We start from the raw sequence: 138,589 nt of genomic DNA on the forward strand, positions 1-138,589 counted from the left end.
TTGTATTGTGTTAGGCTGAGAGGTGTTTCTAACAGAGCTGCAACTAACCATTATTTTCACCATTAGTTAATCGCTCCAGTATTTTTCTATTAAAGATGAATCAAATTACAAAAAAAAGTGAAAAATGTCCATCACACTTTCCTAAAGTCCAAGGTGACACCAACACTTTACAATTTTTGTCCAATTTATAGTCCAAACCCCAAAGATATTCAGTTTATTATCACATTAGACAAAGAAGAGCAGCAAACCCAGAGAACTGAGAAGCTGGAATTATGCAATGTCACAATATTTTTGCTTTAAAAATGACTTAAGAGTATTTGATTTTTGAAATACTTGCCAATTATTATTCTGTCAATCAAGTAATTGATTAATCGACATATCGTTTCAGTATATTTAGTCTTCCATCACTGATATAAACGAGGTGAACTGATTTTTAATTACTTTTACTTGTATAAATGGAGAGGCATGGCATTCCATGCAATTTAAAAAGTCTTCAATTTGCAACTGTATTAAAACAACCGTAAATGAGCATCAACAGATCTCACTTTCCCATTTAAGCCATGAAACCATGGGCAATTTACATTAAGTAGAGCAGAGCCATTCATAAAGCAGACTAACTCTAGTCCCCGCTACAATGTGACTGGCCACAAGTGCCCCCCCCCACACACACACACACACACAGAGTCTCTCTCTCCTCATTGGCTCCAGCAGTATTTCTCCAGAGAGGAAATTATTGTATGGCACTGTGTGATCTGAATGAAGCGGCCAAGAAGGGGTTAAACAGAAATGAAGCCTAGAAGCAAAATCCTTATCCTTGCTCATTCATACTCTTTAACTGCTGCGCACACGCACGCGCACGCACGCACGCACGCACACACACACACACACACACACACACACACACACACACACACACACACACACACACACACACACACACACACACACACACACACACACACACACACACACACAGAGAGAAACCTACATTTGGACTGGCAAATGCACAGATACAGACACATCAGAGGAGTGGAGAATTCATTAGGGGACAGTTACTTCAGGAGATGTACAGAGGGGAGTGGCATGCTTCCATCTCTTACTACAAATATTAAGATATACATTTCTAACATTTTCTACAGCAGTTAAAGGAAAAATTACAAAGTGGGAGGGGGGAATACCTAGTAGTTTAAATTATATAAAACAGGTGTAAGAATGATAAGAGCATTTTTATTGTTTTGTAACTACTGTATATCAGAAATGTTAAAAAACTCTTATTTTTTTTAATCTACACTTGTAGGGGTTACCAAGAGCGCACAGAGAGACAACACTGCTAACACATGGCCGGTTGTCAAAGCAATGCACCAAAACCAGGAACTATCAGAGCACCAACAGGAATTGTCTTTGACAGGATGGGTGAGTAATAAACTACACTGACACGTTTACTGAAATGGTTTGTAAATAAGTCTGAGACATTCAGTGCTATTTTCTCAAAAGTTATCAATAAGACAAAATAGAAAAAAGTAAGAAGACACCTCCTAAACACAGCCGAGATTCATCACCACAACTACTTTCTACCAAACTTCTCTTCCTTTGAAGTGAAAATATCAGGAATGATCATGGAGGTAGGATGTTTCTCAACCAGATTATTCAAAAATTCGATGATGAGTACATCAACATCTGGTCAAATCAAGTGTCAGCTTATATGAAGAGACTTGTTGTTTAAAAAGACAGAGAAATGATCTACCGCTTGACACAGTGACACAACAGATAATGTTTGAACATGGTGTTAAACATAAGAGACTAATTTTTCATAAACGTACACACAAATTCTAGAGTGTCGACACAACATACTCATTAAACACGTTGGTAGTGGTGAGACGTAAAATGCTAATTTGTTCACATGACTCAACCACTCATGTACCTTATCAACCATACTGGAAGCCATTATGGCTTAAAAGAAACGGTTATGGACAACAACGAACATGTGAGAAGTTTGGATTTAAATGCAACTTGTTAATGGAACATTACAAGCTTATTTTTCACTACAAGAAACAAAAATTAAGGTTACGTTTCTCAGTCATTTATTAGATTAAAACTGCAGCATTGAGAATGAGAGAAGAATAGCTTGTAAAGCCTGTTAGGCTAATCATTCAAAGAAAAAAAATGCAATGTAACACAAACAGTTCTTTGTAAATTTAGGACACCATTAAAAATAACTACGAAACTGGTCATTTTTAATATCAAACCCATTATGTTAATCTAGTTTAAATATATATCAATAGAAGCTCAAATTGTAAAAGGAAGATCAGCTCCTTTTGGTGGTAATAGTGATAATCTTAGGGCAAAAGAAATACTGAAAAGCAGCCTGAGATTGTGCATGCAGGGTAAAACAAGCCCCTTATCACTGAAGCAATCTAATGGTCTGCATCTTGTCTGCTTTTTTCAATTGATGACACAGACACACACCTGCTAATCACAATGTGTATGTATGTATCATTCATGCATCTTAATGGTGTGAGCCCCATCTAGCTTGCCACCTTTTGCTATTTTCCCCATTTATTACGCTCAATTTCCCACCACGTCTACAGACTAAAAAATAATCAATCAAACTAAAACATGCATCATAAAATGGAAAAAACTCCAAAGTCATTGCAGTCTACCGCATAGTTTCATTGAGTCATTATTGGCCCTGGTCATTTCCCAGGTGTGAGCTACCTATTAACTTCCCATTCTGTTAATGGTTAGCGAGACAAACATGTCAACAGTCTAGGTACAAACTCTGACCAGCAGCACATCAATGGAACAGTTTAAGTGACTTCTTATAACAAAGGGCAGCCAAAAAGACTTTAATCACTGCACTGCAAAATATAACCATGTTGCTTACTACAACTGTATCTTGGCAATAGAGTCAGTCAGTTATTCAGCCTTAAATTTTGTGAGTGAAAAAACTCAAACTTAGACACCAAATGGTCACAAAATGTTAGTTAAGCGCAAACTGGTCGCCTCTTGTTGTTAGCTTAGAAAAAAAATGTCTGGATTGGTTTGAAAAAAAAAATTTAAAGGTGTAATTTAAATATGCATGAAAGGCAAGAGTGTTTCACATTAAATTGAGCATGTTTATGTCTACGTTTGGCACTTGTATTTTTTGCTTTGTCAATGTGACTGACAAAATTAAACAAAATAAAATAAAATAGCTCAAAAACATTTTAACTGAGGATAATATACATACAATAACAGCTAAATGTTAAAATCCTGTTACTTGCCTCGGTAAGACTCCTAACAAAAGAGTGATGGAGCTTAGGCAAGTATCTTGATAACAGTTATCTTATTTGACATGGTGACAAAATCTTCAAGTTAAAATGAATTATTAAACAATCGCTCTCAACTGTATTCCTCTGTACATGACAGAAAGTCAAAAAGTGAAGTCAGCCTTTTTTTAATTTTTTACACTAGTCAGCCTGTAAATGACTGGATGTCCAAATGTGCTCATGTTTGTTAAAGTGGCCTACTATTGACTGAGATCTAAACTAGAGGAAGGTTAGGTTGTAATACATCCCCACAACTGCACAAACAAAGGAAAAGGCTCTCCATAGCAACTTGTTAGCAGCAGTACACAACAACTTCACAAGGAAGAAGTTATCAAGATTTTAGAAACCAAAAAAAGAGTACCAAGATATTTACAGTGATGATGAAATCATCATAAATATATGAGAAGTAAACATGTGTATAACATCTGGAGCCAGCCTCTTAGCAGCCAAAAACAACTCATAAGACAATAAATCCATTTCAGCTGTTAAGCATCTCATCAGATAATGCAGAGTTTGAAACAACAGCAACAAATCATTCCCACAATCTAGCCAGCTTGTCTTGGCCACACCCTCTTTATTAGACACTCAATGTAACAGAAACCAAAACACAAAAACACAATTCTTCCTCCACTACAAGGCAGTTGGTGCCATTCCCTGTGATAAGAGAAACCTTACACCTCTCTGCCCCTCCTGCCTTATCTCCTGGACACATCAAAAAGGGCCTAAAGGCCACCCACTTGCCGTCAGTCTGCAGCACTAACCTGATACCTCCTGTGCAACACGACAACATAACAAACGACGTTACGCAACACCAACAGCGCCGGGGTGAATCTCACCTCTGCCCACAACGCTCTTCAAGACATACCAAGAGGACACAAACAAGACCTTTACACATTAATGTATTTTTCCCACTGCAGGTAAAAAAATATGTTAGTGGAAATTGGGTCTTTCTACTCGCACAGCAGGCTAACAGGCAAGCACATATGTCATGTGTCCTGTTGGAGAAGCTTTATTGACACAAAGAAATGTTAGTGGGCCATGAGGGGGAGCAGTAGACGGTTCTGCTGGGAGTTCCCTCCACAAAATGGAGTCTTGTTTTCGACGGACAGGAACGAGAGCGAGGAGGAAGGAATGGGGGGGTGTGGGTCATCGGGGGGCAGATGGAGAAGAGGGGAGGGGAGGGAGGGAGAGTAAAGGAGTGGATGGGAGGAAGGGTTGTTATGTAGTCGGCGGTTGGCTGCGAGCGCCACTGTGTCTTTAAAATAATGAGCCATCTCCTCCCTCTCTCCTCCCAGATTTAGGAGCAGGGGCACATAGGAGAAGCAAAGAGAGCGAATGGGGGGAAGAGAGAGACTGAGACGCAGGTCGTGGGCAAAAGAGGGGAAAGAGAAGGTGTGTGGGGGGGTTGAATGTAACCTGAGCCCTGGCAGGAACGAAGAGTGACGTAAGGGACCTAAAGGACGGTTGGTGATCACATGCATGAATGGAGGGCCGCTATGGACCACTGTTACATGACAAGCAACATGCACACTCACACACACACGCACACACCAACACATGCACACACACACACGTATACTCAGCCTCGGGGGGGGGGTTGCAAACATAACAATAACTGATGTATACCTAGAATAAACTAACACTCAACAAACAGAGCCTGTGACTGTATATATAATGGACAGACATGGGACAAAGAGACAGACAGACAGAAACAGGGTGGCATAGAGACGGGGGGGCACCTGCTGCACAGTTTTTCATTTTTGTGCCATCTACAGAAAGGAACATGTCAAACAAAGGGCTCTGGGGCTTTGACTCACATAACTTACATAAACCAACCAACTCCACCCACTCCAGGTTAGAGCTTCATATGTGATATAGAGAAAAAAAAAAAAAAGAAAAAAAAACCTGGTAGACATTGCGTGGTTGGGTGGTTTTGGTGGACAATGACCGTGACCCCTCAATAGCCCACACTCCCACTGAGGACCACCCATAAGCAGACAGCTTGGTGTTCTCACTGGCTGTACAGGAGCTCATAATTACAACAACAACCCAATCAGCCGCTAATGAGCTGGGGGGTTGGGGGGTGGGGGTATGTGTCTGAGCACAGCAGAGAATGGAATAACAGCACAGACTGGAACGTACTGTACCATACTGTGGACTTCTATAAGAGAAATGTGGGCCATCCACCCGCCTTCCCTGTCTGTTTGACACTTAATTTGGCAGCAGGAATGAGGAGGAGGAGGAGGAGGGGGGGGGTCTGACAAACAGAAACAGCAGAGGAGAAAGCGTGGAGATGGAGCGAGGGGAATGAGTTTAAGTCTTCAAAATAATAGAGAATAACAAATTAATGGTTCCCTTAAAAAATTCGATTGGGTAAAATAAATTTACAAAAACACATGCAACCATGATCCCGGAAATGTCAGATCTCTTGAAAACAAACACATCGAAAAAGATACTGTCTAGACATTTTTCACTATGCGTGCTGCTTGAATAGTTATGAGGTCTTTTTACACACTCATACTTAACATTAACTGAATAAATTGTCCAAACTTTTTCACTGAAGGTAACAGCTTTTGTTGTTTACACAAGCAATGCTTTAATGTTATCTTAATATGATGTGAGCATTCACACACCCAAATTTATACTGCTAAATTTCCATCCCCATACAATAAAACTCAAGGACAGGATGAGACACAGCTGAACAACACCTGAAAAAACAACAATACCACAAAATATTTTGTTCTGAAAAATAGACTGTTGCATTTACAAAAAATAAAACATCAACCAGATATATGGTAGTTTTTCATTTAAGTAATTCAAAAAGGAAAGGGAGACTATCTGTTTTTGCTGCTCATCATATTTTCTTTTTTAAATGAAAATAATTTAAAAAATGGCAGACTTTTCCACCAACAAGTCTTTTTTTGAAGATTTCTTTCAATTTCTTCACTAATTTAAAAGTCAGAGACAAAACTATGACCCTCAGTCTGCTTTGAGAGTGACTGTGGTTGCTCTTTTGCTGTGCATGCAAAATGTAATTAAATAATGATATTTATTTGAGTGACTAACTGTTTGCCTTTAGGATTAGTCAGGAGAACTGAATTTTGATAGTTTTTATTTTTTTATCAAGTAGTTAAAAGGGTTGCTTAGTTTAAGATGGTGGCTCAAATTTGCCGTATTACATTGAATTCTCTGCAAATGTGATTGTTGAATATGCATACATCACATGTTGATGCTTAAACAATACATTGTTCAGCCCTAATATGAAACTTCACTGTACTGGTACTACTGCTTGTGCAGTCCAGCTGCTCTAACTGACATAGGGCTCCTTCCTCACAGTCAACCCTTGAACAGCAAAGTGCAGTTAACAAAGAGTAAGGCTGCATATGTGAAAGCTCCTATAAATATGGAGCATTTAATGTGCATACACAGTATAGTGGTACTTTATATATGTATAATCCACTGTCCCTCTGCTTTCCATAATGTGCAATATGAAACTAAGCTGTCACAATGATTCTGCAGCAACAATGTCACAAGAAATTCCAGTACTTTTAATCAATTTGGCAGCTGAACAGAGTTTGATTATTAGGGGACACTCTGAAAAACTGAATACTGGTATCAAGTCTTTCATCATTCACACAGAAAATCGCCATGCACGACAAAATACAGCCAAAGTGTGAAGACACTATATGGCGCAGTGCTTACCACAGGTGGAGAATTTACTTGGGGTGGTAGGGGGCACAGCATGTGACAGATGCGAATATAGAAACTCATGCAGTTTAGAGGTGGGGAGTGTAATCCATGTTATTTTCTGTAGCTACAATTTTCATATGTCTCCCAAACACCTCACATGCAGACTATCGGTATACACTACTATTTATCAATGTTCCCTAAACGCCTCCCATGGTGGATATCCCTAGATGCTAGCTAGGTAGCTGGGCACAGAGAAGCCTCTAGTCCCCATTCAGTTACTGCATCGCATGCAACTCCGACAGGTGTGTGGCCAAAAATTTGTTACCTGTGAGGGCTGCCCAAGTAGAGCCTACGTAGGGGAAACACTGTGGTGGCAACTGAGAATAAAATATTCTTATTAAGATTCAACTCCACGGCAAATTGATATTCTGTGGAATGGAAGACTGATTTATGTAGTGTGCAACAATCTCTTTTTACTTCTTTTTCTAGCCCATATTGCTTAGATTATAGGAATATCAGCCATGACAGTCTTCCATTCCATTATTAAACCAAGCTTTTTTTCTAGATTGTAGTAATTCTACATCTGTTAAATGGCAGAAATATTAACACATTTCTCTTTAGCTCCCTGCCTTCCACTATAACTCTACCAGCTTTACTGCCTCCCTGCATCAAATATGAAACAGAGTTAGCTGACTGAATAAGTTCACGATATTTCCACTCAGAAATGATCGTGACCAGTGCAACTGAGGTCATACCGATGTAACGGCTATCTCTGACAGAAAGTGCCATCTCCACTATTTAGTGAGCACCCACAGCTGCACCCTCCGTTATAGTGTAGCTACAATTTCAGAAAGATTCTTCTCTTATTTTTAGAGTTGGGCTCCCTGCGGAGAATTTAATATGCATCAACTAACAGTAGCTGGCTGGCTTGCCCAGTGCTGGCTGACAGTGAGAAAGTGGATGACAGTGGCAGTTTTAGAAGGTGAGAGCAGAGCCCTCTGTAGCCCACGGACCAGCCTGCCTCTGCCTTTCACTGTCGCACAGGGCAGCCACGCGTTAGCTTAGCGTGAAACCAGACCTGTCTAGCATGAAACCAGGTGGCAGCTAACTCTGGACTGTGAGAAGTTTCCTCTCTCTGTCAGCTTAGGCGCACGTTACCCCTGATGAGGTGATCTGCTGATTATAGATTTGTCAACGGCTCAGTTGTTGAACAAACCCCAGGAGAGAGAATATGCGGCCGTAGTGCCAAGTGGACTGCCAGTGGAAAAATGCATTTGTTTGTTAATATAGCTGTGGAAAGTCCTGAGAAGTAAAGCCAGCTCCCTGTGCGCCCACTGCCAAGCTGTGGCTTCTACAGTGAAAAATGATGCAGAGAAATTGCATGAGAGGCATTTTGATTAACATGTACCAACTTGTACCTCCAAAACAAAGAGAGGTGAGGACCAAAATAACACTACGTGAGTCAAGGAAAGACAGAGAGGGGGGCAGTTTGAGTGGAAATAGGCTCTGTGTGCCATAAAATATATCATATTTTTAAAAATCCTCTGTTAACAGTAAGGGGGAACAATGACCAAATGATATGACAAGTGACTGTAGCTAACATGTGCATCGTGACTGACCTGTGCTTCCACATTTGAGGACATCAGATGGGGGGGGGGCTTGGGAAGGGAGACAGAATGGAGAGAGAGGCAGTGTGTGGGTTGGAGCACCTGTTCCTCCATTGCCTCAGCCTCTCATTGAGGAGCATGGCAAGGGGAGCTGGCCTAGCCTATTTATATACAACGCTGGGTCTCGTTACAGCTGTGGCACAGGGCCAGGCTGTGGCAGATTGAAGCAGGTAGAAAAGAGCAACATGCAGGCCCTGCACTGTCAGATGGCTGGCCAAGAGAAGATAGAGGCCTAAAACAGATCACACTGGTGACTTTGGCTCGCCTCCTTCTGACTACCTTCCGGCACTGGCGAAGGAGAGAGGACGGGAGGGACGGAAGGAGAAGGGAAGGATAGGTACAGACAGAGGGAGACAAAGAGAGAGACTGTAAACAGAGAGAAAGAATGAGGAAGAGAAGAAGAAGTGAGGGGGGCTGGCGAGGTGCCAGGTCACTGTCGCTTGTTTTTAAAAACAATGACTCACTATTTTCTAGTTCCAACGAGCTTGGTTCGACCTTGGGACTCAAGGCTGCTAGGAGGAAGGAGAAGAAAAGAGAGGTGTACAAGCAAAGTGGAGGAAAAGAGGGCACAATGAACAGGAGCAGAATGTCTGTGGACTACCCTGTTTGACATCTGTTAAGCGTAACAGGGTGCCTGATGGGAAGTGATCCCTCGAGTCCATGTCTCTACCAACCTGCCAAATATCCACTATGTAGACGTGTGTAGTCTGACAGTGAAGATGTCTCATGTCTATCTTTTACGCAAGATTATATGAGATAAGATTACTGAGACTTTAAGGTCTTTTTACCAGCTCTTTTCACACTCAGAATAACAAGGGGACAAGGCGTTGTAGGAGGGCTTAAACCTGTCCCTAATGTCTAAGACAATTCAACCAATTTTTTTTCTGGCAGCTCATCTCTATATGTAGCCTACCGTTGCACCCCTATTCAGATTTCATACTCAAAAAAAATAGCAAACAAATGTGAAGAATTCAAAATCCTCAGTCTATACAGTATGTATAGCAAATACGATGGTCATTGTCTTTGTATCTGAGGTTTTTCCTTACCACCCATTTCCTCATTCCATTTCCAGCCTTTTCTTTCTCCTTCCCTCTGCTTCATATGATTTTCCAGCACAGTGTAGTGCAATTTACACATTAAAAGAATTTAGTATGCAGAATATTGATGCAAACTGCATCTGTGAGTACACTGAAACCTGACAAGTTCGCTATGAAAAACTGCACTTTACTGTTACTAGGATGTAACAACATGTGATTTCAAACAAATACACAGAATTGCACATACTCAGTCTGTTTCTCCACTTACTTCCATGACCAATTAAAACCAACATGTTCCCAGTCTAGAAAATAATTGGACAGCTGGTAATACATAAACTAAAAAAAAAAAAAAAAAAAAAAAAAAACACTGAAAAATTCTGGCCACGTGTTACAAAACAGCTAAACCAGGTGGTGCTCCTAACAAATAAAAAGCATGTTGGGGGGAGCAGCATTCCTGACATAGCATTTGGGAACAAACAGAGGACTATGAAACAGGAGCAGGTAATGAACTGCAGGCTGGACTGTGCTGAAGACATAGTGCAAGACAGATACACAGTAAGCTAGACATAGCAAGACAGACAACACACACACACACACACACACACACACACACACACACACACACACACACACACACACACACACACACACACACACACACACACACAGATTGAGCAATACAAAAAACATCTGAAGTTCCTTTTCATCTTCCCACGTTAGCGAGTGCAGCACAGTGCAGCATCTTGGTGTGGTGAGCCTCGGCTTGAGGGGGAGGCAGCCGGGGCTCAGTTCCCCTGCTTGACTTGCAGCCATACAACAGCAAATGCAGGGCCCAGCCCCACCAACGCTCCGACCCACAAACCAGAGCTACACATGAGACTGGACGAGCTACGCCTGCCTGATGGCTCTGCCAACTCGGCTTCTTCCATCCCGTATGGCTTTCATTCTTCTTCCAAATCTGCCCGTCTGCCTGCTTAGGCCTCTACATTTGAAGAATGGCTGTAAAGCTACATTTCCAGTCCTAACCTGTCCTAAACTTTAGTTTGTAGTTATGTTCTTTAGCCATTGAACCTTAATTATGAAACAGGAAAGACCGAGATGGATTCAGATAAGAAATGCAGAGTAAGAGAGTTGTGATGGGACAGCTGCCCATGCTGCAGCTCCAAATGCGAACACTTTCTTTTGACACTCAGTAGTTTTAACCTTCAGCTATAGCAGTTTAGGGGTTTAGTAGAGGTATTCCCTGTGTGGTGAATGGACGAGTGAGCTCATCCCAAGCATGGCAAATCCTATTGATTTGACTGGATTGCTGCAAGGCTGCCAACTCTGAACTACAGCTGAATCAAAATTTGATGCAAAAAAAAAAAAAAAAAAAAAACCCACCCAGAGAGGAGGAAATAATTTGATTCTAACTGCCTTGAAATGAGACTCCAATTGTTTGTGTTTGGATATATGAATGTGTCTGTATGTATATGTGTGTGAGCCACAGACTATATAGAGGACTCAGGAGACAAGTTAAAAAGCTGGGGAGATGGGAAAGCAAGCAAGACAGAAAAAAAAAAAAGGTAGAATGTGAGAGATGGAGAGAGCAAAGTGGTACAGGAGCAAACATGAGAGATTTGACGTCGGGAGAGTTGACAAACCAAGACGGAAAAAAGGGAGAAGCAAAGGGGAGGCTGGAGGGATGGAGAGCAGAGGGGGCAAGTCAGTTTAATGGCCCGTTTGTCTGCGCTGTTAGACCACCAGCTCTCACTGGCTGCTGCAGGAAAACCTCACATACAGACACACACAAACATGCAGACACACATCCTGCCTCTCTGCTTCCTTCTTTCCATATCTCTCCCTCCCTCTCCCTTTTCCATTGCTCAGGCCTGTACCCACAGCTTCAGTGCCTCCTTCCTTTTACCAAAACACAAATGGGCTATGATTTTTTTCAGAAATTTGTTTTCATTCCCCTCTGTCTTTTGAAATAACTTTTCTTATATGACTTGGTATTATTACACATGAAGTTGGAGATTATTCAGAACATTCTAAGCACACATGCACAACTCTCCCTCTCCCCTGCTGTTTGTTTTTCCACAAAAGCCCTTCGCAGATTCCCAAAGATTTTAAATTGCTGTCCCCCTCTGTAGGTACTTCTGTGAAGGATATCCACAAGCATGCTAGGTACGACATGGATGAAATACTGACGTCATGTTAACGGTCAAAAGGGCCCCCCGGCCAACAAATCACTTGCTGTTACCTAGGCCTCTGACAGACTGGTCCCTGGTATGGAGGTTCTGTGGCCACGGCAGTATTGTAAAATGACTTCCATTTGTTACTCTGTCATTTAACAGCAAGGAATGATTCAATATTGGCCCCCTTTAACTGTAAGGGAATTAGGAATGCTTGATACGGGTTCATAAACTAGGTGCAAGCTCTTCATCTTTCTGTCCCTTTTCAGTCTGTCTCGGCATCAGTCCTTCACATATCTTCTCTCAGAAAGAAGCTACAGTATCAGCTCTGCCACTCTGGGACAATCCTTTCACAACACCTTTGTCCGTATGTGCCACCTAATGACCAGGTAAACATTGTTACAGCAGCAAAAAGGCACATGATGCACACGCATCAACAACTATCCAATGACATCAAAAAAGTTACATCTGACTTTAATGTTTCAGAGCTTAATGTTTTACCATAACTGATGCTTACGTGTTTACTCAACTTTATTGTTTTTATTCCTGGAATATAGATATACACACGCACACAGAGGAAGGGTAAATGTCAAACCGCCTCTTTAATACAACAACCTTGAAATTATATTGTGTCTGCTCAAGAGCATTGCACTTACATGGATCTTTGTTTTTGAAACTAAACAACCCCACTTTTTTCACACCAATTCCAAAATCACATTGGAACCCAATAACAAGACTTTGTTCTTTCAGTTGCACCAATAAAAACAATTAAAGGGTAAGTCACATTAACCTACAGATTACCTCTTCAATTAAGTATGTTTTGTGCCAACATTTCCATGCTAATTTCTGTCGAATTCTACTGATTTTTTTGTTCAATATTGGTTCAACCAGCAACATGATTCACATAAACTTCAATCTGCCATGCAGTTTGGAGAAGGTTTCCAATTCCTAGACCTGCTGTAGGACTTACACTGCAGTGGTTTTGGAAAAAAAGTCTTAATTTCTGTGTGTGTTAAACTGTGAATCAAAATCAATTTCAGAAAACATTTTAGGAAGAAATACTCCATACAGTTGCAGAATCATGTGCCATTTTATATCTACAATGCTTGACTCATGTAATTGTCTATACACTCCCTATTGTTGGTTGTTTGGGCCAAATGTTGGTTGGTATAAATATGAGAGGGCTCAACTGATTTGCAGTAAATGCCTTTAAGATTTAACAAAATTTGGGCTAACAGATGTATTCTGGTGTGTAAAAGGCTATGTATTAGTGGGTCTATTATTACATGAATCACTGCCAAGGTTGAAATAAATGGTACTGTTCAATCACTAAAACTCTCTTTACTCCCAAAATGCAGAAACAAACCAGTTAATAAAAATCAGTTAACAAAAACCCCTAATAAAATCATAAGAACATATATTCTGTAATTAAAGGATTAGATTTACTGCTTGGCTAGTGGTTTTGAGAGGAATGGCCAGATTCTCACCCATCTGGTTTCATGGCTAGTGGGTGAAATGGTGCAGAGGTGGACTTAACAGTAGAGTGGGTGCAAGAAGGAATTGAGAAGGAAGGTGCCTTGTGTACCCTCTTTCTGTATAGCAGGTGGTTTCCGTCTCCCTCTCCATCTGTTGTAATGTTGGTGAGAGCGCAGTGAAGAGTGTTTGTGTGTGTTACACGTTGCAAAAGCAGGAGAGGTGGAGTGCAGTGTGGCTTGAGGTGAGCAATACTGCAGTTTGCCAGCTTTGTGCAGGACTTCTGTCGTTGTGTGTGACAATAAGCACTGATCAGAAAAAAAACAACAAGCGAGTCATTGTATTTATCACAAGTAACATTATGGAACAATAAAAAAAAAAAATTTAATTCTGCTATTGTGGTGAGTCTAGGATAGAAATCAGTAGTAGGACTACACTCTCAGGACTCTCATCACTTATTGACAGACTCTGAGATTAAGTGGGTTACGCCCACACAGTACAGGACACATGTTGATTGACAAGAGGCTCCGACTTGATTACTGGTATTGAGACTGATTTTTTGTAACACTGGAAAACAATCAGGATAGATTATGGCTTGCCTACAGGGGACACCGCTCTGGGGGAGAGGCAAATATCAGCCGTGAGTGTATCGCTACTGGCAACAGCAACTCAATAATATGTTACTATAAACTATATTAAGACAAGACAGATATGCCTAAAAAGCTTATCCTACTTTCTGTCATCACACATTAAAAATGCATAAAAACACTGTTAAATGTGAGTTAGTTGCAGTGAGGCTAAAAGTGTATTTAGACACGGGAGGTGGGGGGAGCACTGTAGCCTACTGCCAGCACAGCTAGTGCTGTCACCATAGTAACCCATCTCAAGCTAGTTCATCAGGACAAAACAGATGCGCACCCCCACCACCAAACACATTACACATACAAGCATGTGTGCTCATAAAAAGGACACACAAACACACACACAGACACAGCACAGCAAACACAACATAATCAGAGTGGTCCATGTGACTATGTGCTGTTGTTCACCACGTGCAGGTGTACATGTTAAGCATCACTTAGGCCCAGCTGGAGCAAACAGGCCTAATAAGACAGCAGAAAACAAAATACAAGGAGGGGGAAGAGACAGAGAGGTGTCAAATGGATGGTGTTCACACCTTTAAGCAGTTTGAAAGAGGAGGCTCTCCACCCCATACAGAGCGAGATTAGCAGGTGTGTGTGTGTGCGCGCGAGAGTGTGTGCACGCGACCGTGTAAGACAGGTCCGCAGGCTGTGCGCATCTGCAGAGTGAAAGAAAAACAAATCAGTGGATGAGAGTGAACCCTCTTACCCCTGAACGTAAAAGCGAACGAAGGGAGGGAGGGAGAATGAGAGATGGATATGGGAGGAGGGAGCTCCAGCATAAAGCAGAAAAGAGAGAGATAGCCAAGACTGAAAAGACATGGACACAGGAGGGATCGAGGGAGAAGTTGCTTTTGTGCAAACAGCTTTTACTGCTTCAATTACTAATCAAATTTTGGTGCATTTTTTGCACTAGAAATAACTGCTTGGTCAGAGATATACATGAGTCACATATAGTACCCAATGAAGGACTGATGCATGAAAGTTTAATAAGAAAGGGATAGAGAAAGCATATGTCTATTGCTCACATTGATTTCTCTTGACTTTCAAAGGAATTTTTGCTGCCCCCTTTTAATGTCAAGCATTACATATTTGAAGCTGGCTGGTTATGATCCAAGTTTGATTCTGATGTGAAAAATTTAATGCAGGAAGGTGCAGAGATTGGGAGTAATTTATAAGCATTTCTTCAATTTGACAAGAATAATTGCTGGAATTCAACAATATGAGAAACTATTGCAAATAATGCATGGATTAGCTGAAGTTGAGTGAAGGTGATCACAAATTCCAACAGCTGCCTGGGTCTGTAAAAGCATAATGTGCAAATTAATTGGACATTCACCTGATGTCCGTGATTGATTTCCATATGATTTGATCATCGCCTGTAGCCAATATTCCATTACTTTATATCTTTCCACTCTTCTGCTCAATAACAGTAATCAACATTATGAACCTTTGTATGTGTGTGTACAGGTGTGTGTGTTTGTGTGGTTGTAATTAACTGCTAAGAGACTGACTGGGATGTGTGTCAAATGGCCACTTCTCAGTCATATGACGGTCCTTAAAAGAAATTTAACCCATCAGGTTCAGTTACACAGCCACTCCTGCCCAGCAAACATGCATACACAAAAAAAACATACACACAGTCATGCATCCCAGTGCACTTATACACTTAAATACATGATACAGAAAGGATGGCGTCTGCACGAAGTTATGCACATCCAGTCATACTCCAAAAATGTAGACACCCCTGAGATTTTGCACAATTGGTGGGGCAGCGAATTTAACTTTAATTTGATTTCTTTTTGTCTTTGATTTCATATAATTAACCACATTTATTTGTTCGACAGGCAGACTAAACAAGGTTTAAATAATAATCAATGCTCTGAATGTGTAGTTACAACATGAGCATTATAAAATATAAAATCAAAAATAAATGACTGACATAACTAAGCTTTCATGGTATAGTTAGTACACATTAGCATTTTTTATTGGAACTTTATTATATACATAAATTTACATTTTATTAATTAAATGTGTAGAGAGTATTGTACAGATCTCAGACAAAACCTGTATCTTAACAAATTATTTTAAAAAAATCAAGGTGTCCAAAATTTTGCATAGAACTGTACATGCACAAATAAAAGACATATACAGATTAAGCTACTGTAGAGTTGTTCAACTATCTGATACACCTTTTCAGCTCCCGGGTTACACTGTAAACAAGAAGCTGTTTGTTCACATCTCTTTGTAAGACACAAACTTACATACCTACACACTTTCATCACTGAGGTCAGAGAGCAGGCGTAGTTAGAAGGGCACCCCTGAAAAAGCTGGAGGATCAGTGTCCGACAGGGACAGACACATTAACTGCTGAAAGTGTGACCTTCGAATTGCAGGATGGTTTTCTAAACTGTAACCACCAGAGAGCAGAGATACAAATTCTGATCATTTTTTCCACACAAACAATTCATCCCTCCTCTCTCCACACTAATGTACTCACTAATGTGGATAAATCTGGAAACTCTGTTTAAAATGTCAAAAGTTTTCTGTCTGCATAGTTGCTTACATAAAAAGTCTGTTGTCCACTGAAATGACAAAACAACAACAAAAAAAATAGTCATATCACTTGTACTGGGCAGGCGTCGGCCACTTGAGCCAGAAGCTTTACGTCATTTCTACCAAAGAGATTTGAACTGTTTTTGAACAACTGTTTACAAAGCAAGGATAAACAGCGGACTGTGCAATAAGTCTTTTTGGACACATAGAGTCCAGATAACATAATTATATATACATCAGCATTTTTGAAAAATTTTCCTCATCACAATAAAACCAAAAACAGCCATTTTCAACCATATTACTTTTTGGACAGCATCTTTCATCTGATGATGAAAAAACCCAAGCTCCTGTGGAAGGAGGGACAAAATTAAGACACCAAAAAAAAAAAAAAAAAAAAAAAAAAGATTTTCCAATTTACTCACATTAGGACATGGCCCAGGCCTCAGCCAGTGTCTGGTCCTGCCATTAAAGGGCCCCCCAAAAGATCCCTTTGCTGATCCCTGCATTACAGGGTTGGCTCAACTTGGATTTTACTGTGTGAAGTCACCAACAGTTAAAATAGGGCAGATCCAAACAGCAACAAGGACTATCATATCAGATTGTTGCTGCATGGCGTAACAGTTCTCTGTGTGTTTTTCTGTGTGTGTGACCCCCGCACTCCATCCATCCCCGCCCAACTGGACCACATTTCTGGGCAGTGAGCAGAGGTTTACATAAACAGCCACAGTTCTCTATCTAGGAATGGGAGTCAGAGGTCATCAGCTAAGCTCTGTATTAAAAGTGCCGGCCTGCCTATCACAAAACTGTTAAAACCAATACACAGATTCATGTTCCTGACTTAATTTACAGCCCAGCATGATAATGTGATGGATGGGAAGGACTCCTCTGATCACAGTGTTTTAAAAAAGGGGCATCTCAGTGGCATTTGTAATATGCAGGTATATTGGGAGACTGTTAAAACTAACATTAACAGTACTGCTAGCATGAAAAAGTTTGGCTGTAATGAAAAACCACCTTTTTTGGAGCCCATTTTGCATTAAATCACTTCTGACTGAAATTTTAGGCTGGTCTCTCACAGTTTGAACACAATGTGCTTAACTATAGTCTCCAAAAGCACAAGGAACGTGACATTAAAGTATTCCTTAGCACCGCAACTCTCAAAAACACTTTTGTTTCTATTTCTGTGTCTGTTCACCTCAAACTCAGCTTACTTGTTGCGCTGACATGTTTACCAGGTACTTTAATGTTTTTGTGATGTGTTGATGTTGCTTACAGTATTTAAGTGGTTTAAAAATTCTGTTGACTGTGACACCAACAGTGAGTTTTACAGAACTCTGTAAATAAACTTGGTAGCTTGAATCCATTAATTTTCAGATTCTGGATCAATTCAGCAATGACATTGTCTTCAGAATATGAATGAATACACTGGAAGTTTCTGGCTGGTGGTCTCTCCATAGCAATGGACAATGAGGCTTATGGGTTGTAAAAAGCCAAAAACCGATGGCCATAGATGGTCCTTTAGTTTTGTTAAAGAATCCATATGACAGTTTCAGTTCGGTTATTCTCATTGTTTAACTTCTCATACAATGGATGCTCTTTCTTTGGTATAAACTTGTTTATTAATTATAAATCAAGTAAGAGGTAACATGGCCAAGAATTGATTTAATGTCACACATAATTTCCCAACCTTCACCATGCCGACATATTACGCCCTAAAATTAAACTTCACATCTTAAAAGAGATTCTAACAATGTGTTCAAATTGGATGCCAGTGTCAAAAACCTCCTGAAGGAGCATGCTCTTGTATCCCTGTAGCTGGTTATACTTGTATATTAGTTTACTATTCAAAGCTTGCAGAGAACACTGTGATTAATAAATACTGTCTTAGATATCCTGAGCCTTTTCAAGTGATCATAAAATGAAAACAATGTAAACTTAGTACTGAAGTGTCTGTTGAAAGCAGACAAAACTGAGCACACAAGCAAACAGGCTACAGGAATGTATTTGCTTGTCGGCTGATCAAACTGTGAATCGTGGAAGTCAAAAGGTCAGGCTGTTTTTTTCATCCTCCGCTTGTATTGCATACGCACACAAGTGCAAACGAAATGAAAAAAAAAAAATACTTTGGCAAGTTAGGAGAAGTTGAAAGGGACACTTGGAAAGATAAGAGCAGAGGAGGAAGCACTTAGGAAAGGCACCCCAACAGTTAATTTCCTTTAGCAGTACATATTGCCTCCCTGGCCAACACTCAAAACACAACACACAGCTGGTGGAACCTCAGTTCATGACCCCCATTGTCTGCTGGCTCTGTGAACATGGACTACCCAAACATACAATGGCAATCTGCAATCAGCGGTAGGGCTGCATTGTGAAAGCCACGATTCCGCATGTAGTCCATTAAACATACAGTACAGGCTGTTCTAATATCAAGGCATGGGAACAGCAGATAAAATAGCCATTATTGAAGCAAACGTGCAAAAGAAAGAAAAAAAAAATGAAGCAATAGGAAAATTACCTGAAAAACATTTTTTATGTATATTTGAAACAGTAAAATAGTTAACACTAAAATCAATTGTATACAGATTAAATACTATGTTTACACCTATAGCTACAGGACTATCCATATATTGATTCTGCTAAAATCTATTAGTAGTTATATTAAGTATTATATGATTTATCAGATCCTGACAATTGCCATCACATGTCCTCCCATTCTATACTTCCATTTTTTCTACCTTTTAAAACTAAGCATTACAATGCTTCATGACATTCACAGTCCATCTTTATTACTACTGTGACAGGAATATCAAAATTTCCTGTTGGCTATCACATCATATATAATGGCAACATAATACTTATTTGTGATTGCCATACAAGTGTACACTTCTATTAGGACAATTCAAATCTAGTTTAGGGCAACTATTTAACCACTAGAGCTCAAACCATTAGTCTATTAATCAATTTCTCTCTCAGAAAATTAATTGCCAACTAATTTGATAATCAATTTATTGTTTAGGGCATTTCTGAGGAAAAAAAAAGATAGTTCTGGCTTCCCAAATGTGAGGATTTGCTTGTCTTACATTACAGTAAACACTGTCTTGGGTTTTGGACTGCTGGGCCAACAAAACAAACAATGTTAAGCTATTTTTTTTTATTTTATAAGATTTTACAGAACAAAAAATTAATCAAAACTTCTGGGAAAATTGCTGATTGCAGTACATAAATTCCAGAGATGTGTTACAGTCTCTCCCCTGCATAGTTTGTCCTCCAGAGAGCAATGACAAGTTTAATTTTCAACTAAAAAATTGCCTCATTCAGAGCACATTATTGGCATGAATCTAATAAATAAATAAATATATATATATATATATATATATATATATATATATATAAATTATAAATGATTATTAGAAATAATAATAATTAGGGATTCTAAAAAATGTTTGTGTTTGTAATGTGTATATGTTAGATAATTAATATTGGCTGACAGCCTCAACACTCCAGTATCGGTCTGGCTATAGTATTAAAACTAATTTGACTTAAACTGCCTTTACATAAACTTTTAGAAAGCGAATGATTACTTAAACACAGTCTTTTCTCCTCGGTTCAGTGTCCACTGTATAAGCAAAATAATGTATTTTTTTGGAGTAACTCTATTCTTTAATGTCCTATAAGGTGTACTTAAATAAAGTAAGGGATTTAATACAAGTCTGGTGACTGCTTTACATTGTGACAGTCTTTGCTCCCACCACGTTCATTGTTTTCATGTTTTGGGACACCATGTCATGCATTAATGCTTTCTAATTTCATTGCAAAACACATCACATGATTTGTCCATTTGATGAAATGGAAGTGTGGTGGGTCAAGAGGCCACTCAGGGCACAGGGACTAGTGCTAACAGGCAGCCCACTCTTTAGCCTGTTGCTCTAGTACACACTGATCTCATGCACGGCCACCTCATATAGACACACACACACACAAAAATACACAGAAAACATACATTACCCGGAAGTGGGCAGGTCAAGAGCTAAGACATATCATCCTGCAGACAGCATACAGGGCGTCTATGGTACATACTGATATACACACACACACACACACACACACACACACACACACACACACACACACACACACACACACACACACACACACCTACATGGTGGGCCACTTCAAACACATTCCACAACATGCACAGCATTGTCAGAAAATGCCAATGTGCACTTCAGTGAAGAGAGCCTGAGTATCCAAATTGTCTACAGACAAACTCACACACAAATGGAGGGCATCTCTACTCGCCCTTATTTTATAAATAAACATGTTAGCCAATTGCAGAGTTGGAATAACATTACTACTCAAACTGTTCTTCCTGAATAAGACAGACTGCTGTAGGCATTTAATTCAGATTAGTCTATGTGACAGAGCCGGTTAAAGACGCGTATATATATATATATATATAAATAATCTGGAAAGCATGCATGACAACACATACATACACACTACCCCTTTCCAACAGAGCTGTGCTTACAAGCCTGAGAGGAACAAGAAAGGGGCAAGACTCCCAGTTGCACAACTTGTTTTTCACGAGCTATACCAGGAGACAGCTCAGCGGTTACTTCAGAAAACTGTTTGCTGATAACTATGACAAACAGCCCAATCAAAATCAACTAACAACAGCCTGTTAAAACCACCACATTCTCTAGAATGCAGTCAGCAGATCACAGCTGCAGCGTGGTTTATATATCAATACTGCTTCCCCTTTTCCATGACTGAGATGGAGATGTAAGGCAGCGTGTGGATTCAGGATGAAGTATTCTAACTATTTTGGTTGTTGTCCCCCCCCCCCATCAGACGTAAACATTTCAAGAGTGCCAAATATGGTCACTTCACAGAGAACTGAGTAAATCAGAACCGGAAACAGCCAATGACATGTACCCCACTCCCGCAGAAAGAAAGAGGAAGAAAGAAAGAGAACGAACAAACAGAGGGGTGCCAACAAGCTTGTCTCATAAGACCCCCCTTCAGGGGCCTCTGTTCTGTCTGCATACATAACCTGTGTAAGTAGCCAGAACATTTCCTATGAACCTGGCCTCTGGGAGCCACTGTTAAGTAATGCAACTCAAAGTGTGACGATCTACAGCATTACTAAATTAAATACAAAAAAGGACCAAATGCTATTAATTAATAGTGTGATTAAGGTGATTTGTTGTCTAATTTTAAAATGGTCTACCCACTCACTTGCTCTGGACTAAATTCATGCACTGAAACACTTTGTGGACTTGTGCAACACATCATCTAAAACACAGAACACAAATCTCAAAAGGGTAATTCTAGGCCTAAGGTTAAAGCACTGATAAACAAGTAAAATGTACATTCATTAATTTCAGAACAGTTGTATTAGAGCCATTCTGTGTGTACAATGACTATGTTTTGAATTGAGACATTATTTCATTCAAACTTACACAACACTATTAAATTACCACATGGCCCTGTGTATTATGGGCTTCAACAAAATAACAAGGTCCACTTTTATGCTAACTTTCAATTCTATCATACTGTCTTTTATTCCTTTATCAGTATTAAATGTAAAAATAAAAAATACGGTAAAAAAAGGTATAAAACTAATTTTACTTGAAAATTGAAAATTAATTTATAAGTTATCCCTTACGTCAATGTACATCGATCAACTGGGTTAACCTGATACTTCTTACTGTTTCTGAACTTTATTCTGCAAATAAAAAATTTTGTAAACTGTGATCTTCTGTGGGTTTACGTCCACTATATTTCGGCTTCAGTGCAACAGCAGTTTATAATGATCGCATCAATTGAAAACAAAATTCTTTTTGCAAACTATAACTCCACTAATATCATTCTTAAAACGAGGTCATTAGGCAGTTTGGGGGGATCATTATCTCCATCTCCCCCTCTCTCTCCGTGTCTGGCAAAGGATCACGGTACTGTTTAGATGACATGCTGTTATACAATTATAATCCCAACCCTTAATTCATTGATAAAAACACCACAAGGAACAGACATCGTGCAGCGGAGAAGACGACCCTTCTCGATACCGATCTGGAGCTAAAGACCAACGTAGGCTAATCCGCCACCTATAAAGAGACTTCTTAGCGTCGGCGGCTAATTTATGTTCAGGCTGCAGCATCGCCGCGTGAGCGTGAGCGCGAATGCGAGCGCGAGCGTGTGTGTGTGTGTGTGTGTGTGTGTGTGTGTTGTTGTTGTTGTTGTTGTTATTGTTATTAGTGTGTGTCTTTAGCTATGAGAGGCCTAGTTGCGCTACCAGGGCCAATCCTGCTACTCCCAGTTTAGACTCGCTGCGGCAGACCACCTTCGTCCAGTTACAGCGACTAATCTGGCCCTGGGGCTGGCGCATCCACGGCAGGCCGCTAAAATATGTACCTTTAAGAGACACCGCCGGGAGGTGGGGGTTGGGGGGGGGGGGGGGTTCTACGGAGGAATATCAATTATTAGCGCGCAGCCGTGAATACGCAACAACGGAAACTCTCGGCCCCTTAATTAGACCCCGTATGAAACTTTACGCATGCGCCAAAATGAAGGTCCCGTGACTAAATTTATCATCTTAATCGATAATATAAAAACAATAAAATAATCATAATATGTTCTGAGCTCCTTTATCCCCATTAATATTCCACCAGGGACCTAAAACCGCTTCAGTTACTACAGAGTTACTTTAATTTGTCTAATTACACTCCGTTTTACACGGCGTGTAGTCACTATAATATTCCTTATTGTAATTAATAGTGTCTATATTGACCTGTTTGGTATGTTTATGGGTGTCTTCATCATGCTTTATGGTAGTTTATCCTATTATAATGATGAATTTCAGAATTTGTACTTGTTAACATGTGATGCAGTACGGCATTTATTTAAAGTTAACAAATCTCTAAAATTGTTCTGTCATTATGTTAGATGGCATTAGGCGCAGATGGAAACAGTGAACTTAGATGATATGTGCCGTAACATTCACAGAGCAACAGTGCTTGGAAAAGAATCATTTATAAAAACAGAAATACTTACTTTCTCCGTTTATTAGTCCACACTGGCATATAATGCAGGTGCAGATGATAAAAAACACAATTTGTGCTCGCAGCTTTAGCGTCCACCGCCTCATTTTGACTTGAGGATAAGTTGTGCTCTCCTCTTGAAGCTTATCAAAAAACTCCAATCTTGAGGGAGAGGTGTTATTTCAAAAGGCGCTGGAATATCGAAAGATAAAATGAAAAAAAAAAGTCTTATAACTGAAGGTCCAATAAAGGGAACTGAGTCAAGGTTGCCCCCCGCAAGCCGGGGGGGGTGGTAATAAATTTATGAGTATCTTCCCAGCCCAGTCTGTGATGTATGTGAGCCCTGGAAAAAATGTGGACCACTAAATAACGTGATCTTGGGTTCTGGTAACACATGTGCGAGTAAAAATCTTCATTTTCCATAAGTGAAGGCGCCGGTCCACGTTCATCTGTTCAATTTTGCTGCGAATCAAGAGAGAAATAATAGTAGTGTTATTAATATCCCACACGCAGAGGGGCTAGTTTGAAGGTCCCCGATGGAGGTCCAGTGGCCCCGGACTCATTTCTCTGTAATGCACTGCTCCGGTGAGAGAAGAGCCACTTCAAAAAGAATTTGCAAGAAGTATTTTTCTTATGCACAGCGTTAAAAAAAACTGTCTCGTTTCTGTTCCTCCAGCAGACATGGGCTGAAAGTTGTGGATATCGCCAAATTCAGAGCCGAGAACGGGAGGTGACAGGGTTTGCGCCCTCTCTTTTGAAGTCCACGGGTCTTTATATTACTCCTGCTTGCAAGTATCTTCTCAGTAGCTCACCCCTTTTTAAGACAGTTGGGAGTACATCCCAGGAAACTCCTCCGAGCAGCTACGTGCAGGAAAAACGTGCAGCGATTCAGCTTTCCCTGCTACGACCCTCCTCTGAACTCCTTCACCCTCGCCGACCACCACCACGCCGCGAACGAATGAACACCCATAAAACGGCAAAACAGGGGAAAGAAAACAAAGAGGGAAAACTTGGGAGGCAAACGTTACTTCTTTCTCCATCCACTGTGGGGAGGGGTGTTGGGGGGGTGGGGAGGGGGCAAAAACAACGGCTCCGTTTAACCTGCACGCTGCTGTGGAGTGAGGAAAACTCTCCACCACGCCGCCCGTTTCTTTTTCTCAGATTAACGTTAGCTGATGGGGAAAAACAGCTAACGTTAGCTAGCTAATCCAAAACAAACGAGGTTTCAGTGTCGGCGATAGAGTTAAAAAATAAACAAAAAACACACACGCACACACAAAGTGAGTATCCCGTCTCCGATAGTCAGTAAGGGATGAGGTAAACGAGCATAAAAAGACTTAAAAATAAAAAGACGGGTCAAGTGTAAAAACTTGGATTCCCGTTCCGTTTAGCGAATGCTCTCCCTCAGGTTCCCTCTCGAGCCGTCTCTCTGTCTCTGCGAGCCTTTCTACCAGTAAACAAGTCCTGCCAGTCACCTCAGCTGGGCCACACGTGGTCCGCGGCAAAACCCGGAGCGGACGACCGCTCGGCCGACCGCCGGGGCCCGGATCGGGACTGTCTAAATCGTCGCCACCGTTGGTGGCAGAACGCCGATGCTCTTTGTCGGGGAGGAAGTGCAACAAACAGCACCTTTTGAAAAACTGGAAACAGAGTAGGGACAAAAAATAGAAACTGGATAGATACGTAAATAAAATATGAACATGTCGAGCGGTACACTGGTTGTTTTGATATCGATATGAAATAATATATGTATGAACATGATCACCTGTAAAATTGTCTACTTACTGGTCACCACCCTTGACTGTTTGGTGGAGGGTTATTTCTGCTCATTTTTCATTTTTTACATATTACATATTACACATTGTGGACAAAATCATGGAAAACACAGTAGCCCTGCACTAATAACCAGTTTTAGGCTGCTTATTGATTAATACGTCGATTATTTTCTCGATTAATTGATGAAGGGTTTTGTCTATATATAGCCAGAAAAGAGTGGAAAAAAAAAACCCATTATGATTTCACAGAGCCCAACAATAAAACAAAAACAATAAAATATCCAGGTTACTATCATATAACACAAAGAAAAGAGAGAATGCTTGAAAAATGACTGAGGCAATTGTCAAAACAGTTGCGAATAACTTTCTGTCATTCTACTAATTTTGTTTTCTTTTCTGGCATATGTGGATTTATGTGGATTTTATACATTATTTCTCAACAAAATACAAAATCAGTTCGTATTTCATACAGCAATCTGAAGTCTAACCTTGATTCAATGATTTAATTTTAATGTACGCATAATCAAGTATTGTGTGTTCATATGTACATGTGGATTCGCTGATGAGATTTGTGCTACATATTTCATTATTCTTTCTGCCCTAATCTACCTTGGTCTTGATATGAAGAGATGGCACAGTCCCAGCTGAAATACGGAGCATGTTTTTTTTCCAAAATGAGCCATCCATTATTTATTTTTAAAATTTATGACAGTCTCCTATTTGGACTGACAGTGTAAAAGAGAAGCACATTAACTTTTAGTGTTACAGATGAGATTAATCTCATACCAATAACTATTTATCAATCAATATTAGTTTTTTCAACATGACCGCATTACGTAAGCAAATATTTTTATGAGGATCCCTAATATTTGTTTATTAAAGATTTGTGAGCAAGAACTGTACAGAGGAGTTGAAAAATAACCTTGTCAGGGCTCTCTGGTGGTGACACCTTTCTAAAGTACTGCAAACAAATCTGTAACATTCCCTTACTGCGATTTCTTGTTAACTCTTCAGCCGACAAACAGTATGTGCTATATATAGGCTATAAATGTGATGAGCTAATATAACTATTTTATGATCATTTTACATTTTTCTTCCAGATTTTCTTTGTCACATTGTCATAGACCAATGGGATTGTGGGCAAAACAAAGTTGCTATGTGTCATAGAGCAGTGTAAACATTACACATTGTCTTGGCCCTACAGCCAAGAGGTAAAATGCCTGACTGCAGTAAGGAAGGTACACATAGTTCCCTCAGATTTGCATAGCAAATATCCTCATAATGAAACCTGTCCTAGTGGTGGAATGTAACTGCACATAATACTTGAAAGTTCTTCCTGCCAACATTTACGGCATGGCTGCCTCTGACCACATTTCTTACCTGACCCTGAGACCTACTGACTTAGACTGGAATCGAACACTTTATTCTTGTTTGTCACATAGGGGTGCAGTTTGTATGCTTGGATGGGTACATACTGCTGTACTCTGCAAAGAGCTTCTGGAGCAGGCTTGTTGTTAATCTGAGGAATGTTGTTACCCAGTGAACAGAGTAAATGAGGTATTAGTGAGATTAAATGTCACAGGTCTGAAGGACTAAGAGTTGTGGAATCTAGTCAAAACAGATCTCTTTGTGGTAGTCACACTGTCTGACGCCAAGTGGAGGCACACACGCGCACACACAGTCTATCTTCTCATGTTCTCTTCTCTTATTCTCCTCAAACACTTGCACCACTTCCTCTCAGGTACTGTACATAACACCAATATCTTTCCTCTTTCAGTGGGAGTAGAGGAAGTTGGGTGGAGAGTGCTGTTATATGGGTCTACACATGCAGCACTTGTGCAGCACTACAGCCCTGCTCGTGCACTGTTGTACTACGACTTCATTTCAGTAGGTGGCACTAAAAATAACTCCAGCCAATTCACTTACAGTAAATGTCAAACAGGGACAAAGGGATACAACGTCGTGAATAAATAGGATTAAATCTGACCAAAGAGGTAAGCATGGGGAGCTTTGAGCTATGTCAGATAAACACAATGTGATTCTGTCAGCATATGCACTGTATTGTGGGGTTGTAGGAATTCTTTGGAAAAGGCTGCTTAAAATAATAAATGTAAATGAAGAATTTTAAATCAAATTAAAAATTCCTAAGCATCTTATCTTCTCTACAGATTTCATCTCGGTCACTCACAAAGGCAGTGTTCTCCACAGGGAACATGGATATGTGCCTATCGTGCTGACGCCTCTCTTTTTATCAAGAGCTCTGGGGCAGAACTGGGATGATTCCACCTGGCATTTGGTTGTTTATTCAGCCTGGAGGATATGTGAACGACAACCAGAGATGGTTGTAATTCAGCGGTTCAGGAAAAAGCTGCAGGGTCAGCCCTCACCACAACAGTGAAAGGTATTCTTCAAGCCACCAAATGTTTTTAATAAAATTGTCAGTAGTGGCACAACAAAAGACGTGCATTTCCTTTCACCAGTGTCTCGTTTGTTTGTTCTTGTCCGGCAAGGTAGAAGCACAAACAAGAGACAAGTGCCATCAAGATAAAATACCAGTCAAATTGTTGTTTTTAGTCATGCAAAATATTCTCTTCAAAACCCTAGAACTTCCTAAAGCCGGGAACAAGGGTCTCTGTCAAAGCTAAACATTAATGTTAAAGTTACCACAGCACCTTCAATTTTGACAGTATGCTGTTCATTTTATTTAGCAATCTCTTAATAGATTTCATACAGGCGGCAAATTTAAAGAATAACTTCAATAGATGAGTAGCAAAACATAACAAGTGTAGTTGCTTCCATACAGGGCACAAGGGGTCAATGAATGGTTTGATTGTTGATGCACCAGTCGGCTAGTTTCTCTCCTGATACGTCTGTCCAGTAGAGTCCAGAAACTTGGACTATCTGTGACAAGGAGCACTGAAGCTCTTCCGGCAGCTCACGGTGTCCCAGCACCTTATTAAAACAGTTAATGTTGTTTCTTCTATTTAATCCATCACCGATCTATATGTCTACCCTATATGTTAAATTATAGCCTTGCGCAGGCAAGTGTCAATGCTCCTTTAGGCTTCAGGTCCAAATAATATCTTGATTGGGCATCAGCCTCATCAACTAAGGAGCATTCAGGTGGTAGAGCAACAGAATTCACCGGTACAGTTGGCATTCAATACGCACATACAATGAAATGGATTACAAATGCACATATTTGCATTTCCTGCTGCTGCCTCACAACATAAACTTTTATAGACATTAACTCCTGCTACATATTACATCTGTGTCTCTCTCTCTCTCACACACACACAAACACACAGATGCACAAGGCGAAACAAACTCCCGTTGGTTCTCTCTGCAGTCGTCTCTGCTGCACCCTGTAAATGGAGGGATTAATATGTTTGAATGGAGAGAGTGTCTTTCCTTTGTTGGTGTGGAAGGCTCAGTAATTAGCTGCCTGGGGAGCCAGGAAGCAGGAGCCTCCGTTCAGCCGCTGCGTTTCTATGTACCGTATGCATGAGGGCATCTGCGTGTGTGTGTGTATGTGTGTGAGATAGACTATGTCCACCGAGGAGAGGGTCATGAGTTTAAACAGACAAAAGCGTTCCTGGATGATCCTCTTCAAACGGCTGCCTGTGTTAGTGATTTACACTTTTAGCACTTGCTGTTCCTGCACTTCAGGCCCTGTAGCCTGTAGCCGAGACAAACAGATAAACAGCAGGCTCTCTCTCACTGTCTCTAAATCACACAACAACAGTGGAATCACATGGATTGTCATTTAATCAAGAGATTAACACATCTATTCCTTTCACGCGGCGGGCACCGCACATCACCCGTCTTATATTACTAAACTTTTGCATGCATGTGACATAGGAAAAGGGACTTTACAAAAATATATACAACAGGATATGCATTATCTGTGAGAAGAGGAAGTTCTCTATTTTGGTACATCTGCAGATAATAGTGTATCTGCATGAAATCAATGAATTTTTTTGTATCTTTCATAAGCCACCGAGGTACAGCTGTATCCCACATGCAAATCAGTGGACTGTATAATTACACTCATACTGTAGTAGGTCTGTGATGTAGAACATGATCCCTTCTTCTTCCTGTACAGGTGCAGTATGTGTGTGTTTGCGCGCGTGAGTGTGTGTGAGGGGTGGGGGGGGGGGTTTCACAGGCATCGTCATGTTGTGGCTTTTATTTAAAATCTTAAAGAAAGACTAAATCATCATCATCGGCATCATCATCAGGCTTGAATAATTAGTCATTACATATTAAATGATAATTGATAAAAGTTACAAAGCTGACCACCTATATCTGAATATAGTCATTAGTAATCTTTACGGTATGTTCTGTTTTTATTGTATTTTTGTGGTAAAGAATTTTTCTACATAGTTATACAGTTGTATAGTTGTATTGTAGGCACACATGTCTGCACTGTTTAGTCACTGCTTGTAATCTCTAACATTGTAATCGGTACCTTACACTTTCACTAACGCAAATGGTGTACTTTGCATTTCCCTTTGTTTAATTCCTCCTACTTTCATTTTATGGTACTCTATCCTAGCATGTATGTATATTTTATTTTACAATGTTTTTTCACCTTCTGCATGACTGTCTGTGGATTTTGTGACACTTTGCACACTATATTTTCACTGCTACAAGTGCAATAACTGTATTTCCTGCTGCAACACTGCTCTCAGCAGACACAGACAGTTTATCCACCCTCATTCGATTCCCTCAAGTACGATTTTTGTTAAAAAAAAACATTTTTTTACTTCCCTGTCTCCTCAGTTCTTTTTTGACTAGTTTTGTCTCAGTACACTTTGTAGTTACTATTTATGTTAGTTTTTAGTACCTTTTACATAAACCAAAGTATTTGTCCAATACTTTGGTTCCTGACTAAATATCTGTAAAACTAATGAAAAATGTAAAAACTAAGATGGTGAACAAGGTAAACATTACATCTGATAAACATCAGCTTGTTAGCATGTAGCATTTAGCTCAAAGCACCAGTGTGCCAAAGTACAGCCCCACAGACCGTCTTGCATCATTGTAGGTCCTGCTTAAAGTTACTTATCTATACCATGTATCTGTTTATGTACTTCTGTTGCCATGACACAAGTTCAAGTTTATCTTCTCAATATATGATATATTTACAGTACGCTATGTATATATTTATTTCACTATGTATATTGAGGATATTCAGGATGAATAAAGTTCTCTCTGATCTTAAATACCATTTGAGTTGTGAATAGAATAGACTGAAGTAGAATTGATTGAACTGGTCCCTGATGATCCAGGTGAAGTGGAGGAACAGCCCCACCTGTCTGCGTGTGAAGCAGTTTATCTTGAAGCAGGATCAGTGAGGAAGATGAGGAGAGCTGCTGACTATGACAGTAGACGTCAGACTAAGCCACTGATGAGGATGACTTAAAGCTTTTGGAAAGAACACAGCGGCTGGCTCAACACTGTCATTATGTGCCCTATGATGCGTTTTCAGATCCGATAAATCTCACACACGGACCAGACAAATCATGTTGATAATCCGTGTTGATAACAGCTGCCTTACAGGTCATCAGATTGATCCATTGCGCTTCAGTATGTCTGTACTCTCTGTCTGCCTCTGTCTGATCAGCCGGTGATAAAATTGTAACCAAGGTTACGCTGTGCCATCTATAAAGCAGCTTGATATGCATTGCAGGGGATTTATGAATCACAGAGTACATATTGTACAGTGTATCAATCGGCCTTTCAGATGGCGAGGCTCTTACTGTGGACAACTTACCGCTCCTTGACTGTCAGGGTCAGATTCAGACACAACTTATTCATGCACATGTTTCAAGATATGCATACATGCGGTACACTGCATTTTTCAGTCCCCTTCCTCATTCATTCTCCTCAAGGCCATAGTTCAAGATTCGGGGATTTATTGCCATGTTAGGAAGAGCTGATTTAAAACACTGCATTAAAGTGAAGTACATTTATACATGCAAAGTAAAGAGTTATCTTACGCTTAGGAAGAGAAAAGACTGGAAAGCTTATCATTTGATAAGAGGAAATACTGTTTTATAACCATTACAAATTCCCTAGTGACTAATTTGTACTCTGTAGTTTTATATACTGTAGACATTTATATAAATATATAATTAGTTAATTAGTCCATTGACAGAAAATTAATCTGCAACAACTTTGATAATAAGTAATTTTTTTAAGCAAAAACTTCAGTAATTCCTTTTTCTTTTACTTTATACTTCAACTTCACATTTCATACATCTCAGAGGGAAATATTCTACTTTGTACCCCACTAAATTTATTTAACAGCATAGTAACTGGTTACTTTGAAGATCAAGTTTCACATACAAAACAGATGATCATTTTATAAACTACCCAACAGTATATAAACATTTTTCTTTATTTAAACTTTTTTTTAAACTTTTCTTTATTTAAAAAAAATGCCATATTGTCCATCGGACACAGTGTCCAGTGTGTGAAATAATAATCCAGTAGAATAATGTAATACTGAAAGGGGTCCTTCTGCCCCACATTATGAGTGGGTTGCTTTTATTTTGGATATTTTAAGTACATTTGCAGATCATACTTGTGTATTTGTTTGTAACTAAAACTTTGGGTGCAGGAGTTGTACTATCTGAGGTATTTTTTCCTCGAGATATTGCAAGTGAACAGTTTTTTCTGTGTCAAATAGGAAGCTGTTGGTGATGGTTAGAGGCTGTTAGACATAATCATCTACGTTTTGTTGTGAAGTAGTTACAGCAAAAGTCACACTGGAATACACGACCTTTTTCCTGACATCTGACATCCTTTTTGTTCTATATGTCACGCTGACCGAGTAAATTCTCTAACCACTCTGAAGATAAAGTCAGACATATAGCAGTTTATTTTCTGAAGGAAAGGTTTCCTCTCTGTAGCAACTCTACCTCTGCCACAACGTCTTGAACTACGTAGGACCCTTCAGTAAACCCAGGCTCCGTCCCTGTTACACTCCCCTCCATTATGTGTGTTGGGTGCGTCCCAGCGTGTTCACCCCTTGCCTGTGTGTAAGACACTTAACCCTGGGTCACACACACATCCCAGGGAGCCTTGTTTTCCCACACATGGACCACAGCACACTTATCTATGAATAGATTAGATTGTCAAGGTCACTTCTGCTGCCCACTCCTCTCTTTCCGTGTACAAACTCTCATCCCCTGCTCTTTTCCTGCACACTTTCAATACTGAACCCACGGCTACATTTTCATCTTCCTTTCTCTCTCCCTTTTCTCCCTTTTTCTGTGTCCTCTCCCCATTTTTGCTTTTCTGCCCCCCCCCCCCCATTTGCTCCTTTTCTCACACTGAATGGCATTTCAGGGGGCCATGGGGCCATGTGCAGGGCTAAAGGATTAGTTTCATCATTGATAAGGAGCTGCGGAGGAGTGTTGCGTGGCAAGCTTGAACCTGAATGCCCTTCCTGAGAGGATGTGTCAGTGACAGCTTTATCCACATATTGTCAGAGTGACAGCAAGAGCAACACATCCAGAGAGAGAGGCCCAGTAAATACATGGGACAGTCAAGGTCAGGTCAACGTCACAGGTCCCTGAGCACTGCAGACTCAGGGGAAAAGGTGTGTTGTCTTCAGGAAGACAGTTTGTGCTGCACAACATCAAAGTACGGCTCTCTTGCTTCCCCTCACACTGGGAATATGGGGACACTGTTGTTTTGTTGCTTCCTTTCGCACGTAAACGCCTACACGTGCATGCACACATGCAAACGGCTCAATTCTTAGAAACATTTCCGCTGGAGATAGTTAAGAGGGAGAGGCGGCTGAACTCAGATAAGACAGTCATTCTCATTTGTGTGATGATTGAAAGAGAACTCACTAATATTTTTTTAACAATGTTTTTTTACTGACTGTGGCATATGCAGTATTTCAAAGACACAAATAGTCAATATCAATTATAAGATTTAAATTAAACAATGAATATAATAATAACATTCTACGTAATTCACATATTTAACAGAGAACTAAAATAGAAACACATCAGAAAAAAAGAAAACAGAAAACAACAACGTAGAAGCACTCACACAGCAATTTCACACTGACTGTGAACCTTGACGTCAAAGAAATTTTTGTGAGTTACCACACTTTTTCAAATTCTGGTTATGTGAGTCAGGCTCTCCAATACAATACAAGATGCAATCTCTGTCACCCATACATGCATCAAAGGTATATTAATTTTTCTCAAAAAATAACCCTCTCATCATCCTGGCCTGCTGGAGTCCAAAGTCAATTAAGGTTAACTGTTCTGAACTAATAATGAAGCTCTCTAGATATACAGTATACCTAGTATACACAGTTTTGCTTGGTGTGGCACATTCACTCCAAAAAAATACTGTTTTCCAGTATTTTTGTAATTTTGGACAGTCCCATACACGGTGAAACAGAGTACCATTTCCTTCTAAACATGAAGCACAGGTATCCGGGACGTCAGGTGAACAACGATTCAATTTGACCGAGGTAACATAAGTTCTCACTAACCTTTTGTCTTGTAATAGCTTCATTCCTGTATTAATTGATTTTTTGGGGGGCTTTTAAGCACGCAATTTCCCGATCAGTCTCTCGTATGTCCTCTTGAACATCCGATCTCCATGCCTCTAGCTTATCAGTGTTGGACTCCTTATCATATGACACCAAAGCTGTATAGAATGAAGAAATCTGACTCCTCCCCTTGAGGTATAGAATCGTGAGATTTTCAAGATGTGATAGCGGTGGTTCAGATGTTATACGCTTATATTTTGATAGTATGAAATGTTTCAATGGCAAGTATTTTTAAGAAAAAGGTTTTTTTAGGACTATAGTATGTCTGACACAGCTGATCAAATGAAAGAAGATTACCGTTCATATAAAGGTCCTCCATTTTCTCCACGCCTTTGATTAGATTCTGAAACTAGCATCTGCTATTCCTGCCCCGAAGTATGTATGGTCCCATGTTGGGGGGTTTGGTGTAATGCAGAGGAAAGATACAGTTTTAATTGGAGGTTTGGTACTGATGCCTGCTCAATATTCACCCAGGCTGTAAGAGCCTCCATTGAGAAATAAAACATTGCAGTACGTAACTGAGCAGACCGTGTCAGGTTTTGGGGCCGTGGCCCTCCCCTGTTATAAGGCAGGTATAGTAGCCTAAGTCCCAGTCTAGATTTTTGCATCTTTTGTCAGTGTCTGGAATTGAAATTGATCAAGAAATGTGTCTCCGTCTGAGGCTTGGGGGCATTCTGAAACTCACTATTGTTACATGTGTCCTAAGTAACAAGTGACAACTAACAAAAGCAACGCCATGAGTGGGGCTCCCACTATAGGAAAAATATCATACAGAGTGGAGAGGAATTAAAGCAGTGATTGTAACTGAGGTGACTGGGCATGTGATCACTTAGTTATGGGGGGAGTTAAATCCAATGCATTTCTTGCACTTGATGCATGTATACTCTTCTTCCTGTCCTTTTTGGGTCCACACCTATGGTCCACGCACATCACAGTGCCTCCTTCCTGCTACCAGCTGCAACCTAAAATGATGAAAACACTTAGTTCAGGACTTGTTTACTGGACCCCCCCCACTCACTCACTCACTCACTCACTCACTCACTCACTCAGTCATTCTCCCACACAGGCACACACACACACAAACTTGTCCTTCTATCGTTGTGGGGATACTCGATGACATAATGCCCCTTACCCTAACATCAACCATCACAACTAAATGCCTAACCCCAACCCTTACCCTCACCCTAACCTTAAACGTAATTCTAACCTGAACCCTAAAATCAAGCCTTAACCCTGAAACAGCCCTTTTAACTTGTGATATCCAGCATTTTGGTCCCCACAAAGCTATCAGATCCTACAGGTATAGTGGGCTCCTGGTTTTCAGACTCCAGGATTATAGTAAATCACCCCCCCACACACACACACACAGATATATAATTACATAGGGTCAAGGTAGGAGAGTCAGACACATACATATGCAACTCGCACTTACTTCAGGTACAACAGTTGGTGGTTCTGTGGATTGGGCAAATGGGGCATCTGCATCCTCCTGAATCCTCCTCACAGTTGCTGCAGAGCCTTAGGTTGTTGGGATATGTCGTCTCTTCTGGATTTGAGGTCTTACCAATGCCTTGCCCAGCTCCTCGAGAAAGAGCCATCTCCTCTGGAGGTTCCCTCTGATCTTGTCTGGGTTCGAAGCCATCCAGATGACAAGAGCGTGGTACGCTGAGATTTCCAAGATGATTGACTGTGATAAAGAGCCACACATATTTGTTGCGCCCCGCCTCCGTTTGCAGCTGGGATAGGGTGTGAGAAAATATAGAATGTTTTGCATGTTTTGACATAACATTATGCAGGTTCCCGCAAGACATTTTGTAGTTTCACACACTACAGAGGGTACAGTGTGCGGGAAAATGTGGGAGCTGACGGGTTCTCAGCACTTGAAATGTAACGGTGTTGCAACCGCGACTGTGTGTGTGTGTGTGTGTTTAGTTTCACACAATACAGAGTGTAAAAAGTGTGGGAATAACGGGGCAGACAGGTTTTTCTTGGTATGTTGAAACTTTATGTGCGTGTGTGTGTGTTTGTGTGTGCATGTTGCTGAGAGGTACTGGGAGGTGATTTCCGATTTTGGTAAGAAAAGAAACAAGTCTTTATGGACTGGGGATGTGTGCGTGTGTGTGTGTGTGTGTGTGTGTGTGTGTGTGTGTGTGTGTGTGTGTGTGTGGGGATGGGGGGTGGTGTGGGTTGGGGGTGTATTGGTGGTGTTGGGGTGAGTTTCTGGGGTGGTGATGGGACTATGCTTGGGACATTTGGAAATAATGCTTAATGCCTATAAAATGGTAGTGAGGTGCTGCATTTTTTCAATTTCTAGTTTTTGATTGTGAACCCTTTTCCTTAACTGCATGTGAAAACAACAGCAGGGCGACTTGTGAGTGCAGGTCAGAGCAGGGATAAAAATTCCCAGGATTCCAGTGACGGAGGGACCTGACAATGACCCTCTGTGTCCTCCCTGAATGGATGTGTGCTCCATGGATTTAAATACCCATCAAAGCACACCCTATCCAAATGATTTAATGAGCGATGAGAAAAGAGGGTCTGTTCTTCACAGAATAATATTTTGGCGTCTATTTGCGGAAATTAATGACATTTCAAAGAGGATACATTTCTCAGGACGGAACCGATGATGCTAGATATATGCGTAGATATGTGGGTTGTTGTTGAATGCACATTATATGTTATTGGATATGCAAATTAAATATCTATTTCCTTCCCCCTGTTCCAGATATTTTTCATCTTATCAACCATTTCAGATTAAATCATGCACTGCTTTTCAAGCATTAACTTGGGTGTAATGTGGAAATGTTTTCTGGTAGAAACATTTGAATCACGGTGTCCTAAGGAAGACACTGCACTGACAAAGTAAACGTTTTTCAGGCAGAAATTTTTAACCATGCACCAGCAATTTAATAGGTACTAGTGTTTTTCTGACCTCTGGGCTGAGCAGGACATTGTTTGGAAATATTTGGATTAAACCTTGTATCTTAGAAAATTTCAAACATCTATTGGGAATGTATATGCTCTCAGCAACCTATAAATAATGTACAGCAGAGATAATGGGAAAGAAACTAACTAACAAAGATGTTTACCTTTAAAATATATTTACAGAAATAAACAGGAGAGGCTAATGGAGGTCAAAGTGCAGGACCTATTTTCTCTGCCACGAGGATCGACTGAGACCAAGTAAGAGAGAAAGGGGAAACAGTTAATTACTTCCCGAGAGCGAGGCATGGCTGTGAGATAAATGCAGCAGCATTGTATTAGTGTTTACAGAGGAAACAGACCCAGCCACACACCACCCATCCTGGACGTTGCAAACACCACATCCAAGGTGAGAAATACTTCTTCGGAGAGGATCAAAGACAGATTGCAGCGTTCATGACACCATCAATTACAGGGGAGCAAGAGACTAACTGCCACTTTTGATAGTAACCTGGCCCTAGTCTGCAAAAGCTGCTTCCCCCAGTGAACCATGTCTCTCTCAAACAAAATTAGACTTAACATGATTGCCAAACAAACTGCCACAATCCTTGATTAGTTTCCTCTTCTGCCGGCCTTTTACTGTTGTTATTGACCCGGTGGAATGAAGTCTAAGTACTGGCCCCAAGCTCTTGTCAGATGTTTGACAGAGAGGTTTGAGTGTGTGTGTGTGTGTGTGTGTGTGTGTGTGTGTGTGTGTGTGTGTGTGTGTGTGTGTGTGTGTGTGTGTGTGTGTGTGTGTGTGTGTGTGTGTGTGTGTGTGTGTGTGGCATTTTTCTTTTTCATCCCGGAGGTGCAGGAGTGGGGAAGCCAGACATAAAGGCTCTAACTATTCATTCTTCCCAAGTCCTATTTACAGCCGCAGCCCTGAGGTATGCTACTTCAACATCCTGCGACTCAGGCCCGGCCGACCACAGTGCTGCTCTGTGACCCCAGGGCCAACGCTCTCCACACTGAGAATGGGAGGGACCGGCTGGCCGTGTTGTGTCTTGAAACTTCCCAGAATGACAATAATAAAAACAGTGTTTGTTTATGTTCTCACAAGGAGAGGGACAGGGAAGTTGGGGATCAGGGAAGTAGGATGTGTGTAAAAGTTCAACAAGAGGTCTGGGAGTCAACAAACAAACCGTGGCTTTAGACTTACGCAAGCCGGAACTATTGAAATGTAATGTCATTTACTTGACAGAGTGCAAGTGTGTGTGTGTGTGTGTGTGTGTGTGTGTGTGTGTGTGTGTGTGTGTGTGTGATGATTGCATGCCTGAAAGAGGCCAGCTGTGTGAGAGTACAGTGTGTCTTGTCACTATAAATAACCGCAGATTGAAAACATAAGAGAAAAAAAGATCAAATTAGGACATAAATATTCAGAGTGTGTGCAAAAATAACCAATCCCATCAAGCATGCAGGCTAAGATTAGATAGGGGATGATTAGGAACATGTTGTAAATCTATTAGTGAGGCATGTCCCTGCACTTATTAAATTTTGATGTGTTTGCTTAGGTTTTTATTTTTGCTACCAGTGCTCAAAAGTTTACATACACTTGTCAGGGACTCTTGTGTCAGTTTGGGGATTTCAATTATTTTCAGCAGCTTTTTTCTTCCCATAACAGAGTGATTGGGAAATGTACCTCTTTGTGACAAAACAAATACGTTTGGCTTCATAAACGTTTCGTGGGTCAAAAATATACATGCGGCAACTTACAAGTGCTGTATATCATAAATATTTGGGGCATAGAATTTCATGAGATTGCCTCTGAACTTCCTGTCAGTGAGTATGACTTACAACAGTAAGTAACTTCCTTGTGCCTGTATAAACAGGGCTTGTTTGACTGCACACATTAGATGAAGCCACAGAAATCACAAGGGGAAAGTCCAAAGAGCTCAGCACAGATCCGAGAAAGTGCATAATAGATTTACACAAGTCAGGAATGACACTTTGGGTTATCTCAAACCACCTTCAGGTCACAAGATCATCAGTGCAAACCAGTGTTTGTAAGAATAACTTACGAGGCAACCGCAAGCTTTCCTGAGAGATAATAAATCAAGATGGAACCACCAAAAAAAAAAATGCAGGTCTGCCATTTTTAGAAGCTGCTGGAGCACAGGTGTCACTGTCCTCAGTCAAGCGAGTTTAACATTGCCATGGGCCGAGAGGCTTGGCTGCAAGAAAGACAAAGTCTGCACCTTAAAGCTCAACTCCAGCTTGCTCCCGATCACATGGACAAGCAAAATCCCTCTGGAGGAGAGGAAGACAGGAAGTATGTCCCTTACAAGTATGTGTGAGGAACATGTGACATACGCAGGTGTACTCTTTGGCTCTCTTCGGTCTCGGGTTTTCTTTCATCAGCCGTATGGATTTCCTATGTTTGGAGTTGTCTGCCTGATAAGGGTTGTTGGCCTATTTGAGCATCCCTGAACTCTGACAAACAGCTCTGCCAGTGTTCTTGCATTGCCCTATCACCTGCCTGGCACTCAGACAACAGGAAGATCGGGTCTTGAACTCACCAGGGTCAATCGCAGACAAGTGCTGAAACTGACGTTGAACATCACAGGAGAGAGAATGAAAAGATTCAAGAGTGACAGGAGTGGAGTTTGCAGTATAACAAAGGAAAATGTAGGAGAAAATGAAAAAACCCTCAGAAAAAATGATCTCTTTTTCCCTTTCCTTTAGCAATAGCACAGTTATCGTATATTTTTTTTAATTGTCTTGAATGGAAAGGTTTTAGGCCAAAGATGTTTGAGCTACTAAATAAAGAAACACATTACAACTGCAGGTCAAGGCTTCTCACAACCTTCTCCCTGGTCCTACGAAGTTTTATTCAGCTGTAATTTTTTCTCAATTTGTTGCACTGCAGTGTGAGATAGATTGAGACGGAGAGGGCAAGAAGAAGGAGAGAGGGAAGGGTTGTATGGAGTGGTGAACAGGTAAAATTGGGAAGATGTTGAAGAGACGTGGTTGGAGAGATGAGAGAGAATGAAATATCAGTAACTGTTGCAGAAACAGTGGTCAAGGCCACCGGGCTGTGCAGAAAACTCCAAAAGACACTGCAAAGCATCTTCACCATTTCACTTATGCTTCACGTGCTAATGGCACCTGTCGAGCTGAGGAGCCAATATATGACATATTAGTGCAAAATTTAACGCTGTTCTTCCAGGCATTTTCACCTTTATTCAACAGGGATAGTAGAAAGATGACGGAAAATTAGAGGAGACGGGGGATGAGATGCAACAACAGTCACTAGTCAGATTTCAACCACCGACATTGTCATTACAAGTTCAGCATCTTAAACACCTTGGTTCCCCGGGACGTCCAAGGGTTGGTAAAAAATTATACAGGCACAGTGTAAGGATTTTGTGTGATGTCTTTGACTTAAATAAAAGTGGTTTAAAAAATGTTGCATTCAAAATCCTACTTAAGTAAAATCACTACATTTAATAATAAAATAAATTTAAATACATTTTTTACATTATTTACTGGTTTCATCTATAACAATGCATTATATTTCATAAAATGATCTAATGTTTTATATGTAACATTTGCAATGTATTTAAAAGATTTCCCTCTGAAATATAGTAGAGTAGAAGCAGAAAGTAACATAAAATGTATTGAATTATGATTTGAGTTAATGTAATTAGTTACGTGGAATGGCTACAGTAGTGGAATGGCTATACAATAGCTAAGCTATTGTATAAATCAATTATTCACTCTTTTTTTTCCATTCTGTTATATTTCAGTGGTTTCCAAAAATACAACTGCTCTTTGCAGCTGAAACATGATATATTTTCATTTTGTGCTGCAGGTACAGTACATTGCAACAAGAGCAAAACTTCAACAGAAATGTGAAAGCTTAACGTCTGCAGACCATCCTGTAAATCAAACATCCTCACCCTCCAGCAGTAGTGAGCCATTCATTCATTTATTAATGGTTTTGTATTGTTGTGAAACCAGGATCTAGCCTGTAATGCATAAACATCCACTCCATTTTCCACTTCATCAAATTTTGTCTTGCTGGTTTCCAGTAGCTCACAAGCAGGAGTAGACCTTTTTTTTTTTTTTTTTTTTAAATCACTGAAGATGCTCACAGTTTTAAGCATTATGTTTTCCTGCCCCCCCCCCCCCCGGAGACATGCAGTCATTTCACAAGGCAGAAGAAACAGAAAGAAGAATCAATAGTCAAGTACAAACAGCTGGCTGTGGTCTGACAACCCAACAAGCAGTATCCGTATTGATGTGGAGTATCTTGGAATATGATGGATTGGAGAGGAGATCACTCTCTGAGCATTGTTGGTGCACACACAAAACGATAATGAAAACTGAAAATGTGACCGAACACAATATCATCTAAAATTTACGAAATATAGTCCTTTGCAACTGAGCATTTTGAGAACAGAAGAATCCCTGTTGTTAAATAACATTCAGTGTTTCAGCTGCATTTTCTCAGAGGCTGCACTGAGAAAGTAACACGTTGCTGAAAACCTTGAAGAAGAATTTTGCCAAAATGTAGCACTTTTGTATTTGCAATTAATCATGAACCATCTGGTTGGCCTTGACGTACCTACTCACTGGATGAAACATGTGACGAATTACGTTGAAGCTACCCTTGAACGAAACCTTGATCTCAAACATCCTCACAAATAAAAGCTCAACCAAGGATTCAGACCTTTTGTCAACATAGTTTCTCTCTCACACACACACACACACACACACACACACATGCACACACGCACGCAATGACAAGAATTTGGTTATTTTCACATTGAACTCAAAAGCAGTTTCACTTATTTTTGCAAAATGTTGTGGCTAGTGTCAGTTTCAGTATTTTGTTAATTTGCATTTTTAATAAAAACGTAGGTATCCAGATCGAGTGGAAGAACCTGGTAGATGAAAGCTAAAACAGAATGATATTACAAACACACTCCCAACACACACATGCATATACACTCCTAATCTGGTACCCTGAGGAGCCTCCCTTGTTCCAGAAGGGACCCTCCACCTGCTGTGGTAGCACGGGGCCTTCTGGGGCTACACGTTGAGGGGCCCAGGGGGATGTGCGCCTGGTTCCAACATATCACTTTTGTTAAACAGCATATTGGCCCTGGGATGTACCCCCAACCACCTCTACCTTCCACCCCTCTTCCCCCAGGACACATCCCAGTCTTGGCTCCAGCCTCAGGCGGAGCCTAGAGCCTCAACTGCCGGGCCCTGCTCCCGCCTCATACTGTCTACAGTACCTTCACGTCCTTGACAGTTTTACCCTCAAGGTCTCCTCCCTGTCTGAGTCGCAATTCCCAGCCCAAGGCTCAGTCTACTCAGAGAAAAACAAGTGCCGTATCCAAGGCACCTGCAACTTCTTACCTTAGTCCCAATTCTAGTTTTAAACACTAATTTTAAGGAACAGTTTAACATTTTGAGAAATATGCATATTTTTGTTCTTCCCAACAGTTAGATGAGAACATTGATACTACTCTCGTCCCTGTTCAGTATGAAGCTACAGCCAGTCAGTGGTGGAAAGTAATAAAGTACATTTACTCATGTACTGAACTTAAGTACAATTTTGAGGCACTTGTACTTTACTTACATTTGTGTCCACTTCATGCCACTTTGAACTTGTAGTCCACAACATTTATCTGACAGCTGTAGTTACTAGCTACTTTTAAAGATTTTATATTAAAGAAACATATGATAAGCTTATAAAATACAATTTAGAAAAACCCTTTATAAAAAAACAGGTCGTACTTGTGGCCCTTTATTACAGGTTTCAGATGTCTATGAGCTGTTAGCAGTTCCAACAAAAGGTGGTTTCTCCTCTAAACTTGGTTTAATTTCGAACAACTGTTCCAGGTGCAAAGAGGTAAAATTTTCCAACATCTCACAACAAGCAAAGATTACAGAAAAAGTTACAAAAAATGAATACAAATGTATGTACAGAAATCTGATTTATTTCTTTCCTACACCATTAATCATCTTACGACCACTAAGATTTATCTAGTGGCCCTTTGAAGGGGCCTGACCCCCTAGTCAGGAACCACTAGACTAAACTACATAACTGTCTATAAAGTTTATAGCTACCTCCAACTGGACCAGCTACAACAGTACCAACAGTCTAATAATGTAATATACACTCACCAAGCACTTCCAAATGCTGCCAATCACATAGCAGCAATGCAACGCATAAAGTCCTGCAGATACAGATCTGGAGCTTCAGTTAAAGTTCGTATCAAACATCAAAATGGGGAAAAAATGGGATTTCAGTCACTTTGACAGTGGCGTGAGTGTTGGTCCCAGATGGGCGGGTTTGAGTATTTCTGAAACTGCAGATCTCCTGGGACTTTCACACACAACTAAAGTTTATTCACAGTGGTGCCAAAAACAAAAAACATCCAGTGAGCGGTAGTTTTGTGAATGGAAATACCTTGATAATGAGATAGGTCAGAGGAGAATGGTTGGACTGGTTGGAGCCGACAGACAGGCTACGGTAACTCAGATAAACCTCTTTCACAACTGTGGGGAGCAGAAAACCTCCTCAGAATCCACAACACGTCGAACCTTTCAGTCAGATGGGCTACAATGGCAGAAGACCACGTCGGGTTCCACCTCTGTCAGCCAAGAACAGAAATCTGAGATTGCAGTTGGCAAATGCTCTCCAAACCTGGACAGCTAAAGACTGGAAAACATAGCCTGTTCTGATGAATCTGGATTTCTGCTGAGGCATGCAGATGTTAGGGTCAGAATTGGGTGTCAACAGCATGAATCCATGAACCCAACCTGCCTTGTGTCAACAGTCCAGGTTGGTGGTGGTGGTGTGTTGGTGTGGGGCATGTTGTCATGGCACACTTTGGGCCCCTTAATACCAATCAATCATGGTTTGAATGCCACAGCCTATCTGAGTATTGTTGCTGACCATGTGCTTCCCTTTATGGCCACAATTCTACCCATCTTCTAATGGGTACTTCCAGCATGATTATGCAGCAAGCGAAAGTCATCTCAAGCTGGTTTCATGAACATAACCTGCCTCTGTCTGAAGCAAACAAAATCTGTCTACCAACATCTCAAAAGCTTACTAATTAACACATTTCTTTCGTTTAACCCACAGAAAAACCTATGTGTAAAAATGAAAATTAGCCGTTCCATGTGGTGTTATGTGCAGAAATACTTCTTCCAATCACCTCTTGGAACTGGTCGACTTTCAACTGGTCCTGGCCAAGAAATTGTTTGGCACATAACCCCTGGTCAAATTGTCGTTTTATACTTTGGTTGTGTACAGATTCACAGTTGCATACTCATCAGGGGTGAAAAAAGTGATAAAAATGCAGGAGGTTATTTCAATTCAGCTTCTGTCGTTTTCAGTGAGTTTGGCATTTGCCCCCTTCTCAAGCGACATATTTATACGACTACTGTTCCAAAGTTTTCATTTAATCAAAAAAAACTCAATCTTATCAGGCTAATTAACAGTCTCAAGCTTGACATATCATCATATAAGCCAATTAAAGTTATCATGATGCTTCTCACCAAAGGGGCAGTCAACAACTGAACTCCCAGTGACGGCCCTCTTCAGTCTTCACTGTTCACTCTTCTCAGGTGCACTGCACATGCGTTTTTTGCTTTTTCTATTTTTTTTTTGACAACACGGAAGGTGTGGTTCTCATTTAACTCCCGGTGACTCAGACCCCCTTCTAATTTCGAAAACTCATCCGATCTACATGAACCACACAAATGACCTTTTTTGGTTCAAAACTGCTATTTTCGTCAAAAGGTGACAAGTTTTTGCACCCCTCAGATTAAACAAACAAGATAAAACGTGTTAACTGGTGAGCCCTGGAGGTCCTGGAAGGTGGATTTTGTTGAGCCAGGCTAGCTGTTTCCCCGTTTTCAGTCTTTGCACTAAGCTAAGCTAACCGGCTGCTGGCTGTTGCTACACATTTACCGTACAGACATGAGTGGATCAATATTTCATCTAACTCTTGGTAAGGAAGCTAATAAGCATATTTCCCAAAATGTCAAACTATTCCTTTAAGTCTGATGTTATATGGAAAAATAAGAGGCAGATAAACTTGTCTTCCTAGCACCAAGCCACAAAGCCTCCTGTATTACCAGCAACAGCTGTGGTCTTCAGTCATGCCTGCTGGGAGATCCCGTATTACTAAAAGGTGAAGGAGCAAAGAACCAAGTAATTAAGCCTCTCAGCAGCAGCACTACGTGGGCTCTATACATCAAAGACTGAGCAGAAACCAGCAGGTTTCTCCCACTGGAGACTCTTTCAGCGCTGCGCTCCCTGACAAATAGGGTGGAAGGTTCTGGCATTAACCCACATGTTGACACTTGGCTGGGAACACGGAGTGACGGCGGCGTGCAGGGAATGACATGTGGCTCAGGTCTTTGCAGTGGCATAAACATACAAGCATGCACAGTATAAAAACACACAGCATATACAGACGCACACAACATACAGCTGAGGACGCGCTGTTATGTCTGCTTGGTCTATCTGTGATGTTCTTTTTTGTTAATAATATGATTCTCTCAAATTAACGTGGATCCTGAGCCGTCACTGTGAGAGAGGAGAAAGTGGTTTCTCCTATGTGCTTCAGCTACTTCAACCCACCAGTCAGAGAGCTGCCACAACGCAGCTGTACGTGTGTGTGAGAGCTTAGAGAGGAACCCACATTAGGGTGTTACTGAGGAAGAGCCAGAGACACAACACAACCACAGACAGACAGACAGAGATACAGAAACACACAATCTCTCACACACACAGGGAGAGGCGGGTCCTGTTGAGGGAAACAGTAACGGCAAAATGAAAACAGAGAAGCTTTCACAACACCTGTGTAGATGAGAGAGATTAGGAGATTGAGATCAACAGTGGTAGAGCTCTGATCAGAAGAAACAGACTCCAGAAAACACTGACATCAACACTAAACACTGAAATCTGCAAAAAAAAAAAAGGTTCAATGTTTAAGTCTAAATTTAGCTATGCAGTAGTGCCTTTTGAGCTATAAAACTTCCCTAAATTGGTTTGGTTTATTGGCAGTCTTCTAATACATTAATAACATACAGTATAATACATGAGTTTTTGTCATGGATAGAACCATAAAAACCTGGACTTGTTATCCATCACCCTGGTGTTTTAAGCGTCCATCCAACTGATCAAGATGTGGACAGAATTTCTATGTGGGATGAGATTTAGCTGTAAAAGGCATAAATTCTGAGCAGTTGCAGAGCATGCCTCTGTGACTAAGACTGAAAAGAGAAGCATATCAGTTCTCCTTTCCATGAGCTGGAATATGCATGTGTAAGATAGAGACTCACTTTATAAGCTTAATAAGTGCAGACTTTTACGCTCCCATTAGGTCATTAACATTACAGCACATTCAAAACTTTGGCATCAAGAAAAAAAGAAAAGAAAAAAAGAGAGAAAAGCCCTCTTTACCCTTTTGCTCCCTCAAGGAAGTGGATGGAAAAAAAGAAAAAAAGAGAATGAAAGAAAAATCTCCTTCATCTCTGTAGGCAACCCAAATCCTCACTGTAGCTGCAGCCAAAAACTAAATTAAAAAGAGTGGAGTGTTGGGGTGTTTAACAGGCGCAATGCTGCGCTGAGACGGGATGGAAGTTCTCTCATGCTTAACAATTTGTTCCTCTGTTCTTTGCTGTTTAGAAGGATCAAACCAATTAAAAGCATACTACAACACACACACTAGCACAAGCAAACCATCTTAAATATCGGATTGTTATTCTTTGTTTCCCTACTGTTTTGATCCTCAATAATGATCCTTTGATTCATTTATCATGGTCACAACACGGAGTGTATCTCACAAAAAGCAGCGCTTGATGTTTGCTGGAAGAACCCTCATACAGCATGTTACCTCAAAGACACGGGTTACTTTCACGGTTGGGTAATATTTATTTCTGCCTTTACATAGATTCTGTTTATTCTCGGTGCATGATTTCTGTTTAAACCTGACGAAATAACAGCTTGGTGTTTCAATGACAGAAACATTTTACAAATGCTAAATTTACCGGCAAACTTGTGATACCAAAGTTCTAACTAATGGCTTATTAATGATTAATAAATCATTTATCAGTGCTCAATTGATCAGTTGTAAGCCATTAACAAGAATAAATCTTGGTTGCCAGGTTCCAGAAAATCCCACCGGCTGATGTTTATCCTTTCTAATTACATAATGATGCAGTTATAAATGCTGATAATCCATTCATAAAGGCTCATGGGGGTGCCAACCATGAATCGCAGTGTTTCCAGTTTACGTCTGACTTGGGGGAGCTTTGGTGTATGTCATTCCTCATCTCTCTACTATATATATAACAAAGGCATAAAATGGCACAAAAATATTTTAATCACTCACTCATGCTCACTTTCTAGCCATCAAGTCTGCAGTTCTAAATGATACTAATTCATTAATAAAAGGATTTTTTGGTCCAGATCAGCTGTTGATTCCAGGTGGTGAGTGCTCCAACCCATCCAACCAGTCAAAAGGATTTGCCTCAACCTGGCAACCCAAAAGTTGTTCTTATGAATAATTTTACCTGGTTTATATATCGATAAAGCATGAATGGACTTATTAACCATTAATAACAACTAATGTTAGAAGGAATAGCAATCCCCCACACACTATATGAAAATACTCCATTGTCCTGCATAGGGTGTAAAATGTATTTGGAGTAACATACGTAATCCTTAGATGAAAGAATGGCCCGTCAGGGTGGTATTATATCATCCGATTATTACTAATGATTTTATTTTAACAGTGTTGGATACTTTATCCTGTAACAATGCTTCACATTTTGTAAGCTCACCCTATGTTTTGTATGTAAAAGGACTGTCACAGTAACTAGTAAAACTGCTGTCAAATAAATTTAGAGGAGCAGAATTATAAAGTATCCACCCCTTTTGTCAATTTATAACCCCTCCATAAAGGGTGCCTTATTAGAAAATGCTACCAAATTGATGAAGCTAAATTTACAAAAACACAAGGCAGTCCCCGCACTATTTTTAGATCGTCCTGTGGGAAAAGACTTCAGGAAGGAAGCCATTCAGGTTTACTGGGTCAGAGGTTAAAAGTGTCATTAGTGAGCCTCACAGAGAAGTTTCTGCCGAATGTAGGAACTCATGCTTAACACGTCAACACATCCCAAACTCTGGAGTATATGTGGGAAACTATAACACAAATGGGTAACAGTCTCTTTCAGTTAATGAGATAATACAACCATAATGAACATGAGAAACCGCACCGCTGATGAAGTCATGTACTGCAGTTTCAGTTCACAAGCGGAGCCGCAGCCTCGGAGAGCAGATCACGCAGCCAAAGTATTAGCAAAGCCCTGAGAATGGAGGTGCAAACAGCTGTGATTAAACTGAGGGATGATGATCCTCCGCAGTGACACAACCTGATTTGGTCTCCTGGTGGCCTGCATACCTTGGCTTCCAGCAGGCAAAATACCCCCCAGGGATCCTAAAATACACAGCGAGCCAGGCCCCGGCCCAGCCAGCCAGCCAGCCAGCCAGCCAGCCAGCCAGCCAGCCAGCCAGCTGTGAGGCGGGGCAGGGAGAGGGGAGAGAGGAAGGGCCAGGGGCATAGCTACAAGCCTGGGCAAGCCAGTCAGCTCCACAGGCCTCAGATGACAGTCAGACTGACAACACGGGAGGAATGTTAACCTGTGAGGAGCTTCTTCAGTGTGTTTGTTCGCATGAAAATTACAGTCTTAAATCACTGATACCCTACTCTTATCAGGCTAAATTAAGGAGGAACAAAAGCTGACAAATGCACAGTTTATCCACAGTCACATATGGTCGCTGCATGCTTTTTTTATTGTAGCCAACTGCCTTTATTTAGCCGCACTTCAATCCTCAGATCTCTTCTAAATGAGCAGTGGGGTTAATTTAGGATTTATGGCTTGATCAGGCCATCAGGGTCATCGAGGTCATTACATGCTTGTATTGTAAGACCATGACTGACACACTCTGGCTGCATGCAGTCACTGCATCATCAGTTCTACGCTACAAAGACAGGGGGCGCAATTTGATATTTGAGTCAATGGGGAAAAGTCAGAAACAGCTCCCACAACAGGCACACAGTGCTCGCAATTATTTTTCGATCAAACAGTCAAAGGAAATGGAAATATTATCATTTTCTTTGGAATCATTTTACTTTGTTGTGATTCACACACACACACACACACACACACACACACACACACACACACAACTGCAGCTGTAAATGATATGTGAATTTTTATGAGGAGTTGAACGTGGGGTTACAGTCATTTAATGAGAACAAACATCAACATCAGCAACTTCAGCAGTCATTATCAGCTACAACAGATATCATCACCTGACATACATTTATGGAATCAGCCACCAAAACATACAGACTCTTGCACAATGAACAGGACTGAGGGAAGTGGAAATAAATGAGGTGATGAAATAACTTAAATCGAACAGCACAAAGATCTAAACCTCTTGACAATCAATGTTTCCAAAACCTTTACCAGCAGATGTAAAATTAAACTGAAGCTTGAAATCTCTTTTGTAATTTGTAATAATATTTCATTTAAGGGAAACAAGTGGCAAAACTTCACTTTACCCCCCGCCCTTTAAAATTCATATGCATTATATAAACAATTGATAAATGGTTTATAACACACTGTAATGTAGTTGTAAACAGAAGTAAGTCCTCCTGTGGTCACCCATTAGTGGAGGCTGGTGTATAAACAGATAGTGAATAACAACAAAGTAAAATACAGTTGTAATAATGCAAAATATGTCTTCATATGAGAACTTATAATTGTTAACAAATATTTTACATTAATAAACACTTAAAATGTCTTTATCTCTGTTCACAGCTAAATTATAGTGTCCTGTAAGCCATTTATTAAAATGTATATAGTGTTTATAAATATTAAACAGATGGATTAAAGTAAAGTGTTACCAAACAGTTTCAGGTTTTAGCACATCCACAGCTATTCATAGGTTAGTTTTCAATTAGCTGAAATTGTGTTGAAATTGTGGATTTTCAGGGCAACATGGTGGACGGTTCGTAAGCTCTCTTTGATATATGCATGGTGGAAAATAATGTTCCACAAAACATGACTTTGACTTCAGTCCCACTAAGTGAGAAAGTGCATACATGTATTGAATGGCTAGTTGCTGACCTGATGAGGGCTTAAAATAATTAAGGCTCAGTCCCTGCTGACTCGGTATTAAGACTATATTGCTGTTCCCAAAAGACCCTCCAAGTAGCTCTCTATCTCGATTCATGTTCTGTCCTGTTCTGAAAAAAAAAAAATGAACACTGATGCTTCAAACCACTTTCTGCATTTTGATTTCTGATTCATTAGCCCGTTTAGAGGAAGAATTTCAGTAACGAAAGTGCAAACTTTTCAGTCCGCCTGACTGAGTTGTTTTGGTTCTGACCACTATTGATCTGTATCACACTTACAGACATGCTGCGTAGATCTATGGAGGCCTATGTCGCTACTGCTCTTGTAAACACGGGAGGATGTGGGAGGAAGAGTTCAGGAGTATACTCAGTCATCATCTGAGTCTGGGGAAGATTCTGATGAAGAGGATCATGCTGATAAAGGTGAACGAGACCAGGATGAGCATCAGCCACAGCAGCCAGTTTACAGACTTCTTGGTGTGCTGCTCCAATCGCTCCGACTCCGTCTTCAGCTTCTCAAAGTTCAGGTCTGCCTGGCGCATGGACTGGCTCAGAGTCTGGGAAATGTCAACATAAATATTTAGCAGGCAGACCTCCAAGCCAGTATAGTGGAAGAAATAATAACTCATAGATTAGTTCTTCTGCACAAGGTGGATTCACAGGCTGGGTGGGAACAATATTTGTCTTATAATGCTGACTTGTGGACAGAAGCAGCTGAAACATGTGGCATTAGTAGGAGAAAGTGTTTGGGGAACAGAAACATAAAATGACACCCAATAACCCTCCAATAACAAAAATATACATGCAAAAACAAACCCAAGAGAAAATTTAAAAGATCTGAAATATAAAAACATTTGCAAAAATTCAACATTAGTCTGTTTGTTAATGGTAAGGCCTGACAAGAAGCTGGGCAATAAACCAAAAATGTAATGTAAAATGTAGTCGACAGACCCTAATTTTGCTGCTTCTGATAGTGTTCAGTAAAAGCTTCCCCAGGTGCTTTTTGGGGAGGGGGCTGCAACACCCATCCATCACTCAGTCACATTCTTCTGCCTCATTTTGCCTTAATCATTAACAGTCACCTGTTCCTCATTGGCTACCATTTACCAAGTTTGAAATTGAACTGATTCTTGTCTCTGTTAAACCTGGGTCTATAAACGAAACGTTACAGTAAACAGACAGGGTGACGTATTATTTTGAAAATGTTCAGTCCTTATTTTGGCTGGTGTAATTTATTGTCGGCAGGTAATTTGATATTTTAGTAACCCTGAAAATAAAATATGATTGAAGTGTGCAGTATTGTGGATACTCTGATACTTGCGGGTGTTTATCCAGTTACCTGGTTGTCCTGTCTGATTATGTTCTGTGCTGCCATAGTGTTGTTCTTCAGATTTCGGGCCAGGTTGAGCATGTCCTCCGCCAGTTTCTCCTGCAGGTTGTGGTGATGCTGCAGGACGGCGTCCAGCTCTGCGGCAGACTGACGCTCATCCAGAGGAAGACCTCTGCACATGGCGGGACGGTCTTATTAACACTTTTATTTTACTGCAGGCGTGTAGCTTAGGCTCTTATCCACAGTCACGACAATGAGTCCACTGATAAAGTATTTTAAAATACCCATTTGTATAAGAATTTTACAGTGAGAAGTGCAACAGTGCCCTGACATGTTCAGAAATTAAACACAGCTGCATATGAACCTGAACTTTTTGGAGGAAATCAGTGGATGTTTCACACTGATGTATCAATAAACATATTATCCATCATTAGCTCTTATTGATAAGAAATATTATTTAAAGCTTTACCTTCTGTTTCGCAAGTCTGTCTCCGATGTGCCTATAGAGAGGAAAGAGTTAAAGAGATTCAACTCCTAAAAGACACATCTTAGAGATTCTAGTTTGTTACAAATACTAGCTGCCGTTCCTCAGTCGAGATACTGAATCCAAGATCCCTTTGAATTGCAAAACAATTCTTACCTTTGCCTGACAAAACCTATAATGACACAAAAGAGGAACATTCATGAGTTAAAAAGAATGTGGGGGATTAGGCATTCAAAGCAATTTCTCAATCAAGTTTTTCTACCAAACCCCAAAGTGTTTTTAAAATATGGAGAGCACAGCTTTTGTGGCTAAGTATGAGTAAAAAGGTCTTTACAGTGGCTTTAAGGTTACAAAAACTTGTACTCTCATCATACCGTGCCGAGCAGCTCCTCCCTCATCTCTCCTGTACAGCGGGCCTTCGTCTGCAAATGCACAGTTTTAGTGGCAGGCATCCTCTCGTTGGCTATCGTGGGTGTTCGCCCGGGGGCGAGGAACTGATTGGCTAAAGCTTTTTCCGTTGGTGAAGACTGTGAACGAAAACAGGAAAGACATGAGATCTGGAAACTGCCCCAAAAAGATATACATAAAAAATGACAGTGAACTACTGATTAAAGTGCTCCTATAAATATTACAAGTGATAGTAACACATCCAGTACGTATTATGGAAAATCGTAAAGGCAATAAAGCTGTAAAATACTGCCACTGACCAGTTTCTCTGCCTCTAGGAGTCCTTTCAGAAAATCTACTTTGCGTGTGTATTCAGTCAGGACTTCTGGTGTGGGTTTGCTGGACGAAGACACAAAGTGTTGTTGCATAACAGTATTCTTACACCTCTTTCTAAATTCATTAGTCATGAACAAAACTTGCGTGAGTAGTGACAGAAATGCTCTTTGTTCAAAAAAACTAATTGGAAAACGCAAAAAAATAACTCATGAGTGAGTTCTGCATGCATCAGAAGCTTTGTGGTTTGCTAGTGTTGAAACTTTTTAGTCGCCTTTGCACAGATGACACAAGGTGACACAGAGATGTATGTGTATTAAAAGTTAGGAATAATAAATATATTAAGACGTATGAGATGGTGGTGTTACCTCGGGCTTTTCCTCAGAGCTACCAACATCTCCTCCAGGGCGCCAACATACTAGAGGAGACAAAACAGAAACATTGATTGTGAACATTTTTTTTGAAAGAAAGATATTTTGAATAGTTGATGATAGTTTGAAATAGACATGATCTTTGGCGCTGCTGTGCATTAGTGCAGCTGTCTTTAATAAAACAAGACTAAAGCAGCATTGAAAACCTAAAGACTCTCTTTGGATTAAAGAAAAAAAATCCATCTGGATGTTATTCTTTAAAACAGCGTCAAAATAATTTGCCACCTCATAATTTAAGGTGTTTTACCTCGAAACTAAGCTGTGATGAACATCAGTTGGATACATTTACCTAACAGTTAACTACAACTGGTAAACTAGATAAAACTATAGAAGTAAAACTTTTTTTTTTCATTTTTTGTGGCATTTTATAGACAAAACTATTAAGTTGAGTAAATAATTGGCAGATTAGTAGATAATGAATATAACTGATAGTTGCAGCAGTTATACCAACTTTATGGTCATTTTGGAGGCTTTAGTTTGTGTTGCTGTTGAATTAAAGAGTTTTCAATAGTTTGTCGACCCCATGAATATAAATATCAGTAATATCAGTAGGACAAATATTAGAACCAATTCTCAGTATAACCCAATACAATGTAACCGAGGCTATGGTCTAGTGCATTTTTGTTCTCTCCTTACTTTAATCAGTGTGTCACCGGTACTTTTATGATTTTAACATGATGGTATGTGTGTGTCTATGCGTGAATTTCTGGACTGTAAATGTCGCTGTCCGTAGCTCAGATGAACCGTGATGATCTGTGGTGAAGAGCAGCACGACGTTATTCTGTCACTCACACAGAAAACTAACCTGGCATGGTTAGCACACGACCTACAAGTCAGCTGTTGTGTTTTTTTCTTCCTTACTATGCAACATGAGTCTGTCCCAGTTTTGTTTTTGTTTTTTTCGTTTTTTTTTTTTAAAAATGTCTTTTTGTCAGTGGCGACGTGGCTAACAAACAGCTGCGACTCACAACAACAACGACAGTCATGCTAACTTTGGCCTATGAAGGTCGGAGAAACACGGCACTGAGCTGGGACATTTCCTCCGTGTTTATGTCGCCTTACCTTCTCTAACCTCCACTCCGTCTCCCCTCGTTTCTCCGAAGCAATAGATTCACAGCGAGACAATAATCTGATAAAATTAATTTCTAATCTGGAAGCCATGTTTGAGGTCGACACACTGTCGCAGCGTTATGACGTAGAGCCCTCCCACCGCTATTCATTTATTCAAAAACACGTAGGAACTATAAAACTGTGGATTCATGTGTACAGCTACGGCCTTATAGTCTCTATTTGTGACTTTTGATAAAATTTACAAAGCTATATTAGCTATATAAAATATAAATTTGGTTTCATCCATTAATATTTAGGCTCTTTTTATTCGCAAAAGGCAGATATAGTGTGCCACTGCCTTTTCTTTTTTAAAGGGTAAGTAAACACTTAAAAGTGTTATATTAATTTTGTTCGGTACCAATGTCGCTGTACCCACGGTGGGAGTGACCACCTGAGGGGCCCCCCGGGGGTACCAATTTGCCTATGGGCCCCTAATAGACCCCAACATACACTGCAGTTCCATTATTTGCCCACAAAACCAACCGGCGCCCTCCCTTCGTTGGTCAACAGAAAATTAATCAGCAGTTTTGATAATGGATTAATCATACGCTGTGAAACATGATACAGGAATATAGTGGAATCAGCTAATCTGTTCCTGTCAACGTAATGCAAATATGTACATTTTGTTAATTTGAAGTTAATTTAACTTAGTTTAATTTTCAGGCAACCACAGACCTTATAAACATTATTTGTTTAACTTGAGGTCTTTTTGACCTGGAATGATGAGTTGAACGAATGAAGTGCTGTGAGTTCACTCGACTCGTTAAAAGTTATTAGAGAAACTAAATTAGCATATTAACCGACTTCCCAGTGTACACGTTTGAGAGTTAAAACTCTCCACGGACTTATTTTTTGATCAGATAATTCGTCAACCTGCTCTGTGTCTTCAATACATGTGAAGGCAAGTCATGGTTGTTTCTTTTCATGATAATTAAAACTATGCCAACCATGATCAATTCAGTCCCTACCACAGTACAGTTAAAGTTACAGGGATCAGATTCACCTGTTGTCTTTGTACTGACTCTGGTGCAAAATGGCTTCAACAGCTGCAGCTGCAAGTTCTTCATGTCAGATGGCCGAGTGACTCTTTACACTCTCCCTCCACAAAACCAGGGCCGCAAGAATCAGTAACAAAGGGCCCATCTCAGCTGAAATTGCTTCTTCAGTACAACCAGTTGATACAGAGTGAACCTGGGGCTTTTCGGGCCCCTCGATGTCTTGGGCGCTCCGGCAGTGAGCCACTTTGTCTGACTGAAACAGCTAAAGCTGGATCAGCAATCATCCGACTCAAAAAAGAAATGTCCTATATGTAGCTGAGGTAATAAAGAAACGTGGTTTGACAGATGAATTTATTAGATTTAGGCTGTTTGTGCTCTCCTCTAGGGCCTCAGCTCTGGCCAGGGGAGGTGTTTCACCCCTGACCTCCAAGAGCGACCACTGGTCTCATGGGGGTGGGACAAGACGTGGAAAATTATACAGCCTAACCCTATTTTAGAGTCTAACACTTTGTGATGCTTATGGTTCATCGCTGACCTTGGGTCATATTTTACAGCTTTTGTTTACCTCAGCGTTGTAAGTAATGTTATAAAGAGATGTGTGGATCTGATCAACAGTGAAAACTAGGGAACATCTCTTATGAGTATCCCCGAGGAAAAGGTGGAATAGTTTCTTTTTTTTGCCTGTTTCTTCTTCAACTTCATTTCATTTAATCTTCTTCACAATATCGTTGTCTAATGAAAGGAACAAAAAAGTGTATTTATCTACTGGTTAGGAATGAACAACTAGTTTTCATATTATTAATACCTGTTTGTCCTGGAGGTTGTCACTTATGTGATCTTTCCCAGAATTATTGAGATTTTCAAGGGCACATTTAATTTTCCCAATGAAATGTGCCACATAGATAAGTTTTCTTTGTCCTGTCTTTAATCCACGTTCATTTTACAACAATAATACTGATTGTACACATTTTCATAAAGCTCTGGTTTAGTTCACGTTCACCTGCCAAACACAACGAGGTGCAATGTAGTTTTTTTAAAGCTAGCATAATGGCTGGAGGGTTGTTGTTTCATGTAGACTGTAAGACGTTTTTTTTTTAATTATTTTTTTTAAAATCTTGAACAGATTCCTTTGACTGTATTTACCCGTGAGACGACCTCAGGTTTATCAACAGTCATTGCTGCAGGTTCACCGCAAATATTAAAAAAAAAATAAATAAATAAAAAAATCGCCCTATTTTTGTATGAGCTGTGAAAAGACTAAAAGAATAAGATTTTACAACTGACTAAATGTCAAAGTTAGCGCACAGAAATTTTCAACACATCAGCAAAGACTATCATCCTGTGTTTGTTACTTTTGATTCCTCTGCACCGGATGAGGAACCAATTTGGGCTTAAAAACGCACTGTTCCTAATGTAATAAAAATAAAAATAAATGGAGGTACTCCTCCTCAAATGTATGTAACCTGTCTGAAGGCAAAAACTTAAACATAAGGTGAATGGTGAATTAAACATAAGGTGAATTAATGTTGAATTAAAGTGTGTGTATATATATATATATATCTCCTTGCTCACTTTATATCACTGATCAAAATACTGGTGCAAATGGTCTAAGTGCATCCGTTTCTGGAGGAGACTGATTTCCGGAGAGTTTGTCGGTGACTTCTCATGGTTCCTAGTTCACATCAAAAAATTACATAACCTGAATATTCTTCCATTAATAACTCACAAGTTTACCTTTCTTGATCCTCTACTGTATAAAAAGGTGTCATGTGTCCAATATCGACACAGAGAAACTTTTTCGACTGAGCCTGATCAAATCACACACACAGCAGCTGTTACAAGCATCATGTTCTGTATTGTCATGTTAATACTAATAACCATTACAGTTCACGTCATTCAGTCCCAACCATGCACTCCTCTGTTACACATTACACATCTTCCTCATAATCCAGACAGACTAGCAGACATCATTCAACAGCAGTCAGAGAGGAACATTAGTATTACATTTCATACAGTCGAAATGTGCTTCAGCAGAACCTGCTCATTATGGGACTGTCCACAGCTGAGTGAAGCCAAGTTCATTTTAGAAAAGGGGAAGGTGAGTTCAAGGACTCTGAGCTTTAAAGACATCGTGGCACGGCTGTTGCATAATGGCCGGTGTTGTGTTTTGTGTTTTTGTCATCTCAAAAGGAAGAAAAAAAAGTGGCGTGTGCTGCTCCCATTTCCCTCTGCTATGTGAAGGCGATGACTTCCTATCAGGTGTTTGCTGTGCGGCAGGTAAAAGGTGGAGGCGGACAGACTGTTGTCCTTTGTACAACAGTCCCACTGTGCATGTTTAGGTCCTTGTTTTACGAACATGTCTGTCTCGTGTCGGGTCAGTACAATAAACACAAGACAAAGGTACCCTCTCTTTATCCTAGATAACCCGCCCGCCCTCCCTCCCGCTACGAGCACTGTTCCATAATAATGACATGAGAAATGAGTTTCTTGTTCAAATTACTGTACATTATCAAGGCACTAGCTAACATTTCAGTGAGCATGTTTTGCTCATTAGGAGAAATAAATGAAAAGTGCGACTGGAATCTATATTATTTCCTTGAATTAGCACAAATGTGTTGGAAAAAAAAAAAAAAAGGAGAAAGAAAAACAAATTCCATCATTATGAGGCTACAGAACATCCAACCTGTGTTCCTGCTGAATTTGCTGACAGTAACCATAATATAACAAAATGACAGAAAAGGTGCTTGGCAACGTCTTGTCCAGTTATTTTTACATTTGCGGTTCCTTGATTAGTTTCCATCTGACAACAGCAACTGGAACAGCCTCCACTGTGTCTCACTTCTGTTCAGCTGTGTAGAGCCACTGTCGCTACTGTACATCTCACCATTTCTCTTCCTCTGTGATTCTTGATTCCTCAAGTGATCCTTGCGTTCTACAATCCCATCACTGTCATCTGTGGCAACTCTGCATGGCATTTAGATTCATTTCCTTTTTGTCTACTCGGAGGTTGTTGCCCTTCGCTTCTCCATCTTTTCTGTTCTGTCCTGGTCACATGTCCTCATCCACGTAAGGTATGTCGGGGTCAGAAAAACGTCTCTGGCCCTTCGACGCTTGTGTCTCGGGGTGCTGGTGCTGAGGAGAGCATGTCACCAGGGAGATGGAGGAAGCGGAAGCGGAGGGAGGGTAGGAGGAGAAATGCAACATCAGGTCACACTCGGGGCCGTCGATGTACAGGGACTGGGTGCTGTCTTTACGGCGGCCCGGCTGCTCTCTTCTCTTGACCAAGTATTTAAATGCTCGATTTCTAGGAGGAGTGTAAGTCTGGGCCGCACTCGAGTCTGCAGCGTGGGCGAGGACGCCTGGGGGTAGTTTAACTGTGTCTGGGATGACAGGGTTGCGGCGTTGCAGTGGATGCCTGGAGGAGGCGTAGGAGGATTCGGAGGTTGAAGAAGCGCAGCTGGTCATAGAGGAGGTGGAGCTAGCAGGTGTAAGAGAGACGGGTCCACTGAGGACTTTAGGTCGCTGGGCCAGGTCGGCTGGTTTGGGTGGACAAGCAGGCCTGTATCTCCTCAGCTGGGAGCCACCTCGTCCTGGAAGAGAGGGAGCAAAGGAAAGAGCACGAAAGTTAAACATTTTTTCCTTAAAGAATCACACAGAAATCCTGAGAGGGTGAAGACCAACGGAAGATCATGCAACCATGTTATCTACCAAAAGTTATGTTCAGTGGGGTGCAATTAGGCAAACATTTGATTTGATGTAGCGTACCAAATGTTCAGTTGATTCATTTGGATAAAGTTTGAGCATGCCATACATGCATTTACATGCATACATGGGTGTGCAGACATATGCACACAAACACACACACAAACACACAAACACGGTTGCTGTTCCTCCAACCTGCTTTGTTACAGAGCAGACGTCACCGACCCAATCACCATCACTGGTCCAGACCTGCACCACAAAACACAGGAAGGGCCCAACCCAGCGGCCCCCGTGGTCTGGTCAGAAACCCACAAGTGAGTGAGCGAAACAGGTAGAAGGAAAGGAGGTCCAGACTGTACCTTAATACTGACCTTCAGGCTCTGAGCTGTGGGCAGAGGAGCGCTGCTGCTCGTCCAAAAGACTCTCGGAGCTCAGCGAGGCTTCGGAGTCCAAGTTCTCCTGGTCTGAACCAGGCTGCTCCATCTCTGGCAGTCGACAGGCCAGATCCTCTCTACAGATGAACAAATGATAAGGACATCAGAGAAGTGAGAGACTGGAGAGGGACGCTGCGCCTCGACAAATAAAGAAATAAAAATAAAGAGGGCATCTTTACTTCTCCTGTTTGATGGACTTGATGCGTTCAACCAGATTCTTCTCAGCCTCTGTGTCTGAGTCCAGAGGCTCGTTCTCAGGGACCACACTTAGATCAGAACTGACCTTCTCGTGCACCTGCAGAAGACAGAACGTCCAACACTGATATCTCACACAACTCAACCTGAAAATGTCCATCACATAATTATCATATAAATATGATTATTTATATACCTGTTATATTTATATAATAAGTAAAAGTAAACACGAAATAGCCATAACATAGAAATAGCTTTGACCCAAGTCTGAGACTGATTCCAAAATTTGTTAGTCAGAAGAGCAGAAGAGCAGGGTGGATGGTGCCTGTGGTTTTCATGCATCGACACATAATTCTAACAGCACTTCTGTGAAAAGGAAGGATTCAAAGGGAGATTAAATAAATGCAGTGACAATAAACAAGCTAATAAACACATTCGCCCTTTCCAAATAGTATTGGTGTGAGGGGTTTTCCAAAGGCAAGCTGTTCATAGCTACGGTAATTGTTAAAAATACACATCACCGCAATCTAGTCAGCTGACAAATACCATGACTGTCAGAGTTTTGTGGTGTTCTTTCAATTAAAAAAAATGAATAAGATATGATGACATTGGAACAGCACAAAGACAAATATGCATCGTTACCATCAAGCATTGCAAGTTAGACCCTTGTCTTCCAAAGACAGCAATTACAACACCAACCCAGAACCATCTCGTCCACTCAGAGAGAGAACAAGAACGATGGCAAACAGCAAATCCGTAACATCACAAGCAGGATCTAAACCAGACTAACAGCAACATGCACCAGTTAGTAAGGAAGTGTAAAAAGTATTAAGGAAAGATGGATTGATGAAAAAAAAAAACAACAAAAAAAAAAATACAGCCAGCGCTTCAAAGGTCACCCACATCTAACATGCCATGCACAGGTGCTTCTACATGGCACACTATGACACACTATAACTACTAGATCTACTGTACCAGGAGAACTCAATGATACATACCACCACTCCTTTGTAAGGAGCTGAGAACCTGAGAGGTAAATGCCAGTAGTGCTAAGGAGAGACAAGGAACATTGGCCAAGTTACCCATGTAACTGAAGAACGCCCAGCTTCCTATAATGGGGTTGTTGTACGATTTAAATGATGATGAAAAATGACACTGACTAGCACAGTGTATTTCATAATAATTCAGTACTGATAAGTGACTTTTTAAATTTTTCACATTTTTTTTCCCTTGTTTTACATCCAGGCTTGAGGCTAAGCAGCAATCTGACTATTGCCATAGTTTTGAGAGCACACTGAATCAAACAACGGTGATCCAGGGCTCGGCAGGGTTTTGTTCCTCACCGTGTTTTGTCTCTTGAGTTTGAGCTGGTTAACAGCCAGAGCCTCAGCGTACTCCAGCTGCTCGATCTCCTCCATCTTCTCATTGTAGCGTCTGATCTGCTCATTGATGAGCATCTCCAAACACCTACAGAGGGAGGAGAAAACATGATATCAAACAGTATGAGTCAGTATGCTTATTTACAGCTATTCACAGGTTACAGAAGGGGTGTATGTGCAATATGAACAAGACACAACACAAGTATTATTATATGAAATCATAAAAAAAAAATCAAAGCAGATTTTGTTATTTATAGCTTTCATGGCAGTCGTACGTGGTGGTCTTGGCAACATCCTTCATGCTGAGCAGTGGGTCAGCGCTGTCTGGACAGCGCAGGACACATGGGGCAAAAACTATGGCCAACGAGTTAGGAGACATGCGGTTGTGAGCCTCCTCTTTACACACCCTGCAAGAGAATTTATTATATATTAGCATTTGTCTTGCTTTCTGTACATATAATCCATAATCCATCTGACTTAAATATGGATTATGGATTGAATATGGATTGAGGTAAATTAAATATGTTTGTAATAAGTCGATTGATAAAAACAGCCGCCAAAGGAAAATAACACGGAATCTAGTGAGTGTGATATTTGGATTGCATACATTTTGAGAACAATGACGAACATATGTCGCAACCATATTAAAATATACACGGCAACAATGACAGAATCGCTACCTGACAAGGTGGAATACGAGTCTCTCCAACGTGTTGTAGTTGGGTGTAGGAAGCTCCTCCAGCACTTCGTAGATGGCATGAAGCTGCTCCTGCTTCTCTGGCAGCTCTAGAGGAAGCAAAAAACACATAATGATTCATACCCCAGAATTAATTATTAACACTACGAGTCCTTTATATTTTAAAAATGTCTTTATTCCATTTTTAATCACGTGTGATTAACCTTTTCCACCTTAAATGTCAAATTTTAGCCCTACCCACTTATGAGCCATTTAAAAAAATAACTATACATAACTTAAACTACAGCCCAGCAGCAGATAAGGGAAGACTGAAAACAAAAGCCCAGCACGCAGACTGTCTATTGTAAAATGCTGCCTCCTGGTGGGAACAGCCTCCTCACCCACTGCATGTAGGAAGTCATTGTAATTTGTGAAGGTCATGAGTGGCTCTGGCAGCTCCCTCAACCACTGTTTGAGCAGGCCTGTCACCGTGTGGATGGGGTAGTCTTCAAGGCAGACCAGGTGGGGGTCTAAACACATCAACAATGTCACATCAATAACAAAGACTGATAAATAAAGCTGACGCAGTTGCCAAGTTAATCATTAGTTAACTGTAAGCATTGTACACATGGGGTCTAACCAGTCTCCAGTCGCTGGTGCAGCTCTTTCATTCTGTTGGCAGAGCCAGACTTGCGGTAGATGCCCTCGGTGTAGAGGCCGTGCATCTCCACATGCTCCAGCATCATCTCCAGCACCATGGGTACTGGGTTCTTATCGCTGACCAGATGACACACGCGCACCCCAAAGTGCTGACCACTGGACTCTTCGTCACTCTGTGAATTCAGACAGGCGGCAGCAGTCAGTAAGAATTCTGCTTATCCGGTCCACTCACCATGAGCTATCTACAACATCCTTGCGAATCACACATTTTTGAAATATTATACTTCATAACTAAGAGGAAGGAAGCTTTTACTTAAGTATTGTTCAGCAGGTTGTATTATTCTATGTTAGGATTCATATTCTGTTCAGTCTTTTTTGATAAATATTATTTTCCCCAGAGCTTAATTGCAAATCAAGCATAATACTTCAACACAGAGTATTAATGCGGTACAATATAGAGAGCCAAGGTCCTGCCCCACTTCTGTGGTAGCTTCTGTTCCTCTGGGTTTCTTTGCTAAATACAATTTGTCAGAAATATCTGTAATGGCAAGTCAAATTCCAAAACCCTTTAATTTTAACAAGGACATAAGACTGATTATTTTCCTATGCGGCTTTTACTGTGCGTCCGTAGCTAAAACCCATACTGAGTCCTAACAAAGCAACCAACTTATTTTATCTGAGTTAAAATGAGGTCTTTAAATTTTACTAGCCAGTACTGTAATAGTCAGTTATTTATCTAAGAATACAAACAGAGAACTGCAAGTGCCATGTGTCAGACTTTATGAGAAAATATGGCCGAGTCCTGCGGGAAAGAGGCTATCATTAATTTAGGCCTGTGTTTTCCACAAGTAAAAAAATACCTTTTTGGCAAAGCAGGTGAAGCAGTCAATGACTATTTTGCAGATACACTTCTTATGGCACACCATTTTACAATCTGTAAGACAAGATTTAAAAAAGGCATTAAATTAATGCAGGAACTTAAATCGCTATGTTATGGTGCAAGATTTAGTCTCAAGGATTTGAACACAAATGAGGAACAAGCAAAAGAGTTTTTTTGGGGTGTTAACTCACAGCTGCACATGTAGGCCTTCTCCATGCCCCAGATGTAAGAACTACACTGGTCACACGACTGCATAATGTTGACCTGATAGTTGATGAATACGTGATCCAGGGGGCTCTCAATCTAAGAAAACGTAAAGTCACTCAATTAGAAATCCTAATCTATGTTGAATTAAAATGATTTATTACGGACAAAAGAGAATTGCAAACTCTGCACACTTACACTTTTATCTTTTTTCCTCCTCTTCTTCCGAGCTTTAGCAGGCTGAAAAACAAAGAGAGGTGTGAATACATTACTTTTTCATATTTGGACGAACCAGACTAAATGATAAAAAAATTAAAAAATTAAAAAAAATCGCAGTGTTTCACCTTTGCAGGTTCAGCCTCCTCCTTCTTCATCTCTCCTCTGATGAAGCCGTCCAGCACCGACTGGAACAAGTTGACTACAAGTTGGACTTCTCCTTTCTGCTTGTCGTCCGCCAGGTGGATCACTTTGTTCTGGTAGCCTGTCATCAGACTTTTGTAGCCAATGGTGGGTTTCTGGTAAAGTTTATGGGACAGGAGATAAAATGAGGAAGAAGAGATGATGGCGATGTAGAGCTTTGATCAGTATGTATTATGTATGTTTTATGTGCCTGCAGATAGACTTACTGTGAGGGAATACATGGCTTTGATATTCTCTCTGAACTGCATGGTGGCTGTTACAAAGATGGCCTCTGTTGCTGACAGCGACTTCCCCCTGGAGCGGAAATCGTTGACCTAAAGAGAAACACAAACAAAACATATTTTTGTGGCTAAATAAGTTAAAATTATTTCCTGCAAAAGGTAAACCGCTTGTCGTCTTTCGTTTACCTGGTTGCCCAGAAACTCATCAAGGTGCCGCAGCTCGTTGGCGTTGGTGATCTCCCGTTCAAGTGAGGCGTTCCACTGCTCCGAGACCCGTGTGGCACGACTGATCTTTATGGAGGGGTTGCGACCTAAACTTTTACCCGCGCGGTCGCCATGTGGCTGGGAGAGAGGCCGAGATTGATATCCAGATGTTGGGACTGAAAAGGAAAATATTTTTATAGTAAAATCGACTACATGTGGAAAAGTTGGATAAATGATATACGGACTACTTCTCGACGTCTTTTCTCATACTGAACTCAGACTTCTAATGCATAATGTACACTATTCATAAGCCCCATGGATGTAACAAAACCCAAAGTAAAGTTATTGTGATATCACTGAGTATAATCCTGCACGGGTCAGTATTTTCTCAAAAAGCAAACAGCAGGATTAGCTAAAAGCCTGGGAAGAGTATATGATAATACAACTGTGTTTTCTTTCCATGCCTCACTTCATGAGGTGTGATAGCAGTGAACTGCAGCAGTTTAACAGTTTTAGTGCAGTTAGAGCTGTCATCAATATGTGATCTCAAAATTACCAAAATATCTGTACTTTTGATGATGAAATATAAACAATATGATCATTTATGGTAAAGTATACAGTAGAATTACTCTCCTTTTTATCAGCTTTGGGAAAGTGGAACCCAAAAAACCCAATCAAATTAAAGGAATACATTTTATCTCCCTGCTGCAGCAAATCCTTTAATTATTTTTAGAAGAGGGACAGACCTAGCCTCTGCCCCCTGTTGTATTATTTACCTTCCCCTCCTGTTGGCTTTTCAGTGGGAATCTGAGCAAGTGTCAGCTCTCCGTTGTCTGGAGTCTGGGCCTCTTTGTGGGGTCGTTTTTTCAAAATCTTGCTGAAAAAACCACCTGACCTGCAGGGCACAGAAACGCAAGATGTTCTAAAGAATATTCATAAACCTTGTTATGCAAAACTGTTGTGTAACTCTAAAAGGCCTGGGGTTCATACTGGTTACAGGAAAGAGATTTTTCAGTGTGGATTCCCGATATCATATTTTACAACTCATTCCCTTCTAACAGCAGAGCACAGTTTCCTTTGGGTTTTTGAATGTTTTGTGTTCTTACTCATACGCCTGTGTGCAACTCCCTGGATTGTTTCTTGGCAACAGGCAAAACAGATAATTTAACTACTAAGAAGTCCAGAATTTAAAAAAAACCATCAAAACTGAGTTATCCTGAAAAAGTCTGCTTTTAAAGTGCCACATATTCAAGCTCTGCTCCAGCAGTGTCACCATAGCAACAACACAAATTAAAAACAAAGCAATCCACCCGATGCCTCCCTCTGATACAACTCTGGCCCAGAGACTTAGCCTTAACCGTATATTTCTGGCATATAAATCTATTCAGAGTAAATTTAGTTAACAGGAATTTCCGTTTATGAATGTGAAACGCCACACAGGGAGTTCAAGTTTTCCCATGAATCTGAGTCAAGCAGTCATCAGCATGGGTTAAGAGGAAAGTGAGAATGATTCATAGTGTTTTCACATCTATTTTTACTGAGACTACAGATACAGTCGCCTACTGGACACATTATGCTGTGTTTCACCCATCTCAGTCCATCTCCATTTCAAACAAATGTCTGGACCAAAATGCTTTCAGTCCCATTTAATAGCAACCCTCCTCATCCCATCACAAGCCTGTGTCTACGGTATAAGCCAGTCCCAATGCAGTACCTGTCTGGTGTGGATGGGATGCAGTGGGCTGAATCTGGGTGACCAGACCCATCTTGCTGTTTCCTTCTGATGGAGCTCCCTTTTGAGCCATCACCATGGCCTTCCAAGGGGGAAATTATCTGCAGGACATAAAACATAAGTAAGGAAACAAGTGATGAAATACGGTTTGAGAAATGATTCGACACTTAGGGCACATTTTTGCAATTTCAAATATCAAAAAAGGATTTATCAGAACTGTTAAAACAACACATTCATGATTTCAAATAGATCAACATTTAAAACACCTCTCTGCCTGATACAGTGCCAGCTCCTTCAGAACCTGGAGACAAACCGTCAATTGATGTCAAGGTTGTGTCACTCCTGCAGATGGACAGACAGGGAAATATAGATGAGACACAAATCACTTTATGAGGGCTTTCTTACGCAAACAAACAAAATGTTGGAAATGCTTGTCAGAAAATCAACTTTCCAGCTGCTATTAATAATATAAATAACGTAAACAGGAGTAAAACATGTTCAAAGAAAGTCGACATTTGTGTGAGAAAAATGTTCTTGCAGTTTAAAGGATAAGGATGGTGATATTCTACACTGTTGTTATTGTCAACAAATCTCATGAAAAGACCAGAGCTAACAGTGTATCAGTCTTTCTGACTTCTCCAGCTTGTTTTTGGCACTCAGCCCCAAGCCAATTCGTTTCTACTGAATATCTTAGTCTTTAAAAATAAGTCACAAATACTTACACTGTCATTTTTTTTAAAGAGTTACATAATTTCTTAAACAGGAATAAATAGTGTCTTTGTTGGGAACCATTACCAGCTGCGGATCTGGTGCACTAGTAAACTTTTATTGCAGCTATTATGGCAGTTATTAGGATCAATACATTGTTTGTTTTGAGATCTGTTCAAAGAATGAAAAATATGGAATATGACCAGACTTGTCCTCTAACTGGAGGGTATATCTGAGCATGTGATCATAACAGAAGACATACTGTGGTTGTTTTTTTCTCTTTTCTTCCTTGTTGTAAGGTGGAGGAGGGCTGTTGCTCTCAGAGTATTCGACATCACTCCTCCTCCCCCTCCACTTCTCCGGCTTCTCTTTGATTGCCCCGGGACGGCGATGCAGGTTTACCACTCCCCCACCTTCCCCTAGGCCGTTTCTCTCAGGTACAGGGTCAGCGGGCTGCAGGGATAGCGTAGATGGACGAACAGAACCAGAAGCAGGAGGAGGAGACGTTTTTGCCTCCTTCTTCCCTCCCTTCTCTTCCTTAATTTTCCATGCAACAAAGGTGTACTGGTCCAGCTCCTTGCTGTCTGACCGCTCTTTTAGCTTAGAGGTCTCCTGGCTTTTGCTCATTGGTGGGGATGTTTGATCCTTGCTGGTGGCTGAGGAGAGGGAGGAGGAGGCGGCTCGATCAGTCTCTCTCTGGTTGTGTTCCAACCCTCTTCGTCTCCTCTGCTCTCTCTTCTGGCCCCTGTTAATGGCTGATGGTCGTACTCTGTTTTGTTCAGCATTGGAAGATGTAGAGGTAGTGCTGGGAGCCTGCTTATCTGACTCCTGACCTGGAGATGTGGCTGTAAGTGCGTTGGAGGTTTCCCCATCAGAGGACAGGCCAGGTTTTGAATCTGACTGTCCTAGTGTTTGGTTCACCAAATCCTCCTCCTCCTCGTCTTTCTCATCCAGCTGGGATCCAGCCTCAGCCAGGGTACCATTGGCCTCCAAATTTAATTCCTCATCTTCATCCTCCTGCTCTTCTTCCTTTTCCTGTTCCTCCTCCTCTGTATGTGAATTTGATTTAACCTCTCCGTCCTCCTCTCCTCTCTCCTCTTCAGTCTCCTGGACAGGGAGGCTGTCATTCAGCATCTCCTCTGTGACCAGCTCTATATCTGGATCCTCTCTTGTTTGGGGCTCTGTTGCCAGTCTTTTCTCCTCTTCTCTCTTTTTCTGCGCTTGCTGCTCTTTCATAGCTGCCTCTTCTTCCTCTGCTCTCCTTGTTTCCTCCTCTTCTTTTCTCCTTGCTTCTTCTTCCATCCTCCTCCTTGCTTCCTCCTCCTCTGCTTTTCTCCTTGCCTCCTCCTCCTCTTCCCTCCTCCTTCTTTCCTCTTCTTCTGCCCTCTTCTGAGCTTCTTCTTCCTCTTCCTCCATTCTCCGTTTCTCCTGACGAATGGAATGACACCTGTAAAAAGTGAAACATAAATATGACCGCCACCCACATCTTTTAAAATGTTATTAGAGCATTGCATGTCCATTAGGGGTCCAGCAAACTTGTTTTAGACCATAGGTTTAATATTATTTTATCCTACAAAACCAACTATAGAGACACAGACTGCGTGTGTCTGTGTTGTTACCTCCTGCGTGCTGAGTGGCCTCTGACCAGGGCTTGTATTTTGGTAGCGCCCCGTCTTTGGCGGTGGTAATCTAATCTCTGTCTGTGCCCTCTCCACACAGCCTGGATCAGAGTGGCTGCACGTCGCCTTTGCTCCTCTTTGCAGTACCTCCGCCATGAACGCTAAGAGAGAGGAGAGGGAATATCAGGATTGTTCTTTAATTCCCTCTTAAATATACATTTAAAAAAAAAAAAAAAAAAAAAAGGGACAAAACAAGCAAAATGAACATACTGACATGACTGCCCAAAAAATTTAATTTTGCATCTGTGTTTACCTGGATCAAGACGGCTGCCTGTCTCATGTCCAGAAACTCTTTCCTCTGCAGACGAACTCTGAACCAATGCTGAAGGAAGATGATCTTACGCATTACATCCTTGTGCAGTGTGTCCTGCAGCTGCTGTCGCTCCAGCTCCTTCAAGAACACCTGAACAGAGAGAAACATGCCACAGTTTCGATGAATGACATTAAAAATTGTACAGAAACAAATGCAGACAAGACTTGGGTTTTTTAAGATTAACTGAAAGTATAACAAGTGTACCTTAGTTTTGCCTATCTGATACGTGGTGGGGTCCAGGCCCATCTTCTTCTCAAGCAGCACTGAGATGTCCTCTTTACAGGCAGTGGTGTTCTTTGGCAGCAAAACTCCAAACTGCTCAACGAACTCCTGCATGGACAAGAAAACAAAGGCAATATATATTAAAAAAAGGAATCGTTCATAAGAGGACATATGTGGGATTGATCAAATTTCCAGTATTTAACAGTGCATATTTTACATACAGTGATGCCATCATCAAGAATTTTTATCATTACAGCACAGTAAGAATTTCAACATCTCTGGAAACTGTGAGTCAAGGACTTCATAAAGATGTTTGAAATAAATAGATGCAGGAAGCAGCTGTAAGTGACTAACTTTGCCTTGAATTATATTTTTAGACTGTCTTCATGTTTGTTTGTAGCACTGTTGCAGGCCTTGCCATCAGCTTCTATTCACCGTCAAAATACTACATCTTCAGTGCCTGGTGTGACAATATAAATGGTGTGGTCTTCTCATATGGGCTTTGCAGTACCTGGAATGTGTACTTGGCTCCGTAGCCTGACCTCCTAATACGAACAGTTTCCAGCATTCCTGTGTATCGCAGCTGCTGAACCACCAAGGCCTCATCCAGATACATCTCCTTCTGCTCATATTTAAGGACAAGAGAAGCATTTTTGGTTATAGATACCCATACCCATATTTACCAATTAAACAATGTTCATATCTAACATAATTGAGAATTGTGTTAAAAATATGATATATAAGAGATTAGGGCTGAAAATTCTGTGATAATTTTCATACTTCAGATTTCATATCGACTTTAAAATCCCCTTTAAAAAAACCTTGCTTCATTTTTCAATAGATCCAAGATATTTGTTTCCGAGAGGTAAATGAAACATTTACACTCAAGATTTCCTCTTGTAATGCCCTTAAAATGGAGGAAAACTTCAGGATTTGAACAGAAGATATTCAAGAACAAATGACATGACAAAATCTTACCTTCTCAGCATTGGAGCGGATACAGCGAATGAAGAAAGGCTCTGCTCTGTTCAGAGTCTCTAAGAGTTTGGTCAGAGAAGTCTGAAGGAAACAAAGAAAAGAGTTTGCTGAATGGTCAGGACCGCACTGCTGCTGGAGCGTGTTTGGCGTGAAATGCCCAGTGTTTGTGTATAATGAGCATCCTGCTGGATCGTATGATTTTACCTGGAACTGGGCACTGATGCTGGGGGGCTTCTTCTTCTTGTGCAGGTGGAGCAGAGACTTGGTAGTGCGATCTTGTAGTGTCAGGCTCACAATGAACTTCAGAGACCGAGAATCCAGCAAACTCTGCACAGCATTAATTCAGTGAATTAATCTCCTACTTGCACTCAATTAATACAATTCTAAAAAAAATCATGGTAAACTAATAAAATCAACCAGATTGTTTTCAATGACTAGCCCAAGATTTTATTTTTATTTTTCCCTAATCTTGGGGTCTTAGGTCTTTAATCAGGTTTACCTTGGGGATGACCTGCTTCTGTTTGGTGCCCTTGTTTTTCCTGTGGAAACAGGGAGAAAAGAGATGCAGGGTGAGTGAGTGCGAGTGAAGTGTTAAAAGCTGAGGCAGGAGGGTGGAATGGAGTAATGGATGTGGATGTGGTGTGAGAAGCCGGGTTAGTACGGACAGGAGACTTCTTCATGCGCTGTCAGTCAGTGATGAATCAAGAGTTGCACCTGGAAGATGGGATGAATGACAGGCAGACGCAAGGAATGAGTGAGTGACAGGAAAAGAATGATGGAGAAGAGGAGGAGGGAGTTTGCTTCAGGAGATGGAAAGAAAAATCTAAACAATCAGCCCAGCAGAGATTCACCATACAAACAGACATGCTCTCTTGCTTTCATCTATACAAAGAGCTCGAAATTTATGTTCACGTTCTCTATGTTGCTATGCGTCACTACAGAACTTGCTGTAGATCCTATCATGCTGCGAGGCCGCTGGGACATATTTTCACAAGATGCTCCAAAACACCTCACATGCCAGCAAAGTCTTCTGATGATAATCATGCAGCAGTTAACAAAGTAAGTATTCAAGGCCTTTCAGCTTTAGCTTTTAAGAAAGCTAGATAGCATCTACAAAACAGGGCTACTCGTGTATTGTCTGCTGATGAAGCAGAAGAGTGTTTGATGGAAAGATCACATGAGACGTTAATGATCCATTTAGAAAAGTAGCTATAAATGTGACAGCTTAAACTATCCATGGCAAGTTGTATTAAACTGGTCTAACCTAACGTTAACATAAAATGCATCTTTTTTTTGTAAAAAAATATAGAATTTAATGGGAGCAAGTTCTGCCTGAGTTGACTAGACTGGACTGATCCGGAGAAGAGCTGATGCTACGTCTGTCTGCAGACTCACTGGAGGACGTGTCGCGGGAAGCGGAGGCGACCCCAGGACTGCAGCAGCTTGCGAGGGTCCTCACCATCCAGCTGCAAGTTCTTAATGGAGCTGATGATCTCGGCATGCATGTCTCTGATCACACCACAAACACACACCCAGTGCAGAGAGGGAAGGAGAGGGGGAGGAGGAAGGGGAAAAACAGGAGAAAGATTGGAAAAACCGACAAGAGGAGGACAGAAAAGGGGGGGGGGGCCATAAAGTGGGGAGTGATAGAACACCACTGTTAGGACACCTTAAAGGAAAACACACCACTGCAGTTACCCAAGACAAGAACGCGCACTGCAGGATAGTTGGGGGTCTGATAACAAGAAAATCTTCAGCTTTCACTCTCTGCTCATCTGTGAAGAATAACCCACAAAATGTATTCTCCCCCTGTTCATGTTTATGTACAAGGAAACCACAAGACACACTAGACCACCCAACCATGCTGCCATATCCCTTTTAAAAACAGAAAAAGACACGCACACACAAAGAGACAGTGGGGCATGTAGGGGTTGTATTCACACCCATATCCCTGCCACTGTGGTAGTTAACATGCAGAGCTGTGTTGACGTTCAGTGTGGCTGGCCATCTGTTTCCATGCTGGGGCTGTTACTGGTTGTGTGACTGTAAGTTGTTACTGGTGAGGTTTTTCGGGTTTACGGTCCTTTAACTGGGGCTGGTGTTACACTGGACACTAAATCTGATTAGGTTAATATGGAGACTTCTCCATGTCCCAGAGCTTGCCCATGCAATACTTTTCTGTACTTACCATGAATGACCATGAAAACAGAGGAGGCAAGGCAGTGAAGGAATGGGCAAAATATACAGTAAATGAGACACAGTGAATTTGACCTCTACACCACAGTTATTGCAGATCTGGAAGGGACTGGGTGATTCAATAATGGTAACAACGTGCTCAGAGGTTCAACAATCAGGTTATGTATTTAGTCTTGAAAAAAAAAACACAACCCAGTAATTTCAGATCTGAAAGCAGGAAGTAGAAAGTCAAGGTTCAGAGGGCCTAACAATCCAAAAATATTCTTCATGGTTTTGTTCCCTTCTGAGAAAGCTCTCCCAATTCCCTTTGTCTATTTGACTAGGGGTCCCTGTACGTGTGTTTCCAGCGAACCACAGCTGATGTAAGTAATCCGGGTGTCTAATCAGAGTAGGCCAGTACAAACCGCCTCCTCTGCTCTATAGCAAGAACAATAAACATGAGGAAGGAGAGAGATTATCACAGCTACAGAAAAAGATTTGGATTACAGTGAGAGAAGAGACGGAATGCAAAGTAAAGGGCAACTTTGTTGTTCTGTGTTACACTGATATACTGAACTTCCTCTTAGGAAACAAATTCAATTATATTAAATAGCTAAATAAATATTCCGATTTTCTTCAAGATGGGAGCAAACTCAGAATAGAGGAAACTGGTATTTTTTACCCAAAACAAAGCACATTTCCTTCCTGCTTGGCCTCATGTCTTCATTCTTTTCTCCTGTCCACCAAATTCACTTACTTCTTACTCTCATAGCTAGCAAAGATGTCTTCAAAGGCCTCTAGAGGGCGCTCCTCTGAATGATCAAAGTAGAAATCGAGCATAGATGCTCGTCTGTGGAGGGGAGAGGGAGAGGAGAGAACCGTACACACTGGGGTCACCAAAGGGTGGAGAGGATATGGGTGACTGAGATGAGGTGAAGGAGGATTCGTCTGTCAAGGTGATCCAAAAAAGCTGCATTTTTGTGAATTCAGTTCAAATGAAATATAGTAATTCAGCTGGTTAGGTTTCAGTAGGTGCCTGACATTGTCCTTCCTCATCTCATCCAGTACCACGAGATAAATGAGGAGGTCCACAGTTCACCAACCATTTTAAACATTTCCTTCACCATCAACAAGGACCATCAAACTGGAAATATGTTGCTGTGTAGTTTATGAGCGGAAGAAAAGTGGCAGCCTCATGAAGGCTGAATATTTAGTGGATCCTATTTTAAACAAATCAGTCTCAGTTTCATGAAAGTGAAGAGTAAGAGAGTTATTGAGCACAAAATGAACAGGACCGACAGTCTGCTCCACGTCCACAGGTACTATTGCAGACAGATTCCTCCAAAGGAAACAGACCTGACAGTTAAGAAAACCAGTCCAAACACAACAAAGATCAAGTGAGAAAAGTTTAATATTCATTTATGTTCAGTACTTACTTGTACATTCTTTCTATTGGGGCATTGGACCGTTGAAGCTCTCCTAAAGGAGTTCTGGAGATTGGACGGACAACACCTAAAATATAAACACACGATACACATTATTAACAAGTGAAACAGTGTATTAATCATGGGCAGGCTTTCTGACAGAGTATAGGGTTGATCAGTGTCACATGACTGCAGCAGTTTCTGTTGTTTACAGTTTTGTCTTCATTCAATCTTGTTAATCCACATAAAAAGGGTCCTACGTCAATGGGCTACGTCTAAGAGCACAAAAATAGTCTGGAGGATTGAGAGTTGTAGAAAAAAGGTCAAAATCTGCTACAGCCTCACGTTTCTGAACTCCTAATTCCTTTATGTGTTGATCTAAAAGGCAATTTACAGAGCAGAGAAACTGCATGTGTCAGAAGTTGTGTTATAAATTGCACTAGTGGTCTGAGGATGCAGCTATATGACAGTAATCACCAAAACTGACACATAAAATCTATGTTGCCAAGCTAAATTGGTCTGACTGATTGATCTTAAGTATTTTTTGGATAGAATAAGCATGCTGTCAGTAAAAAAAAGAAGGCTAAAATACTTTAAACCGTCTATATTTAATACACCTTCCATGGTAAAAATTACTTTTTAGGATTATTTTACCCGGGACGGGCTGACAGTGGTACACTGATAATGTACCTGAAGTTTTGGCGGCCCAGGAACGACCAGCCTCATTGAAAGCAGCAATGCCTCTGATGGTGGCACGCAGGATTCCCCAACGAAACATGGCCACCGGATCCATGCCGATCAGCTGCCGCACATATGCACGGTCACTGCTCCGCAACAATGCCACAATGTCAGGACGCATGTGGTCTGTGTTCTTCTCCCGGAAATCCTGGGGAGGTCAAATATATCAAGCACATTACAAAAGCCACCATCAACACACAAACAAATGGTCTAGGCTATATTTAAGTGTAATTTAAAACCCAAAAGTCTTTTGTTTGCATTTAATGGAATCAGCTATTGTCATGTTACCTGTGGCTTCTCTGTCCATCTTCCTGCTTACCTTGATTTGATATTTGACTTTTCCAGCAAAGTGGCGAATGACAAAGGCTGGCTCCAGGACTGGTGTGGGGACAAAGTATTTGTTTCCCTGGTGCTGCTGCTTGAATTTGGCTAATAATGTCTCATCTGTGGCATGGGGAAAGCTGGAGAAAAGAAAATACGGATAAATGGACAGCTTCAACTGAATCAAAACAAACTTAATTCCTACTGGCATCCGTAAGACATGAATGAAACAGAGTGAATCATCTGTAGCGGTGTCTTACTTGCTCTCCTCATCCAGCAGGTAGAGCAGGCCAGTGGGCTTCTTGCTGATGAGATGGATACAGCCCACGTTGTCTGTGTAATCGATGTTGTGCCAAGTGATTCCCTCTGCTTGGTACTCCTCCTGCATGAGGCAGGACAGAACATGAGGGCAGGACAGGACACTGGTGAAGTCATGATACGCAGTTTGACAATTTCCCTAATGATTTTTTTTAACCTGAATTATCTAACCAAATAATCTCAAAAACATCCACAACAGATGTAACTGTTTTTTACTGTGTATGCCAAAAAGACGGACCATTATAGTTTTCAAAGTCAAGTTTGACTAAATAACTAAACATTGATAAATAATTCAACTTTGATTCGTATTCCTATCCGAACTCTGAAGGATAAGATAAACTAGTGTGAACTGGCTTGTAGCTTTCCTTCCTTTTAGAGATCAGGAAATGTTTAGATGAGTCATCGTTTTGGTAGTCTTTATTGTAAACACAGAGATTGAAGAGAGTCCTAAGTTTGAATCACAGGGAAGCAAATCTTCTGCTGGTTTGTCGTTCAGAGTGTCACATTAAATGATTTTAGGACACAACTGCTCACCTGTTCCAGATTGAAGATGTGATGGTTGAAGTAATACTGCAGCTGCTCGTTTGCGTAGTTGATGCAGAACTGCTCAAAGCTGTTTGTCTCAAAGTCCTCGAAGCCAAAAATGTCCAGGACACCAATGGACAAGCACTGGAAAACAGGACCACGAACACCAACCGAACAGTAGTGAGGAGCAGGAAAGGGAATGTATAACAATCATCAACCCAAAGAAAAGAGTTTTATAATGTGCAGATGGATCAGTTTGCATGTATTTTGTGTGTCTGTGTGGGAGCATCTGTGTCTCACTGGAACAGATTCCTCCATGTCCTTCTTGTTAAGCAGAGCGTGATTGATGCGCAGGACGATCCAGTCAAACAAGGCGCTGTATAGAGATTTGGCCATGGAGTCTCTGGCTGTGATAGCCTGATGAGATAAAGATGGCATGATGCATATTGTGAGGAAAACTTCAATGAACATAACAGAACAGAAGCACAGTTAGGGTTTGACACTGTGCAAATGTGTATGAGGACTTAAAAATAAAGAGGTTAATAAAATGTTGAACATTAAACACTGCCTGGAAGAAGAGATCTACATTAGGTGTATTACCAATAAAGAGGAAGAAGCAGAAATGCATAAGGAAGAGGGAGACAGCGAAGGCCACAATTCGGGTGCAGTTACACACTATAGAGACTATTATAGTAATGACAAGTCGCTTAGATGTCTTCATGGCTGATGCCTACCTCAGAGTGGCTATAAGGGAGGATCAGCTTGTCGTTGACTGTCACCGTTTTTCTTTTCGTCAGTGCCTCGACCAGCAGCTCCTCTTTAACCTGAGAGGGACACCCGCAGGTTAATTCTGACGGTGGCACAAAACTCACAGACAGGGTGAAGTATGGAGCCACAAAGACACACAAATATACAGTATGTTACCTTTAGCAGGTCAGAGAGTGTAGCCAAGACCTCTGGTGGTCCCACATCCAACCCCTCATCTCGGCCCGTTGACTTCCTCCTGTAGGTCACGTTGCCCAGATACAAGATGGCCGAGAGGACAGAAAAGATCCTGCAACACAGTCAGAAATATTACACAAACTGAAAGCAGAAGGAACAATACAGTCATATGACACATGCAGTAACTTTTCTGTACATTGCTGTTCCTCAGTCTTTTCATCTGTTCATGTTCATACTGAATACTTGAAGCATTGTATCTGCACACTGTCTCTAATTAACTTCTATATAAGCCTGTTCGATGCAGCTTTTGTTGTGTTGTTGGTGCTCTAAATAGTGTTGTTGTTGTAATTTGTATATTTGGTAATGTGACTCAATGCTCAGACCAAAATAACTTCTGTTTCCAGGAATGAGTGGAAATATGGTTTGGGATGGGTTTTCAGCACAAATTCTTCACCACATCTGGAAGAATATTAGGCAACTCTCCACATTACACACACTACACTGGACATGTTCACTGATTCACTTACTGTTTCTTGGTGGCGGGAAGGAAGCCAACCATCTCCATTGCCTGCTGCAGCCTTTCAAAGTCATGACGCAGGTCTTCCTCATCTTCTATCTTAAAGTTTTGCTACAAAGAAAGTTAGTAGGAGTCCATGAGGATGAGAAAATGAAAGCAAGAGCACAAAATGGAAAAATAAAAAGGTGAAGAACAGAGGTGAATGAAAAGGAGGGTGTGGATAGAGGGGAATTTAAACGAGTGAAAGAACAAAGACAGCCTGATTAACATGCAGTTCACATGTGCGCAGAAAGCGGGGGAATGTAGACAGCAGCTTATTCAGACGCTTGACAGTCTTTATGAATACCAGGTCCACTAACAGTGAATTACAGTAGGTTATGGTTCATTAACAGTGTTGGAAAGTGATTCTCTAGTGGTTTGAGTAGACTGAACAGGGCAGAATGATATTAAATGAAGTGAAAAGTCAGGATTTTTTACTGTTTACATCAAATGGATAGTGTGTAAACTGCTGGATGTCTGGATGCAATCGGGCAATAGAGTTGCACTGTACCTGCTTGAGGTAGAAGTAGTCTTCAGGCGGCAGCAACTTAAACTCCTTCCTCTCCTCCTCTGACGCTCCCAACAACAGGTAGTAAAACACGTGGTAGTTCCTAGAAAAACAACACACAGCACGTATATATTAAGTCCATTGACAATGCCTTAGTGGATTGACTGATGCATATGAGCATCCATCATTTGTTTGTTTTATTATCTTGTGAGCAACTATCAGTGGATAGAGCTTCATGTTTATGGTCACAAATAAGGGGTAGTTTTGGTGATAAACCAAGAGTCCACACATTGTAAAAAGCTAATAGAAAGAAGACAGAGCTCAGTGATGCTGAAATCAGTTTTCCGCTCGGGCTATCAGTGGACAGGTATTTAGACAGGCGACAGCAAACATGTGTAATCAGTTTCCACCCTTATTACTAAGAAGCAATGACATCACCGTAGACTCACTCCCTGACTAGACAGGCAAGATGCTCTGTCAAAAGCAACTGCGGGCTAGGTTATTAACAGCACACTGGTATTAGCCCGAAGGATATGTAGGCGAGCCGGTCAATGAAAGGTTAACTACATTTTCCAAAACTAGCTGGGAAAATTTGAACAGGAAACTAATGAATAATAAGGCTCTCAAAGCAGCAGTATGTTTTTATACAAGGCATCAACTGTGTCAGCTGAGCTGCTCACTGGTAGATTATGGTTTTACAGACCAATCACTCTGAGTGCTTGTGTGTATTTGTATCTGTGTGAATCTCAACCCGAAAGATAAAACATGACTTGTGTAGGTAGAAAAAGCCTCCCTGTGTCAGTAACAGGTAAGGCATTACACCTCGTGGCTAAGGCTTTTCTGTATCTACATTAAATAGAGAAAATATTTGTATTAAGGTCAGAGTGTTTTGTTGTTTTCGCTGCTGTAAGTTTAAACCAGTGGTAATCAAAATCTGCCAGTCTCTTCTTTTGACTCATTCATCGGTAATCTATATCACACAGCACATGAAAGAATATGACTGTTCATTTCCTGACTTAATTAACAAAGCTTCGTCAAAGAAAGATTTGTTTGCATCTTAGTCACACAAGTAGCAACAGACTGATATTCACTACTGAGGAGACTCTCACTGTGAATAACAAAGGCTTGGGTAATGTGACAGACGACATGATGAATGAGGCAGTCTCTAACAGAATTGACAGATAAGAAACTGATTTTTTTTTTTCCTTTTCATTTGTTTATGTAGCAAGTTTAAATTTCAACTCAAACAAACTGGAATCTCTGGATGTCTCATTAAAAATAGGCCAAACCAAACTGCTACATTTAAAGTTAAATCCCCACCAAGTGTAGACACTTTACAGTATACATGAATGTCCACATTGATGTCGGTGGGTAAAGTTCAATTCACTATGGACACACTGCTAATGCTAGTACAATAAACATATGTAGATATTGCAATATCTCAGTCTACGGTGTCTGAATATGTGAGTATGTGTATATGGGTGTGCAAATGTTTAGGCAGATGACCATGTAAAGTCAAAGACTAAAGGATGAAGCTTTCAGGGGAACTTCATATCCAACCATCAGAGGCTCCCAGGGTAAACTCCCCATGTTAGTACAGAGGGCCCCATGAAGGTCAGTGGGGGTGAGGGGTCAAGACCCCGCCTGTCCTTCCTCACCTCTCGTTCTTCTCTCTGGAGACCAGACGAGACTTCTCCAGGAGATACTTCTCCACAACAGCCCTAAAAAAAAAAAAAAAAGGAAGGGAGAAAAATAGGGATGGGGCAGTAAAGAGGACAAGAAAAAAGGTAGAAAAACTATGAGGATGAATCACTCAACACTAAAGTCACTCAGCTCCATCCCTGTGTATGTGTATGTGTGTGTGTATGTGTGTGTATTTTCAGGTCATATGTGAAAGTCAGTTTGTAATTAAAACTGAGGGGAGAAGCAGGAGGGGAAGAGAGGGCAGATGGTAGGAACAGTCAAAGAGTGAAAAAAGCATTCAGATAATGTCAGATGGATGGCGTAGCAGATCACACACAAAGCATTGCAAGACACACGACAAAAATCTGACAACTCTGGTATTAATTTCTTTTATTCTATTGTATAGTAAAGTTGGACAGAGGAGACTGGTAGGCTACTGCAGGGGCAGAGGTATGCTTTCAGACCACTGCAGTCATGAGATATGTCAATTTAAAAGCAGTGGTATTTACCCACTGCACCAGGCCATAAAGCTGTCTAAATCCGATTTTATAAGTCAGAGTTGCTTTTTCGATAGCCAGGCAAAAAGAAAATGACGCCAGTCTTCATCACACAGTAAGAATAGAGCTGTGCTGTGAGAAACACTGTGGTGCCCATCTGCTAAAACCAATGCCTGAACTATAGACATACTGAATATCTACTGCACATATTCACTAGTTTACCTTTCTCTTTTTTCAGATTAGTCTGCATTGCAACTTCTATGCAAAAAAAAACTTTTATGGATATTATAAAAAAATGTGGGAGTTTGTTTAAGTTGGTCAAGACCACAGGCAGACCCACAAATACTCTTTAACCTTGACATACAAAGGGTAAAGATTAATTTTTAACCAAGCAAGTTTCAGATATATATGTTGAAAGCTGTATTTGATTTTTTTTTTTTGACAGAACACAGCCTTGTGGCATGCCCTGAGTAACTGACAAAAATTCAGATTAGGCTTAATACCGTAACACATTAATCTCTGTCTGATAAATACTTCTCAAACCAGTTAGAGGCATCAATTGTATCAAAGGATTTGAAACATCTATGAATAGCCGCATAAAAATCAGCCATGTGAGTGTTTGCTGCTTGATGCTGTATCTTCTTGAAAAACTTAGAAGTTCCCCAATCTAGGCATTTGAACCACTATTTCCTGAAAATGTTTTTGTACACATGGGGGTAATTTGGTTTAGTGAACCTGTTTCATATTTACATCATGATATATACTGTACATGTTGTGTTTGCAAATGTTTTTCTCAGGGGGTTCTGAGCAACATCAATGGATGATTATTGAATTTAGTGGATGTGATAGAAACTGTAAAGTTAGGATTGCTTCTTGTCTGCTCATATGAGCTGATCTGAGAACATTACACATCTGCAAAAATGTTGACAAGAGCCTCTTTTCAGCAAAGTACAGAGTTGCCAATTGACATACGGGCGATACAGTATATCAGTCAGCAAATACCAAGGGGGTAAGTCTCATAAGACATATATACAGTACATAATAGCTCTCAGACAACTGGCATTCACACACCACCTCCTTTTCACACCTCCAAGTGGGTGTTGCTTTTCATGGTCCTGCTCTGTCTCGAACAGAACCAGTGAGGAAGGATTAGTGGCACAGAGAGAAAGCCACAGAGAGAGAGAGAGAGAGAGAGAGAGAGAGAGAGAGAGAGCATAAAAACACCCCGTCTGTCAGTTAGTGAGTCCGTTCAGAAAGCAGAGCACAGTGGAACAGCAGCCTTGCCTTTGTTAATCTCTTCTATTGACTGTCTGAATGGCTGCCACTGGAGATGGAGAGATAGACAGGCGGCCTTTGTTAAGTCTACAGAGCAGGGTTGTGACGGTCATCTGAATACTTTACTGATGTGAAGCAGAAGGCTACACTAGCACGCAAGGTGGTGGTAAACTGCGTGAGGTGCTTCAGTCTTTAGTATTTCCTTATCTAAGTGAGTTCAGTTTGTCGCAGAGAAAATCCCCAACTACCTAAAATCAACTCTCATGATTGGATTACACACCCTTCTCAGGGTAAGCAATTCAATAGAGCATGATGAGCCCTAGTGCCATTAGGAGATAATCAGGTTGGGGATGTCCGCTAACCGTGGAGCTTAGCAGCTGTCACCACAGGCATTTACATGTTTCAAATCAAATTTTATTTCTAGTACAACACTTTTGCATATACACCAGTGTTAAAAATCTCATCCTGTTAGACTTTAATCTGAATATCTTACTGAATGTTCTCTGCAGCCCTTCAGCTTTTGACTCTTCTACAGTTTTAGCATAACATGTTGCCTTTTTTGCACTGTATTGTGCACCTGTTCCCCTCTCCTGATGAGGAAGTGACACAGTTGGCCAGACTTTGATGCAGCTTCTAACCAGAGTCTGACTGCTGAAAAAAAGGACATTCTAGTGGTTGAAAATTTCAGTCCACATACACACACACACACACACACACACTGCACAGAGGAGGAACCATGTGACCAGCCACAAAGAGCAAAGGGGAAGATATTAGGCTATAGAGAGGTTGAACACCCTGATGACAAGCAACAGGAAGAGGATAGAGAACAAACAAATATCATTTAAATGTCTCTGTATGGTGTTGTACAGCAGATTAAGGCAACGTGGTTTGACTTTACATTGTTAGGCCTTGTTGAGGGCAGTTGTTGCAAAGACTCACATATAGAAACATACACACATGCAGGTGGTGTTTACTACTTACCCTCTGACCACTCCACTCTCCAAATAATTAACCTGGATGAATTTACCAAAGCGGCTGGAGTTGTTGTTGTGGGCCGTCTTGGCGTTCCCAAAGGCCTGGCAAAGACAACAGAGGACAGAAACACAGGGTAAGTTTAAAGGGATAAAGTCAAAATCATATTGTGCGTTACCAAAATAAGCCAACAGCTTCTCCAGATTAATGCAAAATCACTACAGCTGTTTCCATTCAATGTATCTTAATCATTTTATGAAATCAGTGAGGTAATTGATTAAGATGCAAATCCCAATGTAAGACTGAGACAAAACCCAGAGGAAGACAATGAAAGCTGTGCAAAGTGCAACAACCAAATTGGAGTACACCCTTACAGAAGTCGATTGCGACAAAAAAATAAATTAAAAAAAAATCACCATGGCAACAAAGAAACTGGATCCAGGGGTTAATTCTTGCTTTTAAACAGCAGCTGAGACCACGAATGAGGTTGGGACTGTCTGTGTGTGTGTGTGTGTGTGTGTATGTGTGTGTGTGTGTGTTTGTGCAGGTTGGGGGTCTTATGAGGGGGCAAGCATCTGCAACTCATTGTCCCCTTTTGCCCTCCTCTCACTCTCTTCCCATTCGTCCCTTTCTTTCCTCCTTGAAGACCTTTTCCCCCCTCATTCTCTTGTGCACAGTGTGTATGTGTGTGTGTGTGTGTGTGTGTGTGTGTGTGTGTGTGTGTGTGTGTGTGTGTGTGTACACATGTGAGTAAAAGAGAGAGTGAGCATAGGTCAGTGATGATAAAAGAGGTAGGGATGGCCTTTCTGTATAGCAGTGTCAGACCGGAAACAGAAACATACAGGACCAGGGTTTCTCTACAGGCCCCAGGCTAATGCTAATCCAGCCAGGGGCAAACAGAACCCAGCCACCAGGCCTCGCTGAGGAGCCCTGTTTATTGCATTGATACGGTAACAGAATAGCACTCTTTTCTTTTACATGATGCACATGTTCACATGGTTACAGATAGACAGATACACACACAGTCACGCAACAAAAGGCCACCGCAGGGGAAGTTGACTCAGTGCATGTTAAATAGGAGCCCCATTGTTTGTTCCATAGCAGTTGCAGAGTGAATTAGATACAGTCGTGTTGGGGGTGATTAGAGTTAGGGGGCACAAACACACACACACACACACACACACACACACACACACACACACACACACACACACACACACACACACACACACACACACACACACACACACACACACACACACACACACAGGGCCTGATTGAGATTCCTAAGGATGAGCTGTTGACCTATTTTGATTTCCTCTGCTCCAGCAGACTTGTCTTGCAGTAGCTCTTTAGCTCTTTTTTGCTAAAACTTTTCTTTGCTTTTTACCCATTTGCACCAATATAATATGCCAACAACCTTTCTTTTTTCAGTGCACTAAAATCTTCAAAACCAATATATGACTTTAAAATAGATATGAAAATTCACGAGTTTTTGCTTGTTGATGAAAGATATTTGTTATCGGGGACCAGAATTATCCATCTTCTGTTAACTTGAACTTGCTCAGACAAGGCTCCTACCCAAACATTCACTTTCCTGGCTATCTTGCTGTCTCTCTCTTTTTTCTCCATGTATGTGTATACCACATATTATTTGATGTGCATATTCAGTTTTATGTTGAGCATGTCAATACATAATGTGTAAAACTGTGCACTGTGCAAAGTACAAACTTCTGTTCCAGGTTTGAGGGTCAGTTAAGTGTGTTTTGGCGCTGCTCACTGTGCCCAGTACTGTTCTGATCACCCCCACTCCACCAAACATTGCAGCAGAGAGCACACAACCCTGGGAAATGTCTGCAAAGCCCAGGCCGCTGCACCATGGAGGGAATGCTAAACATGTCAAAGCATCATTCGTATTCGAACATGCCCATTGGCAAGTGATCTAATTGGCTGAAGGCTCATCAGGTATGAGGAGGCGGAGCGACATCTTGCCAAACCATGTCTATGGAAAAACATGGTCTAATCTGCATTCTTACGAAATACTGGTGCCCTCAAGGAGTTTATGAAAGAAAAAGAAGGAGGGGGGCATGACAAGTGGCAAAAGAGAGAGAGAGAGAAAGGGCAAGAAACTGAAAGCAGGGCGGTTCAGCAATCTGCAGCGTGTACATGTGTGCATTCTGTGGGTATCCATATCCAGTGGCCATCTCATGACATCCACTGCTGTCTTAACTGATTCCCTTCTGTGGTGGGCTGGTTCCTCTGGCAGCCTGCTCACCTGTACATTTCCACTTCAACAGAGCCAGACCTACCAGAATGAAGTCTCATATCTCTATTCTGGCCCCTCGCATACACACATACACTTCTCCTTACAAACCAAACTAGGGGAGTTTTTCTTGAACATTGCACTTTAAGAGTTTTTTGTCTCAACAAGCCGGTGGGGTAGAGACGAGAAAGTATAAATTATATACTTTAAAAAGGCATTAAATGTTAGGTCTAGTATAAACTTGCACAAACATGAACAAAAAAAATATGTGGAAGGAAACGGTCTGATGATGCATATAAAACTAGATGTTCCCAGAAACAACGAATTCAATTTGCTGTTGACTCCTAAGAAACAACTATCTACACTCCACGAATTGTCATACTTCCCCAAGCTTTGTGTAGTTCCCTCTGCGGTCACCTCTCTGATGATCTGAGAGTATTACAGTTTTTAGAATTTTGCCGGCATAATTTCAACATGCCTACTGATGGCAAAACTAAAAGAAAGAAGAAAAACTTTTTGGTTATCAGTAAACACCTATAGCTTGTGTTTGGGTACTAGGTCATATTGCTATAACATGGAGGCAATGCTGAATCTTTTAAAGTCTAGCTGCTCAAAAGAGCTTCTGTTAAACGTTTCCACTGGCGCTGCCAAGGCCCTGACATTGACACCTCACTACAGCATGGATACACTCACAAAAGGACTCTAAACAGTGCAACCGCCACAAAAACAATTCCTACATTCACAGAGGACAACGGTGGGTGTTCATGCAAAAAACTGTTCAAGCTTCTAGTTGGACAGAGTCATTCAGTGGCACACACTTTACAACCACAACTACATCAATCATGTTCTGTAAGCCCAACTTAAATTGATATACTCTTCAGTTACAGGTTGAATTGGAGAACCAAGCAGCAGGGTAATGAGCTATATAATCACTGGTAGCTGCAATGTTGAGGCAAAACCCCAATGGTACTTAGTGACAAAATATTCTCTGTGTTGTTGTCCTGAATGTGAAAAATGCTTTGGTGAGATCACATGGTGTTGGCAGTCATTGAATGCAACCACATCTCTACACAGTTCCTCTTCTATGACTGGCCATGCTTCAAGCCGCCGCTATATCCCACCAACTACACTTAAACCCCTCAAGCTTAACCCAACTGAATCGTTAACAAAGAATCAATTCTTTGAGGTACAATAATGCCGTCAATAGTGCTCAGAAGGGCTGGTGCTTCGATTCATTAATGGTGAATGTTCCAATGAATGTGCTTATACTAAACCACTTCATGAATTTACTGTATGAAGGTCAGACGCAAATATTTCTAAATTCTTTATTTATTGTCTTCCACAGAATGACATCGTAGTACTCTCTTTAAGAGGAATGACACTTACAGTTCACTAAGACTATTGATGTTTTGGATGACACTTTTCACACGGCAGATGATTTACATATAAGAATTCTAGTGCTGAAAGGATTAGAGATTAATCAATTAGTAGATCAAAAGAAAATCATTGAAACAAAAATTGATTACTAAACTAATATATCAAGAAAAAATGCTGAATATTTGCTTGTTCTAGCATCACAAATGTGTGGATTTGTTGCTTTTCTCTGTTATACATCATGTTAAACTGAACATAATTGGGTTTTGGATTGACTAATTGATAATGACAACAATTGTTTGCTGAAGCCCTAATTGTTTACACATTTACATATAGAAGACTTGTGTTTGATGACAGCATTGTGGAAATAAAGTGGTGGTAGTGTTGGCTGGGAGAAAAAACTAATTGCTTCAGTAGGCAGAAGTTGATTGTAATAGATGATCGCTGCTATTAGCAAAGGCTGGAAAGCAGGTCAGACACTTCCATGCACTAACATTAGTACATTAGCTTCATCACTGCTAGGGAAAACATCTAAAAATCTAAAAAAAAAAAAAAAAATAACAGAGTTGAGTCCAGGAGGAAACCAGAGAACACAGCTTTTCTTTGTTATTTGTGTGCAAGTCTAGTTTAGTCTGAACATCACAAACCACAAAGACATTTCAACATTATGCATATACATCATGATTTGGTGTCACAACTTATACCCAACTTCTGCAGCTCCCAATGGCAATGAACATAAAACTGTACCCAATATAGAAGTCAAATAATAACTCTTCTGCAGCATCAACATTTTGGGCAACTGACAAAATTCACCCTTACCCTAAAAAAAGTGATTTGACGTACAAACTTTTGCAGAGTGGCCTGCTGGATTCATACCGTTAACTCTGTTAAGCCTTTTGGACTGAATAAGAAACTTAACTGCATTTTCATCACATACAATTTGCCCAATTTTCTGACCTGTGAAATTGTATTTATATTGACAGAGAATTGTCCATGTTTGTTTTCATTATATTTCTGATATACAAAAGTAATGATGTTAAAGCACCTGTTCAAAAAGTCAGCCAGCACCCTCCAGCGCCTACTTTAAGTTAATCTAAACAACTGTACAGGGGAGAGTTGGCTACGCTAATTTAAATGGAATTTTTCTACATTTTTTTGTCAACCCCATGTGCCTGCACATTAGATGGCCAAATAATGCAAGCCGAAGGTCAAGACAAATGTCAGAGGCAAAAAAAATAGAATAGTTGGGATTAAGTTTTTAAGCACCAGTTTTCTTCCTCTTGTGGTCTGGTATTTTACCAGATTGGAGCCATTTCAAGCAGCTCCACCCATGTCTAGATGGGTACCACATCAAACTCCAGCTTGTGGTTTGGTCACAGTACCATGAATAGACCCTGAAGTGGTCTGCATCATACTGCTACATGGAAGCTGTATTTGGCCTGTAAGGAACAGCATGTCCACAACTTCAATACGATCCTGGATGGTATGATTACAGTAATGACTTGTATTTGTGTGTGTGTGTGTGTGTGTGTGTGTGTGTGTGTGTGTGTGTGTGTGTGTGTGTGTGTGTGTGTGTGTGTGTGTGTGTGTGTGTGTGTGTGTGTGTGTGTGTGTGTGTGTGTGTGTGTCAGACGAATGACACATTCACATGACGCAGCGACTAATGCCAGCTTTTCCCAGACTCATACACAATGCCACCCAGCCTGACCAAATATAGCTGAGGAATAAAGAGGTGCAGCCCATAACTAAGAGATACACAATGGATCCGCAGACAAAATGGCCAGCTACTCCTCTGCACTTCCTGAACAACAATACAATACTTTGGTCTATCCACACCCCTCAAGGCTCTGAGCTAGCGGCAGTGAGAGCTACTGCCGCTACTTCCCGTGTCGTAGCCGCTTCCTGTTAAAGAGGTTTCCGGATGATAGGAACTTCCCGTCTGAAGCTGTGAGACAGAATGGCATGGAGGAGACTGGGAACTTAGCAAGAGAGGCTAAAGGAATACGTAACAACTGGCAGGTTAGGCTTTAGTTACAAGACCTTATTATATCTCAGTGACTGATCATCTGAATTGATATGATGTATCGATGGCTTATTTTGTTTCTGGTTTTCCTACAACATAGCTTCATTAATTTACTTTATTGTGTGACACAGTTGTGGAGTTAGTAAAATCCAACCATCATTCTTACCTTTTTTATGTACAGTCCTACATGTTAGCAAACACACATCCTTCTGCTATTTATGCCTGTTATAGCAGATGATTTCCTCATCACCAATTAAATCAATAACATCACTGACCGGATGGGAAAGTTAAATAGTAATGACTTACATCATACCTGACATCAAATATTTTCAATGTTTATGAGCACTAAACTAAGGTGTGGTCAGATATGTCCAAAGCAGCTGCCTTTTCAGTTATAAACAGGTCATACTACAAGTATCTCAAGTAAGCTATTTGGATTGGTAATGAGCTATTTTCTGATGATGAAATGAAAGATATTCAGAATGTTGCTGTAAAAGACCAGAAATAGTACAATCTCTGTGTTCTAATCTTTTATCTGGCTGCTGCAATTTTTTAAATTTATTCCATTATTTTTTTTTCCAATGTATTCATATATTCACAAATGCAATATACAATATTAGAGCCAGGCCACCCAGGTCTTCTGAAGATTTGCTTTTATTCATTCCAAAGACTTTTCAGGCATGTGATGCTAGTTTTCTCTCTCTTTTTCAAATCCAGCACTTACTAAATTTTAGTTTTAAGAACATGGATGAAGCTCCACGTGGATTATAAAATTCAGAACATTGCAAACTTGTTGTTCAAAAACTTATCAAGGAAATGTTAGTGTGACAGTTTTCTTATAAATTTCTTATAAATATAAAATATTTCTTATAAATTTACACATAACTCCAATATATTTCCTGCCGTGTGTCAGTGAACTCTTTGCAACAGAGGAGGGCCTTGTTGACATTAAGAATAAATAGGCTTTAAGGCCTGCCAAAAGAAAACAGAGATACCAGAAAACCCTGTAACAGAGGAGCAACCAGTTGGACCAGTTCACAAGTGAAATACTCTTTTAGAGCTGGTGAGCTGTTCTGCAGGTAGAAGCCATATTGGTTCAAACTGCAGAAGGTATTAAAGGCAGTTTCTCCCTTGACAAGAAAGGAGGGGAATTACAAGAAAAGAATATATAGTATAAAGAATAAAAAGAATAGGATCGGTACAATGTTCTAAAGTAGGACAGAGGCTTTCCCAAAAGGTTTCTGGTCAGGGACATTCAATCTACCAGCAACACAGCCCACAGCCAGAGTCCAGCACCACAAGCGATGATCTCATCTCCTCAAAATGTGACCCAGGCCTGGAGACCTCCTCTATAGCTTAGGGATATACACACACAACACACACACAACACACAACACACAACACACAACACACAACACACACACACACACACACACACACACACACACACCACAACACACACACATTTTGCATTTTCCACCACTGTAATCTGATCAACTTCCCGGACTAAAAAAAAAAAAAAAAAAAAAAATCGAATAAAACCACTCTGTCAAAGTAAAATTCTTCCATTTTAGTAAACCTGACAGAAAATAGAGTTCTACACTCCCTTAAAAATGCCTTGGCTGGAAGTTATCAGAAAAAGAACCACCAGAGGTAGACTATTTGTGTGGAGAGAAACTGCAGGAACATAATTTCAGAGGAGTTATTGTTTCCAATGCAACTTTCGTTTCATGTCAGCCATCTTAGAAGCATGCTGCAAAAGTTAGCGCGTGTTGTCAAAAGAGTCTTTTCACGTAAACTAAGTAGGAGGGTCTCTTAGTATGTAATAATGTCGAAAAAAATGTTAAAAGCAACAGCCTACACTTAACAACTTCTGTGACTAAAATGCATGTTTGGTTACAATAATGCTTAAAGGGGAAATGTACAGCTGTATAATAGCCAGGATGATTGACAGACTGGTCACAAATGGAATCCTGTCTCCACTTCCTCTACTGACTAGGCCTGCAAAGACCGAACCCGTCTCCCTGTCTGCTCCTGCAACCACAGCTCTGGACCGGGATAACACACAAACTGCTTTCTGGGAGTGAACGGCAGAGTGGCAGTGTCTCTGCCAAAGGGACCAGAACTCTGCTGATGGAGGGGAAAATCTCTCCATCACCTCCCCCTTCTTCCTTCCATTAACCATCTGGAACCAAAGACTCTGACAGACTGACACACATCAAGGGACCAGCACTTTCAGATGCTGCTTATTCACATGCATCTGAAAGCAGCTGCAGTTTTGTGACTCAAAGCTCCAGTACTGAGTCAGAGGGTGTGGAGTTAATAAGGACATAACAGATGATGGATGGATACAACATGGCTGCAACCTACTGTAGCTGCCTACCCTGTATTCTTGTCATCAATACTCAAGCCAGCCGCTTATGGCTAATTCCCATCAAACTTCTGTTTAATTTTTTCTGTTCCAATGAACTTTTACAGATTAGGGGGTTTTCACTTTTCTGCACCATTTTGTACTTTGAATAAACCACATTCCACATACGGCTTTTCTGGCTAAAGGGTCTATTTTTAGCCACATTACTGCGAAATAAAACAAGGAAATATGTAGAGGAGATTTACTTCCAGATCAGCCTGAGAGTAATTAGTTCCCCACTCTGAGGAGGGCTATTAAACTGAAACTAGCTTTTTGTCTGCATGGTATTCATTTGATTTTACAAAAATAGAGGGTATCCCAGTCTGACATTTACTCTGCAGCCTCAAGCAGAATTTCATTATATCTTTATCGATCTGTTACCGCCATATATCTCAAATCACAAACATACATCCAGATTACATTGCTCATAGGGAAACACACTAAAAAATTAAATGGCCTGGGATCACGCACTTTCATACCACCCAGCACACCACACATACCTTCACACACAAAACATTGTTTAATTCAGCTGAGCCAGAACTGCATGGCAGTCTTATAGTCTACAGTGTTGAAAATATGCATAATAAGTGGAGTTAAACTTCCAGTGATGGAGGCCTGCAGAGTACAATGTGAGACAACACTCACAATGGACTGTTGCTTATAAGAGAAAGGGAGGGATGTGAATACTGAAAATGACTTCACAATAGTCACCCTGCTTGAGGTCTGACTGGAGGTAAATTCTTCCATATGTGAAAGTGGAGGATACCCCGTTTCTCATTACAGGGAAAAAAAATAAACAAAACAAAGTAAACTCTGCTCTTTGCCACGTAGCCCAGGGATTAAAGACAAGCAAATACAATGCTTTGTAGTAACTTACCTTTCATGATGCAACCATTTCTTGTTAAACAATGTAAAAGGTAACAGATGTCTACTTGTCTGCACATATTTGTATGTGCCTCTTTTGTCACCAAACACAGAGAGCATTAGTTTGCAATGAGCCCTGGTCATTTAACTGTCTGCAGCATAAAGACACCCTCAGCGGTCTTACAGACAGATGCCCTCACTCACTGGTGACACCCCATACAATATCTTTTTCTGAATGCCTGTTAGCATACAAAGTTATACACCATTGCTTTTTTATAGTTGACTGGAAAAAACTCAAAATTGCCGAAAAGGACAATAAATAAATAAATAAATAAACAAATAAAAAAATGTTCAACAATGCAGTGAGAAAAAAATAATATTTTAGAAAAAACATTTACTGAGTTTTCATTATTTACTGATCAATATTTCCCGAATAGCTGTCTGTAACTTACACAAAGTTTACTGTTTCAGTTTGGCTGTAGCTATGGTTTACTCTGTCCTATAAGCAGCTGCAGAGAGCAAGTCACTACAAGCATCTAATTTCTCAGAGAGGAGGAAGCAGGAAGAGGAGCACAGTCACCTGACTGAAGTGGCAACAAAGAAATACTAGCGTCTGGTCAACAACAGCTCCAAGTTAAATTCAAGTTGTTCATATTTCAATGGTCAAAAACAGAACCAAGTTACATAATCAGTTAGCCAAAGAGGCCAAGATTAGTACTTACATTGCAAATACATAATCAGAAACATCAGTGTTTGCATAAAAGCACGTAGAGACAGAACCAAGAAACAGCCCTATCTTTTCTACATTCCCACAGCATTTTCAAAAGCCAGGGGACACATGAAAGGGTCGATGGCGCAACTTCCCATCCTCTTTTTCATTTCTTCTTTCTTGGTAAACCATAGTCTTTATGTTAAAGTCTTTTACACTGTACACAGACTACTATATGCACCATTATTTCAGCCCATGAACAAAAGTGCAGCTGGGTCACAGCCGGAAAATACATTTTCTCATTTTGCATCCTTGGCTTGTGTGTGTGTGCTTTTGCATGCCATGGCAACATGATGAGTCACTTTTGAGGAACCACTGTCATTGTCGGATGTGACTTCATCAAAATAGCAATGCATTTCACTCCTGATTGAAGCCATTGAGGAACAGAAACTAAGCATGAAAAGCTATAACACATCATCTGTGGTATGAGTTGATTTCCATGTGACTGATGAGACAAACAGATGAACAGCTCAGAGCTAATGCAGGGGTTTCTCTAAGTTTTTATAGGGCTTAGGTGCTGTCTGGGTTCTGGGGGTGGTGGTGGTTACTGGAGTTTGAAATTATTAGAAGGAAATCAAAGGGGTTTTTTGCATGTTGTTTTTGACCATTATCCTTATCATTTGTGAAAGAAAGCTGGCAACACTTAATGTACTTATAATCAAAAGTCTATTCATTTCACCAAGAAACATGTCTGAGATTTAATGAAAATATTTGTAGATTACCCCAACTTGTATACACAGGAAAAATAACCATGTTGAAATACATGTGGAATTATTCGGTCAGACATTGGCTTTTATACCACAGATTTTATCACATCTCTCATCTCTTCACAAGCATTAACCCGTTCCTAAAACCATATCAGGTCACTAAACTTTGAGCGACAGTGGGATATGCTTCTTCGCTACTTACCTACATTTAATAAATAAATAAATAAATAAATAAATAAATAAATAAATGAACAAACAAACAAACAAACAAACAAACAAACAAACATACATGAGCTGGTTGTCAGCCAAAACGACTGGTGGAGTAGACACAGCCAAACACTGTCACATAACTAGCATCTTACCTCCAAGACTGGTCCAGCCCCAAGTATGGTCCTCTCCACCCCGCTGGCATAGCCCTTCTGGCTGAGTGCAGTCAGACAGTGGATCAAGAAGTTGGTACTCTGGGTCTTGCCTGAGCCACTTTCCCCAGAGATGACAATGCACTGGTTGACCCTCTTCCTGAGCATGGCATAGTATGCCACATCTGCAATAGCAAAAATATGAGGCTCAAGTTTGCCCAACTGGTGGTTCTCGTACATCTTGACGTACTTCGGGTTGTAGATGGGCAGGAACTTGAAGGGGTTGATTGCGATGAGGATGCTGCCTGCATAGGTGTAAATCTTTTTCTTGTAAAAGCGTGTGCGCAGGTTATTTAATATCCTGTCCTCATTGAGGACGGGGAGGTTGCAGAGGTCTGCAAAGTCGTCCTGTGGAGGTGGAAGGAAGCCCCTGGCTGCTAGCTGCTGTGACTCCTGCTCCTTGGACACAGGTGGGAGGTGGACATAACAGATAGAGCCATCATGGTTCCTCTCCTGGATCAGGGAAAAGGAAAAGAAAAAAGACTGTAAAACTGAACTGCCGAGACAAGGTCTTTCTGTCATAGATAAAATATTCTGGGTGTTTTGAATTTCTTAAAACCAGTCAAAATTGCTAAGGGCAGGCTCAATGACACTGAGCTCATAGGTGCTCCTGCTATATATTGTGCTTAGAAGGGTGAAAATATATTGGGACAATTTCTGCCTGTGGCAAATTTAATTGCCTTTTTTGTTATATTTTGCAATCATTAGCGTGTAACAGGTTACCTAGGCTGACAACTTGTTTTTTTCCTCACTGAAAAAGGCAACAAGAGGAAGAATGAGCAGAAAGAAACAGAATACAAGGACTCTTCTTAATGGTCCACATGCACTATATATGAGAGCAAAGTGAGCAATGTGCTGTCAACTCTACCTGTAGTAAGAAGTAAAAGCCAAGGCTCTGAGGGTGTTGCTCTTGGGCTTTCCGTGGCCACAGCAGAAACCTCTGAACTGGCAGGTCTCCAGCCTCCAGCACCCACTCTTCTCCACCACATTCCTTCACCTCTGCCAGCACATACAGGCGGCCAGGGTCCAGCCCCAGTGCCGTGGCAGCGTCCGAGATCACAGTGGCTGCTGTTGCATCCTTCTGCACTCTGATGAGGTGATAAAAATAATTACTTAGTTTGATAAATGCTGATTTACAATACTTCCTCTGATCTGTTTTAAAAACATCATGGCTAAAAATGAAGGTTGATGCTAATTTTAAGGTCTCTGGCAGTAACATTTTAGGAAACTCACCTAAGGTTGCAGCAGGTGGAGGGCTGGGCAGCCAGCCGTGGGTATATCTGGAGCAGGTATGAGCGGCCATCATGATCGTTAGGGTTAGCTGGCCCATCTCCCCCTCCTCCTCCTCCACCTGCATTCGTTGCCATGGTGGCAGCGCCATCTCTGACACTCATCCTGAGCCAGGGGGAGTGGCCTCAGCATGCCGCACCCACTGCTTCCCTCTCACCAAGCAGCACCTGAACATGACAGGTTAAATGATTCGTGACAGTTGTTTTCCCTTTTATAACCCACACTGATAACCCTTATCAGCCTGACAAGTTTGAATACTGACACAAGTCGGTTTATATATTTAGAATGAAAGACAGAAGACAACTGACTGTCACGCCAACAAATATTTATGCTATTATAATAAACAATCGGCACTGGTGTATTGTGAGCAGAAGGTAGTAAGAAAGCCTAGATAGTAAACGGTTTCCAATATAAAACATTACAGCTTTCTAAAAGCCTAAACAATGCATCACTGCAGCTCTGAGCAACCATTTTAAAAAGCAGACAAAATAGTTGATTTTCAAACAAAATGGCAACAAAGAGGAAGAGAGAGCAGAAGGAAGCAGAATGCAATAGTCAGATAGTGGGAGGACTTTTCTTAGTGGTCCACATGCACTATATCTGACAACAAAGCGAACTGTGTGTTGTCAACTCTGCCTGTAGTAAGAAGTAAAAGCCAAGGCACTGAGGGTGTTGCTCCTGTGCTCTCCGAGGCCACAGCAGAAACCTCTGTCCTGGTATCTGACCCTCTGAATTTTAGATTATGTACATAATGCAACTCTGCTAACTCTGTTACAGAGATGAGGTTCTGATTACCCCACAAAAAGAGGCCTAGGCAAGTTAATGTAACACTTTGGTAGGACACAGGTCTTATAAATTAGCAACACAGGCCTATCAAGATATTTTGATTTGATAATATTTGACTGAGAGAAAGCCAATGGTTAAATGGAATTAATGCAGCCGAGTACCAATTAGTGGGTTTCCTCACATCTAAAAATACACTTGAGTCAACTAAAAAATAAAGAGTTGTATTCCTCTAGAAAGTATATGAGCCTGGGTACAGGGCTCAGACAAATGCATCAGTGGTGCTGATGACTCGTATTTGATAACACTGCAGCATATTATTATCACATCACATGTACATAGTTTTGCCACTGAAACTTTACCTTAAGTTGCAGCTGCAGATGCTGCACAGAAATTGAACCCTTCCGCTCAATGATAGCAAGCAAGACACAAAAACAGACAACACTTAGGGTAAACCACAAATGGTTTAATGACTGCACACTATTCACTCTCACACAAGACACCTACAGAGACGTATGACGTAGAACTCAGTGGCAGAATAAAGTGTTCAGCAACTTGTCACCAAAACAACTGATCTCTCCATCCATGGATAACAAAATTCTCTCCGCCTGGCAAAGCTCCAAAACAAAATGTCCTATAACACAGAGCCCTGAGCGGACCATTAACTGAGAACATGGTAGAGATTTTTTCAGTCCTTAATATAAATATCACTGAGGTGAATCTACCTTGAGGACCTTTAATGGACTAAATCAGAATAAACTAAATTTAAAATAAATAAATCTTACTGAGGAATCACAAGACCATGCCATAAAACTCACTGAAGTCAACAAGGTCAGGCACCAATTCCTCAAGAAACCTTTCATGTAACTATAACACCTTTTACGGGAAGAGATGGGTAATAATGTGCCATGAATAGCTGATAGTTTTCAGGTTGTCATACAAACAAATCACTCTACCTCCTTTTTGGTTGACAGTGTATTAAATCGGTAAAATCTGCTGATGTGGTTTTTAGTTGTAATGAAAACTTGCATACTTTCAGCCCTCATAGTATGTGACTATTTCTCCTGTAAGAGATGAACTGTTAATACCAGCAGGAACAAGGTTTTATTACACAAGCTTTAATGGAAGAGAATAGATTCAATCGCCACTTTTAAATACTCTGTTAAAGTTAGGCAAGAGGTCACAGCATGATGAACTTCCAGTTACATCACACGTTTGTGTTAAACGGTCTAGTGGTCTTGTCTCAAAGAAAAACCAAGCTTTAAAAATACTGATCTATAACTGTTTAGCTATCTGTAACCTGTACACGTAAGAAAGAACAGTTGGTTTCAGACAGTGCAGCAGCTTTCACCACAATCTACTCTAAGTAGTAAGTGTCGGTACAAAACCATGTCGCACTAACATTACTCTGTAATTTGCGCTCAAATCATTGTACAATCATACTTCTTCGTATAACTGCAAGTTCACTTCATCCAACACCCAAATTACTGGGTTGGTTACTAGGTTACAATTGGTTACTTTGCCAGATTGACATGATGAAAGTTTTACATCATCGCTGTTAAACAGAAAGCCTGGGCAACACTTGTGATTGATATAAAGTCAACTCTTTGAAGTAGTGTTGAGGTATCTCAGGACTCTGGTCCACAGCCAAAGGAATATGATCCAGGTCAGTGCTGTCTGTAACAAAAATTAATACAGAATAGTGATCTATAGGTGTGTGTGAATCAATCAGACAGCAGCTGGGTAAAGTTTGGTCTAATGATGGATCATGTAGCGTGGCTTTGCATCAGTAATGCATGCTGTGTAAACTGTAAGCCCCCCTTGGGGAAACAGGAACCTGGTTTAAATCACTGTTTAGTAGGCAGACTGCACTGCTTTGGTAACCTGATCCAGGGTCGAGTCCTGTAAGCCTACAGTTTATCACTTTTACCATCAGAGATATGTCCAAAATAAGATGGTCTAGGGAAAAGAGGGTCTCACAGACCTCTGAATGCATTATAAAATCCAGGTCTCCATTTCTCCATTACAAGGTTTATTTTCACTGTATCTTTCCAGTAACTGATATAAACAATTGTACTCATGTATCCTGTGGAAATATCATAAGTAGCCATTTTACATATAAGCCTTTCAGCTCAGATAAGAGGGCAGCTAATTTCCATTGTGTGAAAAAATATCTACTTGACTAATGGTGGCAAAAAATGTTTTGTGTATTCCTCTACTATTTAACCACGGGAACTTCGACTACTAAAGAATAATCCTACACAATGTCACATAATAGTTTCTATCTTTAAAAACCCCCTCTGCTTAACCAACAAGAGATACAAAACCAAATCACACAGTGCTGCTAGTAACTCGTTGCGTTTATCTAACCAATAATTCTGGAGCCTTAACTGATCCTTTTGCATTGTCCAAGCCTCTTTAAGATTATGTTTTATGCCTCTATGTTACATGAGCATTATCGGTCTTTTTAAGTTTCTGTTAGTAATTATTCATAACAAGCAGTAACAGGAAACTGTTGTTTAACACAGACACAGATCACTGCATACTATAAATGGATCAAATATAAAACTGCACAATGAGGATATCTTGACAATGCCAACGCTGGATTCACTTAGATCACAGTAGAGAATGAGAGGAAAAATAAAGCAACTTGAGAATCATGAGCTTGTTCTTTTGCCAGGCTAGCTGACCACAGTCCCAAAAACATGCAAGCCTGTAAAATGCCAAGGCATGCAAAACTGCAGAGACCACAAAAGACAGCATCATCATTATCCTCCATCATGGGCTCTGTCTGGTTTACATCTGTCCCGTTAACTCCTGAGCTTCTCTCTCTACTAGTTTCAGAAGAGCAAACATAAAGGTACAGTATCTTTGTGTACAGCATAAAGCATTTCATTTCAATTTGTGGGGCTGTGCAGAGAGAAAAAAACTGGGGGAAAAAAAAGGTAGTGACAGACAGAAAATTGAACAAAGAAAAAGAGAGGAAGGCGGAGGGAGAGGTGGAGAGTGAGGAAGGTAAACATCTAAAAGTGAGACAGAAAAGAGAGAGGTCCCAGGAGACAATCAAAGGAGACGGGGGCGTTGAGATAATACAGCTTCCTGCGTGCAGAGGAGATCCTCTGTGAAGATGCCCGGCATTCCACAGATAAGACCCGGGGTTGTCTGCTCTGCGTAGGCTTAGCCTGGCACTTTAGCTGCTTATTGGGGGTGGATGGGAAGACACTAGAGTACAGGACTACAGCTGAGGCTAGAGGGGCTCTTGAGCTCCTGTGGGCAGGAGGAGGCATTAACAACTAACAAGCTCCTTAAACCAGACATTTTTTTTAAAAGACAAATCATTCATCCCTGTTAACTTCATCCCACCTAACCCCTCATTATCAAGTCAAGGAGAAGAGGCTTTCGGTAACTTAATGCCATTGTACATTCATCAGGAAGATAGATGTAGGATTGGCTTATACACTGAAATGTTACTCAGCTGATTTATCAAAACAACAGAAATTGAACTGAGTACAATTAACACCACCTACTGAGAAATAAGTTTTATAGTTTTTTCTCTTCATTATTTTTTCTCTTAGAACACACATTTGGACTGCTGCACTGTTTTTCAATCCTCTGCCACAGGGGATCTAGTAGTGACAGTTGGCTGGGGGGTCAATATTGAAAAACATGCACTCCTCTAACTTCATTATAACTGGAGGAGAAATGATAGTATGAGGGGGAGTTGTTTGGGAGAGTGAATTTAGCCAGCCAGGTCTTACTCACTCTCTCCTTTCTCCCAGCTCCTGCTGTCTTCCTCACCCACCCTCAAAAAAAATAGTGAAAAGCTCCACCCAGAGAAGAAGGAGGAAGAGGAGGAGTGATAGTAAGTCTGCAGTGCCAATTAGTGGAGAGAGAAAAGAAATATTTTGCCTTTATATGGCCATATATGTTGTAGTGTTTATGATCTCACTTAGAGATGTGTGAAAGCCTTTAGTGTTATGCTCTTAGTCTGTGCTACATACAGTAAATTTTCTTCCTAATGGACCTCCCAAGACTGGCAAACAACTCACACTCATATATATATATATACACTATATAAACAGAGCAGCCAGTCAGTGCTGAAACATCACCGGCTGACTCTGATCTGGCAGGAAGTGAATGACCCAGTGACACATACAGAGTAAATAAACTTCGACTGGAATATTTTCTCTGTTTCTCACTAATGTCCATGCTCTTTCTCACTCCCTCCATCTCTCCATAACTGTATGTCTCACACTCTAATACACACACATAGAGAGAGGTGAACCAAAAGGACACAACTTCTGATGTCAGCAATGCGTGTGGACCAAAGACGCGGTGACTCTCAGCATTCCTCTTCAGCATCACACGAGGACTAAATCTCATGAGTCAGGGCTACAAACAGCTCCCATTCGGAACTTAACTAGTCACTGACATGACAATGTCAGCAGTTAGGTGGACCCAGAAGGCTGTTATAGTACCTTATGAAGTCAGTCATTAAGATTTTTTATTTTAATACACTTTAATAGATAGTTTACATTTCCACCAACAATTATATACAACATTTTTAGATGTGGACATGTAATTATTCTGTCTGGTTTGAAAACTGATTTAAAAATGTAATATTTAAATAACTTTAAATGATTCAATGATGATGTAAACATACTTCAACATTATCTGCAAAATATGTACCTCAAGGTACAATTAGCGGACAAGTAGTATATGACTTGTAAAAAATTATGTACTTCTAGAGCAGAAAAATGTTTTGATCATCAATCATTATCCATTTATGCATTAAAGTCTGTTTCCTTTTCTTAAATTCTCAAATGCGAGATTTGTTGCTTTTCTCCGTAGTGATTGTGGACTGTATGTCTTTGGGATTTGAAATGTTAGTCAGACAAAATAAGTAATTTGAAAATGGCAATTTGGGCTTTAGGAAATTGTGACAGGAATTTTTCATTATTTTCTGACATTTTATAAAAATGTGAAGCAGATGCATCAATAAAGAAAATGGTTAGTTGCAACTCTATATACAAATACTATTAGATACAATGTACTTGTGAAAACTGGAAAATGCATTTTCTTGCCAAATTTGTAGTAATTTTGCTATCAGAAATGAATAATCATTACATTATATTAATTGGACAGATACCAAAGTTTTTTCCAAAGTGATTTTTTCACTTCCACACATGCCCATCGGAAGTAATTTGGAGTTCAATGTTTTGCTCAAGGAGAAGACACTGTAGACAGTAGGAGCTGGGGATTGGACCAATAACCCCTCTGATTCATGGTCAACAACCTGAGCTGCAGCAATGCATGTCAAATTTTCATGCAGGAGAGGCCACGGGTAAATAAAATTCCAAAACATTTAAATACAGATATTTTAAATAATAATCAACAAAGACAAATGTCAGAAGGCTCCCTGTATTATAAAAAGGATTGTGTGTTACGAAGTCATAGTATAAAACAAGGGGATAAAGAGGCGTCAGTAAGGGCTTCATATACAACACTGACTCCATGAGGTTTCAACAGACAGTATAGGAAGGCATACTGGGTCCTTGCAGGAGATATTTTAACAACTTCAGTTTTTTAATTTAATTGAAAATATAATCATGACCGAAAAAAGCAACAGGAATCTCTTCTACTTCGCTCTGGAGGACCCAGCCCTGTACTGACAAGAGTAATGAGTAAATGCAAGGCTACACTTCCCATCATGAGTGTTGTGAAGAAGACATTTCTGAATCTGACTCACTAACGATGAGCAAGTTAGGTGTAAGTGTAGAGACAAATAATTGTGAAAATGTAGTAACAAAACACAAAATAAGATTTCAGTACTAATGTTACCAATATTCTTCCTCCTCAAATAGCCTCAAAAGTAGATAAAATGTTTTCCACACCTTTCGACAAATATCACAAGATATAGAAGCCCTGGATCAAGATATATAGCTTGTTCCAGGGTTTCATTGAAGCCCTTTCTTTTTGATAAATGAATCGTTCAAATCCAATATGCCAACTCTTTTGAATGATTTCTTGTAATTTTGAGACCTTGACTAGAATTTAAATAAAGCTCTGTGGATTCAGACTATGCTTGTTCCAACATGTGCTTGTAATGATGGACCAGCCGAGGGCTTTGTGCGGCTGAGGAGGTTAACCATTTGAACATCTGTGTTCAAGTTAAATGTAATCATTCTGTTTTTACACTGAATTTCAAACATTTTAAAGTCCACCTACACCCTTTCCAGGGGTACAGCTGTGTGCATGGCTGCAAAGCTGTGTAGACCAAGGTCCCTTCCTCTCCCTGCGGGAATTGGAGCTGGGGCCACTGAAGTATCCATCACCACTACAACTCACTCTGCATGACCTAATGGAGATGAGAGAGGCTGGCTCTTTGCCAAAGCAGGCTGCATTTTCCTCTGGGTACAATAAGAAGCAAAAACTAGGGAAGTAGAGATTCACTCTGTGTGTGTGTGCCTGTATGTGTTTTTCTGTTTGTCTGTGCTCCTTGTGGCCGTATATGTGTGGTGTGTATTCTCTTAGGGATTTATAAATGCACTCAGGACTTTTGTGATAGAGAGCAACAGGGGCAATCAGCAGTAACAGGGGCAATCAGCAGCAACAGTGCCCCTGTTGCTGCTGAGTGGTGGTAAATCAGCCTCAGGGTTGAGGCTCTATAGGAAGTGCAGATCCACCCAAAATGGCTGTGAATAGATTAGAGCCCTCCTACTAGAGCCATGTGCCTGTCCTATTAAAAGACAGCCTTTTGTTTAAAGGGACCAAAACCTCAATTGGGGAATTAACTCATCCGGCAGACACCAACTGGACTCAATAAGACAAATGCAGATAGAAACAGAACTGTGAAGAGAGAGTGAAGGGAAAAAAACAAAACAAAGGGGCAAAAAGCCCCCCAACCCCGCTGGTCATTAAGTCAGCTCCCAGCCCCAAACAACAAAATCAGAGCTGAGGAGCATCTGCTGCCTCTGTCTAAAGAAGGGGTTCCAGGAGAGAGGGGCCGCAGGGATCCAGTCTTTGACTTGTTGATATTACCCTGTTCATTCAATATGCAGCCCAAGCTCATGTTCAATATCCTCTTCTCTGCTACAAATAAGCTGCTAGAAAAGGAACATAAAAGAACAGAGAAAGACATTATCAGAGTTCCTAAATCTAAGCCAGACTGAGATGTGCAGATATATCCCCCATCACAGTGACCGCTTAGGTTTTTGCAAACCATAACGGAACTCAAACTGGCCAGCTTTCTGTCACAACGAATTACCGTAACTGTGATGGGCAGCGGTAATCAATTATTCCATGGTCATCTGAGTGCACTGCATTGATTCACCACACCCAATATCATGTGTCTGAGTCATGTATTGACAAACTGACACAGACTGCCATTCGTTTGACATCCCTCGAAGGTAGGTATGACCCTGTATCACACGCAGATCATTCTAAGTCAAGCGAGAGGGGTAAATCTCAACAGCTGGGGCTGGCTGCAAACACACAGGAAAACCTAATTTAGAACAACTTGAAATCATGGCTGTATCACTCCTCTAAGGCCACCACGCGTCAGCCTGTTCTGCTGTTGCTTGAGGCATTCCAACATTAGTTTCAGCCACAGCTTTATGAACTCCTACTTTATGTACATCTCACTGCAGGTCAGTAATTCAAGAGGCCCAGGTACAGCCTTACAGTACCCCCCCGTGTCTCGCCACCCATCTGCTTCTGCTGTAATACTGTTTTTAACTGCATCCTTAAATGTGCCCCTTTTCCCCGATCTCTCCTGTCGTACCACTTACGTTCCCAGAATCTCCCCCAATGCCGCCCTCCAATGCGCCCCCTATTCAACCCCCTGCTGGTCACCCCCTTCTGCTCCCCACCGCCTAACATTTGGCACTGCCGCTTTAACACAGTCCAGATGCCAAGCCACACTGAGTAGATGAGAGTAGAGGAGAGAAGTCTGTTTACTATGAAAAAAAAATTCCCTGGTGTTTTTGATTTACATATAATGTTCCTTTACTATACTGTCACCCAGTCAGTCAGACCAGAGGGCAAGCCCAAGTGAGCAGATCAGTGCTTTGTAATTCATCAAACCTCTCCAAACCTATCGCAGAGTGCTGCAACTGAGCAAAGTGACAATCACATGCAAATTCTTCCCAAATAATATCCCAGCCTTAAATGTCTGCCTTGCGCAGACTCAAGTCAAAAGGTTCTTTTATCCAGAGGTTAATGCAGGGATAAGAAGATGCATAGCAACCAAGACGGCGTAAAGAAATTTATGTTTTCAATCAGTGTGATGAGCTGAAACTTTAGATTCAAAGCAGCAGCTTCCACATGAAATACACCAGACCAGTGAGGCCATAGCACATCTGACTTAATGAAACCCAGAAGTCTCTGCTCAGCTCAGATACTGAAAAAGTAGGTTCTCAAAAATAATGCAATGGCTGAATATTCTTTGGGGCAGTGGCTACTGTACTGAGTTGCATTGAGCAGATGCAGATCATGTTATTGTGTCCACCAACTGCATATGCAATCATTTAAAAAAAAAAAAACATGATTAAAGCATGGTCTCCAGTTAGGGAAACACTTCCTTCCCGTTCAGTGTGATAAACTACATGCACAAACACACGAAAACATACAGTACGCCATCTGGAGATTTGGGGCAGCTGCAGGCAGAAATCAGGAAGAGGAGAAAAGGAAGCGAGGGTAAGGAGGCAGACAGAGGGGATTATTGTACACGCTCACTCATGTGGGCTACCCTGCTCCAAAACACTTCCCTTAACACATGACTCCACTGTAGCACCAGAATAGTCACTGTACTGCACCAAGTTCATACTTATTTAAAATCCCTTACCCCTGCTGCTGGTTACACATGCCACACATATACAGAGAACCACACTTTTCTTTGTTCCTTACAAAATAAAATGATCACGACAGATGGGTCGTCTTGATCTTAAAATCCTGTTGGTGAGCATACAACACAGGTAGTAGGAAGAAACTGAGATTTAAACTAGCTAACACAGACAAAAGCCTCTGGTGTCTCTGCTATGACCAGGTTCTAGTGTCGGTGGCTCACCATACTCTACCAACCGGTAAACACTTTCTTAGGAATTCCAGTTGAGAACTGGTTCCAAATTGTCCGAACCATCTGAATTGTATGCCTCCGAACTTATCAATTCCTGTTATCGATGCCAGCATGTTTTTCTGACAGTTGCGCATTGCAAAACCATAAAATCGAACTTGTGCGTCTACACTTCTGGGAACTTGCAAAAAGAAAGAGTCATGACGGAGAGGAAAAAAAACAGTCCAAAGCAGGACTTCATTTCATGAAGAAAGATGATGACAGTGCTAGTTTTACTGCAGCATTTCCCATAATGTAGGCTCTACTTGGGCGCCCAAGACGATACAATAAAAACGCCGCAGTGACATTCTACGCACTAGTGACACTGATTCCCATCTGGGCAGTATGTCCATGATGAGGGTAAATATCAGGAGTTATAATAACATTAGTGCCACGCAGGTAGGCTTAGCAGATTTTTTTCTTTGACTAAGACCTAAAACCTAAATGAAAAAAAATGCAGTACAAATTTCATCAATTCATTAATCAATTTCTCATTTCATCAATTTTAGATGATGACAGACAGACTGTTGCGCACGCTGGCTGTCAGGCTGCAGCCTGTGTTCATATAATAAAACAGTTGCGCTGTCGTTTAAAACCTGTGAAGGAACGGATAAAGAATTGGACCGATATGCAGAGTCGATAATGGCATTGGTACCAATAAAATCTTATCAATACCAATCCCAATCAGTGTTAGTAATATTACTCATCCTACATTTTATACTTTGACCTCATTTTGAACTTAAAAGCAAGACAAAAAGCAGCAGGAGGGATAACTATAAGGAGGTTGTGATGACAGATGTTTAATGAAAAGGAGTAACAGGGGAAAAAGCATAATCTAACGTACAATAGATTATTGAATGTAGTGCAGCTAGTATAATCTATTGAAAAAATCTTTCCTGTGGTAAGTCCTGATGATGTTTGGGTGGCAGATTCACACACCAACATGTGTGATTATAATGATAAGCATCTTACAAAGGATAGTTTGTTCATCTAGACCTAGGATGACCTTTTTCTAAATCTACCCATCTACATTGTTTTAAAAGAAGTGGACTGAACAGTAACAGGAGGAAAGAACAAAATAATGATGGGCAATGTCCTATGAATACCATAAAAAACCCAATTTTCATTAAAAAGAAAACACCACTAAGGATATTTTCCAAAAAGACAACTTTTAATCTTACTCTCCCTTTCTTTTCTTCCATGCAGATCACATCATGTCTCTTAACACTCCCTCTCTCTCACCTAAGCCAGAAATCCTGAATGATCTCTGTCAGATGAAATGTAACTTACATATGGAGTCATTCATCAGTGACCAGAGTCTGACTGCACGGTAAAAATAGAGCAAAAACAAACAGAGCACAGCGGAGCCCAGCCAACAGAGAGGACACAGCCAAGGTCTACTGTTCCTGCTCCATCTTTCTTTCCTTCTTCCACTCAGCTTGTCTCTTTCTTTCCATCTCTTTCCCCATCTGTGCCTCCCTTGTCTGTACTCTTCTGTGCCATAATTTTTCTCTTTCACTTCTCCCGTCACTCTCCACAGCCCTTTGGGCACCCAGTGGTGAGACTGAGCTACAGTCAGCACAAGGAAGTCAACCCTAATACTGAACACAACGTGCCAAAAAATGCCCAACATTCATGCCTTGTATTGATATATTTGGACTGGAAATATATGTCAAAGGCCAACATACATCCCGATAACAGTGCAATAGAAAAATATGGTTCAGATACAGAATGTGCTGGGGGGTTTTTTTCTCACAAAGACAACCAAGACTGGTCACAGAGAAATCCGGGGCAAATCATTATAAAATTTCAGGTTATGTTAATGGCTATATTTACGTGAACACAAATAACACAGATCGAACTGTAATCAAGGCAATAATGTGAGCAAATTGGAGTAAAAACCATACTCTGTTTTGCGAATGTGATTTTACTCATTGTCACTGTAACAATATGTTATGAACTTCAATTTTCTCTCAGGTTTGAAGGGCATTTTAGTTAATGAACACCATAAAGTAGGTTAGATACACACCTAGAACTAACTACAGCAACAAACATCGTGTGCTTCAAGTGGCACTATGTCAACCTTGTATTCACTAGTCCAACACTGTGCCATCCAGTGTCCTCTGTAACACGCTGGCTTGCTTCTGCCCTGGCGCATATAATGGGAGGTGGTTTGTCACCTCTACCACCTTGCCTGCCTGAGATTATTCATTTTTTCCTCACATCATTTCAAAAGCAGTGAGTAAGGAAAACCGCTGAAGTGTACGTCTTTAGACTTGTCCATAACTCTTAAACCAAGTCTAAAAATTGGAGGATTTTTTTATTGGAGTAAGTATTAGATAAGAGACTACAGGTTCATTCTTAAATCTCTTTTCTCCTCTGTATTTGCATCTCAACAATACATGTGGGAGATGAAAATGTAGGGTGTTTTAATAAGTAAACACAATTGGAGATCATAGCTAGAACGTCAATTTCCCTGGTCATTACATAGTCATCATGCAATGTGCATATTTATCTCTGCCATACAGGCAGGGGTTCGTGTTTTTTCAGAAGGTACCAAACTACTGTAATGCTTTAAGTTCACTAAAATAACCTCAACTAGTTATACCAATTCAGGAATTCAAAGTCGGTTACACATGGCAATTGTGGAACTTATGTGGTTTGACTTTAGTGAAAAATAAATTAGGGGGGATGAGTTAGATAAGGGTTGTTTTGAATGTGCTTGTTGGAGGCAGTGTTAAGATATCACAGTATTACAAGCAAGTCCAATGTAGCATAAAAAGAGACTACAAAATGTTCTTATGGCCGGTTTCTGACAATTTCCCTGGCAGTTATGACTAGGTTCTGTTGTTTCCTTCAACTGTAAGAGGAACTGACAGGGTGTATTATAATAGACATTTAGGTAAATAATGATAGATAGACTCAACATAGTGTATATGTGTGGCCCTACTTAGCTATGCCTCATAATCCAATTTTGACAGTCACACTCAGAGATGGGCCATGGTGCAGCGCAACAGCAAATAGGGCCTCAGGGTGTGCTCTCTCTGCCCATAATCCTAAGCCAAATGGCCAAGATCAGTGACCGCAGAGAAGATGGAGGGGGAGGTTATAGCACTCAACACAGCGATCAACAAGTTAGTTTGTATCCACAGACACACACACACACACAGACACACACAAAACATCGCTCTTCCTGAGGGTAACTATTGCAGCTGAGGGAGTGGGTAGCGAGTGACAGAAAGGGTCCAGCACAATATGTCAAACTCTAAATCAGAGCCTTAAGCACTGATTGGATTTTTTTGGAACAGGTTGTCTGAGTTGTTGACCAGTAGTGATATAGATGCATGGACCATACTACACTACAGCGAACAAAGTAGTTTCCGGATGGATCTGAGAAGGAATCAAACAGTAGAAGCAAGCAAAAGATGTCATAATATATTGTGGACAGTTTCTGTGTGTTGTTGTAGCTGAAATGTTTTTGTTTGGTGGCCCTATACAGCTGCTGCTCATTTTTGGCTGACAAGTTGCAGGCTCTCAGTGGAAGATCTCCAACCACAGGAGTCACTGCTAGAGTTAAAAACCATGCATCAATATCACTAGCAGAGAGAAACTCACACCACCTCATTTAAAAAAAAGTATATCTATCCTTTCAACATGAACTGCTAAAGAGTCAAAAAGTTGAAATCCTTTTGAGAATCAGGGGCGCTGAGCTGCATGTAGTACATCTGGAAAAAAATGGCTATTGTTGGTGTCTCTAACAGTGCATACATTTGAATGTGATGAAAGCCAGATTATGTAAACACCACTGATGGTTACTACCCAAAACACTGAGTAACAGTAAAGATGTAACATGTAGATTTTACCCAAATTGCCTTATGAAATAAGTGTGGTCAAGCTGCCTGGAAGTGAGTGAAAATGTGTCTTTCATGACGTTGACAGACCACTTTGCACTTCACTGTGGAAAATTCTTTAGTTGTATATTTTGGTTGAAACTTTGCTTGGTTTATAACTGTGCCTATAATCAGAATCTAAACAGACAGGTTTGGTATAATCATAATCATCACAACCCAGCTTTGATCCCAATCATCCTGACTTGATGTGTTTGGAGCTTGCAGTGATGGCTGAGTGAAAACTAAGGCACAACAAACAAATGCACTGTAAGTAGGTCATCCCAAAACAGTCCAACTGCCTTTTCCTCACTGATACGCTATCATTACAGCTGGTTCTATTTATAAAACCCGTAAATTCTACTTGCCGCATTTAAAGTTACCAAGCAGTTTCTGGAATTAGATTACTTTTAAACCCCACTGCTCTCCCTTACTCTGCCTCTCCTCGTCTACTCACACAGAATTTCTCCATCTGGCCAAGTCTCCACAAAATACAGGTCATTGCAAATCCATACTTCAAAGCTCGGCTAACAGCTTTCTGCAGAATGCAAGGCTATTTTCTCTCCCCATCTTCGACCACAGAAAGGCGGACCCTAGAGAATTCCTGTCACATTATTGGACTAAGAGCTGACCCACTGTATGTACACAAAAAGAACACGCATATGCACACTTACTGGTGTCCAATTTCTCCTTTCTGACCTCCTTCTTTACATTCATCCCTTCTTCCTTGTTAATACACATACCCAGCTTGCCTTACTGGGTGAATAGGTAACACTGATGGGAACGGTCCAAATTTTTTTACCCTTTGCAGCCCATTCAAATCAGCAGTCATCATCTGTGATGCAGAGATATGACGATCAAGCTCTTTCAATGGCAGAGAGTTATGTGATCTTGGATTCTGCTGTCCTGATATTTTAATACTATCACCAGAATTAGCCCGGTTGACAAAAGGCAGAATGACACCTAGCCCAGCCCATCCTAGTATTCTTGAGAAGTAGTGTAAGTAACAGACGGATACAGTAATCTTCCTGATGAGCCCACAGGTAAATAGAAATGCAAACCTCTACACGTCTGACTTTTTTTTGGCAAGCCCTTGGCCATGAGCCCTTCACTATCTCTAGTGTATCAGTGAACAATCGCACACTTGGTCAACATTTGTTTCTCAACATTTACAGGACCTTATCTTAAAAGTAATGTAGCATAATGTAAAATATACAATCATCTACTTTTTTAGTCAACGTGCAATTTGTGTGTATTCAGCAATGCATTCTCTCTCCTTTAGCCCTCACTAAAAGTCCTAAAAAAAAAACCTATTGCCTGAAACAAAAATGATCTGGTGAATTAATTCAAGTTTTCCTTCCACTTGAAGAAAACATAATTAGTTCACCGATGAGAAATACATTGTGTTTGTCCGATGACAGTTGAGCTAGCTGGTCTACCTGACTTTGTGAAGCTGTTCTGCAGGGCCGGGGGACTGCAGGTGTCTACATCATTCCACACGTAGTCTACATCATCTTAACCCAGTTCACCAGCTGCACAGAGAGATAACGCATGCTGCTAAGGGACTCATTAGAAATCACTGTGCTGCCATAGCACATCATAGCTCAACCTGTTCTTTTGTCCTTGTTCTGTCACACACAGTGACCCAAGAACAGCCTAATACTAGACTCACCTGAGCAGGGTCACAACCTCAACATCTTCAGGTTTTAAACTAGTCAAAAAGACGAAAAATAATTGGGCATTTTTGCACCTATTTTTTGTTTTTTCGTAAGCCTTTGAAACAAGAGATTTGATATATACCAATTTAACCTAATTTCCCTCACTGATGATTCATCAAAAAGTTGTGAGACACCAAATAGTTTCCATGCAAGTGTAGAAAACTTAGGACAGACACTACACAGAGCTTTTAGCAGAACCACTGCAACCTCCACACTGTAGCTTTTGCTATCTACAATGCAAAAAAAGCTCCCACACCTCTTAAGTCATCAGCTAAAAATAAAATGCTTGGTATGTATGCAGCTAACCACAAAACACCATGAAACTTCACGACATCATTGTAAAAACAAGCCAATGCTATTTCATAACCATTCTTCACCTCACTTCAGTATTTATGCCAATAAAAACTTTTTACACTTTTTATTAACTATCTTGCTGGCTACGGCCGTGGTGTAATGACAGAGAGCAGCTTGTTGGATAAGCATCATATCAGGAAACAACAACAGTTCCTCTGATGTAGTTCAGGCTAATGATCCAAAACAGCAACGGACCTAAATTTATTAAAAACACTGAGATACTACAGCGAACACGTAACTGCCTTGACAGATAAAACCAACAGCCCTGTTGAAAAGTTAAACACATAAAGCTTAGATGAAAGACTGACTTTACAGTGTTATTTGTGAGGAAATTAATATTCAATAACACGCAAGGTAAAATTTAGTTGCTAAAAATAAACACAATGAAGGTGAATATCAAAGTCTGATATGAGAGAACACCTGAATATCTCCTCACAGCTACGATTGAGGCCATTATCTTTTCATCCGCAGTTTCAGACAGTTGCATCCACCAGGATGTGTAGACCAATTACAACTCAAGGCTGAACTGGAAATGTAATTGGTTTTCCTTCCCCCTCCCCCTTCTTGTCCTCAAACACTGTCAGCTCTGCAGTGAGGCTTGCAGGGTACAAACCATTAGCAGAGGGCCATATGGCCCTTTTCTTTCAAAGAGGGAAAAGAGCCTTTCTGTGGACAGCCTGAGCGTTTAGAAGCAGTTTAGGTGAGGTTTATCACTTAAAGATATCGGGACAGTTATGTTCAGAGGGTAAAAAAAACAACAACATTTTGATTAATATTACAGATCCAGGTTGGATTCCATTCATACAAGTTAAGAGTGCATTATGTGTTCACATCTGAATAACATCTGTTTTTAGTTACATGCTTTCTCCTCCTTTTTAAATTTGGAAACAGTTACTATAATTGGTTTTAATAAATGGAGATTCAACTCTTAAGCTTTTTCTATGGGATTGGGATGTTAATTAGATTTTGAATATGACAGATGGGGACCTTGATTGTATTGAATAGGCTGATGCTGAATCCACAGCACAGTGTAGTTGGCAGACCCCACACAGCCAGGCTTACAGATGTGTCACACACATGCACGCACAACAGCTCCACACACCTCCTTTGTCATTCACTTTATTCATGACAAATGAACAAGGTGGTCATTTTTTTGGTTAAATTACCTTTACTGTCACTGATTGCTTTACACAGAGTGTTTCAACGGTATTACTCTATGATGCTCTATTATTATCTCTATTATTGACTTTGTTTTTAAAATTATGCTATAAATAATAGACATGCACTGTCAAATATATTGTGTAAATTAAAATGCAATCCTCATTCTGTTCACTGTCACTTGAGTTCAGTCATAAGAGACTTCATTGAAAAGCTGCCCGAATGTGCTCCTTTTTTTTTTTAATGAGAACTAATTTGCGTTTATATTTAATGCAGAAGCTTTATAATTCAATGATGAGCTGTGATGTGTTTTTCTATCAAAAAACATCTGATTAAAATTGGTAACTGACAGTTTTGTTCTTGTTATTTGTATGAGTATTTGTCCATGGTCTGGCAAAGAAATGACTTGTTATTGCTAAGGTTATTTTAGTTCATGTGAAATGAATTTAAAATTGTCAAAAAAAAACTATACTAATCAAAATAAGAACAAAAATAATTCAAATTAAAATGAAGCAATCCAAAAATAATCAAAATACTAGTAAATGACCTGAAAAAAAACATGCTTGACCCCAAGTTCAAAACACCTTGGGGTGGTTATTACACATTTTTTTCCAAATTGGCAAGCAAACTAACACAAAACACAAAATTTCTAAAATAAAGCTAACTGAACAAAGTGTTTAAACATTTTAACTCAATTAACAGTAACTTACATATGTGTGTAATTTTAATGTTCCTATGTATGATGTACTTTTTTCCCACCATTCAGACATCAGGTCATGTAGCAAGAGCTTGGTCCTGCAGCTTGTGTGGGAGACTTTGTTAAGGTTTGGCCCATGTGCTACTGTATGGAAGATACAGCAAAAAAAGGATTTGAATACGTTTGCCATGTTATAATACTAATCGACATTGGAAAACATCCTTGTCAATATCATTATATTGATTTCAACGGTATCTCCTAGTTCTAATTGTTGATAAGGTAACAGTAGTTTTGCATGATACCAACCGTAAAGCCAAGGGTGGGTTATATTAATACAGCTGTGCAATGACAGGCAAAGTAGACAGAGGCAGTCACTGCTGACATTACTGAGCGAGACAGTCAGAAAAGGTGGGAAAGTTGTCAGTTATTTGCAAAGCAGCTGTGAAGTCTGGGGAGAACACAACATTTAAGCTGTCGTGATATGGGAATAAAAATTGACAGACAATAAATACCCCATATCATGATAACAATACTATAATTGATATATCTCCCAGTTCTAAGTAGAGCTGATGCTTCATTATTAAAAAGGTATTTTAACTACTTCACCCTATTACTGGCTGCACTCATCCGTAAATTGTGCCCCATGGGGGGACATAAGAACAGTTATGATACACTGGTAATTTGGATAAACTCAATTTACCCCCCTTCTAGCCCATTCTGGTTGGACCTATGTCAAGGATTCCAGAGTCTGCTGCACCAAACTCGACACTGCGGAGCTTTTTCTTAAATCTAAGTGGGCATTGTTGTCTCCAACGGAACGACAACCCGCCGACATGTAAGTCAGCCACATTATGCACCAGGCCTTGGGAAACTGCGCTGCAACAAGTCAGCCTACATTCTCACCTCGTTCACACACTGGATGCAACTATGCTACTGTGTGTCACTGACCAAACAGTGTTATCACCTATTATCATAATAGACAGACAGGACCCCCGTGAAGGTTACCTAGCAGAACCATGTTGTCTTAAAATGGGACACTGAACATTACTTTCAATAGAGAACGGTCAACGTTGATGGGGTTAACGTTAGGCGCAGATATTCACGGACTAGCTACTTCACAATAACTTCCTACAACAGGATAATACAGTGCCTGATAGCCATGAAAATAAAACGCGTGTCTTTAGACAACAATAAACCAAATTATTTGAAAAAATAACGTTACCATGTAAACGTTTGCTTTTAAACAACATGCTCGTACAAATCGAAGTGCTCAAGCAAATAGTATTTAACGTACCTTTCCCGGCTGATTTTCTCATTGTCTTGGTGTAATCCTTAACTGCATTCCGCGCAATTCAACCGACTGGTGAACAAATAAATGAAAATCAAGTTGCAGATTTTCAGTTTTGTGTTTTTTTTTCTTCTCCTTTGGCGAAACCAAGAGTGACTTCTATATACAGCAGGCTAACAACGGTGGAGTCCCAGACAGACAAAGCTCAGAGTTGAGTCAGTTTGAAGGTTTGAAACCGGGGCGGAAAGAAAATAAAACGAACCGACAAAAAAAAAAAAAACGTAGCCTACTAATACGTTTATATTAAATAAAGAAGAGCGATCTCTGAGATAAAGTAGGCTCAAAAGTCCACTTTTTCCTGACGGACTGTGTTCGTTTCAGACCGGCTAACCAGCTAGCCTGTCGCTACTTCCTTTCTCGTTGTCTAAATAACAGCAGCAGTGTGAGCGGTGGAAAAAAAAAAAAAAAAAAAGTTGAGGAAAAAGGCACAAGCCAGATTCTATACAATGAAGGAACCCTGTTGCTTTGGGGGCAATTGTTGAAGATCAGCGCCCTCTCCAGGATTACAGCGGCGGTGCTACAGGGTGGCACCAAGGCTCTGGGTTTACCAATCTGTCATCTGCAGCTGGAAGAGGAGGCTTACCACCTCAGGTGATGTACACAGATCTGATTTTGAGAATAGACGAGTAGACAACAGTAGACGGTAGCCAAAAGTGACATCAGGCTTTCGTTATGAGATAAGTTCATGGGCTGTGTTCTACAACCATCTTACAGTCTATGGCTACCAGCAGACAGCTTCAGTTGAACATTCCGTTGCTAGTGGCAGCATCCACTGGCAGAATTGTTAGAGCCACCACTTTGACCAAAAAAATACTGACAGGAATCTTTTATCTACTCCCCAGATTTATTGGATCATATATTGCAGCATTAAACTGCATATACAGTAGGTGCTCTTTTTATAATAGCGGTTCAGTGAATTTTTATTTATCACATCTTGGTTTAGTTTTTCTGCATCAGTTTACTCCTAGCCAATGCTAGTTGTCTGAGGCTAATGTGTGGCTAATATAACATTCTAAGTAACTTAAATTAGCTATTGCTGGGTTAACTGAGAGGCCTATGTTTTATTTATTTTTTACTCTTACTCTTTTGGACTATGTGTACTACTAGATTAATTAGTATTTTGTACTCCCTTTGGGGACTTGATGTTGATTTTTGAACAGTGATTTTTGTTTCTTTCTGGTACGAGGGATGTAATTTGAAGTTTAATATGTTGGTCCACCCTTTGGTAAATCCAGTTCCTTTGTTACTGTACTAACTTAATTCATATTTAAAATGCCTGTAGTCTAACTCTTGTTTATGGCATGGTTAGTGGTATTTAATAATTTTTTTAATATGTAATCATTATCATTATATTTTTTTGTATTTTATCCAACAGTTTTTACCAACTTCAACACTATTTTCAATAAAAAACTTCTTCAGCCTATATTGGAAGTGAATTTAGCTCAATACATAGCTATGTTTTTTATGGGGTTTTTTTATTGTTTATTGTTTTGTTTTATATGGTTTTTTTTTAAGTGTTAAAGACCTCCCTCAATATCCAAAGTCAGTGTGAATTGTGCTAAGGGTATAAGTTCATTTTACATAAAGAACCTGAGATTTCAGAGAGCCTAGAGTGTGAATTGCAAAACCAAATGGTCCAAAATGTACAAAGGTGAAATTGGTATTTACAATTCAGTTTACAAAGAATTCTAAATTGATTTACTCCAATTTATGTAGCATTAAGCTATGTCTGCCATTAATAGCTGAAATAATTGAAATTCCCTTAAGCTGAAAACAATATTTCGACATTTCATTTGAGTGAGCTTTCTAGCATCTGTCACAGTGATGCTTCATGTTTTCTTCTTGAAAGGAAAATGTCTGTAATCCTGCTTTGTGGCCACCAGATGTTGACTGCTCAACACCAAGCAAGTCAGTCATCCTTACCTCAGAGACTCTAAGTCTATACTCCAGCAACCACCAAATACCGAACCCAATAGGTTTTTTCATAAATTGCACCATTTGGCCAGATGGTGTCACCATAGTTCTAAAAAGATCTATATTGTGACCTCTCAACAATGAGATTAGAATCACCATTTTTTAAATTCAGGTTCCCCCATCAAACCATTTCCCCAACAAACTGTTCATAATTGCAATCATATTTTTACAAAGTACTTTTTAACTGTCTCAATGATCCCCTTATCACACAGTTCTGATATCTGTCATTGTTTGCCCACAACACACAATGGAAGTTGATGTCAAAGGCCCACAACAGGAAGGGAGGTGGTTTCCCTAAGTTTTTTTAAGTTCTACTGATCAGCTTTTTTGTTACAATAATGACTCAAGTGGCTGTGTGTAATGTGAAAGGGATGATGGTGCAGTGGATATGTAAGTAGGCAATTAGTTTGCAAATGTGTAAGCCATTACAATTTTTTACGGCAATAGTACACATGTGGCATATGCAACGAGAGCCAACAGTCTGCTTGTTTTCATTCCAGCCAGTGGCCTTGGTATTAGCTGCTTCCCTCGCTTTAACAGAGTGATAATCAGTTGCTGGAAGCTTTGATTGCAATGAAAACCTGCAGAATGTTTGCTCTCCATGGGATATGTTTGTCCACCCCTTGTTTTGCTGTAGATCAGTTTCCAGTCATTTCTCCCATGTGCTCGGGACTAAGCAGCAACTACCAAAGCTGAACTCAAAGGCAAATATGAAACTGCCTAAAGATCAAATCTCTTTAACACTCACTAGATGCTGCCACTAAGAAAACTCTGGCTATTTCATAATGTCCAGTCTTACAGACTCTGAGACTTCTACATGTGTTCATGACTAGTCCATGAGGTGTCACAGTGAAATTAGCAAGGGCCTTGAGGGCATTCGCACAGATTTTCTGATTGTTTTATGCACATTTTCCATGAGTCTGCAACACTGCAGACTTTGTTTGACATATTACTATACCCACAATTCGCAGTATTCTTGTGTTTAAAACAGTGAAGTCTGAAATCATTAAACAAAGTGCTGGCTAAAACAAGTTTCCACGTATATATAATGGCAACATGTTGTCTCAGTCTTTACTCTGTGAAGGCAAGATGATGTAGAATTTTGATTAATCTGATCAATCAAACATTGCTGAAAATATATTTTTATGCGATTACATTAAAAACAAGTAACAAAGACCTAGTTTTATTAAATTACACATTCACTGTTCCACATTAAGCTTTTTGAGCCCCCCCTCCACCAACATACCCCCCCATATCACTGGCCAGACTTGAGGGCACAAGCACAATCTTGTTTAAATCAACTACAGGAAAAGCTTTAGGGCCTGCTTATCGTTTAAAAAAATTAAAACACACACACACACACACACACACACACACACACATACACACACACACACACACTCTTGTGGTTTAGAATACGCACTTTGTGACTGCCGTTCTTTTTGAAGTCATATTTTCATAGTAAGGGCGTTGTCAACAGTTGCGGGTGTTATTAACACTTCATGCTGCTGTAGCTTGTTGTGTATTTTTTTTACACTTTTTTTTTCTTTTTACCTCATTTCATTTGCAAAAACAGCCTCACCACTGCATCATTAGATTTAGATAGAGCAACATCCAACCTGTATCAGAATCTTGACTATATGGTTTATTGATGCATTTATGCATGTCTTTTATATCTCAAGACTAAAAAGGAGAAGTTGTGTTAGAAATTAGCTACTTTGGTTTCATGGAGGAGGCCCATGAGTGTAATGCCTCATTACAGTTACACAAAATATAGGTCAAGTGTCTCAGAGTTTGATTAACTTTGCATTGTTTCTGTATTTACACGCACAACCTTGTCTTGCTCTTGAATGGAGTCACCAAAACCACAGAAACATATTAGTGATGGAGATAGATGGAAGATGACAGATATTACCCAATAACAATTCTTCTTCTTATTAAAAAAATAGCATTTGCAATGAGCATGAAAAACATTATTTTCTTACGAAAACATTGGGGGCAATGGCATGGTTATAGTTATATTTTTTCAGAGGTTACATTTGACCTTTTTCAGACCACACTAGCATGGTTTTGAATTTGATAAATGATAATTATAGTGCAGTGATACAATTAAAGCCTACTTTGCCGAAAGCTTGAAATATATAATCATAGCTCTTTGAAAACTCTACTCTGAAGCGTGAATGTTTTCAGCCACGAGCTCTGGGTTTGTTCATCTTGGAAAAGTGGTGTCTTGATATTGGGGTCTGGCATCACCTTGTGGTGCTTGCAAGATGAACCATATGCTGGTTACGTTATGTGTTTATGGCTGACTTGAAAGTGGTCATGGCTTCAGTGACACAGCCTGTCTTATAGCATGTGGTAAGGCTCCGCAGTTGGCGCATGGTTGGAGGATTGTTGAAGACAAGTGTGCCATGCTTTGTGACAATAAGAACATGGAGTGAATAGTGTGACGTTCTTGTTTATACCCAAACCCACAACCACAGCTGTGTAATGAGACATGAAACCCTCTATTGACAGGGAGGGGTACCTTTAAATCTAATTGGGAGTTCCTGTTTTTTTTACTGGTACTTTCTGAGAAATAGTGAGAAAAATAAACTAAAATTTGAGGCTTTTGTAATAAGGCTTTGGCTAGGTGCCATGGTCTCGTAAGTGCAAGTGAGATTCTTGCAACATATCCTTAAAAATATTGAATCATGTTACTTTACAACTGGCTTAGTGTGGCATGTGTTTTGAAAGAGCCTTTCCCGTATAAGTTATCATAGGGCAGCTTGAGCAATACCATTCAATGTGCAGTAATGGTAAAGTCTGCATGATGTCCTTGGAAAACATGATGATCTTGGTGCGCCAGAAAAATTTTGGAAAATTGTGACTTGTTAGTTAGAATAAGAATACATTTTCTGATATAACTAGTAAATAATCGTCAGACAACATTTGATTTCTTTGACTGTGAAGTTCTAAAATTGTAGGCACCTACTCTCACTGTTGCTTTTTCTCTTTACAAGGTGACGGAACAAAAGTAATGGCAATCTTTGTGTCATATCACATATGCGTTTGTGTTTCTGTTTGTGTGTGTGTGTGTGTGTGTGTCTGTGTGTGTGTGTGTAATCTGTTTTGGGTGTGGTTTGTCAATACCTAACCTTCAGGCTTACTTCCCCATCAATGTGCAAAAAATCTGTAGTCAGCTACAAATACGCCATCTTCTCACACTCTCAGCATCACTGCCAGCAGCACCAGCAGCCAGAGTAAGTACTCTCCACTGGACAGCATTCCCTTCACTCTACAGCTCTGCTAATTACCTGGAATGGATTTTATCAACATATCAGTACATAAAATTAGAAAGAAAATGTAACAAATTTGAAATTTTAAACAGATTTCAGAATTTCCACTTTTAACTGTTGTGGTACAGCATGCAGTGCTCAATGTGCAAAAATTAATTTTGTTTTAAGCTTTGGATCAGTTTTTTTTCTTTTTTTGATTAATAAACCTTGGGGAAAAAAGCTTTATATTTCTTGTCTTTCTTTGATGAATTGATTTTGATTGATTTCACTGAAGAGAGTTTAAGAAGAAAAAGAATAAACTTGACTTATGTTTTTGCTATTTTGCAATTATTTATTAATAGTGCAGTAATTCAGTCAACATCACTGCCTGGGAATTTCAAGCAAGCATTTTCCAGCGCTCTTTACTTGTGTATTCCTTTATTCATTTAAATGCCCTCAGCAGCTGCTTACTCATCCTGTGTTAACCACAGCTAGGTGGAGTGCCGCACGAGGGAGGCATTTAAATGATGCCTTTTAAATTGATTGAAGCACCGTAATGAGGATGCACACAGTGCGGTTATGTGAGAACGGGGAATTTTCTTTTATTGATTTTATTTTAATGTACAGTAGTTGCCGTATTGACATTGTTCTCATTTGTTCTTCCTTTGTCTACTCAGGTGTGTTTTGAGCAAAGGCAGGGAGCTCCAGTGGTTAGAGTGTGATGATAGCCTGTTTAATCACAGGAGTGCCACACTAATTCCCTTGCAGCTCTTACCAGCTCAGTTCAGCCTGTTCCCACCCACAGCCTCGATCTTGACCATCCCAGCCATTGCTATGAATGTCATCTCCTCTCTCACCTCCCCCTCCTCCTGCCCCCACTTGTACCACTCACCCAGTTACCCCAGCAACACCACCATATCAGACGCCACTAATACAGCTAATGAGATCAATTATGTCATTCTGCGGCATTACAACTACACCGGCCGCCTGCAGAACAGGACCTTCTCAAACACCCAGAACCACATCAGTGTCTCCATAGCTGTCTTCCTCTTCTTCAGCATTTTCATCATACTGGAGAATCTCGTGGTGCTGGTGGCTGTCATCTCCCACATTTGCCACAGACAGCGCTGGGTTTACGTCTGCATTGCCAACACCACGCTCAGTGATCTCCTCACAGGTGCTGCCTACCTGGTCAACATCTGTATGTCTGGCAGCCAGACATTCCGCCTCACCCCTGCTCTGTGGCTTTTCAGGGAAGGGATGCTGTTTGTAGCCCTGGCAGCATCCATTTTCAGTTTGCTGCTGATTGCTGTGGAGCGTTACACCACTATGATGAAGCCACTGGCCCAGAAGTCAGCCAGGAAGACCTACTATAGGATCTACGTCTTGGTGGCACTCTGCTGGGTTTTGGCACTTGTGATTGGCTTCCTCCCCTTGCTGGGCTGGAACTGTGTTTGCAGCCTGAACGGATGCTCCACCCTCCTCCCTCTCTACTCCAAGACCTACATCCTTTTCTCTCTCCTGATCTTCCTCCTCATACTCCTGGCTATTGGTGTGCTTTATGGTGCCATCTACTGCCACGTCCACAGGAGTGCACAATTGAGCCCCCATCGCAGTCGCAAGCGCTCCTTGGCTCTGCTTAAAACTGTGATCACCATCGTTGGGGTCTTTATGATCTGCTGGGGGCCACTGTTCCTGCTGTTGCTGGTGGACTTCTTCTGTGCCTCCCGCCAGTGTGCACTGCTGTTCAGCGCTGACTATTTCATCTCCCTGGCTGTCCTGAACTCCAGCCTGAACCCCATCATCTACGCCCTGGGCAGCAGTGAAATGAGGAAGGCTATTGCTGAGCTGCTGTGCTGCTGCTGCCTGAAGGCCAGCCTCTGTCACCCAGACAAATTCACATCCAAGGACACCAGTAGCACTTCCGAAAGCAAGCGGGACAGTCTGAGGAACAGTTTTTACAAAGTCCGAAATCTGAGCGTGGCCTCCCCGCCATCAACCCCAAGCAAGACTCGCAGGGCACAGAGGAAATGCAGATTGAGCTCCACAACCAGCTGCCTGTCAGTTTCAAGTGGTTAAACCACATTGTGCTCCCCTCCCAAGCAAACAAGACCCGTGTGTACTGATGCACATGTAACCGTTTCCTCTACGTTTTGGTTTGAAAGTTCGCTGTTGTTATCGCAGGTACTTGCACTGATGATGTCAGAATTCCAGTGAAATATGAATTAACAGCAGGGTTTTTTGCATTGCCACACATTCACTGAGGCATTTTATACATTTACTGTATTGATCTGTTGTTGCACTGTAGTTATTTACTTTTACCAAGGCATATATATTTTTATGGATTTTAAGGCAAATTATTTACAAGAATAATTATCTACATAAAAGTTAACATGGAAATGTATAATGTGCAGAATTGCAGGATTATGTATATATGTGTTTTGAATTGAATGTTAATATTTTGTAGTGAGTGTGATGTTTTTCTGTATACCTTCAAGTGATGAAAATATGAATAAAGTTTATTTTGCTTTATGTTTGAGTGCTTGCTGTTTTCATTAAGTATTGTTCCTCAGCTTTCCTCTGGACGGAGACATGTCACCGAAGCCTTGACTGGCTCCTGCAGATGGATCAAATGATTCAAAATGCTTTAGAGTTCCCCAGCCTGAAAATATACATTGCAGTAACCGCAAAATAAATGCTTAATAGTTTTCTAGATTTACCATATCTTCATTTTACATTTCTCACCACATTAAAATTATATATTTGAATCTCTGCTAAAAAGAGATCTTTGTTCATTCATCAGTTTAATGCAGATTTTGCAAAACATGTAACTGTACATGAGAGGAAATATTTCTTAATATAGTTCTATAGAAGGTTTGTCTTCTTTGGTAGACCTCACAGACTTCTCAAAAGGCGTTTTCCAGACTGCTCTCCCTGCTCTGCTTTTCTGACAGGATGACTGATTGAAGTTCAGTGCAGAGGAGGTGAGGGCTGGGACTGCAGCCCCAAGGGCACACACAGCCCGGGCTAATTGATAAATTCATTTTGACTGTCTAGCAGGCTAGATAGATAAGGTTTAGCAGACAGTATGCACCCATAGGTTACACAGACTACTCTACAATACTTCTGCTGCTGCACACTGGAACAACTTGTTTTGTTTTGAACTAAGATTGTAGGAGAGGCAGAGTATGCAAAGCGTATGTCTGGCAGTTTCACGATGTATGTAATAAAAAAAGTCACTGCAATAGATCATAGCCACAATGTGCAGTCTCACTATTTGTGAGAGCTCTGTACTATATGCTATTTAAAGGTTGAAGATTTGAAAGTGCCCACTTTCAGAACAATTTGTTTGCTTTACTTTCTTAAGTATCTATACTCACATTGAGGAAGTGGCCTAGTATGCACATCATACAGTATGTTAAAGGAATGACAATTTACATCTCAAAGCAATTGAATAAAGTATTTCTCTATTACCTTAAATATTCATGACCAAATAAGCAACAAACTAAGTTAAAGTTTAGAAAAAAAGCATCCATAGTTATTATTCATAAAGCTTTTAACACTCAAAAGCTCAGCTAATTTTCTTACAGTGTGGTGTGGTGGTGTGATCAGATGTGAAGTGACAACATGAGCAAACAACCCATCAACTGCCAACCACGTTCAGATTCAAATGTTGCTAAATGCTGATTGGTGCTCCTTTTCCCAACTAGACCCCACCCACTTTAAAGCAGTGACGAAGGCAAAGACACAAAACACAAAAAACTGAAATTGCTCATGCAAAATATATGTATAAAAAATAATAATAATCGGATTTGTGGAGAAAATAGCGTGTTCATGTAGCACCAAATCACTCAAGGTAAGAAGCTGATTGAGAAAATAGGTTTTAGGTCTTTTAACCATGAAGAACACATCAGTCTGTTTACTTTACTCAAGCATCCATTAAAATCATACATGTTTTATTTCCTACATGTGTGGAAACTAAAACCTTTATTAAATATTGGACACTCTGATAATTATGTATTATAACAGCTGACAGATTTGAGGTACAGATAAGAGCTGACCATAAAAGGGATTAAGGAAGATGATGAACATATCCTTAATCCTTTTCCTCAGCCAAAATTTGAAGATTATTGGTCTAAAAGCTGTAAAGTGTCCCTGTGGTCCAGAATACTGAAGACCCATCCCCTCTTCAAGTTCCATTACTCTCCCCAGGAAGTGTATTTTCTCATAGAGGGTTTTTTAAAAACCTCAAACATGATACCAGGATTTTCTGTCCATGGTCTCGTGAGTATATATTTACTACTGTACCAGCTAGTGTATTGTAATTTTTGGCAACTTTTCATTTTAGCAGAGATTTTTTTTTAAAAATGCAAATAGCTTATAAAACAACATATCCCACGAGTCTCAGTGACAAACCTGACATCAGGTTTCAGTTTTTCAGAAAGGACAGTGAAGGAAGAAATTACACTTGAATATATGAAAGAAAGTGAAACGGAAGCTAATCTGGAAGTTAAGTGGGAGTTTAGCTCTACAATAAACTCTATAGGCATGCTGGCAAGGATATAATAAAATCAATTTGTACAGCAGTTATTAGAAATATACGCCAATTCGAATTGGTCCCACACAAATCAACAATAGCAAGTCCTCTTTAAAAACGATTGTCTTGCTTATCAATAACGACTTTCGAGATGCTCCACTGTCCTGGCAGCCTGTCATGAAGGCATTCCTGCTCATGACGTGTGTGAGCTGCATGGGCTCGTCGGTGACGGCTGGTAGAAGGCAATGAGGCGTTGAAGTAGTAAAGGAAAAACTCTGCTTTTATACTTTTACCTGCAACGGTCACCCACGCAGCGTCTAAGGTGATTGTGCTCTGCCCAAACAGCAGAAAAGTACACGTGCACACACACACACACACACACGCACACATATTTATTATTCACGCACTAATATTTGCATATGACAGTGAAGCAACTTGAAATTTAGCTCATATAGATACATACTCAGTTGGAAATGTACATGCATAACCTATAGGCCCACACATACATATAGTATTTAAGATGCATGAGCACACACTCAAAGACAAACATGCCCATAAACACACACACACACACTCTAAATCCGTTCTCTACAGTCGTTTATGAAGTTTCTTAGAAGTAAGGATATCTGAGGCTGGTTCACCTCAGAATCTTTTCCTTTTTTTGTGGCTGGAGAAGTAAACAAGTCATTGCTGGTTGTGTGTGTGTGTGTGTGTGTGTGTGTGTGTGTGTGTGTGTGTGTGTGTGTGTGTGTGTGTGTGTGTGTGTGTGTGTGTGTGTGTGTGTGTGTGTGTGTGTGTGTGTGTGTGTGTGTTTGTGTGAGTTCTCCTCTCATGAATTCCTGCATCTTTAAAGTTAAGAGTAGGGGATAAGCCTCCCTCATCCTTGGTCTTGGCACATCTCCAGGTCCAGTGCCTGATGAAAAAGCAACAGAAAATTCCAGGCTTTATTAGCTCTAGGTGCAGAGGCATTTGTTGTATCACAGTTGACATGTCAGGGGCTGATCACCAGTCCACATTGCTCTCTCTCCGTCTCCCCTTACAACAACAAGGTCTTTTCTCTGCTCTAAATGAGATACGATGGGTTAATGACGGTTGCGTGCAGACGTGGCTATGCCCTCAATAATTACCTCGCTGGCTTTGCCTCCAGGTGTTCAGCAGACAGCTAATGATGTACTATCTGAGGAGAGGGGAAGGCAGCGGGTGAGGCAGAGAGAAGCTAAAAAGGGGGAGAGCGTGATACGTTGCCATCAGCACTGCGACAACTCGATGGCACATGTGCTGCATGAGTACTCAATGCAATGTAACAGCCTGGAAAAAGAAAAATCTTCACGGATAACTGAGATTTTTGTCCTAACCTTGTGAAAAAAAATGGTCATCAGTTCTAAGCATTTTTGTATTTGATAAAGGAAAATTCAATTTTTTCTAAAAATAACACGGATCTAATTTTATGTATTTTTGGCCATCACTCCCATCAGTTACAGTAACATTTTACAAACTTCATTGTGGAGACACATTTAAAGGAATAATCCACCTAAAACCTTGTGTGTATCAAATACTTGAGGGGGGGTTTTAAAAAAATTGTGGCTTGCTCTTTCAGGGCAGACGCCAACATGTTTTCAGGCATGGTACAATATGACCCAATTTAAAATGTCAAAATATCTATAGCAACTACTCTCAAACCACTCCTGTAGCTTAATCTACTTCTCTGCATTAAAACCACATGCTTGCTATTTAAAATAAAATAAAATAAAAAATAAAAAACACAGCTACTGGTTTCAGTACTGATACACAACTCTCTCAAATAATGTGTTGGTGTGCACACATTAGAGTGATGTCTCTAATTTCTTTAACCACTTCACCTCAGCAGCGTCCCCCAGTGTTTCACAGTGTGGAATTAAGCTTAACCATGAAAAAAAATTGATATATGTGCAACAAAAGGTGAGCAATTTATGGATTAGGATGGATCCCAACCTATTACAGAGGACATTAAACCACCCAAAGAGAAATGTGAGGTTAAATTAAAAAAATTAGCTGAAAATTTCCCCAAACCTGCCATGATAAATGCCCCCTCCATCAGCTCTATAAGAGTCGGCCGAGTTTGTTTGGAATTTTGAATAGTCTAGTCTTCTTCATACTTTCATCCCAGCAAACAGCTTAGACCAAAGGATGCATTCAAATATGGACTAGGCACAGTTTTACTAGCAGAAAAGCCTTTTGGCCAGGCAGCTGGGTCATTTAATGAACGTGAAATCAGCTACACTAAGTCTGAAGAAAAATAAAAACTATATGCTATTTTGTTCGGCCACAAATGTTTCCAGTGGTGTGTCTATGGCTCTTAAGTCACTGTGGAAAGAGTGATTACAAACCACCCGAGTCTGTTATGAAAAAACCTTGCAGTAATAGGACTGCAGAAGCTGCAGAAATTGGTCCCTCATCTCAAGAGATATGATGTCACTGGTGTCCACAGACAAGAATGGACACTCTCCAACTCTCTGAGCTAGACAGTAGCCAAAGAGAAGAACAGTGCACATAAAGCTCCCTAACCATGAGTGTCACCACAGTTAAAGAAATCAGACACAGCTCACAACACTGACAGAAATGACAAGATTTTGTAAACATCTGAAATTACAGGAATGTATTGGCTCTGATGTCTGATGACACTGTATTCAGTGTCACTCATCAGAAAGATTATCATTCCTGTCGTCATGACGTGTTGTCCCACGTTTATGCACAGTAGATCACATGGTAATGGCAAACTGCAAAACAGAGAGCTGGTTGTTCAGGTTTCTTCCATACCTACAGTTCACAGTAAAGAGGAGGAAAAACATATAAGAACATTAGAGATAATCTAGTTGGTAACAGTCTAAGTGTAAAAACATTTGCACGAACTGCTTCCTTGAAGTCCAATGCAGAATGTATAGGTAGATGAAAAATAATGACTTGCATAGATTCCTATCGGACATGTTATATCTGTCATTATCGTCATAATTTGCGCACAGAATCTGTCCTTTCCATTTATTTTTTTACACAAGACAGGGAAAAAACACAATAGAGCCTCATGGTGTGTGTGAATAATTGAACATGTGTGCAAGGTGCAGCAATTTTTTTCTCTACCTAACAGTACGTCAGTCTGTGTACACACTGTATGCGTTCAAGTGTGAATATGTTTGTGCATCTGTGCACATTCATTGATGTATTGTAAAAGTCCTCCCACAACAGAGCTGATATAAGGCAGACAGTAACCGCCAGCTGTTCGTTGGGGCAGCCAGACCTTATCTGGTCTTTTTCATTCACACAGAGGATGTTTTCATGAACTGGCACCATCAGGAAACTCTTTCGTTATTCAACCCAGCTGACTTGCTCCCTGGGAAAAAACTCTCCCCAAGAAGATATTGCATCTATATGGCTACCTTGCAGTGCCCCATTCCACATTCAGACATCAATTATGTCTGTGCAAATATCCAGTGTTGTGGTTACAGTTATACCCAATCAATCAGCGTGTTTGCCATTTTCCTTTGGGCAGCTAACATCATGCTCCTGCCAACAAGGAGCACAAAAGAACAGGAAGGGCGTAATCACTGCATGTCCACACCAACAAATCAAACGTTTGCATGGACTCTTTTCTTCCTCATGTGTTGGTTTCTGTTGACTGCACCTGGCTGAGGAATCCTTTCTGAAAAAAACAGCAGCGCTATCGGATCTTATTTAGGATTTATGTTCTCTCAGCTACAGTTTAAAGTTATGCATGTCTCTGTACTTGTGCATAAATAAATAAAAGGATGAGAGAACAGGGCAAGATGAATTCTGTTCAGTTTTTTTGTAATTAAAGGGGAATTGCCAAGTCATCATCATTCTACATTTTTTTCCCCTGTATGTTAACAGAAGAATAGCTCAGAGGTACACAGAAGAGCCTGTTCTGGAGACATTTGCCCTGATGCCAGTTTGGGTACATGTGGAGGAAGCGGGGCTCCTACAATCTGCATCATCTCCGGGCCCAGCTGTTTCCTCTTTATCAGATTGTAGACAGTGGGACAGTGGATACAAAGGAGAACAGGCCAGAGGTTATGAGATATAAAATGATGGAGGCAGACACACCATCAACACAATTTTAAAAAATAAAATAAATAAAAGAGTAACATTTTCCAACAATGAAAAGTTGTCACAAGCATTAAAAAAAAGGGTTTTCCATTTCTCTTTCATTTTGAGTGTAGAACACAATTACTAAAGACAACACCAGTTTTCTCTTGAGGCCTGGATGTCGGCCATCTGCAGTGACTTAGCTCACAACCTTGGGAATGTATGTGAGCATGTTTTCTCTCTTTCTTGCTGTGCTTTGGCTGAGCACCATGACCACTTAACTAATTGCGTTGTGAAAGATATTCCAAGGGTGATGATTCAGCTTTGGTTTCCAAAAGTTTCCAAAGTGAGGATGCAGGTTTTCATTCAAGAGAGGCTCTTCAGGGGAAAAGGCTAAGGATAGACAGGTATGCTAGCAGCTCTGTGAGGCTGTACTGTGGTGCTGTGGTGTTCTAAGCTAAATGCTAACATCAGTATGCTTACATGTTCTCAGTGACAGTGCTTTCATGTTACTGTTGAGCAGGTAAAATGTTTACCATGGTCACCATCTTAGTTTAGTGTGTTAGCATCCTAATATTTATTTATAAATTCTGACTTGATAATGGGACTAAATGAAAAGTCAATGGATTATTACAGTTCATCCTGTGAGGAACTTGAATGTCTGAACCAAATTTCATGACATCCATCCAGTAATTGTTAAAACATTTTCAAATTCCCGAATGTGAACTTGGTGGTGGTGCTAGAGGAATATTCACGCAATCAACAAAGTAAGTAGTCTTCATCCTTAGGGGACCATGAATGTCGTTCCAACCATGGCAATCCCTCCAGTAGTTTTAATAGTAAAAGTCAAAGGTCTGTGGACAGATTTGGGCTAGGGAAGTTGTTGTTCACGGTCAATGACATTATTCATAAGCCACAGGGGTGAATCGTATACATCCAATAGATCATTCAAAGTAGACGAAATGGTGGACCAACAGACTGACAGACCACCACTACCATTCCTGGAGCTGCAACATTAGCATGACTAAAATTCATATTTTTTCTTTATCTGTTATCATGTTGAAGATTCTGAATGGATCCCCAATGCAGAAGTTCTCTCTTTGCTTGCCCACCTCCCTGTCATATGTAGAATCGCACAACGGTAATTTTTTGCATCTCAGTGCTGAGCACTGCATTGTGGGATTCTTCGCAGAGAGTAGTGTTTATGCCGTGGACACTACTTTTCTTGTTCCATTGTGGAGGGGCAGTATATAGTGGATAAATTTACACACTCAGAATTCAGATACTCAAATAAAATGGTGTGTAAATACAGTACACACAGTCACTATATAGTGAATAGAGATTGATTTCAGAAACAGTTATGGTGTAAACTGCCTACCACCACCTCCACTGGTTCCACTGTCAACTTCACAGAAAAGATAAGACTTCAGGGAGTCACAGTGTCTACTCAAGAAATAGTCCAGCACGTAATCCCCTGTAAAACCTCGAGTCACTAGTATGTTTCGGTTATTGTATGGGTTAAACAAGTGAAATATAATGTGTTAGTTATTGAGCTATAGAGGCGTGGGTAGGCACATTTGTTTTACCATTGGAAAGAGTCAGACGTGCTATTTCTACCTGTGTCCAGTATTTATGCTAAGTTAAGCTAACTCTCTCCAAATGTAATCGTGGTATTAAACTTTTCATCTATCTTTGGCAAGAAAGCAAATAAGCATGTTTCCCAAAATATCAAACTACTCCTCTAAATGGTGATAGGGTCTGAGGTTGATATGTTTGTATATATATGTATAACAATTTGTTTAAAATAAATGCATTCCACAGTTTTTGTAAATCCAAGCTTCACGTGGGGTCTAGCTAAATGATACTCATACGTACTAATAAGTAATAACTACTAATAATATCTTTTTCATGATTGTATTATTGTTTTTAAAAATTAGTATGCAGTCAAAAAGAATGACAGAGCACTACCAATATTTAATAGCTGTTTATATTCTGTATTCACATCATAAATCTGTTCCATGTGAGTGAACTGACTGAACGAAACACTTTGTCTAAAAGTTTTAAACCTCCTACTGTACATATGTAATCAATTAAGCATATTCTCAACCACTGTCACATCACACATTTGAAAACTACATTTCGAAGAGCTGTCACTCTTCTTCTCTCACTGCTGAGATTATTATTGAGAAGGCTTGGCCTTGAGGTCATGACTCGCAGGTTTGGAGGCTCTGTGGTGTGGCAGTGGCCTCACTGCTGGCCTCAGTTTTTTTCCATGAGGCCTGAGGAACGGAAGGAGCCGAAGCTTTGTAGAACAGATGTTCCTGCTAAGCTCTAAACCAGATTACGCAGGCAAGATCACAGCCATGGGCCAGAACCGCACGGTTGCTGATTGAATGGGAGAGGGGCAACAAAAGCAGATCAGGCTCAATAAAGCAACCACATCATGAAATCTGGTCAGCCTTTGAGGCCTGAAGATGAAAGGGATATTGACATTGCTACAGAGATTAAAAGGAGAACAGGAGGCTTTGGTCTGGGTACTCGTCTCTGGTTCTCTGGATGTGTGAGTGTGTTTTCATGAAAACTAGAGACTACGTATTATCATTTCACTATATGAAACAGGCAGCCTGCAACCGGATGTAACAAGTGTAACTCAAATACAAAGTTGAACTTTTGACCTTTTGCAGTTTTCTGGAACTCATCCGAAACAACATTGACAATAAGCAGCACTGAGGTCATGAGTTCAAGTCCCCATTTACCCATGAAAAATTTAATTTTTAAAAATATGTTTTTTTTTCTTAAACGTTTATTTATTTATTTATTTATTTCAGTTAACTGGTGAGTTGCATCGTCTGTAAATTTTGTTGTCCACCATGAAGGTTCCGGAAAACTATGTATCACCACAGTGTCAACATTTCTCAAGCTCAAAAGTCCAGTTTTAAGGGTTTTTGTAGCCCATGGATGTATTAAGGCAGCTGGATACAGTGTAGCCCAGTGACCACTTGTGATAAAGAAAAAATCTCCAGCAGCCAAAAAAGCTTTTTTCCCAATGACCATAATTAGAAAATAGATGTCTTTAAAACTGTTAATAGGAATTGTCAAACTACAAACATGGTTGGTTATTGCTCTGTCTACTATGAATTTTTATCCATCCAAGTTTTATATAATTGTAGAATTTTCCCCACGGCCTAGAAAAGTGACATGCAGGCAGGGCTAGCAGGGGAACCACCAACCACACAACACAGATGCAAATCTGGATGCTAGAAAACTCTTTTAGTTTATGCACCAGGTGACCAAATTTCATTCAAGCGGTTGGGTACCATCTTTGAGTCCGGTATCCAGTTTTTTTATAATACATCCTTGCCGTAGCCCGCTACTCATCTCTGCTTGAGGCTAGCAGCTCAAGGTTACATTAGTAGTTGGTTAGTTATACTACTAGCATAACAAAAATCTCCGAACAAGCTGTCGGCAGTCGAGTTGCATTGTGGGTAATGTGGGGACAGGTTTGGACATGGAAGAAGAATGAGTAGAAAAAAAGACAATATCTCTAGTTCTAAGGCATCAACCGGCCACTGTTATAGTGTGCAATGCTAAATTGGTGGAGTACTCTTTTAAGTTTACCTGTAAAATTCAAATTTCTAAATTAGGAGAGGTTTTTGCTGGACAGAGACTCTCCGCGCTGGTAGGAAAAAAATTCAGATTTGACAATAACAAATCCTTTATTTATGAATTGGCCTAAAAGCAGTCAAAACTGGATATACCGAGTCTAAAAAAACTGGTATCCTATATGATATCCCTCAGTGACAAATAGAAACTCCCTCCAGGTTCTTAGAACAGTTTGACCTCATTACCTCTGTCTCCTCAATGGTAGTTTTGACAGTAACTGGTAAAGATATGGCGCCCCAAAAACACAAAAATATGGTAAATTTGTGCAATTAAGCCCATCTTTTCCTAATTTCTCAGCGCCAGAGAGATGCTCTCACATTTTGATTCCCTTTTTTGTATTTGTCTTCACCTTTGGTTTTTCCTGCTCTAACATGTTTGCCTAAATGATGTTATCTTACTATACTGAATAAAAAACAACGCTAAAATTCTTTCTCTGGCTCATTTAAACTTTATTACATTAAATCGTGGCTAGATTAGTAATGAAATGAAACATTACTTGCACCTTTAACATCAAAATAGTCATGCTCCAAATGGCTGAAAATAGTTTGAAACTTACTGACATTTAGAATCCACCGTTGTCTTCCACATTTAGTTAGATTCAGTGCTTACACAAATCATAGCTAACTTGTCAGTGGCTGAACAATGCCCTGAAGACAGTCTCAAGCCACTGACACAATGAAAAAATAACTTTCTCACCATTCTCTGGATAATATCCTCAAGGTCCTCATGGAACATTTATCAGAACATTTACCAGAAATTCAAAGTAACAGAAATATAATTTTATGGTGCCAACCATGATCTGCGGCGTTGCTGGATAAGAGCAGATTCATCATGCTGGCTAATGAGCATCCATTTTCCTGTGGGTATGAATATCTTCAAGATGAAGCACTTTTCCTTTGGTGGCTGCAACTTATCTGGAGAGTGGGAATGAAGCAGCATTGCAAACATTCCCAATCACTGATAATGGGGACTGCTGGTCGACATCAATTACACAGGCATAGCAGGCATTTCACTGGGATTACCTCACAATTAACTCCAGTCTCAGTCTGGCCTTTGACAGGGAGTCAGAGAGAGAGAGACGTGTTTGCAGCCTTGTCGTGGGAAGGTACCTGAATTAAATGTGAGGGCTGAGCAGAACAACAAGATCGACTGCATCAGTATGTAACACTATTCACACAACAGCTTTGAACGCCAGTCATATTTTAGCAAAGAAAGGGAAACTCATCAGACTCAAGCTCTGCTTTGAATAAACTTCAGAGTTCAGTGTGGTCGTCTGACAGGTTGGAAGCGTTGGGTTTGATTTTCATCAGGGCCAACGAATTGAGGCTTACATCCCACGCAGCTGTGTGTTGGGTGTGGTCAATTGAACACAGCAACTGAAATGTTGAATCTGGGCTAGGCTGTCTTGCTGCATGCTCACTGGGAGTTGGTGAGGTAACAAAGGACACAATTCTTGCCAGTAAGAGGGCTCCACTCCTGTTCCTGCTGAACTGAGCCAGTTTTCAGGTAAAACACTGATACCAGTTCAGTAGGCACGGGAGGGCACAGCCCTGACATTTGACAACGCAGGGAGCAGTCTGCATGCTAAAAGAGAAGGCATTTTTTTAATCCAACAAAAAAGATTAGATGGTTTGCAACATGCAGAGTAAGAACAATGACAACAAACAAGAAAAAATCTCTGTTAGAGAGAACTGACCATTAAGCCCCGTCCCCCCTTTAGTTACTGCTGCTAGACCTGTCAAGTTTTTCATTCTTGCACTGCACATAAACAGTTTAAAGTGATAATGGTGATAAATTCACCACTCGAAATTATCAATAAGTTTTTTAACAATGGTTCCTGGATTTCAGACAGAGGCAGACAAAAGCAGACTCATAAATTCGGGCCGACAACCACTGCCAGCTGATAGGACAACTGTCATGAGCGGATTTTATCAAATATAGCTACCTAGCTAATTAAGCTAACAGTAGTTCCATAAGCTCTTTTAAAACACTGTCTCAAGCTGACTTTTTTATTTGTCCATGTGACTTGTTTTAAAACAATAATCTTGTATAAATAAATTAATAAATACAAATAACAATTGGCTAAATATAATGTCCAAGTCTCAGTGTCATAATGTCGTCGTTGTACTGCAGTGTAGAGCTACGTAGCTTAGTGAGACTTAGCATTATAAGTATGATAAAGAATAATGTAAAGGCATGACACTTATTTTGCTCTACCATAATCCCTTTCAGCTGTTTAGCTAACATATGTGTTGGTATTTTCAAACAGTATGTTTTCACAAGATCAGGTTTTTAGGATGAGGACTAACCAAAGTGTTATGTTAGCCTACACTCCGATAGCACCCACGTAGTTACACGGCTAGTTAGAATAGGCCGTTTTTCACAAAGGGTCAAATAAGTGTATGTAGGTTTCTTCTCCAACACACCAGGGCCAGGCTGCTGTGTGGCACCAAAATACTGGCACACTGGTTCTGAGCTAATTCAGTTGGACGCAAACTGGGCATGCCCAGACGTGCCTGACATTTAGCATCACATTCCTAAAATCTCAGTAAAACCTGTGGCATTTTTAAGTCCACATTAAACCTGGTTCAAACTGTCTCATTGAAATGCTTTCACATATATTTGGCATGCGTGATGAGTCTTTCCAGATGCATGTGGTAAGATAAGACAGCTGTTGCTTCAGGCAAAAAAATTGTTCAGCTTGTCTCACGTATGGACCATATTGCACAATCAAGACCTTTGATCAACTGAAACAAGTTTAACTCCATATAGGACCTTGATTCTTAGTGTTTCTGTCTTCAAACTTCCCAGCCTCCCTCCCTCCGTCTCATCACTCCTCTCCTTCTCCCTCCTTCTTTCTCCATGTCCAAGATCATCATTGTTCTTTCCATTCACCGACATAAATCCCCTCCGTCGAATCAACTATTTCACCTCAGGCACTGAACTTAGCCACTGTGAACAACACATAGCAGGGATCAATGCTCACCAATTAGCTAAGCTCTGTGCCTTTAGCAAGTGGGTGGCTGGCTTTTGAGGGAACAGAGGCTCACGCAGACCTCTACATGACTGCTCAGTGGTAAAGTTCGGCGGGTTTCAAAGTTTGCAGTGCTTATGATGTTGGGGTTTGCTTCGCCTTCAGCAGGGCTCATTCGTATTGTGTTTCAGTGTGCTGCCAGTGGAGGATCCTAGCCTTCATTTTAAACATCAAAATCGTCTCCTTGTATCCAAATCTAAAATTCAAGAGCTGAAATGTGATCTGCCTAAAAAATTTGTTCTATCGTGTAAAGCTGTATGGCTCTCATATTCATTTACATTGACTTCCTGGCTGATTTTGAAAGGAGAGAATAGTGACGACAGTTTAAATTTCAGCCAGCTGCACATTTAAATGCAGCCTGAAATGCATTTAGACAATTTTAAACGGAAACCGTGTGACACTTTGATTCCACAAGTTAAATTCTCGAAGTCCACTGAGAGAGCTGATCACAAAATCCATCTAACTTCTCCAATATTTATTCCTTTGGCCCCATAGCAACCCGCCTTGTCAGATATCAACTCAAAAAACTGAACGGCAAAAGCATCCCACAGTGGAAATACAATGATGCAGCCGGGTCATCTGCTGAGCTGTGAAGGAGTGGAAATCCCTGGCAATGTGATTTTTGTTTCTCTTTGTGCATCAAATCACGGTGCCAGGAACCCTCCCCACCACAGCAGGGGCAAAGGCTGGATCCACTCTGCAACTATCTGCCCTTCCCTGCCCTCTGTATTTCCTTCAACATGCTCCTGGGCTCCAGATGCTTTCTTCCCCAGCAGCTGTGGAGCACCTGTGTCCTGAAAGAAACAGAAAGAAAGAGACATGCGGGGTACATTACTCAACAGAGGGTTTAAACAAAACCTTTACATTTGAACTTGAACTTGAAATGATGATAATCTGTGATGCACTTCCAACCACTCCTGTAAACCTGGGATGAAAGAATACAATTTATACGTGTAACAAAAAAATATGAAATTTGTGGGAAGTGAGGAATGACTCTGCAGACTTTTCTGTTGCACAGATCAGCAGGATGCACCAGATGTGGAGTCTTAGTTGGAACATGCAGCGACAGCTACCTGGTCAGTTTGTTTAAAGCAACTCAGGGGCAAAAAGAAAAAACCCTGTTTGTTTGAAGTGGCAAGAGCAATGCAAACTGTCTGGCGTTCCTGGACGTCAGTACTCTCACTATAAAATGTCAGCCGAGGAGAACGGGCACCACAAAGAGATCTGTGTTCTTTTTAGCAAATAATGAGCAAACTATGACAAATGGACGTGGTTCTGTTTTGTATCCGTCTCCCATTAAACAAGCAGTTTCAAGGTTATAGAGAACTGTTTGATTTGTTTTCCCATTGTAGATGGCTTGACGATAAAAACAATCTCCAGCTCTTTTTACAACTTCCTTCTTGCAAAATTAGAACATCACCGTGTATTATTACCTTTTGTCATTGTTGTTTGTGCTGCTCCATGGGGAAAATTACAGGCCCACCATGGCGGGGAAGGAATAATGACAGGATTGTTGAGCAGTGAGGAGGAGGCTAGGGCTCAGTCTCGACAGTCTATCCTTGATCACTTTTCATACTCCTCTCCTCTCCCTTAATTTGAGAGTCAAAATGAATGGAGATCCATATGTAGAGCTCAGTCTCTCTCAAGAGGGAAAGACAGCTCTATTATGGTTTGTTTGTTTGTTTTTGGAATAATTGAGGAAGTATTTAAATATGTCTTTAGATTAGATTTGCCATTTATTGATTTCGAAACACTATGATCAGATGTTGTCTTAAATTTCCGAACTTAAAGGATTAGTTTGACATTTTGGGAAATACATTTGCTTTCTGGCGGAGAGTAAGGTGAGAAGGACTTATACCAGCTCATATTGGTCTTTTAAATATGAAGCTACAGCCAACTGCCGGTTAGATTATCTTAACACAAAGACTGGAAACAGGGGAAAACAACTAGCTGGGCTCAGTCCAAAGGTAATAAAATCCTTCTACCCACACCTCTAAAACTCATCTTCAGATGTTACATCTAAATGAGACTGTTTCGGACCATATCTTGGCTGGGAACAGTACCTTCCTGCAGTCTGCTTTAGTAGACTAGGAACTGCCCGTAGGCAAGAAATAGTCTTGCCTATAGTGTATATGCCAAAGATTAACTAACAACTAGTGTGCCAATTCCAGTAAGAAGCTGGGGAATGAGAGTGAAGGACAAACTGTAGAGATCCATCTGTAATCAGCCACTACAGGAGTACAGAGCCAATCTGGAATCACTATCATCAGTGCATTTTGAAATCTTGATAATTACAAAGACAATACACAGAGACTTTCTCTTCAAGTCACAGCGCTATTCTTGTCTACACTTGCATGTACATAAAAACATTACAATTTCTGCTGACAGGATCTCAATGGCACATAATTTTATAAAGGAACTGTTTGTCTTCTACAGCCCTGGTGTTTATGTACAGAGCCACAGTACATGTTGTACAACCTAACACAGGCATGCAGAATCCTCCCAGACAGACAGGCATGCAGAATCCTCCCAGACAGAGAAATATGTCTGTCCTGTCGAGCTGCGTTAACAGTCTGCCCCTCCCTGCACAGGAATCATGAATAAATATGTTTGTCTAGGTTGTGATATGTGGAACGTAAATGTGTGCTTCACTGAACAGTTGCAGGAAAGTGGAATGAGGGATCGCCTGCTTGTGTGTATGCGTGCGCGTGCGCGCGCGTGTGTGTGTGTGTGTGTGCCTAGAGTGGTGTTTCCATTGTTCATTTGCATGCATGAACAGATCTGTGTTGTGTGTGAAAGAAAAGAAGAAAGTGGTGAGAGTGAATCAAAGGGAGAGGTCAGTATTTGTTTGCAGGGTGTGGAAGCTCAGTATGGGAAATAACTGATTGGTGACATTATTGTCAGGTTGTCATACATCCAAGAAAAATCTTTCTTGAAACCCAAAGTTGGTGCACAGTAAATTAGGGATGCAAATAAAAAATTTTATTAATATTATGGATTAAGATTTCTGGTTTTTTGATTAACAGACTTTTTTTTTTGTGTATAAAATATCAGATAATAGTGAAAAACAGTCATGCAAATCCCTTGTTTTATTTGACCAACAGTATAAAATACAAAAATCAAATGTTTGACATTTTTGCTTGAAAAAAGACTGAAATGGTAAACGGACTTCAAAATATTTGAATTCTCTGTTGATCAGCTAATTGTTTAAACTCTACATAAGAGAAATACACCACTGCAAAATGAAGAAGGATAATGTACTTTTTTTAAATAAATAAATCTACAGCAATAGGACAAAATTGATACTGGAGGTTAGGTGTTAATTTGAAATAATTTCCATATGTCCATAGAAACAAAACTTGACTGTCGCTGTCATTTGTTTGTGGTTTGTGAAAGCATACTGTTGTGTCTCCAGTTTGTGTGAGTCGAAATGAACATCCAATAATTTACAGCCTGATGGAACTTATTGTTGGACACAAGGCGGAAAGTGCGAACAAGTCGCCGCATTTAGAAAGTGCATGGTCTCCACTCTCAGCCGAATAAGATAACCTCTCTCTGCAGCCTGGAGGAACTGCTTGTTGGACAAAAGGCCGAAGGAGAGACAGAATGGAAATAACAGAGCACAAGTGGCATTTGGTACCCTAAAAACACAAAGAGGCAGCAACAAAATTAACTTTATTAACATTTATTAATACTTCTATGTACACATAAAAATCAAAAAACGTTCCTTGCCTCTCCCTCCATTTTCTTTCAAAGGTGACAAAAGCCACACACCATTTGCTGGAAAGCAGTCTCTCATGTAATTTCCATTCTTGGCAGTTGGCAGTGTTTACACAGGAGATGTTGTGATATATGTGGTGGTGACCGAGGGCGTAAGATTCACATCTGAACCCAGCTGTGCAGCACTGACGTCACCCTGCAGCTCACACATTGGTGCCGCTGTGATTTGTCACCCTGCTCTCACAAAACATTGGCAAAGTGTTGAGAGAGGGGAGAAGGAGAAACAAGAGATGGGGAGAAATGTAAGTGTGCAAGAATGTATCTGTTTGTGTGTAAGAAAGAGAAAGCAATATCCAGCCTAATTGCATTAGCAAAGCCTTGGTTTATGGATGCCATGGTATCACGCTGCTCCAGTCTGTAAGTGTGCAAAGCTTTTATGAAATAGGAAACTATTTTTGATCAACAATCTTTGGAGGAAGGCTTTGAATGCTCCAACAATTTCTGTGAATTTACAAAACCACAAATTACGCCAACTTCACGCATGGTTGTTCAGGTGTTCACGTCTTTCCCCTCTCGGTATCCCCCTGCTTTTCACCCCACCTTCGAGTGCGGCTGTTTCTATACAGCTGTTATTACTTTTGTCATCTGATGTGTTAAGACCTAGCTCTTTTCAAATATACCACTGCCTTGAAGGGGACAGTATGCCCCAAAATAAGTACTCGACAGATCATCAGACAGCAACTGAAACGTCTTCCCCCCTTAAACCTTTTTGACGTTGGAAGTGAGGGGCTACAGCCGACAATTTCTGTAACTTTCCGTAACTGACAATCTGACAGTCATGCCCACTTCACATAGTGACTATGCAGAAAGGAGCCAGAGTTTGACTTCTCTACAGAGCTATCTTTTTTCATTATAAAGTTATTTCTTCTGGCTTTTTGCGTGTACAGACAAGTGCAACATCACGAATGTCTCTGAGGAGAGACAGTCCAAAAGTGTGCACTGTTATTCCCGTATTTAAACAGTTATTACATCTCACCCCTCTCTACGACAGCTGGCTTTTCACAGCTATTAAAACTTTTGCTATCAGACGTTGTTGGACAACACGTACAAACCAGTTTGTGTTGTCAGTTTATGTACAACCATTTCCTGCATGTAAGCCACCCTTGATCAGAGATAAAACATGAACCAATCTTGACCAGTCACACCTATAATAAGTAACTAAAGACTCCATGAGCATTAAACAGTCATTACCAGTGTTTGTTGGTTCTGGGCTTCATTATTTAGCTCATTAGATTACTCAGTCTCAATAAACCAGCCCTCACATGTGACGGATGAAGGGAACAGGCACCAAGCAGGAGCTTTTTCACATGTCCCATTAACAATAATCCACTTTGCATAGCATTAATGTAATTTGGTGGGGATGTAATTTCAGGCAAAATCAATC

The 138,589-nt window shown here is 40.5% G+C and overlaps 4 protein-coding genes and 2 long non-coding RNA genes across 9 annotated transcripts in view; 2 read left to right on the forward strand and 4 right to left on the reverse strand.

Moving 5' to 3' along the window:
- Positions 1-25,004, reverse strand: part of insrb (insulin receptor b) — an 82,747-nt gene extending 57,743 nt beyond the window's left edge. For both annotated transcript variants that reach the window (XM_040129433.1, XM_040129432.1), the window contains exon 1: positions 23,600-25,004. In XM_040129433.1, the coding sequence (XP_039985367.1) occupies positions 23,600-23,693 (94 nt within the window). In that variant the 5' untranslated portion in view covers positions 23,694-25,004. The remainder of the gene's footprint in view (positions 1-23,599) is intronic.
- Positions 22,495-27,626, forward strand: LOC120791189. The gene is made up of 3 exons (XR_005707609.1): positions 22,495-22,636; positions 27,139-27,248; positions 27,530-27,626. It is a non-coding gene; the product is annotated as an uncharacterized LOC120791189 (long non-coding RNA).
- Positions 27,627-34,478: 6,852 nt separating this feature from the next.
- LOC120790925 lies at positions 34,479-43,153 on the reverse strand. The gene is made up of 3 exons (XR_005707588.1): positions 43,051-43,153; positions 35,381-35,684; positions 34,479-34,910 (listed from the first exon to the last, which is right to left on the reverse strand). It is a non-coding gene; the product is annotated as an uncharacterized LOC120790925 (long non-coding RNA).
- Positions 43,154-49,145: 5,992 nt separating this feature from the next.
- use1 (unconventional SNARE in the ER 1 homolog (S. cerevisiae)) lies at positions 49,146-54,240 on the reverse strand. Its single transcript, XM_040127791.1, has 8 exons — positions 54,121-54,240; positions 52,996-53,045; positions 52,615-52,693; positions 52,282-52,434; positions 52,064-52,079; positions 51,893-51,923; positions 51,433-51,595; positions 49,146-50,650 (listed from the first exon to the last, which is right to left on the reverse strand). Exons 1-8 carry the CDS (start codon positions 54,217-54,219, stop codon positions 50,468-50,470), a joined length of 774 nt encoding a protein of 257 aa, XP_039983725.1. The 5' UTR covers positions 54,220-54,240; the 3' UTR covers positions 49,146-50,467.
- Positions 54,241-57,612: 3,372 nt separating this feature from the next.
- On the reverse strand, positions 57,613-113,258 carry LOC120790429 (unconventional myosin-IXb). 3 transcript variants are annotated; one of them, XM_040127917.1, is made up of 45 exons: positions 112,830-113,258; positions 93,770-93,993; positions 93,405-93,624; positions 92,480-92,989; positions 81,717-81,811; positions 78,939-79,001; positions 77,284-77,383; positions 76,744-76,844; positions 76,199-76,328; positions 76,009-76,098; positions 75,575-75,691; positions 75,284-75,418; positions 74,692-74,813; positions 74,430-74,571; positions 74,063-74,258; positions 73,385-73,460; positions 72,706-72,798; positions 71,169-71,282; positions 70,273-70,312; positions 69,978-70,100; positions 69,774-69,854; positions 69,307-69,417; positions 68,778-68,903; positions 68,514-68,663; positions 68,201-68,361; positions 66,844-68,028; positions 66,140-66,215; positions 65,856-65,974; positions 64,918-65,036; positions 64,124-64,317; positions 63,923-64,030; positions 63,641-63,811; positions 63,495-63,536; positions 63,284-63,395; positions 63,073-63,146; positions 62,193-62,385; positions 61,954-62,082; positions 61,557-61,662; positions 61,152-61,283; positions 60,841-60,964; positions 60,496-60,546; positions 59,482-59,597; positions 59,240-59,379; positions 59,064-59,117; positions 58,649-58,756 (listed from the first exon to the last, which is right to left on the reverse strand). In XM_040127917.1, the coding sequence occupies exons 2-44, from the start codon at positions 93,928-93,930 to the stop codon at positions 59,104-59,106; spliced, it is 6,462 nt and encodes a 2,153-aa protein (XP_039983851.1). In that variant the 5' UTR covers positions 93,931-93,993; positions 112,830-113,258; the 3' UTR covers positions 58,649-58,756; positions 59,064-59,103. The 3 variants fall into 3 exon arrangements, with proteins under 3 accessions (XP_039983849.1, XP_039983850.1, XP_039983851.1); XM_040127915.1 differs by lacking the exon at positions 59,064-59,117 and having other exon boundaries at positions 57,613-58,756; XM_040127916.1 differs by lacking the exons at positions 59,064-59,117; positions 60,496-60,546 and having other exon boundaries at positions 57,613-58,756.
- Positions 113,259-118,004: 4,746 nt separating this feature from the next.
- On the forward strand, positions 118,005-120,600 carry s1pr4 (sphingosine-1-phosphate receptor 4). Its single transcript, XM_040127918.1, has 2 exons — positions 118,005-118,099; positions 118,792-120,600. The coding sequence occupies exons 1-2, from the start codon at positions 118,017-118,019 to the stop codon at positions 120,191-120,193; spliced, it is 1,485 nt and encodes a 494-aa protein (XP_039983852.1). The 5' UTR covers positions 118,005-118,016; the 3' UTR covers positions 120,194-120,600.
- The last annotated feature ends 17,989 nt before the right edge of the window (positions 120,601-138,589 follow it).

Source organism: Xiphias gladius, chromosome 6 (assembly GCF_016859285.1).
Source record: "Xiphias gladius isolate SHS-SW01 ecotype Sanya breed wild chromosome 6, ASM1685928v1, whole genome shotgun sequence".
In the NCBI taxonomy this organism is placed as follows: Eukaryota; Metazoa; Chordata; class Actinopteri; order Istiophoriformes; family Xiphiidae; genus Xiphias; species Xiphias gladius.

What these genes read in the sequence shown, in the direction of transcription:
- s1pr4 (XM_040127918.1), top strand. Translation starts at nt 118,017, where the DNA reads ATGTGCAAAAAATCTGTAGTCAGCTACAAATACGCCATCTTCTCACAC. An exon ending in CAGCAGCACCAGCAGCCAGA is followed by an intron (nt 118,100 to 118,791) that starts GTAAGTACTCTC and finishes TTGTCTACTCAG; the next exon opens with GTGTGTTTTGAGCAAAGGCA.
- use1 (XM_040127791.1), bottom strand. Translation starts at nt 54,219, where the DNA reads ATGGCTTCCAGATTAGAAATTAATTTTATCAGATTATTGTCTCGCTGT. An exon ending in CGGAGTGGAGGTTAGAGAAG is followed by an intron (nt 53,046 to 54,120) that starts GTAAGGCGACAT and finishes TGTCTCCTCTAG; the next exon opens with TATGTTGGCGCCCTGGAGGA. An exon ending in TCCTAGAGGCAGAGAAACTG is followed by an intron (nt 52,435 to 52,614) that starts GTCAGTGGCAGT and finishes TTTCGTTCACAG; the next exon opens with TCTTCACCAACGGAAAAAGC.
- LOC120790429 (XM_040127915.1), bottom strand. Translation starts at nt 93,930, where the DNA reads ATGAGTGTCAGAGATGGCGCTGCCACCATGGCAACGAATGCAGGTGGA. An exon ending in ATGAGTTTCTGGGCAACCAG is followed by an intron (nt 64,031 to 64,123) that starts GTAAACGAAAGA and finishes GTTTCTCTTTAG; the next exon opens with GTCAACGATTTCCGCTCCAG. An exon ending in AAGTCCATCAAACAGGAGAA is followed by an intron (nt 59,380 to 59,481) that starts GTAAAGATGCCC and finishes GTTCATCTGTAG; the next exon opens with AGAGGATCTGGCCTGTCGAC.